Below are 144,179 nucleotides of genomic sequence, written 5' to 3'. Positions count from 1 at the left end.
GGCCGAGCAGTACGTAGGTACGGTCACAGTACGGCATTTCAGACGCAGCCAGAGTGTGCACTTTAGCGCGATACTAGCGATCTCTCTGTAAAGGCAGCCCGTGGAGACATTTGAATGGTTCATGAAGTAATATTGTCGTATCGCACACCTCTAACCTCGGACTTGCATGGTCACCGCACCACATAAATAATAAACTAATCAGGAGAACGCTACGATCGTTTGACATGGTGAAGTTTTCTATAAGGAGATAAGGAGTCTAGTTAACATATATGGAAGGAGTCTCCAGTGTCAGAGCTTTGTAGTAGTCTTCAGAATAGAGGGCTTTAACTATAACGCAACATTAATTGTAACTATGAATGAATTTTTTTTAAAAAAAGATGGTGGTGTTCTTTAATAAATAAAAATTTGTAAGAGTCAGTAAAAAAAAAACCGCAGTAGTCATGACGAGCAGAAATAACAAGAACTGGAGCCAAATCGAAACAGTATTTCCGTATTTTTTTTTTTTTTTACGACGATAAGATAAATGCTCATTCTATAGCAGGTACAGGAGCACAGATTTGGAAGTGTACTTGTGCTGAGTTGAGTAAGTCTGACTGGAGACTGGAAGGACACCGGACCCAGATGGTATACAGTCTTCCCTCGCTGGAATATCCATCGCCATGCCAGCTGCCGTATCCTCCCACACCTACAGGCACATGCCAGCAACAAGCTTTCACCCCATGACCAAGGAGATGACCAAAGAGCTCACCATAAGGTCCTTCTGCTCTCTTATATCAAACACCAAACATCTAGAATGGCTTCATGACATGGATGTTTTCAGAGTGTGATGTGTGAATTCAACTGCATACGAGAAAGCTTGGAACTACTGTACAAAGCCGCTTAAGTACAAATACTTCATTTGCCTAGAATTGAGAACATCTCGGTTCGAACCCTTGAGGTTTCTTTTACGCTAGCTAGTGTGACGGTAGGTTAAAGCAAAGTGAGGAAGAACAGAATCCGAGCATGAAGAGAAACAGAGGGTTAAACTCATGAAGGTACAACCTTCCAGTCAGTAGTGCTGGCTTCTTAACCACTGCGCTCCCACTGCCCCATGACTGCTTATGAAAGCCATTAGTCACAGTCCTCCAGTTCTCCTCGTGCCCGTCACTGCGTTCTCTGTGCGTCAGTGTGTCTCTCCGTGTTATTACACTGTCGACAGCTCTTTTACACACTCGACATTCAGGAGCTGCCATAAAATAAAAAAAAACCTCAACTGTCATGTAGAATTAGCTCCAAAATGTCTAGTAGTCATGGTGAATTGTACGGACTTCGTTTCAGGGCGGGTTCTTCGCAAAACGCATCCGAGTGTGACCCCATGGTGACCGTAAACCTGGATTCTCTTCTGCTTTCTCGTCTGTCCTTCTTTCCCTTCTCCTTTCCAAAATGCAGCTCGTGTTAATTAGAACTCGGGCAGTTATTCACGGCCGGTTTGGCCTGGTAGGGTGGTGAGGAGAGAGACAGCGAGGAAGAAAGAGAGAGAGAGAGAGAGAGAGAGAGAGAGAAAGAAAAGGGATGTCCTGACCTGCTTTTTCCAGTGCTAAGTCAGTAATTCAACATGACGGTCAGACCGCGACACTACCAGACCCAGACAAACGGCACGCAGCATACCAGCGATCCAGACGACTGAAGCCGCTGTATTAGTGTGGTCAGAAATGAAATGAACCGAGAGAATCGTTCCACAGTGGTTCGCGCTTTTTGGGGGAAGCTTTACGACTCCGTATGTAGTCGTAGTGCATCACGCAAGACATGCTTCTGTAGTTGTAATATAAATATATAAATATATATTTATTTATTTATTTGTGCACTAGAGCGAGGAGTCTAATGTAGCTAAGAAGTAATGAAAAGTCCCTCTCGCAACAAATCTTTCGTTTTCGTTCGTTTTCACACTCCACATAATTAACCCACTGCGGACTGTGATGTCGCCCACGACGTGCAATCTTTAGTGCAACATATCTTCTTGTTCATCAGTCCAAACATCCAGAACGCTTCACATTTCTGCAGCTCTACAGCTCGGTCACTTGGTTCAATTTGTGTCTCACGGCTCAGGTTAGAGTCTCGTATCTACAGAATGACGCCGGAACCCAAAACACACAGGTTGCTTTCCGACTACAATGTTACTTCACTTTATCTATTCGTTAGAAGAAAAAAAAAAAAACAATACACATTAATAAACAGTACTATAAATGATCTGCTATCTCCGGGAAGTTTGATGTTTAAAGAAAAGGGGGGGGGGGGGGGGGGGGGGGGTTCATTTACGGCATTTGTCAGATGCTCTTATCCAGAACGACTCACGTTTCTCTCATTTATACAACCGAGCAATTGAGGGTTAAGGGCATTGCTCAAGGGCCCAAACAGTGGTAGCTTTTGGGCAGTGCTGAGGCTTGAACTCCCGACCTTCTGATCAGTAACCCAGAGCCTTTAAACACTAGCCGCCCGAATTGGTTAAAAATAATAAAAATAATAAAATAAAAATCCACAAAACAGCATAAAAAAAGAAAAAAGAAAAAAAAGAACATGGTTAACTAACACACCACCAAACACACTAAAAACACATAACTAGAGATCCAATCTAGAGCCGATCCAATACCCAGTATCAGTATCTGGCCAATACCAGCAAAAAACGGTGGATCGGATATCAGAGTACGCATATCAGATATTGGATCCTGAAAAAGATCAATAAATAAATTACTTAATAAATAATTGTAAATTAATTGGAAAAGATTTTTTTTTTATTTTTGGAGCCGGAAACATTTACATACAGAGACTTGACTGGTTTTTCTTTCGTTGGGGTTCCTTTACATTATACACCGTAGTCTATTTATTATAAATACAATGCAAGTGATTTTTTTTTTGCATCAAAGAGCTTCAGTTTAAAAAAAAAACAAAAAACGAAAGCTCAGTATTTTTTAAAAGGAGACGTTGGATACTGGAAGGGTATCGGTATCGACTGATACTCAGGGTTTCAGCATAAGTATCAGAAAAGAAAAAAAAAAAAAAAAAAAAATCGGTATCGTGCCTTTCTTAAACACGACCCCGGCCTCTTTTATTTCGCTCGCGCCTTTTCTTGGAGAGTAAACGAATGCTTTTCAAATCAGCAGGAAGTTCATTCCACCCACATGATGCATGAAAAATGTTCGAGTTCAAATGGATCGAGACCACCTCGCGCCTCCCTCACATGGTCTCGGACCGGTTGTTTTGGTCTGCGCCGGAGTGTTCGCACACACCTAAACGAGTCACAGTGAGAGCCAAAACACACCGGGGTTCGATTCAAACGCTGCACAGTGAAAGCTTCAACTGAATGAAAATGCAACTACCATGTCCTGTAGCTGCGCACTGAACTTTATAAAGGCGGCCATCTTGGCTAACCGCTTTTCTGCTTAGCACAGCATCATTGGTATCCTGCAAGGCCCGAACTCTCACAACTCAAAGAAAATTACGCTAATGATTATATAGCTCCCAATTTATAGTTCCAGTTTAGATTTAAAAAGCAGAGATCGATTACGGCTGTTAGCTACAGAACCACACCAAAACCGTCTCGGCCGCGTGATTCCATCTGTGGCGAGGGTAAAGACGTGTGAATTTCGTTCGTGGCCGATTCATCACCTGAACTTACCCGAACTCTGCAGCATTGTTAATGGAGGTTCATACCGTGGAAGTCCCCTTAGCTGTTCCAATACCTCAGAAAGAAAAAAAAAAAAAAAACCAAACACAAAGAGTGCGGGAAAATGTACTGAAGGCTGGCTCTCTCGATGGCTGACTCAGCGGGTCTGTCTGATTAATACTCAAAGACAGCTTCAGACACCAAACAGGGACACCATAACACATTTTACTGCCAGGAAATGGTGATTGAAGGTGCTAACACAAATGTGCTACATTCACACTGCCATTCACACTGTCTCAAACACACACCAAAACACACACAAAGTATTATGGCTGGAGGACTGGGGATTAAAAACACTGAGACTCTGGCAGGAGCTCAAGTGCTGAAGTGGGTTAAAGCGTTTGCACGCGCACGCACACACACACACACACACACACACACACACACACACACACACACACACACACACAAGCCTGCCTTGCCTGTGCATCAAAGGGCTCTTTTGTGACGTGACTGGAACCAGATATACCGCAGCATATACGGGACGCCCACGCGGTCACACACACTTCCTTGATCCTGGGTGTTGTGGTTTTTACTGACCAGCTGGAGCTACTCCTTTTCCTCCTCCCTAGTTCTCTCATTCTTCTTCCCTCTTTTCACAACAAGGCTCATGCATAAATACCTGTTTGTTTGGGTTTTTTTTTTTTTTTTTACAATGCAACAGAAGTGCCTTTATATTGAGTAAAAAAAAAAAAAAAAAACACTAAGATACGTTCAACATGCTTTCATGTTCCGTTAGGCTGAATGAATTCCCAGACCATGTAAAAATGTTTTCTGTGACGTTAATCTTTTTTTTTTTTACGTGAAAATCAGGGATAATGAAAGCATGTCCGACGGAACAGCGTTTACAAATCCGGTCCTCGAGGCCCAACCATGAGTCACATGTCATTTCCCTCCCAGCTCCTTACACACCTGAACCTGTGTTCAGTCTTCTAGTGTTCTAGACCAAACATGTGGAGGTCTCAAACATCTGGATGTTTTTTATTTTGAATCCAGAAGAATAGAAATGGCAGGTGCGAGCGAAATGAAAAAACAAACCGGTTTTCTTCGAAAGGAATCAAATGGATTCGAATATCAGGAATCGGTTCAATGCTGCCCAAATAGATAAATAAATCAAAACGGCGTCGTACTGGGAATATCTTCAATTGACATCTCGAACCTGTCGGACTCGATCTGGCTCAGGAATCCTCGAACACACTCGGAGATTTGTAGCCCCTTATTTCTCACGCAGCACTAACAAGAGGGCACAGTGTTACACTGTTATCTGCCAAGGCCACGCAGCAGAAACCCTCTCAGCGATGCTAAGTAGGTCAGGACGAGGAAGAGGGAAAGTTGAGCTAGTGCTCTACGAGTCTGTAATAAAAGACCTCATTAGCACTTAAGGCTCTGAGAAACGTTTCATCACACAATGCTGTACATGTACGACGGCTATAACCTTCTTCACCAGTTTCTCCCTAATTTGTTCTTGGCCAATTCCCACCAGCTTGCTAACTCTCTCTCATCCATCGACCAACCAGGGAGGGTGAACGCTAATCTTTTTGTGCTTTTCACAGGGCAGAGTGACAGGAGGAACATGCTATCTGCCCTCTTCCACATACATGAGCTCAGAGACACCCATGACTGGCTAGTGTCGCTGTGATTGACAGGGAAACGAGAGTATGCCTTCTTGAGTCGCTACACAGGAAAAACGGTTATTAGAAAAGCGACAGGGGGCGGGACTTCCAAGGGGGCTCAATTCATATTATAACGTTCGATTGGCTTGTCTTTTTTTCCCCACTGGCGAGGATACAAAGAAGACCGTTTTGTCGTATTTTTGACTCCCGGGCTGTCAGAAGTTCTCATCAAGAGGTTCTCAGAGTGGTTCTTTTCATTTGGGAATTCCCCTGTTGTATTCATTCTCGGGGGGGAAAAAAAAAAAAAGAAAAAAGTTGGCTTTCCTTTAAGAGAAGAACACCAACACAAAGGACATCAAACATAGCTGTAGACATTTTCTCTCAGGTGAGCGAGGCGGAGAACGTGGTCTCTACTGGCTGATCAGATATCCAGCTGAAATGAAGGTCTTTTGGCGGACAGAGCTGACTCCTGATCAGTGTTGAAAGTAAACGCTTTGTCTGTTCGTTCACTTGAACAAAGGCCATCCTGTATTTACTAACGCACATAAAGGAGAAAGGTGTGTCTGCTTTTCAAAGCTGCCTTTCAGTCCATCAAAGAAAGGAAGTGGCATATGGAAGGGGATCAAGATGGTGTGTTTGTGCATGTTCAGGTGGAAAAGGGTGTCGAGAAAAGGGCAAAATGGGGGAAAATGGGAGGGAAAACAGTTTTTTCCCCCATGGTGAGGTGAAAAGATGGAGAGAGTCCTGACCCGGTGCATGCCTGTGCTCCCAGATGGCTAGTTAAGTACATCACAAAGTATTGGTGTAGACAGTCAGACCTAAATCAAGACGGGCAGTGTTTAAATCAGAGTGGCCTCTTCCTAACCACCCCCTGCTTCCGCCATGTGTTTTCAATACGTTACAGCATGTTAAGCTTCCTATTAAACACACTCTTGATCAAAGGTCTACAGCGGTGATAAAACTCGCTGAGTGAACGGGCTTACAGCCGCTGTGTCACAGAGCAGAGTTTGTCCAACAGTAGGCGTGTCTGGACATCAGCTGCTAAAAACACCGTTCACTACGAACCAAGCTCGCTGTAGTTAGTTCGGGAAATACTGCGGAATCGTACCAAGAAACTCGAATTGTGGTGAAATCTTCATCTTCAAAGAATCATAATCAAACTGAATCCCTCCTGAGTCACGGTGAAGGTTCTACCTGCTCTCTTCCGTATCTGTGAGCTCACAGGCACCCACGATTGGCTAGTGTAGCCGTGACGGACAGAGGAGAGCGTGCATAACGTCTCTCCCGCTCAGTCAGCGAGGCCAATTTTGTTGGGATTTGAAACCTGGGATGCCCATGAGTTTAAGGATTTATGCATCCTTCCGAACAAGCGTTCCAAAAAAGTCTAGAAAAGTTGCTTATCGAAACAGGAAGGTGAGGTCCACGTCTGCAGCGGTCGACCAATAACGACGGAGATCGGTAGCGCTTTCACATTGTCGCCGTAGTGAGACGAGAGTATTTCAGATCGTTCAAAAATCCAATTTTGCTCTCTTGGCTCCTGGCCACGGATGGCCGTGGCATCGTCAGGATTTGAACTCCCGGTGTTCTGATAACATACTTCTTCACCAGTCATGCTCTACTTAAGCAAACGTGGTTGTTTTTTGTTGTGCCTCTCAGGAGCCCAGTGATAATGATACAGATATAAACACAGGTATGAATAGCAGCCGACCTGTTGGTGGAGACTAGAGGTGAGCATTTGGACTGGGATCCTGTGTGACGATGCAACAAAAAGTGACGTCCAAAAAAAAATAAATAAAAAAAAACTGTAAGGGACAAAAAAAACAATAACAAAAGAGTACATTCATCAACATAAATGTGCGGCGTTGCATGCATCATTTACAAGGCACATTCGTCCATCCTTAGTAACTGCCTGGTCAGGGTTGCGGTATTTTAATGTAGGCTGCTTAGATTTCGTGAAATACAACCAACTAGATTCATTAGAAAACGTCGCAGGCGGGTACAGACAAAAATAGTAACTGCACGAGCAGGATTTGAAACCAATAATGAACTGGAGTGCTGTAGCTGAGGTTGAGGAACTGTCAAAGCCAGGATTTACACACAATGCTGACTGCTGACAATGCTGACATTTCTATCCCCGTTTTTGCCTCCATCAGAGTTTTCCAGTGTTCCCAGGGGCATAGTGGTTTGGCTCATAATTAATTAAAAAAAAACAAAAAACAAAAAAAAAAGAAAAAGACAACAAAAAGACAGAATATGTCCGGTATAGCCCACGTTAATGTTAACGTCATGTTTAAATCTGAACACATGTACGAGGAGCACAAGGATTGTGATGCACGCCATGTGTCAAGTAAATGTGAAAATCTGATTATTTTTTTTTAATTAATGTTTAGGAGTGCCATGTATCTCAATAGAATTCACTTCTAATGGTGTAGCTGCATTACAGCTCAGCAGAGATCTACAGTATCATCAATCTACCGTCTGCTCTCATGCCAGAGTCATGTGGCAGATCATTTTTTCCCCGGCGGTGCCAATAACGTGCCAGCAACACGGCCAGACTGAAAACGGAGACGGTAACGGCTTCCCTCGGCTGGAACATGGGCTTGTTTTGACAGTAGTTGCTATAGGTGGTGTCTCTTTACACGCTGCTAAAAGAAGTGATCGACTTGCTTGCCAAAATGGAGGATTGACCGCTGATGTAGGTTTATAACTGCGGGTGTGACGAGGCATGAATTTTCTTGGCTCCTTCTGGCCTGATATAGGCCAGATATAGGGGGACGCAAGAGACTCGGGAGCAATCCCTATGGAGCAGTGAACATTCCTGTCAGATTGAGACATGGGAACCCAGTGAAAAGACACTCCTCTTCTTGTGTGTGTGTAAAACTTGTGAAGGACTTCCATGCGTACTGTAGTTCCGGACAAACAGAACTATTCAAGTTTAATATCGTCTCCAAGCTGCAGGCTTTCTTCTGTGTGCCTGTGTGTGTGTGTGAGAGAGAGAGAAAGAGAGAGAGAAAGACTGAGACAACCACACACCAACAAAAGGTGCCACCTGACTCCAACAGGACCTGACATGCAGACAGATATCAAACGTTCACGATGTTCCCCTTACTCCAGTCATAGTCGATCAGCCAAAACATGTTCGGTGGTTTAGAGCTCATTATCAATAATCATCCTCTTTTTTTTTTTTACCCCCTAGAAGTGTTTATATTATCTACTTGATCAAATGAAATAGAAATGCCTACTAAAAATCGAGCGGATCAACCAAATAAAAGGAAGTGTCGGTCTGAAGACGAGAATTTTCGAGGCAGGAAATACAGTTCCTCGACAGAAATGACAATCCGTTGAAGCGAGTGAAACGTCTTCGCTATGTTCTGTACACAATTTATCATTGAAAGAAAGCAGCAAAGGCCTGCCAAGGTTCACGTTTTTGTTTGCCTGAAACCCAAATAACTATCTACAACATGGTAGCTAATGTAATGTACTGTAATAACACACGGCGAGCTAGTTAGTGGATTAAATACTAGGGTTAAATCGATTATGATCAAAACAGCACAAAAGAACCGGTGTGTTAAAAACAAGTCCTGTTTAAATTGGTGTGATGTAAACAGGCTAGCAAGGGGATCTGCCTGTGAATCCGATACTTTTAAAATAGTCCTTCTCTACATCATTGGTGAATTAACGGTAGGCCTGGCCCACTTTCTGAACAAAGTTGGTCCCATACAGATCGGAGGCTACTAAATCGAATCCCATCTTGTCGTATTGTATCATAGCAGACTCGCTGCCTCAAAATCGTGCCGTAGCAGCCTCAAGGCTTTCAAATCTTTGCCTTAAGAATTGAAATCGTATCGCATTTTAGCAGACACAATAGTGTTGTCAAATATCACATCGTTGCCTTCAAGAATTAAAATTGCCCTATTGAAGGCAGACTAAGGGATATAACGGAGTTCCCCGAGAGGGGATTAGAGGTCGACTCACTGTAGTGGATTTCACAGATCCCGATAACTAAGTTGTGCTAAGTGCTTAGTGATAACCGGTTAATCAAATTTTTAAAATGGATACTAAATGAAAAAACAACGTAAAATATTGCTGAACTTTTTTTTTTTTTTTACAAAAATAAACAGTACAGACTGTACCATGAAAATATACTGTACTTTTTAAAAAAATGAAATATATATTAACTATTCAAAAATATTCAAGTAAATAAAAGATTTACTTCCAAACTGAAGCAAAACGTAACACTCAAAATAACAAATAAAAATAGAGACAACCAGGTCAGGAGTTCAAGCCCCAGCACTGTCAAGCTACAAATAACACAACCAAATGCGTTCGTGAATGTTTTTATTTCGCCTCTAGTGGCCGCTCTCGTACCGTATAAGGACAGCGGACCCTTCTCGACCGCTCCCGCTACGGACGCAACCGTGAAAAACTGTCAATACTTCCAGCGATCTGTCATCGGTGCCGATTAATCAGTAAAACGGATCAACCGGCCGACCACCAGATGGGATGACTGCCATTATCCTCTTTTTAATTTTTTTTTCTAATGTAGCATGTTGTATTTGCTATACGATATTTGCATAGTGTTCTAGCCTCTCTTACGTCTTTATTTCCTCATGTGATGTTTCACCGCGATGTGGCCTGTTGTGAGTATTGTGATCGCAGGAGAGTTAGATGATGGTCGGTGTTTCCACATTTGTGCATGCTAATTAACATCGGTCAAGTAAAAATCATTTCATGCTCAGCCAGATCACATGTTGGCTGATGTGTGTAGTGCAACAGGCGGTGGGATTTGGACTATAACCTACTGTATTTACTGCAGTTGCGCCCCTGTTAAGTTAATTACATTTAAAACAACAAAAAAAAAAACAACTCTTTTTTCGTAAATGGTTTGGAGAAAAAGAAAACCACTTGTTACAGCGGTAGCAACAGCTTACTGAACCTATTTGTCCACCAGGAAACTAGAAATAAACGAATACACGGACACATAACCTGATTGTCCTGGGCTACCGATTTGTCCTCCCCTGCACTGTGTAATTACTCCAACCCAGATATTGTATGTTTATGGTATATTTAGCGAACAGATCACTGCTGGGTGAAACTAGCATTTAGGTTTTCTGATGGTGGTGAGGGACTTGTCCTTGTTCATGACAATCACCATATTTTTATGCTTGCCAAAAATGACTGATTTCATTCATGCAAACAACCAAATGAGTCTCGGCACATCCAGTGGCACATATGGGAATGCTCAGAAGCGTGTTTGGGTCTGAAATTTGAAAAACTTTCTTGGGTTTGGTCTGGTTCCTGTTGGGTTCACGTTGCTATGCCAAACCACCATCTCTCTCTCTCTCTCTCACACACACACACACACACACACACACACACACACACACACAGAGAGAGAGAAAAAGCTTTCCACTAAATTTCCTCTCTTTCTGGGAATCAGATGCGAAGGTGCAACCGGGCCGAGCGATAGGATCTAAGCAGGAAAATGTGGGGGGGGGGGGGGGGGGGGGGGGGGGGGGGGGGGGGGGGCTGGATGGGGGTGAGTATGGAGAGAAATATGTATTATGGAGATCAGAGACAGTAGTCAAGGAACTAGAGATTTATAACAACAACAAAAAAAAGTGCAAAGAAGGGCACAATGAGAAAGTAGAAAAACACTGAAACTGAAAACTACGAACTCAGTACAAAAATTTTATTTTTTATTTATTTATTTTTTTAAACACAGTCTTCAAATAAACAGCGTTTGTTGTTAACGGTTCTTTAAGCTTCGTTTTCACTAATCATGGTTTATGGACGCGCTGCCAGAGTTTTCGTTCACACTCCGCAAGTTTCCGCTCGCCGTTCTGGCATGTGTGGGCGGGGCTTAACAGTGATTTACTCTCATTGGCTAGTGAGATTTGGATCGGCAACTCCCTGATCTGGAAGTAGAGACATCAGTGGCGTGAATTTTGGAGAGCGTTCTGCTTGCGGTTTTCTGTAGAGTTAGTGTTTGTACTGTGTAGTACAAAGGGAAATTCCCTACTTAGTCAGGATATTAGTTCGTAATTAATATTTGAGGTTTGGGTAGTTTCATCATTTTTTTTCGAGATAAATGGTAAATGGCGCACTTGTATAGCGCTTTTATCCAAAGTGCTTTACACTGTCTCATTCACCTATTCACACACACACACACACACACACACTCACACAGCAGTGGTAGCAGAGCTGCCATGCAAGGCGCTAACTTGCCATCAGGAGCAACTTGGGGCTCAGTGTCTTGCCCAAGGACACTTCAGTATGTGGAGTCACGTGGGCCGGGAATCGAACCGCCAACCCTACGATTAGTGGACAACCCGCTCTACCACCTGACCCACAGCCGCCCTCTGATGAGCACAGACGAGCTCTCAGGAGCGGCACGGAGCGTCGTCGTCGTCATTGTCATCATCCTCGGCTGGACGCTCGAGTTGCTGATCCAAATCTCACTAGCCAACGAGAGTAAATCTCTGTTAAGCCCCGCCCACGAGAGGTCCGCGCCAGAATGGCGAGTGCAAACGAAAACTCTGGCAGCGTGTTCATAGACCATGATTAGCCAAAACGAGGCTTAGAAAACAGTTAACGAAGAACGCTGTTTATTTACATTTTTGCCACCGAGTTTCTTCTTCTTTCTCGTTGTACATTTTTTGTTCGTTTTTTGAAAAGTTACGTTCGATACTTTCTCAAACTTTGAAAAGCAAAACAGCTTTTAAAAATGGAGAGAAGAGTAAGAAACGTCATCACACCTGGTATTTTGAACTCTCTCGCTGTGAGCGTCTGCTACAGAAGCATGTACGGTTCTGAAAGCACTGGACGTTGAGATTTCCCTCCCCGCATTCAATCTGTCCGTGGATAGGGCGGATTTATTCCCGCTAAATATTACGGGGGCTCGAAGGCTCCCTGCAGATGAGAGCTTTTCTTCTGCTACGCTGGAGAACAAAGAGACTGTGTAACCGTTTGTATCGCAGTGCTCTGCACATCCTAAAAGCCTTAAGCTAATTCCTTTATTACCAGCCTTCTAATGGCATGATTTATCTCATCCTATTTAATTACTCGTCGTCTTATTCAACTCATCCGTATCGTTATTAACGTCTTTTCCTTTTCTTTCGCACGTTGATCAAGCCCCACCACGATTTCCATCGTGTGACTGTTTTTATAACACTTTAAACGGCAATAAATTGCTCAATTTGGCAGAAATTGTCTGGACTTGCACGAATGGATGCAAAAACATCATAAAAACAAATCTGAAATCATGAATCATGTAAAGAATAAAAAACACTTGGTGGCATGCGGCGAGAGGAAAATCATCAACGATGCAGTCGTGTGATGGCGGCTTGGCGTGAAGCGGCGTTACCGCCACGACCATGATGATTATTTTCCAATAACAGCGCATCACAGTGTTTTATTCCTCTTTCACCACTGCAATTTGACAATGATCACAATTCTGTATGCATTATATAATGACGTCACACGTTTTTTAAATTTTTTTTATCCATTTATAGTTACACAAGCAAAACCGTCTACATTAAATCCGGATAGATTTGAAAACGCATCTTTTTCCTCTACGTCGTGGCTTTCCGTCCACACGCCGTTTTTTCCTTCTTCAAAAAACGCTCTCGCGAGCGAATACGTTTGAAAACGCCTCTTTCGCGTTGTTGTGTGAAACGAGAAAACTGCGGCATTCAGAAACCGTGACTGTACGTTTAGTCATGTGACCCGTTCGACTCGAAACAAACGAGATGGTGGACGATGTCGTACTGGAGTTGTGTTATCGAGTTTGATAGCTGTGTTACAGATTAACGTCACTTTAAACAACCTTCGGATTCGCTTTTAAATGAATGCCTGACAGAAATGACGCGGGACGAAGCTTCTTACGTTTTGACGCACGCGCACTATGCGAGCGATGCGAGCGTTTCCGGACGTCTCGGCGGCTGACGAGCAGTTTTTGGGAAAGGTTTGAAAACGCCAGCGCGTTTTTAGAACGAAAGTGAAGTTTTCAGATCTGTCCGGATTAATCTGGAAGTAGCCCAAGTCAGTCCCGTTCTTATTTACAGCTATGAACGGTCATTCCCTCACCGGCCTCTTGTTTTCCCGCCTTCATACCTCTCTCGATGTTAATAAGTTGTCAGGTTAGCGAGGAACTACTGCTGTTACAAAGCTCCGACACTGGAGACTCCTTCCATAAATGTTAAATAAGCGTCACCTCATAGAAAACTCCAACACTTGCACCGGTTTATGTCGGCATCTGCCACAAGTCAGAAGAGAAACACATTTTACATGTACTCATTTATTCAAAGCGACTAACCAATGAGGATATACAAACAGAAAGGATAATGTATTAGAATGAACGGGACGTGTAAATGTGCCTTTCCTGTCAGACCTGTGCTGATCTAGAAAATGAACCAACACTTTCTGACCAATCAGAATGGAGAATTCGACAGCACTGTGGTATACGATAGTCTCATCACATCATCATATCGCTTAACCTCCGACTAAACCACGGTCTCCTCCGTGCCACGATTTCCTTACTTGTGATCGCTCTCCTTGTTGGTTTGGGGATTTTTATTCCCGTCGATCACCTAACTGTAACCTGTTAATCTGCGTCTTCCTCTCTCCCACGACGATAACGGCTTCTGTGTTCTTCAGACACAACACGGCACTTCCCTCGCTCGTCCACGCACGGATCTCTTCGGGGAGCCGTTCGCTCCTCGTTCCCACTCAACATAGTGCGGCCTGGTGTGTCTATACATGTGTGTGTGTGTGTGTGTGTACAACGCTGGCCTTAAATTCCCCACAGACACACGCAGAAGAGATAATCCAAGACACAAACACATGGTGATATAAACAAACATGGGTAAACCAATCCACCCTGCATCGCACTAACCCCCTTATACACACACACCAAAGCATTTAACATTCTTTGTTGGCTTTTTCTCTCTCTCACACACACCCTATAAAAAGGTATACCGGTTTAAAATAGACCTTGCATCATATTCTACACACTGTAGCACCAAGTCAATGAATCCTTTTTGTCCCATCCAACAAAACAGGCTTTGGCACTGACAGAAAGAAGAAGAAGAAGAAGAAGAAAGTGCATTGAAGGAATAGCCACATGATTTACTCAATTAGACAGAAAACAATGAGGCTACAGTTGCAGGATTGTGACTCTGGAGTACAATACAAGGGGAAAACACACACACACACACACACACACACGCCTTCCTGCGTGAAACATTCCAGTCTGCAGGAGTGGTGAGGGGAAAGAGCGAAAGAGGCCCCGGTGCTCTTGGCACGAGCGGCCGCATTAAAGCCAAATGCTGGCGCTCAGAAACAATCTGCAGCTTTGTGTGGGCCGCTGTGGGAGCTCCCGCCGGCCGGCCGTTTATTACCCTCACACGCCCGTGTACGCTCACTTCAGCAGAGTTCACTAATCTGGAAGAGGTGCTAATGGACTCCTAGCCAGGTTTCCAGCCCGAGACTGCGCCCCTTAAAAGGCTTACTGTAGTCCTTTCTACTGATAATCCCCGCTCGCACGGCGAGAGAGAACAGAGACTAAAGCCTAAACCTCGCCTCGGCTTAAACAGGTAAAAACATTATTCAGTATAGAGGAATCTTATCGGACTGAGAAATCTAACCCAGAACTAAAATATGTGAGGCGGTCTGGGAAAACCAATCAATTCTAGGAAGAAAAAAAAAAAAAATCATGTACACCAATTCTTTTCTGCCTATAATGTAAAGAGAAATATATTTCACCGAAACACATTTTTACTCAGGCTACCTTCTAAACTCACCTGCAAAAATACCGTTGCTTAAAGGGCCAGTTTGTGGGAAAGCGTTTGAAAACGCCAGTGTAGACGGAGAGCGGTTTAAAACGAACATATGAAGTTCTCAGGTCAATTGGGATCAGTGTGGATTCCTGTTCCCTCCCCGGTCACTCTTTTCCCGCCTTCACACCTCTCTCTTGAAGAGAAGAAGTTGGAAAATGCCAGTGTGTTCTAATTGAACAAACACCGTGGTAAAATGTGTCTAAATCCTAGCACATTCGACATACAAAGTGGAGAACCACCCCCCCCCCCCCCAAAAAATAAAAAATTTCTGACACCTCTGTGTTCGGCTTTCGTTAGCAACAAGCTAGCCAGCTAACAGTAGCTATGTTAGCTGCGAATTTAACTTCCCATCCCATGTGCCCCCCCCCCCTCACCCCGACAAATATAATAAATCATAAATCCACCATACGGCTCTGTTTAAGGCTCTTCAATTTATTTTGTAAACTAGCCCATGGCTTCTTGTATCCTTAAAAGATCGTCTCTGCTCGCACTCACTGTAAAACCTGCTTGTTTCGTTGATGTTTTCCATCATGAACTGAAGTTACTTTAAAAAAAAAAAAAAAAATTTATGTTCAAAAACGTTCAGATCTCATCTTTTATCCCAACATACCACACGCTCGCCGCCATTTATACTTTTCTGAGCCAATTATCCAATCACGTGATTTGTTCAGGCAAAGTCGCACAACTTTTTCTGATTTACTCGATAAATGTGTTTCCATAGTAGTTTATGCGTATGTCTTCTTATCGAATAAAAAAATTCCCCACCTCAATTGGGCCCAAACCTGTGGAAAATCTGCGGTCATTTTGAAAAACCGCAAGCTCCTCTGAATATTATGGAGTTCGCCTGATTTCGCGTTCATTTCTGCCATCGCAGAATCCTGGAGGGTTTGTATAAAAGGCAGAATTGTTAATACGGTGAAGCTTTCTTTTAGTTTAGGACAGGGGTTTACAAATTTACGGATTCTCGGCCACGTGACGGGCTGCTGTTTTCCTCTCATTGACCATCAACTCTGTGAGTACGTGAGAGGGGCTGGTGAAGAAACGACCGTTTGTGACGCAAGTGATAACACCTCTCGCAGACGTTCCATAACGTTACATAGAACTATAAACATTTAAGAAGCACAAATACTACTTGTAATCGTTGGCAAAGCTCTGTGGTGCTAGCAGAATAACATTCAAATTGTGCTGTTACAGGAAAATATCTAAACTTCGTAAAGCACGGCGAGTGTTCAGAAGTGCTTACACCTGAGACTCCTTCCATAAACGTTATATAAATGTCTAACAAAAAAAAAAAAAAAAAAAACACACACACACACACACACCACCACCACCGCATCAATGAGTAAGATTTTACTAAAATTCATTTATTATTAGATGTACTATTATTATTATTATAGATAAAGTGGCAGGTCCGCCGTACAAGTCCCTGTGTACGAGCTGTTACTATAGAAACAATAAGGTATTAGAACGAGCGCACCGATTTCACCCTATCGCTCACGTTGCAGCCGGAGCTACTGTGCTTTTATAATACGGAAATAATGCGCACCTTCTGACCAATCGGATTCGAGAGTGCGACCGCGTTGTGGAATAACTGACAAACGTTTCTCCACGTTCTAGTTCCATGGCATTATAGTGATCGGATTACAAAAAAAAAGTGACGTGCTTACTCATAACTGTTCTCATTTAGCAAACTGCCATTGCATTCAGGAACTCCTTTACCGTTCCGTCCACCGCGTTTTCAAAACGTAAGACATTTACCGGCGATACGCTTAAGTCATGCTGCCTTAAGTAAGGAATCTCTCTTATTCTGCCTTTAAAATGGAGCCAGCTTTATCCGACGAGGCCGAAAATACGCGGCGGCAATAATTTCAACCGTCCGTGATCAGACCGCACGCTGCTGATCTCACTGCTGTGGTGGAAAGCTGAATATAAAAACTCAAAGGCACACAAAGCGCTCTGATCTCGGCTCGGAGAAAACAGCACTCCTCTGCAAGCTTGTAGGAACCTTGTGAGAATCTGTACGGCTCGTGGTGGTGAGTGGGAATATGTGTAGGCTATACAAAAGTGTGTGTGTGGGTGCTAAAGAACGGGAAAAAGTCTCGGCGCTACACTGAAGACCACGGCGATGCTCCGAGCACTCGGGCCAACGCTTTCATGAAGGAGAATGTGAAGCTCTTTAAAAATCGATACTCGGCTCATAAAAAACACAGCTCGTCTCAGACCGATATACGTACACGAGCGCTGGAATAACCCGGCATGGTTGCCACGCTTTGGAATTAAGTAATCAGTTGACGAATCAAGTGACAAACGGATAATTGGAAAATACTCAATTGAATGCCTGGGGGGAAAAAAAATTCAAAACTGGCACATGAAAATGAAGAGAAAAAAAAATGAATCCTAGGGAAGTTAGGAAGAATCTTAAGGGAAATGAATCCTAGTGTAATAACTCAGTAACTGATCATTAATTACTGAGCGATTGATTAACATTTATTTTACTCACTCGTACCATGGGGCCTTATTAAACCCATTTATTTTCTTAAATATAAATAGCGCTTTATCTTTACCTATTTTACTTTTTTAAAATCTATTTCTACTACAAGTAAACATTCGTAAGGCGATGACGCCAAGTGATGGAGCTGATCTTAAAAAAAAAAAAAAAAAAAAAAAAAAAAAAACCCCCAACCTTTCCCACATGCAAGTGCTGGATGCGGTCCTGATTTCTTTAATAATAATAATAATAATAGTAATAATAATAATTAACAGTGTTCACTAAAGCTACAACAAATGTGAACATATCCAAAGGTTACAAAGCAAATTCATAAATACAAATGAGAAATGTCCAGAAAAAAATCTTCAAATTCGACACGTTTTGGCGTCTAGACTGTATACACAATCCATTCTGACGTCTCAATGCCATAATTAGCACATCGTGGCAATGATCGTGACATACACAGACACTATTCTCGACACTGATCCTAAATCTTCCTCCACCCCCCCCCCCCCTTGAGATTACGCTGAATTCTCGCTCTGTAATGATGGACAAGACAAAAAAAGATAAGCTCTCATGAGTCAGCCATGCCTAATGACGGTCATGTGACTCGGTGGCGTTAATGACTGAGATTATTGTTTAGAAATGAACGATGATTATTAACAGTGACTAGTCCGCTCTGTACACTCTCACACAGCGTTCCCATGATGAAGACCCGAACGTGGGAGGTGATTTAATAATAATACATTTACTTCTTTCTCTCTTTCTTTTCTTTTTAAACCAAAACAAAAAACGCTCACAGAACATTCCAAAAGGAAATATCTGAGATTGTTCCACACACCCACAGAACACAGGAAATTCATGCCATGTGATTCATTAGCTCGTTCGTCTCAGGAGCAGTGACGCTCACGGCGGTTCGTTGTGATTCAGAAGAGATGCCGCGTAATGAAATGAATTAACGGCGGCACAAAAAAAAAAAATCCATTTAATGCCTTAAGCCTGTTCCACACTGTGTGATTAGAGCGGCCTTTTACGATGATTACTCGTCACACTGTACAACGTGATCCCAATAAAATTCTGGCCAAATTCCATAACGGATACGCGATAACGTACACCGATCAGCCATAACATTAAAATCACGTGTACACATAATATTGTATAGGTTCCCCTTGTGCTGCGAATAGATGCACACACGATGTAAAAGAAAACAGGATTCATCAGACCAGGCCACCTTCTTCCATTGGTCCATTTATTATCTGAAACTATTGGAATGTCCAGGGGTCGAGATTAAACGATGAACATCAGCATTTCAGCTTCTATTTCCTGGTATTTACATGCATGTAGATGTACAACATAGAACAGGGCACATTTTGTATCGGAACAGCCAATTTGTAGAAATACTATAACACGTGACTGATGGGTGTTTCTTGTTACTGATGGGTGTGTCCTGGTAAGATTGATTGTTTAAACAGTAAAGTTGTGCTGGTTTCAGGCTTCAGCTTCACCGGTGAAGACTGCATTTGTTGATAAAAAGGATAAGCCAACATGAAGATCAGAGAGCTGTATACGGGAGAAAAGCATGCCATTTTGGAGCTGAGAAAAGAGGGGAAATCATTCAGAGGCAATGCACAAACATTTGGCGCGTCATGTGACCAATACAGCAATTTGGAACGTCCTGAAAAAGAAAGAAACCACTGGTGTACTGAGCAACGGATATCGAATGGGTCGGCCAAGGGAAACAACAACAACTCTGGTTTCATACCATCTCAAACCCAAAGGTCTTCAGTGTACAGCACAAACAAGTGACTTGGTCTTGCTGTTCCAATACTTTCAGAGGGGACTGTACGTCACACATTTACTGTCGTATTTACTGAGTTTTCATGCTCTATCAGAAAATATTATTTTGTGCTACTTTGGCAGGAAAAAGATTGTACTTTGTACAACAAATCTAAGAGGTGAGTGCTTCCTCACTTAATGTCATGAAGCATGTGCATTATGCGGTGTTGGGCATCGAGTAGCTATTTGAATCGATTAGCTTCCAAGTATTCGATTACAACTTGTACAACTTTGGAGTCGATTCCACACGCCGCTAATGATTCGCCCTGTGCTCTGAGACGCGTTGGAGTGTTTCGGTTAGCAAGACAGGCAGAGGCATTCTTTTTACTACTTCATATGAGAAAGTCCGTATTTTAAACGATCGCTTGCTCGAACGAACGTCCATTTTGCATTTGGAGCGTTGCTTCATCCTGCGCCATCATTCTATTGGTGGCTTTTAGATGAGCGTCGTAGCAGCGCTCACGCTGGCGTTAAAAACGAGCGTTTCTCACACTGCCGGAACTTGGCACAAAACGAGCACGGTTTCCAGCAGTGCCGATTTCGACACGACCAAAGAATACGATCTACGATCTTCAGGCTGAAAAGCTTCGACGCCGGGCTGAGAACTGTACAGTGTTAACCCGGCTTTATCGTACATCCCGATCTGTAGCCTAGACAAACTCGGAACGTACTGTCCCTGAGAGGATGTGCACGGTCTCATCGCGGCGAGCGTGATTCACAAACTTGTCATCACGCTGCATTTTATTTCCTTCTCAGCTTCTCCTCCAATAGTGTGCTGAAAAAGTCAGAGCTACTCTTCCAGAATCAGGAAGGGAAAGAGGGACCATCTTCTCCATCTTCATTACCTCTCCGACTCGGCTCTGCTTCACATCGCTCTGAACGCCGTCCATAAAGTGTACTTATCCGTTCTGATCTGACACCACGGGGGCTGCATGGCTGGGAGTGACTCATGTGAAAGACTCACTGTAGATTCATCATCATTTCCTTCCTGTTTTCGCGTCGCCTGCCGTCGAGGATTCTCCTCCGTGCTCTCTCGGCCTCCTCGGAGCGCCTCGCTTCCTCCCCTGCTCCTCCAGAGAGGAACTTTAAATCACGCTGCCAGATCAATAGGAAATTCCTGATGAACACTGAGTTGTGAACAAGAAAATCTCATGGGACCGGTGATGGACTTGTTCCACTACTGTGCAGGCCAAAATATCAGAGCTCATTAAGCAGAGTAAACAGAGAGCCATTTGCTAAGTGAGAATCAATTACACTCTTCATATTCAGTTACGCTTCTTCCCCATCTCCAAGCTATAAAGACTTTTATTTATTGTACAGGATCCTAATACGCAGCTCGAAACATTCCTAACGGCTCGTTGAACTGCGAGATGAGCAGATTGCGGGATTTCGACTTAAAACTCTTCTCGATTCTGAACTCATTATGATCGGCCAGTGGAACGGAGAAGTATTGGTATACGAGATGCCATGAGTTTGTCAGGTCAAAACTTAGACTCATTACTACCTATAGTAGCGAAGAAATATTTCGCACAAACAGCCACCTACAGTCGAGGCCAGAAGTTTACACACGGCTTGCAGAATCTACAAAATGTTAATAATTTTAAAATAAAAAGAGGGATCATAAAAATTGCATCGTGTTTTTTTTTTATTTAGTACTTCCCCAAGTAAGTTCAAAACTCTACATACACTTGATTCTTAATCCTGTGTGTCGTTACCTGGGTAATCAACGACTGTGTTTATGTTTTGTGATAGTTCTTCATGAGTCCCTTGTCTGTCCTGAGCAGTTAAACCGCCCACTGTTCTTCAGAAAAATCCTCCAGGTCCTGCACATTCTTCGCTTTTCCAGCACCTTCTACACATTTGACCCCTTTCAACAGCGGCTAGATGATGTTGAGATCCATCTTTTCACACTGAGGACGACTGAGTACACGACTATTACAAAAGGTGCGAACATTCACTGACGCTCAAGAAGGCAAACACACTACATCAAGAACCAAGGGGGGGGGGGGGGGGGGTAAACTTTTGAACAGGATGATCGGTGTAAGTTGTTATTATTTTGTCTTTTGGGAAACATGTAAAGATCTTCAAAATGGGAAAAAAAGACCTGTAAACAAAACAAACACAGTTGCAAAAGAGGCTATTTTTATGAGGAATAAAACACGGCCAAAAACACGCCCTGTCGTGGTTAATTCCTCACTCGTCACTGCAGCTCACCGCTTAAGGATAAGACATCTCAGAAATGTACTGCTTGCTGCTCATAAGCAAGTGTAATCCTCGCTGCCCTACAAGAAGTTTAGGTAAGTAAAGCTCCGACAAGGTGAAAGGAAAATAAAAACACTGAAATAGTTCCACGCTAACATTATTTTCCCTCGTGTCAGTACAACACTTAACATTACACCTCCCCGAGTTGTTCGCCGCTGTTTGTTTTGGATCTGACGGTCCTTATGGGGTGAAAACGAGGGCAAATCGATGCGCGTAAAGCACCTGCTTTTTTCCGGCGCACTCCTGTCGGACAGGTCTCACAGGTTCTGGTGGCTTAGACAAAACAGGTGGGACGGCTGAACTTGGACAGGTGCAATAGTGGTTTCCTTTTCGCTTGGATCAACCCTTTCTTTCATGTGGAGCCTACAGGAACGAGGGCTTTCTTCGGTACGTGCACGACGTGTCTGTGACGCGGCATCGACGAGTAGCTGATGATCACGACATGATCGTTGGCGACCGGTGCTAGCATGCCGTACGTAAGTCAGATAGGGGGGCATGCGACAACGCGAATACGGCTCCGGTTAACGTGCAATTACGGCGTGTAAAATTTAACCAGACTAACGTTGAATAGCTGCTACTGAGAGATGGGAAAACAACAACATCTCAACAATAAGTAAAGTAGCATTTTAAAATCTGAAAGATAATCGCATTTAAAAAGATTCCTGTATGGAATAAACGATGGAAAACCAACATTACTTCAACGGAATTTAAACAACCGCCTACAATAGGAAATGAAAACTCACTCGCTGTGTTTAAATACGAGCCTCGTCCTCTTCTCCTCACGCCACTGATCTCTCACTGAAACAGCCACTGATACATTCAGTCACGTCGCTTGTCGAACCTCCTTGTCATTAAAGTTGATCATTTATTAGGTCATTGAAACTATTTTTAAAAACTTCATCGCCTGCCGTCTGTACAAGCGCTCGTCTCTGTTTTGATCATGACGATGTAATGGCACAGGAGCATTACACACGCGAACTGAATTGATCTGGCTTATGCCTGATTCACTACTAGAGGTTGACTGATATTGGATTTTACAGATACCGATAACTAAGTTGGGCCGTGATAAAATAAGTAATTATTAATAAATCTTAAAGTAAATAAAAAAGATATACATCCAAACTGAACCAAAAAGTAACACTCCAAATAACAAATAAAAACAGAGGCACACAGAATGAACCAAAAAAAAAAAAAAAAAAAAAAACACTTTAAATAACACAACAAAATTAGTCAGTGATATAATGACAACGGGCCCTTCTCAACCGCTTCTGCAACGGACGCACCCGGGAAAAACCATCAGCGTGGACTTTCGCTGATAACCGATTATCGGTGCCGATTCATCAGTCGATCTCTATTCGATACAGTATTAAAAAAAATCTTGATCTAAACGTAAGAAAAGCACATTTAGCTCTAAACTAACTCCTTATGCCAAGGCAAGGTTAGAAAGTAGACTATATGAAAACATTTCCAGGTTATTTTTTTTTAGATATACATTCATGTTTTCTTTCACGTACAATTCTAGCAGCTGTTTTAAAGACTACCGATGGGTTTTCCCAGCTCGTCTCACATATGGTGCAGGCAGTATGGATTACTACAAGCTTAAGGAAGCGAACTAAGGACAATAAAATGTTTCTAGCGTAATAAATCTCTCAAAGCCGTGGTCTAAGGGACTCTCTTTGAGGAAAGAACTCTTAGTCAGTCTCTCTCTCTCTCTCTCTCCGAGGAAGGAACTCCTGGTCTGAACACTCTGTGGCGAGCGCGCCTATTCAACATCTGTGTTTATCCTCCGGCTCAAACCAAACAGGCTATATTTACTCCAGTCTAACAGGCCGGGAGACTGAGGGACAGAGAGCCACAGATATCTGCCTTTAGTCTGCCACTAAAGACGCCTGATGGAAAATGCTGCCTCTATCACTTGCTATGTAGAGTCAACTTTGAATAAGTTTTTTTTTTTTAAGGGTTTATAAATGGTGTAAATTGGATTCTAGCTATGACTTATAGTGATTCTCGGGGTTTGTGTTCATTCAATGTCTTATTTGGGAGGGGGACACTGACTGACTCATGCTAAGAGACTTGTACTCCACTCTAACCTGTAAACTTTATCCAGTGATGGAATGCTGCAATGTCTGACATGCTGATGCCAGAGCCTCGCTTAGAAATAACAAGCGATAAGGGGTATGGTTATAGAGTTAGCTGCTAGAGCCGCTATTGACATGGCTACAACAGATGCAGGACATTATAAAGCAGATTGAGACTACTGATGAGCACATGATCGTATTTTCTAGCCCAGACACAGTTCTATAGGTTATGTGTCTGAAATCGGTCATTGCTTCTTAAAGAAGCAAATCAGGTTAACTTAAATTATTGCCATGCATGTCAGTATTTGATTACGTGTTGCTGCTGAACTCCTGACCCGATAAGAAACCGACATAAATTCTAGCCAGTCGCATACGATAACTGGGAAAAGACTAGAAATTGGGAAACGTCCATTTTTAAGCAGAGGTCACGCTAGACTTTCCGCATGCAAGATTTCTTCGGAGACCGCTGTGAAAAGAGCGGAAACCGGATGTGACATCACGTGCCAAGGCATTGTTTTGTTTTTTGTTTTTGTTTTTCAAATCCACACATCATGGATTCCGACGTGCTTGCATCGTTATTAATATTTGGTTCAATGTCAAAATATACCATCTGTTCCTGTGTGCAGCGACACCGCAATCCATGCGGCTTCTCTTCTGATGTTGAGTTGATATTCTTTTAAAGCGGTGTTGTATAAAACGGGAAAGTGCGACACCACTATAATCTGTGCTTCCTCCATCTTGGATTTTCTGATGCTTAGTTCTGGTCAGCAAACCGTGTTCTTCTGTATGTTTGATAGTCGGAGTGTATTATATTATATTATATAAGCTAAATATGGGGGTCACAGTGGCTTGGTGATTAGCACTTTTGCCTCGCACCTCCAGGGTTAGGGGTTCATCCCGCCTCTGCCCTGTGTGCGTGGAATTCACATGTTCCCCCAGTGCTTCGGGGGTTTCCTCCTGGTACTCTGGTTTCCTCCAAAGACATTAGTTGTAGGCTGGTTGGCATTTCCAGATTGTCCGTAGTGTGTGAATGTGTCGTATTGTGAACTGTGATGGGTTGCCACCCTGTCCAAGGTGTTCCCCCTCTTGTGCACCGAGTTCCCTGGGAGAAGCTCCAGGCTCCCCGCAACCCTGCTTAGGATAAACGGTACACGGGATGGATGGATGGAAGGAACTAAGGAAGTTATAAATGTGCTAGAGGAATTTTTAGGTAACATGTTTAGGTCCAATTTAAGTGTGGCCCACGTCTCCGGATTTGCATACAGTTGTATGATTCAGGAGTCGACAAGAAGGGAGTTGTGAAATCCAAGCTACATTTCTGAGAAGTCATGTGTTCTGTATTTTGTTTCACTCTACATTAATGGAGACTTGCTTCCTCACATTTGTCCTCACGTAGGAAGTCCAATAAACGGAAATGACAAGCACACTTAAAAAAAAAATAAATAAAAAAATAAAAAAATTAAATAAAAAAAATCTTAAATGAGTCAAAGAAACTGACATAAAACTTTATTCCTTTATTGCACCTATGAATCATTCTCATAGCCTTATATGGAGGTTAAAACGCATTACAGCAGCATGTGACCGAAACACGGCGGAGATCAACAGGTCAACTAATCTTCAACTGAAAACAGAAAAGCAAACACAAGTGCAGGACTGTTTTTAACACGCCCTCATCCACTTCCCCTCACCGTTGTCCCCTGTGGGATCCCGGACGTTACTAAACTCCATTAGTTTGTGTGAGCTAACGGATTGAGTCAACATCGTGGCGGTCTTTTGTATGTTGAGTGTTCAAAGGAAACGGACCATGCAAATCAACAGAGATATCTGTTCAACCTCATTGTTCTTTCCGTCAAAGGGTAAACGTATCCAGGCAGAAAAATTCCACTAGACTGCGCAAGACATTTTTATTTATTTATTTCTTTTTTTTACACAACGCCGAAGTAAAAGCTCCATACCCCCCCCCCCCCCCCGACACCTTATTGATTAACGACTTGAATTAATCAAGTCCACCAATTCAAGTAGCTTTCCACAAGAACACTTGACAAAAACGCAAATTAAAAATAAAAAATGAAAACGCAGCAAAAATCAAGCATTTCTGGCCGCAACAATCACGAAAGGCTCAGTACAACATCCCGTACGGACTGGTTTATTTCTTTCTGATGTGAAAATCTGCCACCGAATTTGTTAAAAAACAGTAGCAGGATACAAATTCAACACCAAAGCTCTCCCAAACCAAACCATTCGATGACCCGACACACGTGGCGGTATAAAGCCTGGCCAAGCCGTCGAAAGCAGCACGCACGTTCAACAAGTAGCCTTTAAAAAAATAACTATAAAAAATTCCTCACACACGCACACACACCAGCTACTGTAATGAAAAACGAGAGCCAAAAACCTGGAAACAGTTATTCAGATCCTCCAGCATTCAAATCCTCACAAACCGACATTGTATCCCCGTAATGTCATTTCCTTCAGGAGCAATGAAGTGAAGCCGGCCACTTCTCTCGCTGCACTATAAACGACAGGAGGAAATCATGTCACGAGCGGATTTGTCCTCCGTATCAATAATCAGTAATATAAAAATAACCTTGAACATTCGATGTCAGAGTAAGCTGACCAGGTGACACTTGTGCTCCTGGAATATTTTGGAAGGCGGTACATGAACAGCTGTTAGGTTAATGATAATGATAACGAGTCTTTATTTAAATCACATATACATAGTGAAATTCTTTCTTCACGTACCCCAGCACGTCAGGAAACTGGGGTCAGAGCACAGGGTCAGCCATGTTCTTCCTTTTTTTGAACAGATTTGTAGGAGTATTTCTTTTTGAGAAAGGCAATCCCATAATTCTGTTTGGAAACATGTCCGATAGACCGTGGAGAATCTTACAAACGTGCACGTCGTGGCTTCGAAATCCAACCGGACTCATCAAAAACCATTCGTCTGGAATCTATTATTGCAGATTATCACATTACTCTGAAAAAGGAAGCTTCCAAAGAAGACTGTTTGGAAACCTCATAAAAGACTTATTTTCATATTTACCAGGATAATTCCTGCATGCTGTAGTAGGATCTAACGATAAAAACAAAAATCAACATCACATAACCACACACAAACCCAGCTTGCTCTGTAATGGACAGCAAGTTCGATATGGTCTCACACACACACACACATTATCATATATACTTTCCATTCAAATTTCTTTATTATTTTATTTTGATATACGAAGTGGGTAACGTTGCCATCAGCTCAAAACTCCTTCCTGGATCAATCCTGAGCTCTTGTTATTGTGGGTTTCTTGTGGGTTCTCCAGTTTCCTCCCACACACAGGTACGTGAATTGACCACACACTAAAGTGCATACAAGTGTGCTGTGCCCTGCAATAAACAAGCATCCCATCCAAGTGGAATTCCCGATTCACGCTCCGAGCTCCCGGGATAACTTCTGGATCCACAACAACCCAGACCAATCGACCAAAAAAAAAAAAAAACGATAGATAGATTACAGATGCCCATGACAATTTGTGTGCTATGTTCAATGGCATGTATGACGTGTCTGTGAAGTTTACTGTATGACATGGACACAATATTTGACCAAATCCAAACGACTCTCTTTTATATAAATAATTAGACCGATTTTTTTGAAATCCGGGTTATATGGATTAAAAGATGCTCAGAGTATTACGCTGCAGTTTTTTGGGGGGGGGATTGAAGCAACAGCAGCTATGGACACAAAACCAGAGCAAGAACGATATCTAATCACTACATAGTACTCTTGGTCATTTGTAGCCATGCCCAAAAGCCATAGTGGAGTATATAAAGCGCAATCATGCTTTCTCTCTCAACAGATTAGTGTCCTAGCAGGTACAGAATACCCATAATGCATTTGCATGTTTGCAGGGGAATAGGGAGTAGGCCACCAAGGCAGGTGAGAGAACATATGTACTCTAGCTTCACCATGCTTCATGTTCATGCGCATGCGCACTAAGTCACCAGGAACGACCCACGGTTTATACACGGACCATTTCTTACCACTTAATGTGGAATCTTCGGCTGTGTGTCTCAAATGTAAAGTTATGCAATGTGTACGTTTGTTAAAAACCACACGTTAAAGAGCACATACACGTTTATGAAAAATGGAAAAGAAATACAATAAAATGGGAGAAAACAGTCCAGAGGCAGGGTTAAGCAGAATCCCAAACGGCTCTGTAGTTGTTCCCGGTTTAAGTGTGCGACACTGGGGGTGAAATACTGACTTTTACACCCTACATAGTGCACATGTCCACTGGAGGAGAGTGGTTTCGGAATGGCTAGGCTATTTACTACGAAATTAGCGCCACAGCTAACCGGTAGCGCTGGTATTTACTCTTCACTTAGCATTTGTTGATTAAACACTTAACTGAACACCGCAAGATTTGTTATAAACGCAGCGTTTCTTACCTTTGGAGGTCGGCTCAAAACGAGAAAGAGTTCAATTCCGTCGGGAGTCGAGTCTTTTTCTTTAAAATGATTCAGAATCCAACATGTAAATGGTCGTTTCTCGGCAAGCAGTGAAATATGAACAGCTCCTCTCCCGGCGCTCGCTCTCTCTCGCTCTCTCTCTCTCTCTCTCTCTCTCCCCGAGCTAACCGAAACCGCACACGCACTCTGCGCCACTGCGCATGCGCACGCCAACACAACGCTAAGTGAGAAGCATGAACGCGTTCATCGTGCACGTCTTCCATATTATATCAAAAACGCTTGGTTTACTGTTTATATTGTTGAGTTATAATCTCGGGATTATTTGTCTATTTGTTTGTTTGTTTATTTGTGTGTGTTTGCAAGCTGTGGTTATTGTATGGGAAATGTTTGGAGAAAGTGAATATATCTATGTGGAACAATGATCCAGTTATATAACACATACAGATCCAGGACTTCACAGTTGCATTGTGTTGCACTGTCAGAAAGATTGCGCCTTGTTTACCCCCTAATGAAAGAACTATTCTTCCTTTTACTCTTTGAAAAATACTTTAGTTAAAAATTGCTAGTAACGTTCACAAATCACTGTAGTGCTTTTATTGATTTGTTTAATTTTTAGTTTTAAAAGAGGCAAGACCAGAATTCATTACGTTGTTATGTTGTTTTGTATTACTGAGACCCTCAACGCGGTTAAAATCACATGGCAAAGTTTAAATGCATAAAGATTTGAGACATTTCTTCTTATAGGCTATATAAAGTATATTAAACACGTAACAACGACAACAATAATAATAACATCCTAAATAATGTCAAAATAGTATATCACAACAGTTTACCACACTTACCATAGCATTCGCATAAATAAATAAAGTATTTAGTAGTATAAACACCACCACCACCAATAATAATAATAATAATTATTATTATTATTATTATTATTATTATTATTATTACAAATAACACTTACTAAATAATATATCAAAACAGTATATCACAACGGGTCATTACACTTACCATAGTATTAGCGTAAAGAAATAAAGTATTTAGTTGTATAAACATCACCACCACCAACAACAACAACAACAATACAAAAAAATACTAAATAGTATGTCAGAATAGTATATCATAACATGTTACCACATTTACCATAGCATTAGTGTAAAGAAAAAATATTTAGTAGTATAAAACACCAGTAACAACAACAACCACAATAATATTTACCATTACCATACCGTAGCTTAGTTTTAGTTTTACTTTAAAGTGATGGATTATGGTCACTTAACGCTGCTCATTACAACGAGACAAATTTAGCTGAGAACTTGCTTGCATCCTAAATGTGACTTTTCCTCCAGTGAAGATCTTTCTACCGGTGTACAGCGCCGCCTAGTGGTGTACTCTTAGTGATTCTCTCAGAAATGAAATGACTGGAGCGTCATGTAATATAAGATCCTATTTTCATGGATTATAAAGTAGTAGACTAAGGAAGACACACTTCAGTGTGCTTTTATAGTAAAATAATCATCTCCAGAAAGTTACTGTTACCACCCTAGAGGATTGTTTTCCTATACCAGCAAGACTGGAGTGTTTTATTCCTCTTATACAACATCAAATTATCCACCATTACAACTTTTTGTTTATTAAAGAATAACACCTCTTTTTTTAAAAAAATCATTTTATAATGTCATTTAATGTTGTGGAACGTTCATGAGACAAGTTAGTTCCATTATAACAGCTATAAACAGTTGTTCCAGTCCAAGCCTCTATTTATTTATTTTTTTTTACTCTTTCTTGTTTTTTTTTAATAAAACACACACACACACACACACACACACACACACACACACACACACACACACACACACTCAAAATGCAGCTCGTCATATAACCAAGAAACCAGAAACTGCAGACTCCTCTGTCCTGAAGACTCTCTCCTGGTGGAAAACTTAATGAGCATTATAACATACTGATACTGGAGACTCCTTCCAACTTCCATAAATGCTAAAGACAATGGACTTCTTAAAGAGAGCTTCAGAAATACATTTCTTTGTTAATCACAGCATTTAAAAAATAATCTGTTTCTTAGTAGTCTTAAATACCTATCAATTAGCTGTTACTATAGAAACCATAACTTATTAGAAGCTCTGATTTGCTTTTCAAGAGCCCCCCCACTGTCATATCTTACATGAATTGCTGTGCAGCTCTGGGGCTAGTTGCTGTTTCAGGCCCAGCAGGAATCGTTGAAATGTATTACACTTGCATCGTCCAGTTGGCTGAGATTCAGTTGGGTGCCACCGTGAGCCAGGTGTGCTTCACTAATGTTCACAGAGATCTTCTTGCCTGCTTCAGCAGCAGTATCTTCATTATTTTCCAGTTCGTTTCCTAAGGCAGGTACTGCATCAAGCCCCATGTGATGACCTCTTTGAAGATGCTGTTCCATTTTTGTCACACTCCTCCAGCTACTATGACTCGGGTCTTGTGCCAAGGATGTTGCTGAAGCCTGCAGAGAAAAACACCAGAGACAGAAATATCCTCCACTTCCAGCAACGGAAAAATAAAAATACAGTTAACAGATTTAGACAGCAAGGTGAGGTTAAATCATAACTATGCTCTAATTAATGGAATGGCTGCGATTATATTAAATATTGAACAGGCAAACAAAAGCGTTAACATTCTGTGAGTGTGCTTCGTGCATCATAATCGTGTTCTTAGAAAGTAGCAAAAGAAAGCAGAAGAGAAAATTAATAGCAGGTTATGATTATAAATTATCATGTGCTTTGTACTTCACTGTTATTTATTTTAGGTCCAAGATTTTATACTCAACACATATTCAATCTGAGCTAGAGATTCAATGTACAACAGATCTAGAAACAGACCAGATGCAGAAATGTAGCTCAAAGCCAGTAGCTGGTGAAAAAAAAACCCCAACCTAGGCTTATTGAATTAAATCTAGTCCAGGGTGCATTGATGTTGACCATGGACTGCATCAATTCTAGCATTTACAACATCTGTACAAGGGAATTCTGCAGCCACATTAAGGTTATATTCAAGCAGAAATGAGTCTGAATCTGCGTCTGCTTAGAAACAAAGGGAATCCACACTGGACTCGATTGAGAGCACTGCAGACCCTGTTTCAGCTGGATCTCCTTCAGGAAAAAAGTATGTGTGTAATGGCTGAGATATTTATTGATCAAGAGCAGGAACTACAGCAGCTGGCACCAAATGTTGTGCAGTAGGTCTACAGTATTAAGGATGAAGAGACTTTTTTATCTTGCATATTTAAAATTCCAGAGGTTTCTGAAAAGCAAGAAACAACAGTTTTGTGTGAAAAAAACGTGCAGTTGTATGAAACTAAGAATCGGCACCCTGTTTAGGGTGTACCCCGCCTTGTGCCCGATGCTCCCTGGGATAGGCTCCAGGTTTCCCCATGACCCTGAAAAGGATAAAAGCAGTATAGAAGATGGATGGATGGATGGATGAAACATAAAAAAATATCAAGAAAATCCTACAGAAACAGCTGATCTTTATTTGGGGATAATAACAATCACTTCACTGACGATAGGTGTATGATAATCACGTTTTCTATCTGTTTTTTAATTCGATTTTTGCGTGCTAGCAAATGGTACCAGCAGTTTGTCTCTTTACTTGAGGTCACATAGGGCATTGCATATACTTTCACAATTCTATTAATCAATGAATGAATTATGTATTCATCAATTCATTATCTAATGTAATGTTATGCAGTTCTGTGGTACAGATATGATGGTATTGCATGTTATGGTAATGATAAAGTTAGATATTTTGAACATTTTCACTGGAACGCTACTTGTGTATTGATCAAACCATTTGAATTCCTCTGCACCAATCCTTTCCACATTATCACGTGAATAGAGATTACTCAAACAACTGAACTTCCTGTCCATAAAAGCCACAGCCATCTCATCTCAGCCATCGCAGCACTTCTCTCTCTATGGCTTCTGCTCCCAAAAGGCCAGTAGGATGGAAGTTAAGTGCTGATCACAAAATATGCTGCATCATTACCTGTCCTGCATCCTCACCCCTGTCCACTATAGGCAGTTATCCTTGAGCCAGAGTGGTGGAGAGAACTTCAGGCACTTCAACTTCCTTCCCAATTCCATCATATAATACACATTCCCAGGTCGCTCAACATCCACACACTGGATTATACTAGAGAAAGCCAATATGGTAAATTGGACAACACAAGGCCTTGTCCTAAGTCTATCATGAAACTGTCACCCATCACATCCAAAATGGCTCCTTGTCTGGTGTCACAAGGGGGCAGTATTAGCTTGACTTCCCAGGTTCATTTTCAGAGTGGGAATTAATTTTGTTGCATTCTTTCACGAAAATTGTAACTGTACGAGTTCATTCCTCATCTGCTGGTACCAGTAAAATAATGGAGTGATAACGTTATTGTTTTCTTGCCAATAAGGTAACACAGAATTTCAAGAAGAAACCAAATATGTCAGCAATGTAATGTTGTTCAGTAGTTCCTGAAGCCTGTCAGTAAGCTTGTTTCAACAACACATTTTAGGTGGATTATATTTGCACAGACACTTAAGTCAACATTCGTGAGAAACATTTATTGCATACAAATGAGCTGCTCCTGGTAAACACTGGCATGCAAATACACTGACATTCATATCCTGCCACTGATGAAAACAGTTCCCGAGGGTCCACTTCTGATGATGCTCCCGAGCAGAAAAAAGATCCAGACAGAAAATGTGCATAAAAATTTGGTCAAACGGAGCACCAGACAGATTGTTGCATTGTATTTCGGACCAGCCACGGATACACTTGACAAGGGTTGGGCAATCTTATCCGGAAAGGGCCAGTGTGGGTGCAGGTTTTCACTGCAACCGAGCAGGAGGCACACCTGATTCCACCTGTTTAATCAGTTGATCTTGGCTTTCAATAGATTCAGGTGTGGCTTCTGCTTGGTTGGAATGAAAACCTGCACCCACACCGGCCCTTTCCGGATAAGATTGCCCACCCCTGCATTTGACTCTCATAACAGCATCAAGCTTTTCTTATTTTATGAAAGCCACATTGAGCCACATGGAGGAACATTGGTCAGCAGTAGAGAAAACTTTAAACTGTGTAAGACAGGGATTCCTTCGGGCAAAGAACCTCTGATCTAGAAAAAAAAAAAAGTACATTGTTAACAATGGGTAGCATTGTGGTGCCTTACAGCTGCAGGATCCCTGGTGCCCAGGACAGGCCCCTGATACACCACAATCCTGAACAGGATAAAGTTACTGAAGATGAATGAATGAATGACTGAATGAAGTAAGGTATAATCAAAGGCATATAACTAGAATAGATACAATGATAACAAAACAATAATAACAAGGTAATCAGCATCTAAGCTGAATCTGAAAAAAGAAACAATCTGTGATATCAATGGCCCAAACTGCCATCACTACTGATTTGCAGTACATTTCGGGTCACCAGTTTGCAGTGACCGCCTATTCAGGGATTTTAAACCCAGCTAATTTACTAGAAAACAGTTCACACTGTTAAATTAATGAACAAATAAACAATTAATAATAATAATAATAATAATAATAATAATAATAATAATAATACATCTATAATTTATTTATTATTATAACAAATAATAACTTACAATGATAAAATTATAATAAAAATAAGATTTTCCGGCATAGTGGGTAGCATGTTTGACTCGCACCTCCGTGGTTGGGGGTTTGATTCCCACCTCCGCCTTGTGTGCGCAGAGTTTGCAAGTTCTTCCCATGCTTTGGGGGTTTCCTCCAGGTATTCCGGTTTCCTCCCTCAGTCCAAAGACATGCGTTGTATGTTGATTGGCATCTCTAAATTGTCTGTAGTGCGTGTGTGATTGTGCTCTGTAATCCATCCAGGGTGTCCCCTGCCTTGTGCTCTGAGTTTCCTGGGATAGGCTCCAGGCTCCCCACTGCCTTGTGTAGGATAAACAGTACAGAAAATGGATGGATGAATAATAATAATAATAATAATAATAAATAAATAAATAAATAAATATTTTTAATTATAACAATGATAATTAATAATAATAATAATAATAATAATAATAATAATAATAATAAGCTGTTTTACTTTGAGTCCATAACCCTTAGGATGCTTTACATATAAAATATTAAAAGGTTAAACAATGTATTTATTAAATACTATTCTAACACAGAAGAATGTCCACAAATCATTAAAAAAAAAAAAACAATCTGGAAAAAGTATTTTCTTTTTCTTTTTTCATATTTCAATATATTTTTGTACATATGTAACATATTTGTACATCATTTAAGTAAACTTGACTGAAATATTTGCATGATGGTAATGAGGACCGGTCTCATTTCTGACTGCTGCTCCAGGTCATTTTATCTAGACCAGTGCGTCTCAAACTGGGGTCTGTTAAGCACAATCCCGGCTCAGTGCTTTTATATATTTTCATTTGGTTAGAGTGTCGGAAATCACAACCCGCATTATCAAAGCACCAAAGTAAACTCAGTCCTAATGTGTTCTATCCATGGAAAGTTCAGGAATAGTTAGCCCTGAAAAAAAAAAAAAATTAACAAATGCAAAAAAAAAACAAACAAAAAATGTTCAGGAAATAAATCCATTTCAGGAATTTATTTTATAGTAAAATAAAAAAGAACCACTGATCTAGACTAATGAAATCATTACACAAAACAAAACATGCTTGCTGAGCAAAAGCGCCATTTGCCACCAGCACTCATTATTTACAGTGCGCGTGTCACGAGAATAAACTACACTACCCACAATGCACTCGACTCCACCCCCTCTCCTGTTCAGCCGGTGTATCTGGATACAAAGTCTGCTTGAACTGACAGTCCGATCCATGGACACGCAATACACGGGCTGTGCTTGACAGCAAGAGAAATACAATAAGGAGACGTTCGGATCAGACTGCGGAAGAGGAAAGAGGCCTGATTCCGGTACAGGAATGAAAAATAAAGCGTCATAATGTCACGCCCGAGGCTGCTGTACTGATGATGGACTGGAAAAGAAACCCAGCAACCATAAACATGGATATATGGATTAACATAATACTGGCTTTTAACCCGAGGATTGTGGATTACAAATAAAACAACAGGAGGTTGTTTATTATTATTATTATTATTATTATTATTATTATTATTATTATTATTATTATTATTATAAGATGGTGGAAGGATGCGTCGGTTTGCAGCTTCTCTATCATCATCATCACCATCATCAGGTCAGATTTCATCATCCTCGACCTATTACATGGAATCAGAAGCGCAATAATTTCACATTCGAGCGATATTAATAGCCCCCCAAGAGCGATACACCACGTACAAGTGGCTACTTCTATAGAACAGTAATATGCCTCTTTAGAAATAACTGCATGGTGACAATAAGGACAGCCATGCCACGATGAAAAAGAGGACATGGTCTATGCAGGCATCTATGCAGTTCATATGCAAGATAAATAAGGTGGAGTTGTGTAGAGGGTTGGAAAACTGCATGATGCTTCCCTGGCTTGAATGTGGATGGACCTGCAGCCTATTTACATAAACAGGTAAATGAATTAATGCCCGACCTGTAGACTCTTAACTCTAGCTGTGGACCCAAAGCAACGAAATGGACTTTAAAATGGTTTACATGATCATGACTTAGACTTGAGCCTTTAAGGATGTGCAGAATGGAAGCATACAAGAATGACCGTCTAATAAGAAGGAAGGAGAAGGTGCTGTATGTGATCTGAGATAGTCATAGTAGGATTAAAATCCATATAATCGCATACCTTGGTTGCTTGTGATTGGTATGTATGAGCAGAATGAATGACTGCGTTAATGAGGAAAGCATATCATATCATGTCAAGTAATAGGATAGACGAGATGCACGAAATGCAGGCCCTGTGATGTTCCCCAGCTCCAGTGGAAACCAAGAAAACCCATTTCATGCATCCTTGGTGCTGAATGAAGCGCCCAAACTCCTAGATGATCATTTATAATTTTCCTCGCCATTCGTCTGACTCAAAACACATGACTTCATGCTATTTAATTTGAACCTTTGAAAATGAAGTCACAGTGTTTTCAGACACCTGTTTGAAAGTGCCTTTATAAATGCAAGTACACAGAGACTGTAATTCTGCTCAAATATAGCATTTCAGCACATAAGAGTAGTGCTTTGGCACTTCAGTTGATTAAGTCATCCCTCCAGTTAAAAAGGCCTGAATTTGGTTGATGTGTTCTGCATGGATTTTGTGCATGAGTTGACCGAGGTTCTCCCCCAGCTATTGAAACCCCACCGCTGACTCGGTTAGTTTGGAGATGGACCCAAATTCGGCATTAAGCAGTATGGGTAGTGGAGGAAATGCCACCCCACTACCCTGCACTGGGTGTGGAGGTTCCTGTGGAGCACCACCCCCCTCCATCGTGCTACCAAACACGAATCAGAGTCCCTGCCTCACTCATGCAGAGAACGGCAGCAGCTGGAACTCCTCCACCCTGTCGTCCTTGGGCAGCTCCCCTGAATCTCACATCCACCAGCATCGCGGAGCCTCCAACCCCTACTGGACGGCCGTATTTGACTATGAAGCAGCGACTGAGGAGGAGTTGACCCTAAGGCGCGGGGATCTACTGGAGGTGCTTTCCAAGGATTCAAAGGTGTCTGGAGATGAAGGCTGGTGGACTGGTAAGATCCAAGACAAGGTGGGCATCTTCCCCAGCAACTATGTGACGCGAAGTGACACCACGCTGCCCACTGGAGGTTTACTGGTGGGTGGTGATAGTCCTCTGGAGATCGACTTCTCAGAGCTGTTCCTGGACGAGGTTATAGGAGCAGGAGGCTTTGGGAAAGTGTATAAAGGCTTGTGGAGGGACGAGGAGGTGGCTGTGAAAGCAGCACGCCAGGACCCCGATGAGGACATCAGCGCCACGGCGGAGAGTGTTCGGCAGGAGGCACGCCTCTTCTGGATGCTCAGGCACCCCAACATCATTGCACTGAAGGGCGTCTGCTTAAAAGAGCCTAACCTTTGCTTGGTAATGGAATACGCTCGTGGCGGGGCACTAAACCGGGCACTCGCGGGGAAGAAGGTTCCTCCCCGGGTTCTGGTTAACTGGGCAGTGCAGATTGCTACTGGCATGGACTACCTGCACAACCAGACCTTCGTGCCTGTTATCCACAGGGATTTGAAGTCCAATAACAGTGAGTACACTTTTATATTGATAATGCATATACCAAAATCTTCATGTGTTTCCTCAGTGTGTGATATAGAGCACTCTTTAGAGGTCATTCTTGATTATATTATTGGATTGGGTGATGGTGTGATTTGTGTATTTCTTTCCTAAATTCACTCATATTGTGGAACTTATCCTATTTCCCGCATTGTCATAGTTGCAGGTGTGTTGATTAATTTGCATGGGTCTACCTGCCAGTTGCAGTCCACAGAGGGACAGATTATTTCTGGATAGCGCACATTAAAAATGCACCAGTCCAGAGGAAAGTGGATCAGTACCAATTTTTAGGGAGAATTGTCTTTTCTGATGCAATGCTGTAAGCAAGAGTTAGCAAATGAACATTGTGTGAGTGTATGCTTTGCTAATAGACTAAGTTACATTTCTAAAATTGACATATTAGGTTGAGCTAGTGCTGAGCTAGCAACCTAGACTCATTGAGTTAGCTAGCTAACTATTCTTAGAACTAACAGGAACCTTAGTAGGTATCACATTCTGGAATCAACTTCAGTACTAAACAGGGTTAGTGTTAGCGCTTGTATTGCTTGCTAGCTAGCTAGCTAGCAAACACCAACTAGCTAGATGACTTTTAGTCAGCTGGGAGTTTGCGTTTTCATTCGCTAGCTAAATTTAATGACTTTATAGCAATGACTTTTGAAATCAGATACTGCTACTACAATACTACTATGAAAAAAGGTTCATTTAAATTTGTGTTAATATTTCTCAATCACAGTCACAACTCTGTCCACCATGGTTCCATGACCTTCCAAATGGAACAGCCTCCATTTGATGGTATTTCAAAGCGCCATATTTACAATAGGTACATGCTGTATATGATATACAGAAATGATTACTGTCAACACAATAAATCGTTTTATTTATATGAAGGATATACAGTGTGTGTGACTGTAGGAATATTCTGGATTTTTTTTTAGGAAGCTTTCAATAAATGTTCACAGAGTATCTGGTGGAGACTAGAGATCGTGTATTGGGACTGGGATCTGTAGGATGCAAGAAAACAAAAAATTGTGCAAGTGGGAGTATTTTACTTTCGTGCGGGCATGAGCGATTGGTCAGCTATGGAGCTTGTAGGATCAACCAAGAGCACTCTCATTAATATTCATCATTCATCCTTAGTAACTGCCTGGTTTGGGACATGCCAGTTTAAATTAGGCTACTATATCGTTTGTATTTTGGGAAATAGAACCAGCAACGTTTCTTTAAATGTTGCAAGGAGGTACAAACCAAAATAATAACTGCTCAAGTGGGATTAAAACACAGTCCCACGCACATCACTAGTTATTATGAACTTGAGTGATGTGGCTATGGTTGAGGAACTGTCAGAGCCAGAGTTCACACATCATGCTGATAGTGCTGCCATACATCTTTCATCTGTGGATATTTGAAACATAAAACAGATACAGATACAGATCCGGATACAGATAATGTCATTGCTTTACACCCCTAGTGTAAATACGTCCAGGTGACACTGATGCACTGAGCACAGAGAATGTTTTGAAGCATCAGGGGCATTTTCTTTGCCTTGAATACTCACTCTTCTCATACTTCCTGCTGTCATCCTCTTCTGCTGAAGGGGAGCTGGGGCTATTTTTGGTCCATTGTGCTACTTGCTGTTTAAAAACGTACTTGCAGATGTTGGAGTGCTGTCCACACACACACACACACACACACACACACATATATATATATATATATATATATATATATATATATATATATATATATATATATATATATATATATATATATACGCCTGCTACTCAGGAGCCAGAGAGAAGCTCCTTATAGTCCTTATCTTCTCCAAAATGGGATGCTCTTTTACGTTGCCCCTGTTTGTATGAGGTGGTGGTGGTGGTGGTGAGATTGGGGGGTTTGGGGGTATTAGACATTAGACTGTGAGCGTGTAGAATTACTTCAGCTCATTATCCAGGTGCTTACAGCTCAGATATCCTCTTCAAACTCCAGTCACACTTGGCAAAGCCACTCAGGCGGTGCAGGACAAACCCAAGCCCTGCAGCCTCTTCCCAGCAAACCACTGTTACACAGTAATCAGCCCCCCTCCGCTGAAACCTTTCAGAAAGTAGGAATGTGGCCATTGTGTTGTTCCTTTAAATCCAACTTGTTGCGTGCTTTACTGCCTGTGATTATATAAAATAAAATAGAAAAAGAAGTACATATATAATTGTGGGTCATTCAGCAGTGTTACCTGTCACCTCAGCAGTCAGTGAGTCATGCAGGACACAACGCTCGACTTATGATAACATGTCAACCTGAGACAATTGTACATAATGACTCAGCTGCTCTTTATTATTCGTGGTACACCCTGAGGCAAAGGCAGTTGAGTGAAAATGACAGTGTTTATAAATATTGCCTGTGGTGGCTAATTTTAAGACACTTGAAAACCTGCTCTGTGGAACTTGGATAATCTGATTACTGTGACCTCCTTTTGAGTGATGTCACTAGGCCTTTTGTGATCTGATAGGCTGTGCACACTGGTCAGTCCATGTCCCATCCTGAGCTGAACTCACTCCAGACTTTAGTTACCTGCTTCCAAAAACAAAAGCGATCTACCTCAGTCAGGGCATGAGGATCAATTTGAGGGGTGACTCAGCGCAGGGTAATGCTACACCACCTGATCACGTTCCCTGATACACTCCTGAGGCAGACGGTTACCAGAATCCTGTAGGAGTGACAGCCAGTGGCCAGCACACGTGACTGTACACTGTTGTCAGACACATGCTTAAGCCAGCAGGAGTGCAGAATCCAGTTTTAACCCTTATCTTCTATTCACATCATAGTTAACCTTTTTTAAACCATGTTGAACTAAAAAGTGGAACAATATTAAAACAGATTTGACAGTTGACATTTACCTTACTTAAATGCAGGTGTAGATTGACGTCAAGATCTCTAGAAAATGATCCTGTTGTTTTTGACTGATGTCAAGATCTAAAGAAAATGACCCTTTTATCTTGGAAAGCAATAATGGTGATCTTGTGATAATGGCATAAATAACTTAAAATCACAAAGAAATCGAATAGTTTCTCGTGTAAATAAAACACGAAGCCATAGCCTTTTAGAACTTCTGTAATAATTCATAGCTCAATCACATTAACAGATCACGTTAAGAGATTAACAGGGTAAAATAAATGTTATATCACTGTGGAGGAACAGAAAAGGTCATTTTATCGGCCGTCATTTTCTATTAATCTTATTTAGACTCCCATATGCTGAGGAAGACCAGGAGGACCCCTAAGCATAGGAAAATACTTGTGTAAATGCTGTAATGGTGTTGCTATAAAACAATGGGTCAACAGGTGACTTTGTTAAGAGATTAATGTTTTCTATAAATTTTATTTCAGGTTTGAGTGCATAGGTGTTTCCGACTTTTGACTCAGATAAGGGATTCATAATGCGAAAAATGAAGAGTGGAAGATACTGATTTTGAAGAGGATGCATTTACGCATTCAATATCAGCGTTAGATAAAGATGTCTGAGGCTTAATCAATGTCATTTTAAAGTTATATCAGACAAATCTGTGATTTTGAGTGTCAATTTTGCAGGCAGGAAAAAAAAAGAAGTCAGAGGAGAATGACCAGGCTGACAGGAAGGTTATAGTAACGCAAATACCCACTCTTTACAGCTGTGATGAGCAGAAAAGCATCTCAGAATGCACAATATGCCGAACCATGAGACAGATGTGCTACAACAGCAGCAAACCACATTGGGTTCCACTCCTCATTCCTGTCAGCTGAAAACAGGAAGGCTACAGTGTGCACATGCTCATTGAACCTGTGCAGCTGAAGATGGGAAAAGACCAGGTGATGTTCTTTCTAATCTTCAACTATCCAGTTCTTGGCTGACAGTAGAGGCTGACTTCTGCTGTTGTAGCCCGTCCACCCCCAGGTAATGTGTTGTGTATTCTTTGAGATGCTTTTCTGCTCAGCACAGTTGTAAAGAGTGGTTATTAGAGTTACCATAGTCTTCCTGTCAGGTCGAACCAGTCTGGCCATTCTCCTCTGACGTGTTACCATTTTTAGGACTGGTAAAACCAACAATGCTACTGATTGGCTGCAAATGTCACTACAGGCTTGTAAGGTGAAGGTGTGTTCTGGCATGGGCAGCACTCAGGTGGTAGGATTAAAGTTTTAAATTCTTGGTCTGATTAACCACAAGCACGCATGCCTCAGGTACAGGTTTAGCAGGTACAGTGCAACAAGAGAGGGATAGAGCAGATGGGAGAGAGAGCGAGTGAAGTACATATTCTGAGGCTGGCAACAGCAGCATAGCAACAATGACCCCTTTATCGCACTTCTATGACAGAATTGGGTTCATAATGACAGCAGTGGGGGAAGGGAGGAGCGATTGACCGATGGATGGAGAGAACATGAGTTACATAGAATGGACCTTCTATTGATGGGAGACAAAACATACCAAGGGAGTGTGTGTGTGTGTGTGTGTGAGTGTGTGTGTGAGAGAGAGAGAGAGAGAGGGTGTGTATGAGTGAAAAAGCTTCAGGGTCAGTGATTTCCAAAGGCACTGTGGTCACCAGGCTAGAGGGTGACCACTAAAGCATAAAAACCAGGGGTGTGTCCTTACACAATATCACAGAATGCATTCATATCATAATATACAGGGTATGAAAAAATGGCATGCCTTGTAATATGGTATGTTTTATTTTTTACATTTTTTAATTTTTTTTTACATATTTCTAAAAACCAGTCAGACCCAAGAGCTCTCCTTTTAATATGCCCATTTAAAAGTATTGCACTGCTGCTACAGTGTTATAAGAATAGATTTACATATTATAGCTCTAAATAGCTGATGTCATTATATACATATATAATATAAACATGTTCATAAAAAAAAAAATGCAAATCTAAAAAAATGACGGTGTGCCAGGTTTTTCTGTAATGACATCTTGTTTAAGTTTTGTGTCAAGACGTTACATGTGCAAGTACTGTTTAAAAAGTTACATTTCCTTTACATGTATTATATAGCATTACTCAAATACCCATTATATAACCGTTAGCAATGTTAGCCATCCAGTTTTCTCTACATTATTCTGCTTGCAGTTTTATACATTATACTATTTAAATTACAGCACGATTTCTGTCCATTCCAAATAATATATTCATATTCAGTTACATTCCTTCTCTAGTCATCCTTTCTTTAGTATGGTGGAGTCTTATGTTACAATGAGATCAAATTGTGTGGAGTATTTAGTAGGACGCAAAGATGATCTTTTGCACAGAACCATTATAATGCTAATCATGAAGTGTGTCTTAGACATGGACACGTTCAGTGTAAAAGCTTACAAAACTTCTTTATTGCTCACACATTGCTGAGAATTCATCCCAATTGCTTTTATGGTGCACTATTAATAAGTAACAAATGCAATCCTTTCTCTGTGTGACATTACTCAGACCCAGTGGTGAGGTTTCTCAGACAGGACTGATTGTAAAAGGCCCAAAGATGATTGTTTGCACTCTGGGTAGAATCAGTGACTCACTGTCGGCTCTCACTGATGTCTGCTCCGATACTCTGATAAACCAAAGTCGTTTCGAGGTTTTTGGATTCTGACCCTGTGGGAAAGAGGACATGTGGGTCATCAGGTGCTACTGCTGCTTACCCAGTAACACAGGAGACTAGATCTCCTTGCTCTTTTGTATTTGCATGTAAATACAAATTTAGTGCTGGGGAAAAAAGGAAAAGAATGACTGTGCCTCTTTCATCTTAAACGGACACAGATCAATGATCAGCCAGATTGAAATACTCCCACACACATATGCGTGAGCTTGTGCATCCACATGACAACATCTTAATCATTCAAATGATCAGATAATAAGTCCCGAAATCTTATCCAATCCAAATAGTACTCCAGAGATGGGAGTGTCTTCACGATGTAGGCACTGGTTGTCAGACTACATACGCCTAATTTGCGTATACAATATTTGACGTTTATTAAGAGCTTGTTGTAGGTCTTTTGGCATGCTTGATCGTTATTAGGTTACACGACCATGATGTTTACGCAGGGTGTACCTGTATTACGAACTCAACAACTTACTTACAAGCACAATGTATAAAATCATGCAGACACAGGTCAAGAGCTTCAGTTATTGTTCACATCAAACATCAGAATGTGGAAAAATGTGATCTCTGTGCCAGATGGATTTGGTTTGAGCATTTCAGAAACTGCTGATCTCCTGGGATTTTCACACGCAGCGGTCTCTAGTGTTTACACAGAATGGTGTGGGTGGAAAAAAAACGTCGAGTGACATTTCTGTGGCTGGAAATGCCTTGTTGATATGAGAGGTCAGAGGAAAATGGCTAGATTGGTTTGAGCTGCCAGGAAAGGATATATAGTAGTAACTTATATAATCACGCATTACCAGTGTGGTGAGCAGAAAAGCATCTCAGCAGCTCAGCAAACATTGACCCTTATGGTGGAACCTTGTGGTGAAAACACTGAACCTTGTGGTTTAACGTTGTGATGAAAACATTGAACCTTGTGGTGGATTTGGAACAGCAGAAGACCACATCAGGTTCCACTCATGTCAGCCAAGAATAGGAATCTGAGGCTATTATGGGCGGACACTCCCCCAAACTGGACAGTTGAAGATGAAAAAAATAAAATCGCCTGGTCTGTTTACAATCTAGTTTGGGTCTTTGCCCATGATAGTTTGGGTCTTTGCCCATCCTACCTTCAGATTCCTGTTCTTGGCTGAGAGGAGCGGAACCTGATGTGGTCTTCTGCTTTTGTCACACATCCACCTGGAGGTTTGATGTGTTGTGCGTTCTGAGATGTTTTTCTGCTCATACTTAGTTCAATTCAATTTAATTTGTATAGTGCTTTTAACAACGTGACATTATCAGAAAGCTGCTTGAAATCCGGATGTAGATTTAGATCCCTAATGAGCAAGATAAAGGCGAGGAACGTAGCAAGGAACGTAGTAGTAAGAGACGTTCCAAGACCTGTTGTTGTAATCATAAAGACTGTCCTGTGCTCATCCTAGGAACCAGACTCCAAAGGTAACACCAGATAGTAGGATTATAAATCATAACAGTATGTGACACATTTATATCCATAAAAAAGGCCAAAAGGACAGAATGTTCAATGGTGGAGATATGTTTGATAATATAGTTTCGATGTAATTTGTGTGTTTTATCTTTTTATTACATGTTTATTCCGATGTTTTATGACACTATGTATAAATGGTATTATTGAGCCAAAAATCATTGATGACAGCATCATGTCAGCTTCTCTTACTTGTTAGCCACGTTATCCTCATAGCTCCAGTGCAAAGCTAAAGAAGTGTCTTGGCTAATTGTGTGGTAAATGGAAACGCTATGGAAATTTTATTTTGGACTGAATTCTTTTTTTAAAATAACATCTTTAACTGCCTCACTGCACCTTACAAGCACAACACAATAAGGGTTTCTAACACTTAGTGTCTACCAGTTGTCACAGTGGCCACCACACAGATCAATAAAGAGATAAGTCATGTGGATAGAAGCAGCAGCTACTGAACTGTGTTTGACACCATGATGACCATGAAAAAAATGACAAATGCAAACAACACCACTTGCTTCAGCTTTGAGGCGAAATACCGAATAGGATTTAATAACTGCATACAACATAAACACATGGAATTTCTCTTCAGCTCTGGCGTAAAGTCCGAGTGCCACCGTGTTGTTAAAGAGTAACTGAAGCAGGCTTGTTGGAGTCCAAGGTTTGATCTCGAGCTCACATGACTGAGAGAGAAAGAGCGGTAACACAGTGTAAACAGAGACCTTATCCACACCCGCACAGCACCCGCACAACACCCCCCCAACACACACACACACACACACACACACACACACACACACACACTCTACCCTTAACCTACTTCATGTCACCATCATCAAAAACTCATACATCATCTTTAATATGCACATACACATTCAGTGGCGCTCATATGATTATAGTGATAATCACAGGACAAACAAAAAGGACATTCATTAACTCCATAACACACAAATACATGAACACACACACACACACACACACACACACACACACACACACACACACACACACAACCATACACACATACACGGACAAAGCAACTGATGCAAATGCAAAGAGTCGCCACAGCTTTGCACGCACACTGAGCTAGCATGGCATAGCACTGCCAATCCTGGGTGAGTGATCCAGGGAAGAATGGCACACTGGGAGTGAGAGGCGTATTGTTTCTGGCCAGCTGGAATCAGGACACTGCTACACCGTGTGCCCTGGCACTACAGTCTGCTGTAAAAGTGTTACCACTACCAGCACACTCTCGCATGCTCACACGCCGCCATGCTAACACTGGCCCAGTGACATGAAGACTTACATCTATATGAAGCATTCATTGTCCTTATAAAACAATCATAACCCTTAAGCATATACTGTAAGGCTCTGTGTGTGTGTGTGTGTGTGTGTGTGTGTGTGTGTGTGTGTGTGTGTGTGTGTGAAAAGGTGTGTCAAAAAGCCTATTTTCATAGTTCTTCTCTCAACTAACAATAACTTCTTACAACCTTTAACTACTTGATTATTTATTTATTTATTTATGTGTTAATTTTTAACACTAGTGCTTGCTATGCTACATTCATAAGGTGTCATGGATGTTTGGTTAGCAATTGGTGCTAAGTGTAATTTACAATGCAATTTTAGTCATTTAGAGTCATTTTATCAACATACCTGAGAGAAATGTTGATATTCCAGACAGTTCTGTATATGTATTTATTTACAGTGTCACTCTGTTTTACATTGTTTGTATACAAGCAGGAATTAACGGTTACATGTAAGCTAACTAAATCATTAGCTGCAGTCATTAGCTTGAAATGCTTTCAGAATAAAAGATGCCATAAGTCAGCACGTCGGCTCTGTAGTATGTCCAGATTGTATTCATACTACACACTTATACTGATCAGTACGTGGTGTATCAACGGTCGAGCAGTAGGTACTGAATCGAATGCAGTAGGCGCTGTCACAGTACGTGATTTCGGATGCAGCCAATGTGAACGTGACAAAGTCTGTGGGTGTCAGGAAGTGTAGGCCATGGCGGCCATATTTGTAGGCCGCGATGTGTTCTGGGAAACGGACTTTCTTGTTGATTCCGGTGTTGACCTGACACAGTTATTGCTGCTACACTGCTCAATAGTTTTACAGTCCATGTCCTGTGTAAATTGTCCTGTGTATTTATTGTCCTGTGTATTCATTGTCCTGTGTATTTATTGTCTTGCACTCTATGTGGTCTTGTGTACTGTTATGTATTGCACCACGGTCCTGCAGAAATGACGTTCCAATGTATACAAGCTATATAGAGTAACGACAGTAAAAACCCACTTGACTTGGATTTCCAGTTTTTACATTTTATTTTATGCATTCTGCACTTTTTCTGTGTAGCATTTGACTCAATTTTAATAAACGGCAACATGTCTTAGCAGATAAAGAGCACGTTTTTTTCTCAAGCTGTATCTTTCGAGCTGTGTCAGGTCATTGGGTCGCAAGGTCGGGGCAGGTACTATCTCCGTGTAAGTGTCACTGTATGTTTACTGTACCTGTGCCTCAGGTGACACTCTCCTTGTAGAGGACGAACTTTGGCCTGTCTGACTCACACACATCTGCCCTTTCGAGTTTAACCCTGAGGATAAGCACAGGAAATGGAAATCGGCATAAAATGAACTTTACACCGTCTCCTACTTACCTCAGAAGTAGTTGATCTTCCAATCTGCTATAGTAATCATCAACATTTTGAATATTCTACACTATATTACCTAGGAATATAACGCCGTAATGCAGTGCTAAATCTATGTAGCGAGGTGCAAATCAAATGCTCGTGAGTTCAGTTTGGGTTCATACGCAGTGTGTGTTGAATTGCTATACCAGTTAAATTCCAAAAATCAAGCTGCTCTAAGAAACACAAGCTTGAAGCAAGGATCTGTGGCACAGTGGAAGAGAGTACATTCGTCGCCGTCCTCTGTCCAGGCAAATTTCCCTCCAGTTCCTGCTTGGTGGTTTGCATTCCAAATAGCTTTAACAATGTGTGTTTAGAGCATGCTAACTTAAGCAGCGTATGCAGTCGATATGTACTAATGCAGTCTAATATTTATACGCGACTGTAGATATTGTAGAAATTTGACTGCAGCTATGAACCTGCAAGGTGAAGGGTTTATACAGATTTGTACAAGAGTGGCCAAATTTCATCTTGATAATGTAGAAATGGAGAGGACAGTGTGCCATGTTGGAGTAGATAAAAGCTTAGGGAAGTGTCACTCAGTGGTCTAGAGCCAAGGAGCTGTATCAGTAACACTATGGCTGCTAATACAGAGGAAAGTAACAGAGATACAGTTCTAGCCATATCCAATGCAGTAAACATGAACAGTTTTTTGTTCCTACCAACTAACGTTAAATTTTTATTATTATTTTATAAACATTATTATTATCTAAAATAGGGGTCATCAACTGACAGACTATGGAAAAAAATTATAATAATAATCTAGCCATAGTTCAGCGAGTACAGTTTTCTAAGCATGACCCAGCCCGGCTTCTGTAGCAGATCCTCTGTTTCAGATTATACAATCACTTGCATATATGTAAATTATTTATCTGAAGGCAGCTCATATTTCAGCGTCCATGGTGTTAGTCCAAAATGCTAATGTGAAGCACTACTGCGAAACAAAAACATATTTCAAACATATTTCAAATTATCGCATTTAGTATATAGCCTTGATTATACAACAGTTAGTTCCAGTCCACTGATTTGATTGGACGAGCGGTGTTCTAACAGTGCTGATATTTTAGTACAAAAGACCCGGGACATTTCACTGTTTGTATCACTCCGCTTGTATGTGTACGGTACATAAAATTTGAATTCTAGCGATTGTTTGTTACACTGAAACCATTATTATACTTACTAGCAATGCTGTCAGGCAGTCTGTGCGTTGGCATGGCAACACACAACACTCTGGAGCAAAAACAAACAACATATTTTGTCATATTCTGTCTGAAAAGTCAGTTACTTACATATTATATTGATTTCTTATTAATAGAGCTGTTGTGGAAAAGAAATAACACACTTACAATCGTGTTGTACTGTGCCTACGGTGGAATCACAGTCACGCCGGCCGGTATTCAATATAACCGCACTCTTCCTTGTGCGATATTGCTTAAATAAATCATTTACATTTATGCCATTTGGCAGACACTTTTATCCAGAATGACTTACAATTATCTCATTTATACCCCTGAGCAGTTGAGGGTTAAGGGCCTCGCTCAAGTTTCCAGCAGTGGCAGATTGGCAGTGCTAGGATTTGAACTCACGATCAAGATCAGAAATTTTACATCTTAACCACTGAGCTACCACTTCCTCATCAAAGGATCAGATCCTTAAGTTTAGGACTATTGCAATGCACTACTCTCGGGCCTCCTAGCCAGCTCCATCAAAACCCTTCAGATGATTCAGAATGCAGCAGCACGCCTCGTCTTCAACCAGCCCAAAAGAACCCGCATCACACCCCTCTTCATCTCCCTCCACTGACTTCCTGTAACTGCCCACATCAAATTCAAGGCCTTGATGCTCATATACAAGACCTTGTCTGGAACAGCACCTCCCTACGTCAACACGCTCCTTGAGGTTTATGTTCCCTCACACAACCTGCGATCGGTTAACAACCGCACCTTGTAGTGCCTACTCAGCGAGGCACGATGTCCCCTACCAGAACCTTCACACTAACTGTCCCTCAGTGGTGGAATGAACTTCCAACCTCAATCCGGACCACAGAATCAGTCACTATCTTCAAAAAACAGCTAAAGGCTCACCTCCTCCATGAGCACGTAACTAACCCCTAACTTGCCCCTCCCTCCCCTTATAAATAAAAAATTCAATAAAAATTCTGCACTTACACTGGCTCTTACACCTCTACTCCGCGCACTACTTCTCTAGAACTCAATTATAAATCTTGCATGGTAGCACTACTTGTATTGTTCTCCGCTTGATATATCGCTTTGCTGGTATTTCCTCATTTGTAAGTCGCTTTGGATAAAAACGTCTTCTAAATGAATAAATTTAAACAGTAAAAGGTGAATTTTTGTCACCATTCAGTCATGTTCGTTGCTTATCTGGAGCTTTGTAAACAAGACATTTTTAGTTAAATACCTCTGATCTATAGCTGTGTTTTGATAATTTAACAGCAACACTGGAAATAGATGATGCCACGTACAAACCCGAATGAGGTCTATCATGACTTCTTTGCTTTTATATCACACAGGGATGTGTATGAGGTGATGTCTATAATAACACCTATAGTTCTACCACACAGTTTTTTATTTAAAGCTACAAAAGGAACAGAAATAGACAGGAGTACAACGTAATAACATTGATCTTCAGCAATCACTACTGAACGTCTATGCCTTGTGGACCTCTGGTTAATTAGCCATCAGCCACTACAGAGCTGTCAGTGTGATAATAGGCAGTTAATTGCAAGGACAGTAGAGATTTTTAAGGCAGAAGTATAAACCGTGCCGCCTCTGCACGGTTACAGTGCTACTTACAATACAATCCTGTAATAATGAATATCTTTTTAAACCAGCTGGATGTGGCGTAACAGCACAGTAGCAATAAAGTGCACAATGCAAATTGAGTATTCTGTCCATCACTTAGCAATCTGGCACGCCCACACAATTCTGATCTGGGTTTTTTTTTTCCCGTAGTGTATATTTTTGTGCCTAAAAATATACAGTTTGTTCCTTGAATCTATCATAGGTTAATGCTTATTAAAGGAATACGCTAGGATTTTTCAACTTAATATCTATCTACTTCATCTGTAGCTTATGTATGATTACTACAGACAAGAATTTTGACACTTTTTCCTGTAAAACATGTTTAGCAGAAATTCACTTAAAATGAACTCTGTCAGTGACTGTATAAAATATACAGAGAACCCTCTGTTCCTCTAAAAAAAAAAGTAGTCCTAGTAGTTTTTTTTCTTCTTCTTGTTTTCTCGTGATCACGACTTAATTGTTCGGTGTACTCGACATAACAACATGTTTTTATTGTTCTGGAGGCAGCAAAAACTTAAAACAGTTTGGCCATGTATCATAGCTGTATTTTTGAAAGTACCTACCCATATCTATTGTTGGGGTTATAATTAAGTGAGCTGTAAACTGACCAGAATGACTGCAGAATCAGTTTTTGACCTATTGACAGGTGACCTGAAGAGAAGAGTCCACAAAAGAGGATCTAGGAAAGATCCTGACAGATCTGGAAAGATTGCATATTGAGGATTGCTTTCAGATACCTTGCTCTGATTTCTCCAATCCAAGTGAGCAATATAGAAGAAGACTCAGTGCTGTCATGTTGGCAAAAATGTTGGTTGCACAAAGTATTAAATGCATGGGTGCTAATAAATATATATTAGAGATGCACCAATGTGCTATTTTCCCCGCTATCAGCTATCGGGCAATAGTTTAAAGACATCCGACGATCAGGGCCGATTATATCCTGTCAATCAAAAGAGGGTGGGAAAACACATAGATTTCGTGCTGTGTGTAAAGAAGATGTCTCTTGTGTGGAATGATGACAAAACTGCAGTTTGTAAACTCTGCACTGCTAAAATTTTACACAGGACGCTGCGGCAGTGAAGCGGCGTCGAGTCTAATTCCCCCTAATAATCGGTTATCGGTATCGGCTGAGAAATTTATTATCGGTACATCTCTCTCTCTCTCTCTCTCTATATATATATATATACATATATATATATATATATATATATATATATATATATATATATATATATATATATATATATATATATATATATATATATATATATATATATACACAAACAGTCTCTCACAAAAGTGAGTACACCCCTCACATTTTTGTAAATATTTTTGTAAATATCTTTTAATGTGACAACACTGAAGAAATGACACTGTGCTATAATGTAAAGTAGTGGGTGTACCGCTTGTAGAACAGTGTAAATTTGCTGTCCCCTCAAAATAACTCAACACAGCCATTAATGTCTAAACCACTGGCAACAAAAGTAAGTACACCCCTAAGTGAAAATGTCCAAATTGGGCCCAAAGTGTCAATATTTTGTGTGGCCACCATTATTTTCCAGCACTGCCTTAACCCTCTTGGGCATGGAGTTCACCAGAGCTTCACAGGTTGCTACTGGAGTCCTTTTCCACTCCTCCATGATGACATCACAGAGCTGGTGGATGTTAGAGACCTTGTGCTCCTCCACCTTCCGTTTGAGGATGCCCCACAGATGCTCAATAGGGTTTAGGTCTGGAGACATGCTTGGCCAGTCCATCACCTTCACCCTCAGCTTCTTTAGCAAGGCAGTGGTCATCTTGGAGGTGTGTTTTGGGTCGTTATCATGCTCTGCTTCAGTATGTCACAGTACATGTTGGCATTCATGGTTCCCTCAATGAACTGTAGCTCCCCAGTGCTGGCAGCACTCATTCCGCCCCGACCATGACACTCCCACCACCATGTCTCCAGACCTTAATCCCATAGAAAATCTGTGGAAGGAGCTGAAGATTCGAGTTGCCCAACGTCAGCCTCGAAACCTTAATGACTTGGAGAAGATCTGCAAAGAGGAGTGGGACAAAATCCCTCCTGAGATGTGTGCAAACCTGGTGGCCAACTACAAGAAACGTCCGACCTCTGTGATTGCCAACAAGGGTTTTGCCACCAAGTACTAAGTCATGTTTTGCAGAGGGGTCAAATACTTATTTCCCTCATTAAAATGCAAATCAATTTATAACATTTTTGACATGCGTTTTTCTGGATTTTTTTTGTTGTTATTCTGTCTCTCACTGTACAAATACAACTACCATTAAAATTATAGAATGATCATTTCTTTGTCAGTGGGCAAACGTACAAAATCAGCAGGGGATCAAATACTTTTTTCCCTCACTATATATATATATATATATATATATATATATATATATATATATATATATATATACACACATACAGACATATGTGTGTGTGTGTGTGTGTGTGTATACGTATGTATGTATGTATGTATGTATATATATATATATATATATATATATATATATATATATATATATATATATATATATATATATGATGTGTGTGTGTGTGTGTGTGTGTGTGTGTGTGTGTGTGTGTGTAAAGGGGTTCCAATAATTCTGGAGCGGACTGCTTTATCTCTGGCTCATATTTGAGGCTGATATGGAAGAAACAAAGAGCAAAGTGACCTGAATGTAGATAAACAAGGGCAAATGAAAAAACTGAGACATCAGCAAGATATATGCACTCTCCATCTCTCTCTTTCTTTCTGCCTTTCTATAACATGCATGCAAATATACACAGGAGCAAAATGCAATGCCTGAAAGCACAGTACACACATTCTCCTGCATGCACGCAAATTCAGTAGTAATGTACGCCCTATTTCCTCCCTTTCTTTCTTTGCACCCCCCTCTCTGTCTCTTACTCATCTCTGGCTTTCTCTCCTCTTTTGGTGCAGTATGAGAGAGGATTCCTCAGCAAACAAGGGAGGGAGTGGAGGGAGGGAGGGAGAGTGAGATGGAGAAAAAATAAAGGGGGTTGGGGTGGGCGTGAGAGGGATTTTCTGCAGGGCATGGCACTGAAGGAGAGGTATAGTCTCCCAGAGACTGCTGAGGACAGGAGAACAGTCATTGGACCAAAATAAAGTCCCACCCAGCTTGCTGTGTCAAGCTTATTGGCTCAGATCCATGCTTGCCATCAGCACTTTTATATCATGACTTTTTTTTGGTGAAACTTTGCTTTAATGTCATACAGGGATGTGTATAAGTGGACGTCTAAAATAACACATATTTCTTAAGGTATTTAGCTGGGAAAATATGATGAGAGGCCAAACAGAACCCGTTAGACAGAATGTCTTTTTTGTCTTTGTGATTAAAAGGCCTAGATTAAAGATGCACCCAGTCAGCAGTCTAGGGCTAGTGTGCATTAGTATGAAATATACAGAGTAATGCAGGAAGCAGGAGCCAGGGACCTGATTCAGCTGCAGCATCAGCTCTCCTTGTGCCCTGGAGCATGTAAAACAACATGACGAGGCAGTTATTGTTAAATACTGCATGTGCGAATTATGTAACTTTGTGTACTTAGATTTAGACGCTTATGTATAAACATGATAAACAAATGTTAGTAATTGAAATGACCTTCACATATTATGCAAACCTAAAGTGCCCTACACTCAAAAACAGTTTTTAAATAGCTAACCCCTTGCTATAAGATGGCTGATTCTGATTATATAGCTTTAGGTGTTTGAGAGAAATTTGTTAGCACAATGCTAAATTTCTGTTTTAAACTGGTTTGTGTAGAGTTATATATGAGCTCATATATATGAGTAATGTTGACAATAAAAATGAGCGATATGCAAATTATTTGAGGATAATGTGGCACTCAGAGCCTGCATGCTAAGTTAGTATGCTAGCTAGCTGGTGCTAAACAAAATCTTGAGCTAGTATTCTAGAGGTTTACTTGCCTACTAGCTTTATGCTAATTTACTACTGATTACTAGCTGTCTATAGTAAAATACAGTGCTTTTACACAGTAGCAGTGAGCAATGTCAGTAAACACACGTTGATAGCTGAACTTTTTGAAACCTTTTACATTCTCTTGCCTTTTTGTAATCATGCTGTATGTTAGCATAGCTGAATCAGTGATAGAGTGGGGATGAAAGGGGGACATGGAGAACGTTCGTTGTTTCTTGGGCTTTAGAAACATATCAACATGTATTGATTATTTTGTAATGGTTTAAAATGACACATTTAGACATACTTTAAATAAGTGGATGTACTTTCCTACTTGTGTATACATATTAAATATTCATATGTTGTGAGGGTATAGTGGCTAAGCGGTTAGCACATTTGCCTCACACCTCTAGGGTTAGGGGGGTTCCAATTCTACGTCCTCTCTTTGTGTGTAGAGTTTGCATGTTGTCCCCGTGCTTTGGGGGTTTCCTCCGAGAATTCTGGTTTCCTCCCCAATGCATTGTAGTCTGATAAGCGGTATGGAAAATGGATAGATGGATGGATTCTTGTGCTGTGTCTGGTAAAAATGTGCCTGTTTTTCCTGTAAAATGTACAGAATAAAACATCTCTCTCTCTCTCTCTCTCTCTCTCTCTCTTAGTTAATAAGACTAAAAACACAGCTTGTCATTTTACTGAGAAACTTGTGAAGACTTTTTCTGTCGTAGAAAACTTACTGACTGTTACTGAAGTGTTGACACTGGAGACTCCTTCCATAAATGTTAAATAAAGGTTTTTATACAGAAAACATCACTATATCAATGATTATACACTATCACAGAAACAATAATACATCAGAACAAACAATAACATTCGAATTACAGCCATGGTGTTTTAGAAAATTAATTAACATCCTCTGACCAATCAGATCAGAGAATTCAACAATTCTCTTTATATATATATATATATATAATAGGTCTTTCTCCTGTGTATACCTTGTTGCTTTTTCCGTTTACCAGGCAAATAGTGTCCGTATTTTCATTTTTAAATCTGCACAGAAAAAATCCATCAATCAAAATTACCATAGCATTAATCCATTTGTGATCCCGCACAAATAACCTATTTAACTTCTTCACATCCACTTTGCACCCCCACTATATCCTACAGAGTGTGCACTTGGGAGAGGTTTAATATTTGCAGAGTAAATATGGAGGAGATTGGTGAGTAAGCCTTGATTTGAGACACGGCCCTGTTGAGTCAGACAGTTATTTAAAGCGGGGTGAAGGAGACAGCAAGTCCGGGTGTTTGTTTGTGTTTGTTGTATCCACGAGATAGAAAAGTGTCAGTACAAATAATCTGTTTGATGATCATTTTAATTATGTGGGCTTGGGAGGATGGATGATGGCTAAGACCAAATAAGAACAAATATGTATGCACAAATCCAATGACAAGAACAATGTTATCTTGGTATAAAAGTGTGTTCTATAGGAATGTGGATCTCTTCTGAACACTGTATTTGCAGATCAATACATGCCCAGTGATCAGATGGAGGAAAGGTACATTTAAAGGAGCCAAAGATTCAATATGATATGATTTAGAAGGTGTAAAAGATGCAGTGGGATGTAATGCAGTATTTTATTACACTATATTGTTTGATTAGGTAACAGCTCACTTAGAAAGAGGATATGTGACATGTCTGCTGTATTACAATGGGCTTGTCCATCCTCACCTATTTATTTAGAAAGGATGTAGTTCATCTGTGTATGACTCTGCTTGCTATCCCACTCGTTTTGCTCAGGTCGGTTCAGTTTGCTTTCTGATTAGTTCACAACAACAATCGTTTTCTTATTCAGAATAATTCTGATATGAGAATCTAACCCTCTGCCAACTTGTGAACTCACAGGTACAACGTAAGCGAGGTGAAACACTATGGGAGCCTTTAAACGAAGTGTGCCAATGTTTGTAGTAAGTTATTTCATCTGTATTCCATTGGAAAGTCAGTATTATTCTTTATGTGACTGTTATTAATTATATGTAAGACTGGCTGGCATAAACGGGCCAGCGTGGCTCTCCCACTATTTCAATAAATAATTAAATAAATGAATGAATAAATGTGAATTTTTGTTTGTTTACTTTGGTGGAGAAAAAAACCCCATCAAGAGTAGCACCAACGTTTTCTTTCTCTTTTTTGTTGAGTCTGTATTACCATCACCTCCGTAATACATCGTAAAACACGAGAATGGGTGAAATATCAGTCTGTACAGGATTTCACTGAGTGATGGTTGCAGCCAAAAACGCTTGATTTTACTGCAGCTTTTTTCAAAATGTGTGATGCAATTTGCAGAGTTTTTTTGTGCTTATTTACGGAGAACTACTTGAATTGGTGAAAAAAAAAGTCATTCGCAATGATGTTTGTTGGTAAATGAGACCTTAAACATACAAACATGAATCAGCATTGATCACCTGAATCGAAGAGGGCTTTGGCTGAATGCATGTTGTGATGACGTCACATGACATGTCTTGTCACGTGACAAGTCTGCGGTAATTCTGAAAAATTGCAAGCTCCTACAAATATTGCAGCTTTTCCTTGATTTAACTTTCATTTAATTTTCAACTTTCAATTGCAAAATCCTGCAGGGACTGAAATAAATGGTAGATTACTTTCTTTATAATAAATTTTTTCACTCGTTTGTCCAAAATGCATGTGGAGGAGATCAAATTAAATTGATTAAGCATACTTCCAGTTAAAGTACAAATTAAAAATAAGGATAAATGACAAAACAGTAAGTTTTATGTGGTTTGAACGAAAGAGCTGACTAACAGCCAGCGCATCTTTTCTGTTTGCTATGCTTGCTATTGTGGAGAAGCATGACATATTTGTTTGTTGACTTATAATATTTGATTAAAAGCAAAATGTGGAAATATGAATGGTTTTGCCTATTTGACTTTCATTGAGTGTGTGTGTGTGTATGTGTGTGTGTGTGTTTGTGCGTCCCTGTGTGAATGCCTAGTGTAAAAAATAGTTTTGAATATGGAATTGGACTGCAGATATTGCATCCATATTTCATGCAAACTGTACTGGATCAGCGCAGCTGTATCGTAATTATTGAGACCAGTGCACAGAGTCAGTCTGTTAATGAGACACTATTCATCACAATGTATAATGTTGCTGCAGTTTTGATAAAAAATTGTCAACAAGGGTCATTGTTATAGACATTTGGTACAGTTGATAGGAGACTTGGGGGGCACTGTGGCTTAGAGGTTAGCACATTTGCCTGGGACCTCGAGGGTTGATGGTTCAAATCCGGTCTCTGCCCTGTGTGTGCAGAGTTTGCATGTTCTCCCTGGTGCTTCAAGGGTTTCCCCTGGGTACTCTGGTTTCCTCCCCAGTCCAAAGATGATCAAAGATAGGTTGATTTCCAAAAATTGTCCATAGTGTATGAATATGTCTGCGATTGTGCCCTGCAATGGATTGGCACACCGTCCAGGGTTTCCCCTGCCTTGTGCCCCAAATTCTCTGGGATATTGTACATGTGTATAGTGACAATAAAAGGCATTCATTCATTCATTCATTCATAGGCTCTAGGTGCACCTGCTACCCTGTGTAGGATAAGCGGTATCTAAAATGCATGAATGTGACTAAAATTGTTTGTTTAACAAAATGTTCAATCAATTACATGTCACAGTTAAGATCAAATAATCAAAGACAGCCTATGACAAAGGTCTGGCAGTGTGAGGAAATTTTAATTAAAATCTCAGAGTGTGACCGCTGCTACGACACTCATATAAAGGCCACCAACAGGGGGATGCCATTGGATGACACGAAACTCACAGCACAGCTTCAAATACTGTATTGGTAATGGAGAAATATAAACCAATGGACAGAAAATTGAATTGGAGGATGCTTATACTGAGCTAGATGACATAAGTAGATCATAGTAATTTTCTTTCCGTCTATCGTTTGAAGATCGAGATCATATAATCTGACATGGAGAACACATCGCACTATCTGTTATAGAATTCATTCAAGATGTTACTTTACTCATCTTTTACACTGTGACAAGCATATAATCTTAAAAGGTACAGTCTATAACGGGCTCAAGATAGAACTAGTGTGCAGATCACAAAGCTCTGATATCTAACAGCTGACAGGACAAGTTGTCCTGTCTGTGCTCTTCGAATTGAGCGCAATGAATGGGTTCATTTTTTATTCTCCAAATGTCCAATATATCAGTGACGGCAGTCCTGATAACAGACTCGTTGCTCTCTTGCTAGACGATTATTGTCCACCTGTTCACCATGGGCATTTTGAAGTGATGAAATGATGAAAAATGGTGGCTTCGGGTGGCACACAATGTAAAACGGTGACCAACTGGGCACGGGATTCGCTGTGTTTGATGTGAGTTGAGACGGCAAGACTGGCCAAACCTGTGTGACTGTGAGCTCAAATATCATTCCAAACACACAAACTCACCCATAAACACATTCTCATACACACACACACACACACACACACACACACACACACACACACACACACACACACGAACACATATACAGAAGACAAGAGGCAAAATAAAGGTGTGTTAGATCAAACACACTCATTAGTGACACGCCCTCACTTTCGGTATACACACTTTCGTTGTGTCTCTCTACCTCTCTCGTTCTCGATGATACTTGTGTTTTTTTTCTCAGTCTCCCTTCCTGCGTTCTCTCACTCACATACGTATAACCATGTTTCCCTGTTCTTTCTTTCTCTCTCCCTTTCTCTCTCTCTCTCTCTCTCTCTCTCTCTCTCTCTCTTTCTCCCTCTCACTTATTCGCACGCACACTCACACACACATGTACACACGCACAGAGCCTTGCGGAGACAGCTGTCCCTCACAGGCACAGAGGCACTGAAATAGAAAAGGAGAGTGGGGCCATAACAATGGCTTATTATGAACGTCAGTAGTCATCTTCTATTCTGCTCTTCTCTCGTTGCATTAGATACACATAGGAAAGGCCCTCTCTCTCTCTCTCTCTCTCTCACACACACACACACACTAGCTAGCTAGCTTAGCACACAGGTTCTGTGGTAAAAAGTACCACATCAACCAGTCTGTAGTGTGATGTTTTGTTGCAAACTTTGCTCCTGCTTAACACTCCTTGAATATATATATATATATATATATATATATATATATATATATATATATATATATATATATATATATATATATATATATATAATATATCATGGCAAATATTCTTTTTAAACTAGAAATATTAACAAATAAATGTAATTAGCCCCCACACTACACTAGATATATTCGAGCACATAAGCAGGCTAAACTCTGTTTTGTATGATGTAGACAACTCTCAGTCTGAATCTCAGGCAAAACTGAACACAAAGGTCCAAACTACTACTACATTATAAGATTTTCACAGTTTGCTTCACTTGCTACTCAGCTTTCGTTCAGTAAGTTAGCTTAAAGGACAAGCAGCATTAGCTCTATAGGTAGTGTTCCAACCCAATTTGCATTAAAGAGGGAGGAAGTTCTGAAGATGTAAATGTACCCAAAAGAAGTCAATTATTACGTCAATCATACTGCATGTATTGCATTTTGTGCCTACACCATTAACCAAGAAGCAGTCGTGGATTTATGTTACCGGAATTTTAACAGTAGCTGGAGCTAGCAAAGCTAGCATATGGTTTATTCCTCCGTAAAGTGATTTCTGGACATAACTAGTGGAATTAGCTGTTATATGTCCTCTTTAGACAATCTGGCATCTAAGCCTAATCATTTAGCTCCTTATCTTAATAAAACAACTTTGAATATCTCAAAACATAAAAAATTGTATCTAATTTGATCATTTTATAATTTAGTCTTCAGAAAACATGACGTAATTTCCAGTAAGATAACATAAGCATCGATGCTCCCTGGTTTTTGCGGTGCATTGTGAAATTTTAGGGAGCACAGTGCACTGGAAGGATTTTACAATTGAGACAGCTCTTAAAATGGCTCCCTGATCACTGCTCTGACTACTGAACTAGGGAGCTGATTGATTTGGTATTGTAAGTTATTGATTACTTTATTTTTATATTATTATTATTATTATTATAATTTTTTTTAAAACCAGGAATTACTCTTGTACTATTCATGTGACCAATTAAGCTCATAGCTGCAATAGCTTAATCAGAATTACATCAATGTGTCATGGTAGTGCCAATGGGTGCAGAACTACACTACCCATCAGCCCCAGCACATCGCATGCCTCACTAATCACTCTCACCTGTGCCTCCTTATGCCTTGTTTGGTACCACTCTTTAAGTTCCAGTCTTTCAGTGACTATGTTTACATGCACATCAAATTCCATTTATCCAGTTTATCTGTGCTTCATTATAGTCTTTCAGTAAGAAATAGAAAACAGCATATCTATATTGTATTCTGAATACAATGTTTATATGCGTACAGGCATGAGAATATTCCTGTATATATTCCTTTCCCGTGAGATTCAAGATGTTGCTGTTAATACCCACAATTCCTTGCAGACTGAACATGCGCATATATCTTCTTTCAGTGGATTTTCTGAACAAGGTGTTTACATGCAAAAATGTCCGATTAAAACAGGCATATTTCAGGGGTGGGAATCAGAATTTGGGGTATCAGAATGTTGTACTCATCTGAATTATGGCATTTACATGACTCAATACTAATTAGCATATCGTCAAATTCTCATTAATATCGGAATATTGATATGCATGTAACCCTCACCCTAACCCTAGTCAGTGTCTCACCATCAAGCTTCTGGTGTAATTGTCGTTTGTTGTTGTGTGTGCCACAGTATCGCTTATAGCCTGTTTGTTTTTTGCCTTGTATCCACAGTTCATGTTTATGGTTCTTATTTTCACAGTTTTGGTTGTTTTGTTTGTACTTCACATAATAAATTATCTGCACTTACATCCGCCTGCCTCAATCGCTGACACGTTGATTACAACCTTCTAAATGTGTCTAGAAGTCTAAATGCTGATCTCCACCACTGCAATGTCATTAAACATCATTGGGATTTACAGTACATGAGCCCTATTCTATTCACCAGTGACAGTTAACACTGTTTATTTTACGGTAAGGTTATGTAAAATGTATGAGATTGAAGCATCATTATACAGTATGCAACATAACGCACAGAAAATGCATTCTCTATCTGTTGCACTGGAATTGAGTCAGTCAAGTAAAGCCATTGCGATGTTCTGTCTCACTCTCGGTTTCTCTGTGTCTTTTGCATATGCACAGGGAAAGGCACACAGTGCCCCTCCCTACACAGCTCCGAGCAGCTCAGACGAGTATTGATACTACAAACATTTCCACACACTGCACACACATGGAAATGCAAGAGGAAGTCTAGAGAGGAGACATAGGGATAGATATAGTATGTGGACATGCAACAGAGAGAGAGAGAGAGGGAGAGAGAGAGAGAGAGAGATTAAGAGGAAGAGAGTTTCAACTCCTGTTCCCTCACCCACTTTCCCACACTTTCCCGTTCTCTCTGTTCTCAACATACAACCGCAAAAAAAAATAAAAAAACCTCATCCAAAATCAAATGGATGTAATCTCCCAGATGACTTTCCAAGTAACGATGAAACAGTGGGCAGAAACTGGAATACATGCAGTACATTGACACTCCCAGCACCTCTAATTGACAGTCAAATCGTTGGATGGTCAGGCTCTGAGTTACGTTCATCCACGTCAGGAGCCTCCTCAGCATTTCCCTACGCAGGCGGCTTTAACCTAGCCCTGAAACTCATGCAAGGGAAAATGTTTCACCGATCAGGCTAAGAGATAAACAGACTGTCTGACTCTCTGAGACAATATGATGCACAATTCAAAGTGTGGTCAATGAAAGATATGATTGAAGGAGCCAAACATTTCAAACAGATTGTGATACATTGTGATTCAGTATTTGCAGAGTTCAATGCCTCCTTCATTGTCTATACCTCTTTCATTGAATCAATCTGAGGCCACGCCTCTTTTCCCCTGCCACCATCACTTTCTTTGGGGGACCATTGAGACTATTTATTTTACTTCATTCCTATTTGTAGATGTGTTGTACTTCATATTTAAGGGTTAGTATAGTGATGGTGGGGTGTATGGTGTGTGTAGGATGTAACAGACAGGACAGCAGATGAGACAAAACAACAGACAAGACAAGACAGTACACGCGACATGAGCATGGTACTTATCAGGACAGTGGGTGGAGAGGGGGTTGTGGAGGGCATGTGCAAAGAGTAGTAGTTGGTATGTCGGTTGAGTTAATTAACATGTATAACACCAACTATGGTTTCTGTGAATGCTGCGTGTATTATCTACATGTTTTTGTGAATATTATGCTGGAATGGCATTGGCTATGTGGTTTTACTATAGGGCCAATATTGTTAGCTATTGCGATGCGATTCCCTGGTGTATGTATGTAGGTGATGAGTGGTGTCCAAATAGAGTTCACTTTAGTAGTTTTTCTTTTGATTGAGGCGGAGAGATTTTCCATTGCTTTGAAGTCGAATTATTAGGTTTATCGAAGGTATGATATTAATGTTATTCTTTCATTTCTAGTTTGTTAGTATGGATGTCTTGGTGATGGTTAGCGCTGTAAGAAGAACTGTTGTGTTTTCCTTTGTGATGTTGATCCCAGATGTATCTCCGAGTGTGATTTAGAAAATGATGGTGGGATTTTAAAAAATGAAGAGGCCACACCTCCTTAACTGAGACTGACAGGCACAGAGGCCACACCTCTTTCACTGAGACTGACAAACTGAAGCCACACCTCCTTGGTAGGACTGACAGGCACAGAGGCCACACTTCTTTATTGAGCCTCACTTAGTGTGCAAACTAGCTAACCAAGTAAGATGACTGATGCATGGTATTATTCAGTCAAACTCTCAGCCATATCTACAGTTGATCCGTGTGTCATTATGGGCTTTGAATATGAAATAGGAAACAGCATATCAAATTTGATGTAGTTTGACACGTGATGACAAAACATGGTTTAGATAGAGAGGAAGAAAATGAGCAATGCCAAAAGATGCCAAACATGCCAAAAGAAATCCTTTGTAAATGTTGCATTCTGAATACTTCTACAAGCACCAGTGATAAAATGAGCTGTGCTTACTGATACAGAGATGCCAGGATCCATTCAGTCTCCATCGGTTCCTAACATTTTCCGTGATACAACACTCAAGGATCAATAAAACTACTTCCACAGACATCATTAGTCAGAGATCATTTTTTCCAATATGTTCTTAATATTATGATTCATTCATGAAAGCTCTGTAATAGCCACTCACTACTATGCATTTATATTTAAATTGATCTTTTAGTGTGTGTGTGTGTGTGTGAGCGAGAGAGATTTAGGGGTTAGGGTTAGGCATCTGAATACATCTCTGTGCTAATGCAACTTCATCAAAATGTGGATGCTGGACATCAAGTGCAGGAGTCATTTAGGGCCTAATATAGATGAGATGTTTAGAGTGTCGGGTTTAGAGTGTGTATGTGAGATTATCAGAGTGTTTACATGAATAAGGTTGCTGTACGTATATGTCTGTGTGCCATGTGTGATAAGCATCGCTGCTAATGTCTGGAAGTGTGTGTCGGTTCTGTGTTCCCTCAGTGTGCTTAGCGTATATATATGTATATATGAGCAGATCGGGATGTATGGTTCTGTGTAAATGTGTTCATATGCTGTATATATTTTGTGAAAGACATGCCGATAATCAGTTCACAAGTTGCTCTTGACATATACTCCTGGAAGGCTGTATTCTTATTTTGGACAAATAAATGGCATTGGTTCTTCTGAGAATTCTATCCCATAATTCAGACTGCAGCGTCATTGTAAACAATGCTATAGATGAATAGTTTTTTAAATGTATGGCCATATGTATAATGTTCTCGTGCAGGGTGTTGAAACGCTGACTAAACATCTAGTTAAACCGTAGCCAATGAAGACAGAGATGTAGTAAGGTTGAGTCTTTTACTGTTCGTTCTGCTTCAAAGACATTGAGTGGTGAAAACTGAAATAAACCAACAGAAATATAATCAGTCTCTGTCATTTGTTACAGCATACTTTCATTGTGAACTATTATTTAAATTCACATAAATTGCTGTCTAAACAAAAATAAAGTTAGCATAACAGTTAGCATAACAATTAGCATCGCGATTAGCCTAGCGATTAGCATAGCTACTAGATTATTGTCAAAAACTAAAAATTCAAGAAAATAAATTTAATGCCTTAAGGCAACACAATATGGATGGAGTGAGTGTGTATGTGGTTAAACATGCTACTGAGAGATGTATGTTTGATGAGCACACTGAACATCCAGTGTGTTAACTTTATTATACTATACTTTGAAGGCCTTCAAGACATAAGGTCAATCAGGTGTGTTGTAAAAGAGGAAACACTAAAATGTGTAGGACATTCATAACACACTTCTAGGTTACTACGAGGCAAAAACGGTTGGAAATTCTCCCTGTTTATCATAAACATGAACCTTTCCATGAACTTTTCCATATCTCTCTCCCCATGTTTTCCTGTCCCTCTCTCAGTTCTTATTCTGGAGCCAGTGGAGCGGGATGACCTGAGTGGTAAGACGCTAAAGATCACAGACTTTGGATTGGCACGGGAGTGGCATCGCACCACAAAGATGAGTGCAGCGGGCACCTATGCCTGGATGGCTCCAGAGGTCATTAAACTGTCGCTCTTCTCTAAAAGCAGCGATGTGTGGAGGTAAGACGGCAGCCTGAGGAGGAAGTCTGGCATATTATACCAAGAAATGGATGGTTATTTTTCTGGGCGAGTACAACACTATAACACACTTTGACAGTTCTAGTGTACCTAATTTAATTGAGTTAATGGCCTGTAGCACTGAAGAAGGCCTGTACCACTGACCTGTATCACTCAAGAAGGCCTGTACTAATGGTCTGTATCACTGAAGCAGACCTGTACCAGTGGCCTGTATCACTGAAGCAGGCCTATGCTGCATTTTTACGTGTTTTCCCTGATCTAACATATCTGAACACATCCCATTAGCTCATTAGCAACCACTTAATGAGATTACAAGGGTGTTAGGACTGTTAAGTAATAACTGCAGCGAAGGAAAAAGCCAGACACAAACACATTCAACTCAGAAGGGCCTGTAATTAGTGGTTGCGTTGAGGATAATTTACCAAAATGTGCACTTTGAATTGATTGTTTATATCCATGTTTGAGTAACACTTTTTGTCTCACCAGTTTTGGGGTACTTCTTTGGGAGTTGCTGACTGGTGAAGTGCCGTATCGAGAGATTGATGCCTTGGCTGTGGCCTATGGAGTCGCTATGAACAAACTGACCCTCCCTATTCCCTCCACCTGCCCTGAGGCCTTTGCTCAACTGTTGGGAGGTATGACTGATACACACACAGAACAAGAACAGCACTATAATGGAATCGACTTAGGTGGAATGTACCACTCTAGTCTTTCCTTTGCTATACTTATGTTTGTTCATCTAAAGTGGCAGAATACAATCCAATCATATGGCTCAGCAGTTACCGTTTACTCTGGCAGTGCTAGAATATGTACTTATCATTTTATGACCGCATACCTGTACAAATGAACTGATACAATTAATTTCTTCAGTGCTTTTCCCTTTTATTCATAGTAATATAATAATCTGTCTCTTTTCTTCTCTCCAGAGTGCTGGAGCCCGAACCCTCACAGTCGTCCCTCATTTAGTAGTATACTGCAAAGGTTGTTGGCCATCGAGCAGTCCTCCATGTTCCAGATGCCACTGGAGTCTTTCCATTCACTGCAGGAGGACTGGAGGCTGGAGATCCAGCAGATGTTTGATGAGCTGAGGGCCAAAGAGAAGGTAACTGGTGTTGTTAAGTTGTTAGCTGCAGTTCAGGCGAATGTCGGTTTATTATTTTCCCATGTTGGCAGTTTGTCAGGTGCATACAGTATACCGTGTATCTACATCTACTGCTCAGGTAAACCTACCAAAGACCGTTCACTATAGCAGAGCAAACCTATTATTTCATGTTAAAGGCGTAAATGACTTCATCTTTTGCCAAAATACTTTATATAAATATAATTCTCAGACACTGTTCTAGACAAATGTATTATCTGTATCTTTATTTAATATTTATTTCCAATGTAGTATAAGGAGATGTATTATTTGTAGCTTGTTAGTATTTTTTAAATACAATGCTAATACATTAAAACCACAGTGTCTTGGACAGTTAAGTGTCTGCCTATAAAGTATGTGTCCAATAAAGTCATTTTATGGCCCTGGAATTAGTAGTAGAAAGCAAAACAATTTATTAACTCAACTGGCTTGGTTGCTAATCTAATTTTCAATTCCCTGTTTACACACTACATTCTCTCCATTTCCCTAATACACCATTATTCTTTATGATTCTGTTTACTATTTCTAATACTGATGCATGGTGATGATTCTCAAACACAGATTTAAATACCCTCTTAAATACACAACAGGAGCTGCGTTCCTGGGAGGAGGAGCTGGCTCGGGCTGCAGAGGAACAGAGGACGCAGGAGGAGGTGTTGAAGAGACGAGAGCAAGAGTTAGCAGAGCGGGAGATCGACATCGTGGAGAGAGAGCTGAACATCATTATCCATCAGATGTACCAGGAGAAACCACACGTGAAAAAGCGCAAGGGCCACTTCAAGAAGAGCCGGCTCCTGAAACTGGGCCGAGACAGCAACTGTATCAGCCTGCCCTCTGGTGGGTTGGACAGAAATTGCAGCCAAGTGATCGATGAAAAGTCAATTTACGTTTTTATTTACGGAGTTATTACTGAATATAAGATATGAAAAACAACTCTGTTTCTCTTGTGTAGATTTTGAGCATAAGATCACAGTGAAGGCCTCTCCCAGTATGGATAAGAGGAAAAGTCAGGGCAGTGAGAGCACCACTCCACCAGCCAGTCCGGGAGTTATACCTCGCCTCAGAGCCATTCGATGTGAGTACATGTCTTATAACAAGCAGTGCTTCTCTGTCCAGCATTTATGGTTAGTTCAAAGTTCTATTCCAGCTCCAAACTCAACTGAGACGAAACTCAGAAAGCTTTTGAAATGATTGTGTATCAGGAGTGATGGGATCTGGGCCAGAACCATAATGTAGAGATCTCTAATGATAATAATTTGAGTTGATTGTTTCCGATCTTGGGGGGCGCGGTATCACGTTTGCCTCGCACCTCCGGGGTTGAGGATTCGAATCCCACCTTCGCCGTGTATGCACGGAGTTTGCATGTTCTCCCTGTGCTTCGGGGGTTTCCTCCAGGTTTTCCGGTTTGCACCTGCAATCCAAAGACATGCGCAGTAGGCTGATTGGCATTTCAAAATTGTCTGTAGTGTGTGAATAGGTATGTGATTGTGCCCTGCTGGTTCAGGGTGTCCCCCGCCTTGTGCCCGGAGATCCCTGGGATAGGATCCAGGCTCCCCCGTGACCTTGTGTAGGATAAGTGGTACAGAAAATGGATGGGTTTCTGATCACAGTCCCAGAGACACCATGTTCTTCTGGCTTAGATCATTAAAGTCATTGCTTAGATCATTAAAGTAAAATTTACAAAATAATTTTCTACCTAACCCATATCAGCCAACTCATGTCTGATGTCTAATGCTTGTTTCTTTAGTTGAAGCTAAATCAGTAATGAAATGTATTATAACATAATACTATAATAAAAATGGCCTTTTTGAATTCCAGTGACCCCGAGTGATGGGAGGAACACTTGGGGGCGTACAGCAGTGTGTAAGAAAGAAGACCTGGCAGGGGCAAAAAAGAAGGGCCGCACCTGGGGTCCCAGCTCCACCCACCAGCGGGAGCGTGTTGGAGGAGAAGACAGGTACTCAACCTAATCCATACACAATGGATGATGTGCTGAATTATGGACTCATTTCCAGTTAACACGTTTATAAAGATAATAAATGCTTAAATGCCGTATTGGTTGCAGGTTGAAGTCACTTGGAGAGGGGAAGGTGTGGTCCTCCAGTGCTCCTAATCTTGGCAAGTCCCCCAAACATGTCCCTATAACTGGTGGCTTCTCCAGTCTCAATGAGATGGGTGAGTTAGAGATGGGTCCTTCTAATAGATAATGTGTGAGAAAGGTGTTGATTAATTTTCTAGAACTGCAGCTTGGGCAGTAGTTCCAGCTGCAATGCAGATCACAGGTTATGTTATGAATTTTTGTTCCTATAGTAACAGCTTACACAGTGATTTGTATGGTGGATGCTGCACAGAATCAGAATTAGAATGTACGTGTAATTGTTGATATGCTGAAGTTACCTGTAAGGAGACTTTTGTTTAGCATTTTTGGAATACAGAGTGTCTGGTGTCAGTGCTTTATGTAATAAAGTAAATTTGTTCCTTTTAGGGGGAAAGTCCGAGGGCTTTACAGTTTTTCTGTAACATTATAAGCTATATCTTTAACTTTGTGAAAGAGAGAAATATGAGAGGCTGGTGAGCTATAACTGTTTACAGCAGCTATAACGTAAGTGATAACAGGAACTACCTTGTTTTGGATAATTTACACAACGTTAAACATAGCTATAAACTGATCTAATGTATAGCATTCCGTTGTTGAATTAAAGAAGAGGAATAAAATATGTTGGGATGTTGGGATCAGTGGTAACAGTCACTCGGCTTCACGTCAGGTTCCTCAATCCACCCTTTCGTTCACTATTTTTCTATAACAGCACACCCCGTTGTGTACAAATCCATTTGTAAGAGATAGCATGAGTGGTCCTGATTATTCTGTCCCAGTTCTATTAAACCTAATCCAGGTTAATCTTGTATCATTTTATTTACCAGCTCTCGATTACCTCTCTGGTGTGGTTACAGCTAGAATAATAAAGAAGGGTATTTTTTTTCGCCGCACAAAGCGGCAGGAACTTTTGCCACCAGGAAACTAGAACTGTGCAAAATGTTACAGATTACAGATTATTGGTACCTAGTACCTCATATTCGGCACCAAGCAGAACTGGTGTGGCTCTGGAGTAGCATTATTAGTTGCTAACTGGTTCTGTATACAGTACCACATGTGACCTTGTTTGTAAATCGTTTGATTTATCAGCTAATCAAAGAAAGAATGAATATTAATCTGAGAACTTTGACCATGTTGGACTTAACATTGGTATAGACACAGTGCACAAAATGGTAATGTTATACAGACACAAATGTTTACTGAAATCCAAAGCATGTACAAAATGTTTTGTTTATTTGCTATTTTGCAAACATTATTGTGTCTTATTCAAGAAGAATAGTAGCGCGTCCCATTTTTTTTTCTGACCATGATAAATGTATCTCTCATTTTTGTTTTATTTTGTCAGTAGTGGAAACATGTATGTTCCTATGTATTACATAGGAACACATGTCAGTCATAAGGCATGAATTCATTAATTCATTTAGAATCGTACATATTTGTTTTTATCGTCACTGTGATGGTTCAGGATCTTCTCTCAAGTTGCATGATGACAAACGAGAAGTAGAGCCCGGGTATTTCCTGCTTCTTATTTTGGCCAGTGTTTCATGTGTTGTACAAAAAAAAAAATTGTTTTAAATTATAAACTGACCTCAAGATTTAAAGCCTTTAAAAAAAAATAAAAAATGTAAAAAATACCTAAGATCTAATACCCCAGGATCCATTCCCTGAAGTAATTAAGTATAATCTCTCATGTCTGTGTCTCTGTAGAGGAACAGTCTGAGCTCGAGGAGCGATTGGCTCCGGAGGGCAGTAGCAACGGGGCAGCGGAGGATGCCAGTCACACATGGACAGGTGTAGGGCCTGGAGTGGGTTCCCAGGATCCTTTGCGGCGCTGCAATCAGAGGAAGAAGAGTGACATGGTACTGCTGGGCTGTGCCTCAATCTTGGCTGCCGTGGGCTTCGGCTCAGACCTGCTCCAGCTGGGACGATTGCAGGTAAAGAGGGCAGGAAACACATCTGCCGTTTCAGATGACATGGATTGCTACTCTATAGAATTTCAAGCATGCTTGCGTTAATTTGAAACTTCAGATTTCAATAAGCTCCATGTTTCCTTGTGTGCATTTTAAATTAATTGTTAATGATGGGTGGATTTGGATCCACTGCAACCCTGATCAGGATAGAGAGGTTGATGGAAATGATTGAATGAATAAATGAATGATTGGACTACAGAGGGCGCACAGTTTTCAGGCAAGCCATCCCAAATACATATCTAGAGATGGAGCAGTGGAAGTATTAGGCATCTTCATTAGCAATCAAAACTGACAGAGTGAGACAGGAGTCTAGACAGGTGGTAGAGCGGGTTGTCTGCTAATCGTAGGGTTGGCGGTTCGATTCCCGGCCCACATGTCTCCACATGCCGAAGTGTCCTTGGGCAAGACACCGAACCCCAAGTTGCTCCCAACAGCAAGTTAGCGCCTTGCATGGCAGCTCTGCTACTACTGGTGTGTGAGTGTGTGTGTGAAAGAGTGAATGAGAACTGCTAAGGTTAAAAAAGCACTATATAAGTGCAGATCATTTACCATAATGCAGCTGCCATGGAATGACAGGAAAGCCTGTCTTACCCAAAATCAGTAAAATATGTACCTCAAACTGGACCCAGTTCTATCCCAGTGATATCAGTCAGACTTGTATATTTGCTTTAGGATATTTAGTGACTTATCTTTAAGGGTTTTTTGTATTATTGAAAAAAATAAATGAATGATACATACAAAACAATGATATTTGTTACAACCATTCTTGTTTACAAGCCACATTTAAGCAGATTGTTCAAATGTTGATTAATTCACTATTAAAATTTTCATTTTTAGCAACCCTCCTGTCTTACCTAATGACCTTGGTACGAAAGAGTATGTATTATAGTTAAAAACTTAAAGACCTCAGTCCATGTTTTATGTTTTGTATTCGTTTATCATCTGTTTTTCTTATTACAGAGAACCAGACAGGGTGTCTAAACTGTCTGGAACCAATGAGAGTAAACATGTTTTTAATTTTGTATTTACTACTTAAAATAACTTTCTCAGACAGTATATCATGTTTTTAAGGATTTTGCTCAACCTTATCGAATCGACATATTTGCTCAACATGTTCTTATTGGTTCCTGACATTTCGGACACCCTGTAGAATGAACGACAGTAAGGAAAGCAATTTAATTATTATTTGAGCTCAAAGATAATTATAATGAATAGTACTGATTCGCTTAGTTATAATATTTAGCATATGGAATTGATGTGATGGATTATTCGCAGTAATTCATGATGTATAAATGAATTGATGTTTACACATGGTTTGTGTGTGTGTACAGGTGAGTCAGGACGAACATGATGCACGAGAGGAGCAAAGAAAAAAGAAGGAAGGTCTGTTTCAGCGCACGGGCAGATTCCGGCGCAGCACATCTCCCCCAAGCCGTACGCTGTCCCTGTCCTTGTCTCACAACCGCCATCATCAGGAGTCCGCGCTGCCCTGCCTGGACCCGTCTCCTTCTGTCACACTCCTCTCCCTCTCCTCTCTTTCTGACTGCAACTCCACCAAGTCCTTGCTGCCTTCGGACCCAGACGATCTGATCCCAAGTCCGAGCAGCACTATGCCCTGCCCAGCACCCGCTCTAAACCCCCTGCTGGACCTGCGAGCAGAGAGTTTCAAACGGGAGCCCAACCAGTCACTCACACCCACCCACGTCTCTGCCACCATGGCTGTGAACCGCGGGCACCGACGCACACCATCTGACGGTGCCATCAGACCTCGTGCACAGACAGTGACAGGGCACCGACGCACGCCCTCAGACGGCAGCATGCCGATTCCTCCCATCACACCCAATAATGCACCAAACACAGGTGGGTCAGCAGGAATCTGTGTGTACTAGGGATTTAACACAATGCCACTATCTGTATCTATATCTTTATATATGCTTAGCACTCCAAATAACCATATCTGTATTTGGATTTAACCTTGGAATGGGTTTGGCCTAAACTTGGAGGGCCTTCTTTCCTTCTTTCATTCCTTCCTTCCATCCAACCATTCATCTACCATATATACCATAATACCATATTTGTATTTGTATTTAACCCTGGAATCTGTTTTGGAATGGGCCTTCCTTTCTTTCTTCCTTTCTTCCTTCCTCACTTCCTTCCTTACTTCCTTCCATCCATCCAACCATCCATCTACCATATATACCATATATACTGTAATACCATATCTGTATTTGGATTTAACCCTGGAATGGGTTTGGCCTAAACTTGGAGGGCCTTCCTTCCTTCCTTCCTTCCTTCCTTCCTTCCTTCCTTCCTGTTTTATATCCACTATTCTTGTATACTAAACTATTAAAATACTGTATCTCAAATAACCCTGTTTTTGTTCTCGTTGTATTCAGTACTGTATATCTCTATGATATTTGGTGTTTTCACTCAGGTTCTCGTGACGCTCTAGATATCCCTCGTCTCCCGGATCCATCCACAATCTTCCCCGCAGCGCATCGGCGTAAAGCTCCTCCTTCTTCCGAATCCCAGACCGGAACCCTCGAACGGCCCAAGACGTTGGAGTTCGCTCCCCGTCCCCGCCCCACCCCGGCCCGGGCGCGCCCAGACCCGTGGAAGTTGTCGTCACTGTCTCGGACGCTTAGTTCATCTCCAGGGAGCAGCTGTGACAGTCCGCTAGGCTCTGGGGACAGCGGGGTCAGCGCAGGAGCCACCACTGGCCGCCCAACTCTGCTGGACATAGACATGGAGGGGCAGAGCCAGGACAGCACGGTGCCTCTATGTGGGCAGCATTCACAAGCCACAATGTGTGAGCAGCACTTCTTATAAAATCCCAGGATCCATTATAGGCCGCCTGGCCTCATTTACATGGCCAGCATATTCCCTAGACAGAAAAGGGGCCATGAAATTCCTAGCTCTGACCTGCATATCTCATGGAGGCCATTGTGGTTGGTGTCACTATTAGATACAGTATCCCAGAAACCACGGCTCTCCCATCTCAGTGAGTGTGAGAGAAGTACTCAACAACAACAACAACAACAACAAAATCACCTGGAGCTCTATGGATTATTTTTCATAGCCACTGCATTGAACCATAGTTTCCGAGCTGCAGCACTTTTATGAGCTCCATAAAAGTAAAGGTCAAGTCCTACTGCTTGTATCATTCCCCCTATAGATTGTTCAATAAAACTCTTTTTTTTTAATAACCAGGTAATATGTATGTGATGAAAGCCATTCCTTTGATACTGTATTTTCTGGACAATAAGTAACTCATGATATTAAGACAGACCTCCCTTAACTATGATGAAAAACAACAGTATACAGTATATATACTTTATATAAGTTTGCTATTTGCATCACATTAATAGATAAGACATTTTTAGTTTACAAATAACTATATTCCCTCTAAAATGGTGCATACAAGTTACCCATATATTTTAATAGTCTGCTTTAGCTTTTGTCCCTTTAGTGTTCAGTAGTAGTTCAGTGAAATCATTATATAGCAGTGTTTTATGCTGAAACCTTGTAGTACAAGGCCTCAGCCTACATTCAAAATACTGCAGCACACAGGAATTATACTGCATATAGTCCAATAATTGTGAAGCAAAGAAAAACATTCCAGTCTGATTTGATATGTTCACATACTTTAGAAAAACAGGGGAAAATATTCTTCCTTGTTTTACAGTAGCTGTAATGGCTGTGTGGGGGATTAGCATTTAGTTTTCCCAATGTTAAGCTAATAACTCGAGTAAATTAGCCATGCTTGGTGATATTTTACTTCATAGTTTCTTCATTTTGTTGTTTCACTTTTATATTGTCCATTATTTATTCCCCCCCCCCCCCCTCCCCATTTAAAAAAAATAGATATTTTACGCATTCAATTGCTCCACGTCACGTCAAAAAGCACGATACAGTGAATCAATGCGCCGTTTAATCCAAATCCTAAATGTCTACTTTTTGGAAAATGGGTAATATTTCACTCCGTCACTGAAGCATCTATGGTGTCAGCTTTTGTTGTTTGCACATGGATTGCTCAGAAAGCTTTTCCCGTGCTTATTCACAATTATAAATTGGCCAAGACATGTTTAGGGGAGGAGTCTTGTGAATGGTTTTAGTGACATTAGAACACAAATATTCCCAGTTTGGTACTATTAAACAGTTAAAAAGACCAATTTACAAAGGTATGACAATTACCATACATGGCAACGTCCAAAATAAAGTCACTAACAACTGGCTATATTACGATTAGGCTACAAAATGATGATTAGAGGAGAAAACTGTGGGTCACATAGTCCAGAAAATACGGTAGATCTAAGCATATTTATGTTTTTGAGGAGAAGACTGACCATCTCAGGCTTTCTGCAGAACCTGATCAGAAAGCAGGAGCTGTTTTAATGTGAAGGCCTGGTTTGTCAGCAAATCCTGATGTACAGTACATATTGCCTGTGTGTAAGTATGTAAGCAAGAGTGTGTGCATGTGTCTTTCTGTGAGGAAGTGTCATAGGAGTTAGAACGACTGAGATCTGGTGTCATCAGCTGTTTCCGGTTTAAATGCACGCTCACTTCCATTTTCCTCAGTAAACAGGAACATTACGAGCCTGGAGAAAGGGAATTACTGTTATGGTCAAGCCGAGGGTCTCCGTCCATTTGCAATAAAATACGAAACACACTGTACCGTAATGTACTACCTGTACTCAAACGTACACGCTTATTTACCTCTTCGAATGAGACCGTGGAAGATCTTTCTCCTTCTACACACTGATCTGAGATAAAGGAACTGCGAGATGCAGTGTGTAGTGTTTTGGTTTATTTTGATGCTTTATGAAATGCCGCTGTAATCAGAAACAGAGAGAAGGATGCGTGATGAAATCATTCTGTTCAGAACAAGGAACTGTGGACCTTTGTGTTTAAGATGTTGAATTGTACGAAGCCGGAAACACACTTTTATGCTCGAAGGTTCAACCTGGTAATTCGACAGTATTTTTTTCAACTGTCCACCGGTTAGTGTGTATGTGCGTGAATGTGTGTGTGTGCGCATGTGCGTGCGTGTGTTTGTGTGATCTTATTGTTATAATTTGTATGGGGTGACTCAGTGGAGGGATGACACACAAAGTCGTCCTTTATTTCCTGTGTGAGAAGAACTAAGAGTATTTATTAAAATTATTGTTATGATTGAAGCAGTGATGAATTGTTATTCATTATTAGACCATTTAATTCACTAAGTGGTTCCTGCAACAAATAAACAAACAAACAAACAAACAAACAAACAAACAGTTAATTCATTAAAGATCCCACTAGAGTTACATACACAAAACTTTAAAGGTATTGTCATGTCAATAGTCATTTTCAGTTGAAATAGCTCATTAGGATTTTATGTGTGATTCTCTGCATGTAACTGCATCCCAAGTGCATTTTTTGTGGATATTTGTGCATGATGATTAGAGTAGACTTAAAGTAGAATGGTGTTGATTGGAGCCTTTTGACACGTAGTGTTAAAAATGAGAATGTGAACATTTTGCACTAGATGTCGCCAAATTCACACACAGCCAAAACAAAATGGCACGATACTATAGAGTATAATATCACAAAATGATATTTAAAAATAAATAAATAGATGAACTTGTAATAAAATAATAATAAAATATAATCAATTTCTGTATTCTATTATGTTATGTACTATTTTTGGTTAGTTTTAATGTTATTATTATTATTATTATTATTATTATTATTATTATTATTATTATATTAATCCATCCATTTTCTGTACCGTTTATCCTGCACAGGGTCGCGGGAGCCTGGAGCCCAGTCCAGGGAACTCGGGGCACAAGGTGGGTGACACCCTGGACAGGGTGCCAACCCATCGCAAAGCACAATTGCACACAAACACACACACCCATTCACACACTACAGACAATTTGGAAATGCCAATCAGACTACAACAGATGTCTTTGGACTGGGGGAGGAATCCGGAGTACCCAGAGGAAACGCCAGAAGCACAGGGAGAACATGCAAGCTCCACGCACCCACAACCCTGGAGTTGCAAGAAAAACATTTACGCCATCGGGCAGACGCCCTTATCCAGAGCGACTTACAGAAGTGCTTTGAAGTCTCTAGCAATAAATACATACTGATACTTGTTCTCTAGGTCACCGACTAAGAACACCATCAGTCTAAAAACTCGAGAGGTAGTATAGTAAGAAAACGCACAAACAACACAATGTTTTTTGCTATTATTATTTTTGTTGTTGTTGTTGTTGTTAAATACATAGCAACACATACAACATGCAAAGAAGCCTGTGAAAAATTGTCTTTATTGTTTAATCTTTTGATCTTTTGTTCACAAAAATTCACAAAAATACTCTGCTTTCAAGGATATCAAACAATTTCAAATATATATATGTGCAACAATTATTGGCACCCTTTTAGTCAATACTTTGTGCTACCTCCCTTTGTTAAGATAACAGCTCTGAGTCTTCTCCTATAATGCCTGATGAGGTTGGAGAATACATGGCAAGGGATCTGAGACCAGTCCTCCATACAGAATCTCTCCAGATCCTTCACATTTCGAGGTCCACGCTGGTGGACTCTCTTCTTCAGTTCACCCCACAGGTTTTCTATGGGGTTCAGGTCAGGACACTGGGATGGCCATGGCAGGATCTTGATTTTGTGGTCAGTAAACCATTTCTGTGTTGATTTTGATTATTTTGGATCATTTTCCTGCTGGAAGATCCAACCATGGCCCATTTTAAGCTTTCTGGCAGAGGCATTCAGGTTTTCATTCAGTATCTGTTGATATTTGATAGAGTCCATGATGCCATATATCCTACCAAAATGTCCAGGTCCTCTGGCAGAAAAACAGCCCCAAAACATTAAAGAGCCACCTCCATGTTTAACCGTGGGCATGAGGAACTTTACCATATGGCTACTTCTGCGTGTGTACCAAAACCACCTCTGGTGTTTATTGCCCAAAAGCTCTATTTTGGTTTCATCTGACCATAGAACCTGATCCCATTTGAAGTTCCAGTAGTGTCTGGCAAACTGAAGACGCTTGAGTCTATGAAGCTCAACAACCTTTTACGGCACATCACAGCTATATTCCTTGGTCTTACCCATTGTTATGAATGACTAAAGGAATTTGGCCAATGTGTTACCTCATAATTTCCCGTTCTTAGTGACCCAAAAATGTAAAATATCAATGGGAATATACTTCAAATATATTTTTCTCATATGAATTCATAGAGGTGCCAATAATTGTTGCACACCTATATTTAACAAAGATTTTTTTTTTAATATATATAAACCTGTGTTTTGTTGCAATTGTTTGATATCTGTGAGAGCAAAGTGTTTTTGTGAATTTTTGAGCAAAAGATCAAAATTTTTCACAGCCTTTTAAAATTTTTTACATTTTTTAAAAACTCATATTTACCAAGGGTGCCAATAGTAGTGGAGGGCACCGTAGATAGATGCACTTAACTAATACCTAAGGGGAAATTTGGACAATAATATGACAATAAGGACTACTATAATAATAATAATAATAATAATAATAATAATAATAATAATAATAATAATAATAATAATAATCATACACATATGACTATATAATTAAGCTAGTATATTCTAAATACTAAATATTAGTTATCACATATTTAATAACATAATTGTTAGATAATATAATATAGTATAAATTATAGTATAAATTAATCTGGCTCAAAAAATCTGGCTCAACCATTATTTCAGAAACCATGTAGTGTGTTTATATTTCTCTGAGGAGCAAATTGTGTCATTTTTTCTTTCATAAGTAAGAAACAACCAGGAGCCACAATATGGAAATGATGGATAAAAAAATAACAATCCCATCCCATCATTACTGCACATGCTCCCCTCCCCACATACCCACACATACTCAGAGCTGTGCTGTGCTCCACTGCTGGTGTCTGTGAAAGCAGCCGCCAGTCCAACACTTTCAGACGCCAGTCAGTTACCTAGCAACTCCACTTCACTTCCATGGCAATGCTATAAAAAGCCACAGTGAAGAAAAGAAGGGAGGAAAGGAAGGGAAGATGGTGGACATGGCAATACTGGCACGAAAGGCACGTTTATAAATGTGTTTACAATAAGAAATGCCATTGCAGTCACAGTATAAGCATAATTCTAATAACACATTAATTTACCTAAGACCATTGCTTTATAATCTCTCTCTCTCACACACACACACACACTCTCTCTCTGTCTTCGTTTAAAGCAGTAGGAGTCATTAAGAAGAGCAGCCAGTAATGACAGACTCATAATCACCCCATGAGAGAGGGGTAGGGACTAAAGAAAAACCAAGTAATGTCTGAATAAGGAGGTGAATAAGCTCACAAGCTTCAACAAATAATGTGTCGAATCATCGGAGGCCTAGTTAATGTTCTCACAAGGATCATCAAGTCCTGAAAATAATGTTTGACTATTTTGGAATCCTTCTTCTTGTCATAATCGCCTATGAATATGCCCAATGATCAAGCTGCATCATGCTGCAAATGAAAGCCTCCTCATGGCACAGTATTTGGGCATTCCTCTCACCTCTTCGAGCGAGGCTTTCACGAACCTCAGTTTTAAAATATTATGCCAGTGTTTACTGAAATCACAGCTTCAGAACATGGCTTCTTATACCCATCTTGTGTGAGATGCAGCAGCATTATCGAATGCAGAAGTATCTTCTGAACTATATTACATTTATTTTGCTTATTCTATCTTTCATATTCTGTGACAGAGGTCGTTGCAGCATTTGGGGAAACTTTAATAAACACAATTCGCCCTTTGTCGACTTCTTATTTCTTATATCTTCATTTTATAAATAAGGAATAAAACATGACCTGGTGTGTGACAGGGTGTGAGAGTGACAGGGTGGTGTCTAGGATCACCTGAATACAGTGTAGATCAGTGTAGAGTTTTTTTTTTTTTCCTCATCAAACCATTCCTTTTTTTTTTTTTTACCTCACTTAACTCACACCTAATTCTTCACCTTGTCTGTAATGTGTCTCCAGACGGTGGAGTTTTCAGGTGTTCAATAGACTGCTAAATAATATTGTTCTTATCTTAATGTGACTTTAAAAAAACAAAATAACTTCCACTTCTGCATCAGAGAAATTCCTTTTCTTTGGCCGTTTAGTCTCCATTTCGTGCATTCAGCTTTCTGTGTGCTTTACCTTTTATCGAGTTGTGTGCATGTCAGTAAATGCAAATGAGCTTTGTACTTTATGGGTGATTGGCCTGTAAATAAACTTTTTAAAATCTGTCCAAAACTGTCCGTTCGTTTTGACTTACACAAACACTTGCAAACTTCTTTACTATAAGATTGATAAATGAGGCCCAAAGTTGATATTTTTTTTCATTGTTAAATGACAACACTTGACAAAATGACAAAAAAAAACCCTGTTTATTGTTTTGTGAGCATCTGCCTTACAAGTCCCTGTGAATTGAAATATTATTAAACAACAACATATTAGAAGAATGAGTTAATTCATATAAATCCGTGCTTTGCCTTTCAGACTGCACTATTGTCAGAACTGTTGTTATAAAAAAAATGATCACCTTCTGACCAATTCAGCAGAGCTGTGGAATAAAAACATTATAAGCATTGGATGCTAATATGGCTAAGGATACTACACCTCAGACCTAAGAGGAAAAAAAACACCTGCAGATCAGTAATTCAGCTATTTCATGTCCTTATTGCCATTTACACCAATCAGCCATACCATTAAAACCACTGACAGGAGAAGTCACTTGAGTCAAGGACATTGATTATCTCATTACAATGGCACCTGTTAAGAGGTGGGATATATTAGGCAGCAAGTAAAGAGTCAGTTCTTAAAGCTGATGTGTTAGAAGCAGGAAAAATGGAGCATGCATAAAGATCTGAGCTCTAACTTTAACAATGGCCAAATTGTGATAGCTAGACGACTGGATCAGAGCATCTCCGAAACGGCAGGTCTTGTGGGGTGTTCCAGGATTCCAGTTGTTAGTACCTACCAAAGTGGTTCAAGGAAGGACAACCAGTGAACCGGTGAAAGGGTTCTATGTGAGAAACTAAGGGAAACTTTGTGAAGAAGGCAAGCTAGAGGAGGCAGAGGAGACCTTGGGTCCTGGCATTCATGTGCATGGTGCTTTGACACGTACCACCTATCTAAACATTGCTGCAGCCCAAGTACACACCTTCATGGCAGCTGTATTCCCTAATGGCAGTGGCGTTTTTCAGCAGGATAACGCACCATGCCACACTGCAAAAATAGTTCAGGAATTGTTTGAGGAACATGAAAAAGAGTTCAAGGCATCCGAATTCCCCAGCATCCATACTCATAGTTTTGAAGCGTTTAAAGTATTTGCTGCAGTCATGATAGAGCTTAGATATTGTCCACTAGAGGTCAGAGTCACCAGAATTGTGAGTCAATTTTCTGATTATTTTACTTGTTTCCAAACAATTCCATATAAACGCTGCTCAGGTCCGGATCTTTGCAGTAAACGAGTTGTGCTTTTCCTGTCAGTTTGTCATATACTTTGGAATTTTACTCAATTACCTCTGTTTCCTGTTTACCAGAACTACTTGGATTCAGATATTAGAACGTTATTGATCCTGCCCTTTGAACTGTTTGCCTACTATAGTAATAATAAGAGTAGCCTATAATATAGGTAATATTCTCATTTATAATATAATATTGTCATTCCAAAACCAACAAAAGTGGACAAAAGATAGGTGTAGTGTAAAACCCAAAAGATACATAACGTCTCCCTCCTGAAACTCCTGAAAAATGTTTATTTGGCAAGATGAATGCTGTTCTCCCCCCCCCCCCCCTCCCCCCCCCCCCCCCCCCCCCCTTCTTGCTGTATTGATCCGGTGTGGGCGTGTAGGTTAGGGAGTGTAGGTAGGCTGTTGGAGGCATGGATGTTCACAACTTTCACATCCAAAATAAGATTTCTCACATCAAGCTCCTGAGAAGAAAAAAAAAAGAATATGGAGGTGGTACTTGGTACATTTATACTTGTGTAAAGCAGCAAACTTTACAGCTCTGCATCTAATCATTACAGGCAGCAGAACATGTTGGAAGAAAGCAAAAACCAGACAAGACACTCATTCTATTTTTCTAAAGTTTATTTGTCTTCAAATACATATCAATAGTGCATTCCTGGGCTTGCAGGTAAATGTAACCAGTTCTCAGGTCTTCCGATGAGACACTCTTGCTGAGGGGGCAAAACGTGAACCAGTAAGACGGTGGGATAAGAACCATAACAACCAGAAGGTCCGAGTCGCTCTCTCCAGAACAGACGAATGAATGAAATAAGAAACCAATGAACCAGTCGGTCATTTGTGTTCAGGTCTGCAGGGTACCCTCACCCCTTTAACAACTTCCTTCATCATCATTATTATTATTATTATTATTGTTATTATTATTATTATTATTATTATTATTATTATTCCAATTATACCTTTATATCACTCTTAGGATCCCACTTGGGAGGTCAAAGGTCATACCCCCAAACCCTTGGACTGCGATTTAGACAAGACTGAAGTTTTGACATCACAGAAAAAGGCAATAAACAGAAGAGAAAAATTTGGAACGTATACACAGATACAAAGGTGCCCCTTTTTGATCTTTAAATATATATATATATATATATTTATTTTTTTCATAATCTTATTTAATTTTCTTTCTCATATATCGATAAAACAATTCCGTAAAGTAAAGCTCTCCACAACCATTGTTTTTTTTTTCTTTTTTTTTTTTCTTGTACACACTTATCTATTTGAACAGTCAACGAACACCTACCTCAAGTGACATCAAAGAAAACGAGCACGGCTAACTGCTTCACTTTCATCCATCCGACCTCTTAGTTTGTGCTTCGGATGCCGTCACATGACAGCAATCACACAATCCTGTCGTAACCATTTGACCAAAGACAGCCAGCACACGGGGACATACGAGACACGTTTAAAAGAGCTAATGACCCAGACTCCACTGATGCATCGCTATCGTCTTTGCCCTTTACATAAAAAAAAACTCAGTAATCAACTAACTAACTAAGTAAATAAATAAAGGCATAAAAATCCAAAAGTCAGGGTGACAAACATGATACAGAAAGATCTAAAAACAAAAAAACAAAAAACAACAACAACCTGGGGAGTCATGGAGCTGTGAAGAGAGCAAGCAAGCATTTTGGTTCTCAGGTCACTCTGTGCCTCATCGAGTTGAAAGCAATCATAATATATCTCACCAACACAGTGGCTCAGAGTCTCCCATCTCAGTGTTCCACATCTCGTCAGAGTCTATCCTTGTCTGTATCCATGCTCGGCGTCCCCCAGAGTCGCATTGACACCATTATCTCTCAGGTCAGACAGAAATGTCTCAGCCGACTAGTTGTGGCTGCTAATGCAAACTGGAAACTAAGAGTGACTGAACTACGTTGTTATTTAGACGTGAATTATACGGCTACCTGTGATTTAATAGCAGACAGGTTCTTTTACAGGGCAAAACAATTGGAGATCGAGATTAATTATGGACGCTGTAAATTTGGGCTGTTGATCATTGATGACGATGATTTAAATGATCAGATCCGTATTAAACCCGATGCCTAGCTGAAGCCACTGAGAGCCAGTGAGATCATTACAATGAAAGTCTGTCGAGACGTTTGCTTTCTTTTGCTCAATTTGCGACAAGGAGACAGAGATGAAAAGTTCGAGGAACGTATAAAAGAGCACTAAAAGTTGATTTGCAAGGCTCATTAAAAAAAAACAAAAAATAAAACATCATTAATAGTGGCACTTGATATCGCATGGCACACAGTAATCCAGATGGGACTACATAAAGCATAAAGCATATGAGCAAGTCTGCACTATAATATTTAACTCTTGTCTATAAAACCCTGCAGAATTTGTCACGTTCAGAAATACTGTCATTGGTCAATCTCCGAGAGGGGGCGGGGTCTTACGTTCTGCCAGGAGCAAAAGGAAATCAATGACACGGGCTCACAAAACAGCTGTTAACTTCAGGGCAGCGTTTGCTTTTTCTTTTCTTTTTTTTGTTCCTTGGAGGAAGACAAAAACAAAAACAACATCACAAACTTGCCTAAACAAATGCTACTATTGTACGACGAGCAGCGAACGCAAAGAAAACGTGCTCGAAATCAAAGGACGAATTACGAACCTTGGAATTAGCCCTTGAATTGAAACAGTTCAGAAAAGATTAAATACAGCCACATTTGAGAAAGTGAGAGAAGGAGAGGGAAAGAAAAAAAAATGCAACCAGGAATAAATGAAAACGCAGGCAAAGAGATCAGTAGTATCCGGCGAGAGGGAATTGCATTTTCTCTCCTGCTCCCTTCAACCAGGAAGAAGGTGTGCGATGGAGTGTGCTTGAGTTCAAAGGTCATCTGCTTAATCCTAGGCCCTATTTAGCATCTGTACTGGTGTAGCACTGTGGTTTTGATATGTGTGCTCTTTTATAATTAAAGATGGTGGCCACACAGTAATACACCTCCACCGCTCTATAGCTACACTTCACGGCTCGTTCACCTCCCCAATAACATATACTGTAGAAGGTCCTTTATCAGGTCCGTGTGAATTTTCCTACAGATTTTCATTGATTCTTGTTGCTTTGTTGTTGTTGTTGTTGTTGTTGTTGTTTTTCCGTATCGTTTTGTCAGTCAGTACCTGGGAAACTGAAAGCACCGGGGCGGTTTGGTTTTAAAGGGACAGAGAGGATTCAGAGCGGGAGGGCGAGTCGAGGGGCTTCTGTGCCAAAAGCAGTCCATCTTCACTGAAGGGCACAGTACAGGGGTCCTGGTAGTCCATAGTATGAAGGGTGTAGAGGGAAAAGGAGGGAGAGATTTGTGGAGAGGATGGCCAAATGAACAGAGGGAATGGGCAAAGATTAACCCAGAGCCTCTTTGTTGCTTTCTCGCACTTGCTGACTGCTCTTACTCATCTTCATCTCCGTCAGCTGGATGTATCGCAACACATTTGTGTCTGTAAAAGGGAGGCAAAAAAAAGAAAAGAAAAAAAAAGAAACAGGGTCAGTGTAGAAAGTTGAGTGCAAAAGTTGTATACCCTTAGGACCAGTGGCAGCTCATCCAGAATTTTCAATGCTTATTAACAAGTCCATAATGTTTTCAACTGAAATTTCAAGTACATTTCAAAGAACTAAATTTAGACCCAATACATTCACAGGGTAAATTTTTTGATAACATTATTATGAGTGATGTTACTGTTGTTATTGTTGTTGTTGTTGTTTTGAACATAATTCATTCAGTTCATTACCTGCTTTCTGCTTTTAGTCCGTGTCTGACTTTGGAACTATTTTTGACCAATCGAAGTCCTGCCACCTAAATTCACCACTATACTATCCATCCATCCATCCATCTTCCATACCGCTTATCCTACACAGGGTCACAGGGAGCCTAGAGCCTATCCCAGGGGACTTGGGAAACAAGGCGGGGGATATCCTGGACAGGGTGCCAACCCATCGCAGGGCACCATCGCACACACATTCAACACCCTTTCACACACTATGGACATATTTAGAGATGCCTACCACTATAGTATAGTTTTAAAATTCCCTATCCATTTTTTGATGTTTTACCAGCAGTTAAACTTGTACTGTAGCTGTAATTATATTCCTCATTCAAAGCAACTATGTTTTCCAAATGTTCACAAAACTAATAACGAATGTACAGAATTCAAGGATTGCCTTTTTGACTTAAAAATTTATTTTTATTCCAAAATATGGAACCTAAAACTAACACTTTCCTGATCCTGCCTTCAGAATGGGACAGATAATATCTCAGGAGCTTAATCACTGCACAGATATCCTACCTACCTAGGCAGCTTCCTCCTAAATAGAACACAAACACACAGTGTCGTGAACGATAAGATAATGTAAGCACTTTAAAAGTTTGCATTTGAGCATTTTTGTCTGTAAAGCAACATCTGTGAAGCCATACACACAAAAATGAAACAGCTTTCTTCATTTTATCCTACATGCAATATTAGCACTTATCTATGGATATGCGCATCACTTTTTTTCCCCTTATTTTCAATATTTTCTATACCCATAGAAACAGATAAACAAGCGAACATGACTATCAGTTGGATTATTAAAAATATGAAATGAAATCAGCCACACCTCTGTATAAATAAGGCCTACCTGTAGGTTCACGGCTCTTGGCATCGCGGAGGTAGCGCAGGGCGCAATCGTAGTCTCCCAGATGGTAGAAGGCGATGCCGGCACGGTACATGGCTTTGAAATGGTCTTGCTGATGACCAAGGACTTTCAAACAATACTCCTTCACTCTCTCGTAATTCACCAGCTCTGATTGAAGCAAACACGCTACAGAGAGATAGAGAGAGATAGAGAGAGAGAGAGAGAGCAGTGCCCTGTAAACCACATTTCCTACACATTTCATATCTGTAGTTATTCATTTCTTTGATAATAATATAGTATAATATAATATAATATAATATAATATATTATATCTTAAGATAATATAATAATGTCAATTAAAGCTGCCAAGTTAATAAAGTACATGCATACAGAGAGAGAGAGAGAGAGAGAGAGAGAGAAATGAGAGAGAATAGGATGGATGAACAGCAAACACCAGACTATAAAGAAAATGCCAAAAATGCTTAATAAAATCGTATTTCAAAAAAAGGAGAAAGAATTAAAAAGGGATAAAAGCTAGACTTGTAGAAAAAAAATGGATTTGTGAAACCAGCTAAACACAAAGTGTTTTTTTTTTCCTTTACAGCAGTCATTAGTTATAAGCAAGGCTTTGAGAGCTACAGTTTAAATGCTCTCTGCCTCAATCAGATATGTTCATTATCCCAGCTTGAAGATCTAATTGCACCTTTTAGCTTTTGTAAGATAAGCAACAGAGACTGGGCTAATCGTTTTATCTGCAAGTATGTTGAAAAAGATGCCGTCTTTGTCTTTCAGGAATGAATATTCATTTTGAAAGAAGCCCAGGTAACTGTCCAGGTTCGGTGAGTCTGTGCCCATTTGTAACCTCAGATTCCCGTTCTTGACTGAAAGGAGTGAACCCAAATGTGTTCTTCTGCTGTTGTAGTCCATCCGCTTCAAAGTTCAATGTGTTGTGCATTCTGTGATGCTTTTCTGCTCACCATGGTTGTAAAGAGTGGTTATTTTACTTATCATAGCCTCTCGGTCAACTCGAACTAGTCTGTCCATTCTCCTCTGACCTCTCGTCAACAAGGTGTTTCTGCCTGCAGAACTGTCACTCTGTGAATGTTTTTTGTGTTTCATATGTGTAAAATGTAGAATGTTGTGCGTGAAAATTCCCAGGAGATCATCGGTTTCTGAAATACTTCTGAAAACTAGCCTCTCTGACACCAACAAGCATGGCTTGAGTGTAACCGTTTTAACGGTTTAAAACCTGATATATTAATACAGTTTTCAATTATTGTGATGCGGTCACAGGTGGGGCTGTACAGTATATCACATACAGTATATCGAAGGTTTTACAACAGCTTTGAATGTGGCTTTGCAGATTTTAGAACCAAAAGGATCAGTTTTATAAAAGTGCTAACTCATGCAGTCGATAATGTTAAGAGAACCACAATGTGAAGTTGGACCAAAAATATTACTACACCTTACATTTTTATATTTATATTAGTAGTAGTAGTAGTAGTAGTAGTATTCATATTATTATTTTATAATTATTATTAAAATATGCCACAAAGATTAATTTGTACTTTTTTTTTTAAACATTTGTAATTAAACTGGCCTGAAATTTGACTGTCAATTTTGCACTTAATTTTTTCTTTACTTTTAGAACGTTGGACCTTAAATAATATAATATTTATGCATATTTATAATTTATTTCAAATGAATATGTCTTGTGTTTGACACATATGTATAATACATTTTTTAATGATCTACAGCTTTGAAAATCAGTGAAGTGCCTCAGTGACACGTTGCCTTTTTCACTGCATTATCATCAGTATCATTTTATATACTAAATAAAGCACGAGCAGAATGAGAGCAAAATATATCTACATCAGAATTCACCAGATTAATAACAGCTGGTCTAAAGCATCCTAGGTCATTTTTAAAAAAAAACCCTCAACAGCTGAAATCCCATTTCCTCTCCCATTTCCCAGTTGAATGAATAAAACATTAGAGGTCTTTAGCAGAAAAGAAAAATGTTACAGATAATTAATAGCTGTGTGAAAGGGTAAAATTAGATGCATTGGACCCTGAAAGAACATCTGCACTGCAAATGAATGTGAGTTTGTGCGCTGTCCTGTGTCACACATTTAAACAGAGTGAACCGTCCTTGCGGTGGAATTATACGGGTTGTAGAATTTAATTTAGTGTTGTAGTGGGTAATCTTTATGTTTGTGTGCTTGTGTATGTGTGAGTGAGTGTGTTTCATCCTGATTTACCTATCAGCTGAGACACACACACACACCAGGTTATGTCCAGATTTCACCCGTATCCAGATTTCCATTGATAATCTCACCTGGATACTGTAGATTTACCTAAGAACTGCTGCTGTAATCATAAAAACTGTCCTGTGCTCATCCCAGAACTCTAATTCATAATATACTCATGCTAAACATCCTTTCATCAAAAAAAAAAAAAAAACCCAAACCACAAACAATGGACTCATGAACAATTATCACAAAACATAAAAACAGTTGTTGGTCATCCAGGGAGCGACACACAGTATTAAGAATCAAGGATATGTAAACTTTTGAACTCTTTGCAATTTATCTAAATTCAGTTATTATTGTGTCCTGTGGACTATATGTAAACATCTGTTATGTGAAATAGCTTATTCAGGGTAATACTCAATAAAAAACAAAATGCAATTTTAATGATCCCTCATTATTTAAAAAAATTATTATAATTTAGCAGATTCTGCAAGGCATATGTAAAATTATGACCTCAACTGTAAGTGTGTACTGATTTAAATGACTGATTGGATTGTCATATTGAATTTAAGCACATCTAGTGTGAGCTAACTTCTTCCATGACCATCGTGTGGACTGATGAACGCACATGGTGTTTATTAGCACTCGGATGAGTGGTGTGTCACTAAAGCGCCTTGTTCCCTTTAGTGAGTCACCGATGCCGACCGAGTGCCTGGCAGACTGGCACAGGTCTGACCCTGGCCAAGGTTAATGTGCGTAAATGCGCAGTGCGCAGAGGACAGCAGAGCTGGCTGACCACCGCATGGCGCCACTTTCTCTCTTCCTTCCTCCCTTCATTCCTCTCACTCCTCCACCTATCTCTCCATCTGCTGCTGACACTCAGATACTTCTGTGAAATGCATGACTCAGGGGCTTTCAGCAACAGAGAGAGAGAGAGAGAGATTACTGATAACTAATCTAAAAGCAGGTGTGTGTAATCATTTAAAACTACTTCAGAATGTACTATCTGCCCTCTGGGCTGAAACAGCTGTAAGATCCAGATGTACTTGCACAACTGAGGAAAACATTTCATGTTCCAGCTTAAGAATACTGCATATAAACAACCTAAAATACATTACATACATGATATTTATTCACAATGTGCAGAACTGGCCATCCACCAACTGACCAGAAACAAATGTAAAATAGCAGTAGGAAGAACAGAAGGAGCCACAATTAAACCCAACACATCCATTTAAGAACTAGTGCATTGCATTGCTACAAACACTCATGACAAAACTGTCAGTGTAGCGACAAATGATACATGATTGCCTGGTTAAGAATAGTGGCAAGCACTATATTTTAAGTCTAACTTTCCAGAACATTCATTCATCCATCCATCCATCCAATTTCCATACCACTTATCTGACACAGGGTCACAGGGACTATCCCAGTGAACTCTGTGGACACCCGGGACAGGATGCCAAACCATCGCAGGGCACAGTTGCACACTATGAGCAATTTGGAAATGACAATCGAGACTACAATGCATGTCTTCGGAGTGGGCGAGGATATCGGAGTACACTAAGCAATTTAAATCAATTAGATCACACATTACAGAGCTTTAACAACACAAAAAAAAAATCGACTGAGCACAAACAGACACTAAGGAAATCAATTAAACATGATCTTTCCCACGTCACACGGCCAACCATATGATCGATTGTGTCACACCCTTCTTAAGAAGAACATTCCAGCTTTCGAATTCCCGGCCCTCTGATCACGGCACTGAGTGTTTGTGAATTCTTCGTATATTGCATGGACTAGTATTGGTTCCTGGTTGTTTTGACGAATGATTTTGTGGTTTTGACTAATACATTTCATTTCTGTCAACACCAGTCTTGTGCTGAAAATTTCATCCATTCATTCAATCATTTTCAGTAACCACGTCATGAACCACTTCATCCTGGTCAGGGTCTTAGTGGGTCTGCAGCTCACACTGTGTGCGAGGCGGAAATAAACCCTGGACGTTATCTGAAATCATTTCTAAGCTTTCTGTGAGACAGGCAGCTAGATAAATAGCTAGTGCACTTTACATAGCCATATAAAATTGTCACCACTGGGCATTTTACATCAAAATAAAGACATTTTTAACTGGACAAAAAACAAATGTCTTCACACAGTAGATTTAATTAATGTTAATAGAACTGGATTCAATTTGATAGGAAATGACATTTATGATGTTTACTGTATTGATAACAGGCTGTTTATAATGTAGTCCAAAAAAAAAGCTTATGCAGTTAGAGAACCATGTTGCTAATTAAATGCTCCATTTATGTGAAATATGGATGGCCAGATGAAGTGATTATGAATACAAGAAGATGCTACTTATATTGGAACTGAGTCATTAAAGAGTCGAGTGATAATAAGCTAATTTTATTACGTGACGCTAATCCCTTACCAACCAAGGCACAGTGAATGTGACAGGGCTACATAATGGTAATGATGATGATGTGAAGCAGTTTCACACTGCTTTAAAGAGAATTGTCTTTTATTTCAATATTGTAAATATATTATTATACTAAAAACAATAATCAATGATACCACTCTGGTTTCCTCCCCAGTCCAAAGACATGCATGGTAGACTGATTGGCGTGTCCAAAGTGTCCGTAGTGTATGAATGGGTGTGTGAATGTGTATGTGATTGTGGCCTGCGATGGATTGGCACCCTTTCCAGAGTGTACCCGCCTGGTGCCCGATGCTCCCTGGGATAGTCTCCAGGTTCCCCGTGACCCCGTAGGATAAGCGGTATAGAAGATGGATGGATGGATGGATGGAATACTCAATGATTATTTATTATTGTATCATGGATCATTCATTCATTCAGTAACTTCAGCTTTGTCCTGCTCAGGGTCAAGGTGTATCCGGCATCCATCCGGATCTGGGGGCATGAGGCGGGAAGTGTAATAGATCTTTAAAAGATGTTTTGATATAATCCATTCATCCATTTTCCATACCGCTTATCCACACAGGGTCGCTTGGAACTTGGAGTACAAGTCGGGGGACACCCTGGACAGGGTGCCAACCCATCGCAGAGCACAACCACACAAACATTCTCACACTACCTATAGACAATTTGGAAATGCCAATCAGCCTACAATTCATGTTTGGACTCGGGGAGGAAACCCAGATGAAACCCCCAAAGCACAGGGAGGACATGCAAACACCGTGCACACAGCGCGGAGGCAGGATTCGATCCCCCAACCCTGAAGGTGCGAGTCAAACTGCTAAGCCACCGTGCTCCCCCCATTTTTCTATGATTTTAACGGCAAAACCGATAAAGAAATACTGACCAATAGAAAAATAGCAATTTTCTTAGGATTTGCGTTCAAATGTTAATTCTTCAGAATCAAGTGTATAGTTGACATTTTTTATTCCAGTTGAGCTATAAGTCACAATATAGCAAATGCGACTCTAGGTTTCTTTCAGAGCTCTACTTTCACTACATGACTGTCCTCTGGCATGCTCTCTGTCCTTTTAATGTGCTCTTCTATTTTCACCCATACCTTCATTAATCCTAAAATGTGAAACTTTGCCTATGGCAAGCATGCCAAAATCTTCTGACCAAAGACCTTCATCTTCTGCGTGCAAAAGAGAAGGAGAAACAGACGCTTTAAGCAAAAGGCAATTTGACCACAAATGTAGTTCTTAGTGGTTTGTTGTTGCAGCTGACTCTGGTGTCCTCCAGCTGGGTTCAACAGTAATTAGTAAATGCGAATAATAATTTTTAACTGTTAATTTGCAATTGTGCATAGTCATTTTTAATTGTAACACTCAACTGTAAATGTAACGTTGATTTTCCATTTGCAAGCCAGGTTCAGGGGTCAGATGTGTTGAGCTCATCCTGGACATTTTCATCTTCATGTCCCTTTATCAGATGTTCGTGTCCTGTTATGACCCCAAGTGGGAACTACATGGGCCTGGTGAAACAGTAAACGCCTGTCAGCTTCAATCTCATCCTCAAATCACTCTCTCTCCTTTATCCAAGCTGCTTTAGGCTCCCCGGATCCTGCTAAGCTTCTTCTGTATTAGGTTACAAACCATAAACGCCTAATGGATCCTAACTCTTATTGCAATGTCTTGATTTCTCTCATTCTCTCTAGACCTTGCTCGCTCCCACCCAAGCCGCGATGCATACGCGCAAACTCATGCCACATGCACAAACATGCTGCAACAGACTAATTTATCACATAAATGGATAGGGCGTCACAATGCGGATACGCAGAATTGCACTTAAGTGTGCACTGAGCTTAATGGCATCGGGGCCACACATTAATGGGTCTGCTGCACTTTCATCTACAGCTCGGGCCAAGATTACAACACAACAAGACTGACAAGGAGATCTGAGAAAGCTAAAAGTGGTCAGCTTGCTACGGCAAAAAGTAATAAGTCTCAGCTCTAAAGTGCTCTAACTTTATGAGGAAGATAGATCGATACATTTCAAATCTATTGAGGATAAAGTTAGGAGCACCGCCCTTCTCACTCCACATCCAGCACATCTGTGTTATACAGAGCTTTATCCCAGCTGAGGCCTGAAATAATCTCTTAACAGGTGCAGAAACAGGTGAGTGGTAGCAGATGCTTAGGATTTCCTCAATTCATGCTCTTTAACGAGGGCTGCAGCTATAAGTGGTATAAGCGCTTGTGTACATTGCTTCGAGCCATGGGATGAAAATAAGGACATAGTGGTTATCACGGTTCTGTTTTTTGCACAGGGCCCCCTTGTGGTCTGCAGCTTGAAAGGCATGATTGGTTGGTCACTAGGGCCAAAGTAAGTTGGCACTAATGGCACCCAAATGTTCAGAAACATCCCTGACCCTGATACAACATCAAACTAACGCCAACCAAAGCCAACTGCCCTGACTGATTAACAAACAGCGGTGGTGATAGCTGATAATTCACATAATTCTCCAAACCAAGAGGTGGCAGTAGTCTGTAACCATGACAACAACAACAACAAAAAAAAAGAAACCGAGTAAAGTGTTATCATTTTTTTAAAATTAAACAGTATGCCAGAATAGAAGAGCACCTACAGTTATTATTAAAGTGCTGTACTGTTAAATGTGATATGCTTCTAGGAACAAAAAAGGGATCTACAGTATATATAGCACTCCTTGGGACAACCCTATGTTTTTATATAGAAATCTACAGGAGACAGTTTCCTTTTCTGAAAAGGTTTCAAATAGAAACCCGTATGAAAGCTAGATCCATTAACCATCCAAACAGTGCTTGAGGGACTCCCATTTTCTAAAGGTGTAGCAAATGGTTTGGGGAATAACCAAGCAAACTAACTTGGCTACCATTTTTATGCCACAATCAATTAAACAGTCTGCTCAGCCATTTTGTTTCTCTGAACTGCAAAAATACAGCTAGCTATTAACCTCACAGCCAATCAAAGAACTCTCTCTCTCTCACTCACTCACTGCTGGATGAATCAAACAAGTTGATGACTAGTCCCAGTGTAGAAATCGTATCAGTGCTGTGCAAAAAACTTCAAGCGACAGTCAGTGTTATGTATCGGGGCTTGAAGGAGCTAAACAGGACACTCCGAGAAGAAGAGAGATGACAGATAAACGGAGAGAAATAGAGACAGGGATGCTGGGTACAAAAGGTGAGGCAGTTTAGAGCAAGTGAGACCTCCTGGGTAATCAATTGTACATGCCCTCCTCCTGCAACATTCGTCTCCACTTGACAGCATTGCCCTGTCACTGTCCCTTCGCTGCTCTTTCTCCTCCTTCATCTCCCTCACTTTTTCTCATCCCCAATCCTGCTTCATGGCTCCTTTTTCCTCTGACAGGTCCAGTGCCCGCAGTGTTAGTGGAGCTAATTTAAAGCCAGTGTCAGGCGTTGCTGATCACCTTGCTGTCACTCAGGCAGTAATTAGTTCTCCGGGAGCTTAATGGCCAATGCAGGGACCCATCACTCTTCCTGATGTCTCTCCTCTCACCATGCCCTTCTTCACCCTTCTGGCCTATGTTATATTTCACGTGTCTTTCCATTTCTCACACCTGCCGTCCATCTCCACTCTCCCCATGTCTGGTACCTCCACTGTTTTCTTATTAGTTTGTAGCACAGGCTTTCCTAAATAAGTACAGCACACTTTGTCCTTTATCCTGTTATCTGCGAGCTTTAATTCCTGTCTTAACCTGACTGAAATTTTTGGCTTGTCTTTATATTGTCTGTTGTTCTACAGGGCTTCTGCATGTCATGCTGCATAGTGGGATTGAGCAGCTATATTTTCTGCAATAGTACTTTATTTACACATCATGCAGATGATGCAAATGGTGTCTCTTGATTTGGTTGTGACAGATAAAGGTGCTTAGAATTCTTAGTAAGTCCAGGCTTCCAGAACATCCATCCATCCATTTTCCATACCGCTTATCCTGCACAGGGTCACGGGGGAGCCTGGAGTCTATCCCAGGGAACTCGGGGTACAAGGTGGGGGACACCCAGGATGGCGTGCCAGCCCATCGCACACATTCACACACCACACACCCCGGACAATCTGGAAATGCCAATCAGCATACAATGCATGTCTTTGGACTGGGAGAGGAAACTGGAGTACCTGGAGGAAGCCCCCAGAACTGGGAGGTAATGCTTGATGATTCTCACCTGTGTCTCATTAACACTCCACTTATTTGTGTCTCTTTGTGCTTTCAGTTTTTCCCCATAAGCCGCAAGTTTTTGTTATTTTGTTGCGTTTTGAAAGTGCTCTGAAATGATGATGTGAGCCCAAAGCTCACTTAAGATTGTGCCTGTCTCTCAAGTCTTCTTCCACACCCTCACACACTGGGGCTCTGGACACATATATAAAAATACAAAACTTTTTAATAAGCCATGAACAGAACAACAGTCGTAAAGTACAGGATAAAAAGATGTGATTATAGCTGCGATAACCAGACACAAGCCAGACATGACCATGATCTCATGTAGATTGTAGATGTTTGTAATGAATTACATCATACTGTATCTGTGTTGGTTTATGATAGAGTTTCATTTCTAGTCCTGGAGACCCACTGACATAACACAGAAAGAAAGAAGAAAAAGCAAGCGAGCAACAAAGGAAAAATAATCAATACTTGCTACCTAAAGTTTTGTCTGTGCTGGATGTGAGATAGAGTGTATTTGTACAGTAGTCACTGACCCTGATGCTGCCTCCTGAGTGTCTGATGCTATTTATTGCTGTTTTAGTGTTCTAGGATAAGGATTTCTGAAGCACATTTTATTGATTAGTCACTGAGTGGGTAAATGACATCAACATGACATTCGGTCATGGCAACATACTGTTTACAAATTCAATTACAACTCCCTGACTGGCACTGTTTTTTTTTGTTATTGTTTTACTATGAGACTGAACTGAGAGCTTCATTTAATCAGTCAAATAAACACAAATCACCTCTTTACGTCACTGTCAAACACAACGAAAAAACAGAAGGGTCTTCGTCTACAGAACTTTGTACCGGCCTTTGGCTTTCGGCTGGTATGAGTTTTGCAAGCGTATGAGCTCTTCTTTGATGAGTCGTATGATTTCTGCTTTTGTTTTCTGCATTGCCAACTCATTTGCACTCTCGATGACGAGGTAAATCTTGTGTTCTCCCTCTTTGTTTTCTTTACAGGAGGGAAGTATTTCCCTCTGATGGTGATGGCAGCCTCTGAATATTCGCCAATCCTCTGCCGAGCCACTTTAGACGTCACCTTCCACCTCGCCATCTGGGGAAAGTCGCTGATCTCCAGCTCCTCTTCATACCTCTTGACACTCTCTGCCTGTTCAGCATTCTGTCGCTCCTCCTCAAGTTTCTCGATGGGTGTGTAGCTCAGCTTGGCGTTGATTTTCTTTGCGAGCTGCTCAGCAATGGTCTTAGCGGAGATGGAGGGTGCGATCATGGTGCCACCCCTCATGATGGTGTTAACGGCCTGTCGCATTACGTCCAGAGCTTCTGCTCCGAGGTTTTTCTGTACGTTGATCTTCAGTGCCAGATTCTTGGCGATCTCAAGTTTCTGAATGTTTCCAGCTGAAGGTGCAGTGAGACCACCAAGTCCTGCAGCAGAAACGGTGAGTCCTGAACCTGAAGCTGCAGCACCCCCCGGAGCGGCCAAGTCCTTCACACACTTCTTAGAGTTAAACATGCTTTCGATCTGCTCATCTCTATCTGCACTCGCTCCTCCTCCTTCTCCTCTTTCTTCTTCTTATCTGCTGACTGCTCACCACCATTTGACTTCTCCTTGCTTCACCCTTTGCTGCGGCTCCTCGACCTCCTACGCTCACGTCTTCTGGAGCGTTTACGCTCACGACTCCAAGACTGCCTCTGTCTCTTGCGGTCTCTGGAGCGTGATCTCCTCCGCTCTCTGCTGCGTGATCGTTCCCTGCGTCCCCGCTCACGTGCTCGATCCTCTTTCTTCACTCGCTCAGTCAGGAGAGCGGCTTTTAGAGCAACTGCCCGAGCGTCCTCGTGACGATGAGCGCTTCTGGTAATGTCGAGACTCCGGTCCCATACTGTCTGTAAACTGTACAACTCTTTCATGATGTTTTTTCCTTTGTTGTGCAGAGCGAAAGACCGATGCAGCCTTATCACTGACCGGTAGAAATCATCAAGAATTTAGAATTTAGAATTAGAATTCTGACCAGCACTGTTGCTGGGTTGGCTAGGCAGCGGTACCTCAGAAGTCAGGAAGAGTTGATATGTAAGGGTAGTTCTGTGACTGCATACTGTATATCAGGGGTCCCCAACCCCCGGGCCGCGGACCGTGGGTCATTTGGTACCGGGCCGCACAGAAAGAATAAATAACTTACATTATTTCCGTTTTATTTATTATCTGAGTCTGAACGATGTTTTATTTTTGAATAATGACCGGATTCTCTCCGTTACATCCGTCTATGACTCACTCTTGACGCATGTCAAGACGCTTGTCTCGGTCACGTGATACGTTACTTGGTCACGTGATACGTTAAGTGTTATGGGGCAGAGCGGATGTTACTCAAGTTATGTTGTTGGTGTGATGTTACCAGGACGCTGCTAATAAAGTTGCGATTTCACATTGGATTCACGTTTATTATTATATTTAAATAATACCCCAGTTTTTATGCCGGTCGGATCATTTTATTTTGTTGTATTCATCCGCCACACCTTAAAAGCCGGTCCGTGAAAATATTGCCTGATATTAAACCGGTCCGTGGCGTAAAAAAAGGTTGGGGACCGCTGCTTTATATAATTCAAACATTTCTTCCCTCGGGACTGAGCGCCAGTCCCTGTGCTGCGTTCGGCAGCCTGTTGTTAATGCGCTGTCACTCAGTTCACTGCACCTTGAAGGACACTGCCTACAACTGTAGACACAGCCAGTGCAACTGCCCCACTCTGTGTCTCTTTCTCCTCTCTCTCTCTCTCTCTCTCTCTCTCTCTCTCTCCATCTACCTGCCATTATGAGCCAACCACTTCTGGATGTCTCAAATCCTCTTTTGGTTTTGGATCTATTCTATATTAATTTCCATGTTCCTCTAACTTTGTCATTTTTATAAGACCATCTCTCTCTCTCTCTCTCTCTCTCTCTCTCTCTCTCTCTCTCTCTCTCTCTAAGTGAATACAATGTGCCCGAGCTCCATGGCTAAGGTCGCAGTCACACACTGCCTTACAACACCAGCACTGAAGCTGCTGCATAGCAACACCATCTCTTATTCCTTCCAAATCCATCACAATACCCCCCCCCCCCCCATATTTATCAGACCACGCCGTCTTTCTTTCCTTCCTGCATGTATTTCCCCCAACTTTCTGCACTCTCAGAATACAGAACCACATCAGCATGTTTGCTTATATGAGGATATTTGACAGGATGCATGACTCAGCTTTCCCATAACCACACATGGATGGATGCAGCACGGCTCACAAATCACATCTCCAACAGTGTGTGAAGTAGGGGTGTAAAGATTCACCGGTTCAGATCAGTGCCCTGCGGTCTCAACGTTTACAGAACAGTTAATAATACCTGATCCAACACAACATTTCTCAGACAAAAATGATGATACCATACGCACAGCGCTTTTTAGTAATACTCTACTACTATTATTATTATTATTTTTAAAAAAAGATAAATTTTTTTACCTCTTGTTCTCTTTCCCTTCATGCTTGTATAGTCTCTGTCCCTGACAGACCCAGTGAAAGAGGCATGGCCTTTTTTCCAGCCAATGAAAGAGGTGTAACCTCCGTAGTTACAGTATCAATGAAAGAATATCATTCTTCTGCTATTTTTCTCTGGTCCACTTGAATTGGGTATGACTATGAAAAACAAGTGACTTCTTTCCTGCTTAAGGTACATTCACACATACAGCAATTTTTTCGCTGCAGGTTGCCAGTTGCTGTACTATGAAGTCGCCAGTAGGCGTTCCTACTATTAGTTGCTATAGAAACATTTATCAGTGGGCGGTGCAACTAGCATTCCACTTTTGACAACAAACCAGTTTTCTTGCCGCTAAAATAAAACATTCTATGAGATGAACGCATGTGTTGGTCCATGAAACAATACGGAATCGAAGGCAGCATGGTGGATCACGGTTTATGTGCGCTACTGTCTTCACTCTCATCGTTAGTCGCTGCACCAGTCTCTTCAAATTTGCATAAAGTTCAACTTTTCTCAACCTTGTTGCGTCACTGGACACGCCCACATTTAGTCACCAAAGGTCACTGTCGCTCGTGTAGCCAGAAGTCGCCAGCTCTCAGAAAACGAATGGTGCTACTGGAGTCGCTGTATGTGTGAGCATACCTTTACTCAGCATTTGTGTTCCTGAACATGAACAAAACTGAACCTTGTTAGAATTCATATCATTTTATATGCAGTATTATATTAGAGAATTTCATGTGTAGTAATCACTATGACTGAAAGAATCATGATCTACACCTAGTAGTGTAAAAACGTACAAGTTATCTACACGTGGGTACACTGAAAGGACGAGTCTAGAGTGTCTGAAAGTTAGTCATAAAATTGCTCTGATCTGATCTTGTCGGGAAAACTCATGACCTAAATGATTAATAAGCCACTCACTGTCAAATGATGCTTTCTGTGAGCACCATGGCACTAGACATAAATACAAAATGCACCAACGCACCAGGCAACATTTATGACTCATGTAAAAACAAAAGCATTGTGGAAGCTCCTCTCTATAATTCCTCTCTACACACTTTACTCACACTATCACTGTACATTGTCAGTGAGACACCACAGTTAATCAGTATGGGATCTGGCACACCCACACGGTTCTGATCAGGCAGAAAATAGGCTTCTTTTTTTTTTTTTTTTTTTTTAGCTTTTATGTATAATTAAATATTGATATTTCTTGGATCCACCATTGCTAAATGCTTATGTCATGACTTCAGTCTTTAAATGAATCTTCACTATCACAAATATTTTTTAACATTTGAACCCATGTTGTCAGGAGTTTTAAGGTATAGACACAGCAGTATAAAGATTCATGGAAACCCACCCAAAAGCAAGTAACACAACACAGTGTGGGTGAATGTGTTTCTGAAGCATGTGATGATAGTTCGCACTTCTTTTCCACTAAAACTGGCACCTCAACGCGGGGTGCTTATTATGCTGCCGTCGAGCAATTACTGCAGCCTCGCTCGCTCATCATGTGCTGGCATTCAGTGGATGCTTTTGTGTGATCAGTTATGCATTTCTGAGAATTTATCTCTAGTTTTGTGAGAAGGAAAAGCAGGTGTTTTTTTGGTTGGTGCACATTAATTGCACTCCCCGGATGGCATATAGTACTCATTACCAGCACCAATGCTCATCGTCTCTGGAAACCAGCGTCACATCAGCCCTATTTGCATGGATTACCCATGGTGCCGCAGGGATCGCTGTGATAGTGAAAGAAAGCTAGATTACTCAGTCAGATCGGCTTGTAAAGAGCAGGGCTCATGCAGCCACAGAAGCAGACTCCAAGCATGTTTTAAGGAGGATGGATGAAATATTAATTGGGTATCCCTTCAACTGCCTTCCCACAGCTCCCTCAAGCACACTGTGCACAAACAGATCAGGCTGATCAACAGCCCTCTGCTGCATTATTCAGAAGCCTGTGAGTCAGACTCCAATCCCAATCACTGCTATAAGCAATGACATGTTTACAGCACAGCCAGCCATGACTGTGTCTGTGTGCAAACCCGCCTGAGAAGTCACTTGTGTCTCTGAACTATTGAAATCACGTGAGACTTGTTATATCCATGCACCAACCTCTGCTACTGGGTGAAGCAGTGTGAGGTTGAGTGGATTCCCAATTAGGCTTCTTAAAGCATCTATAAGCAAATGTAAGAACACTTTGACTAAAATGTCCTGATGTCCTGACATCCATCACTAGGCACTCTGAGAAATGGAAATGTCTCGGTTATTATCCTGAGGCATGAAATCAGCAACTATACATTTCAGCACAATCTGGACGTATCGACCATTCTGGAAACAAAGGGGTGGCCATCCATTGTTTGCCAGTTATTTTTCCACCCACAGTTAGATTACAAAGGAACAGGAATGAAATTGCTATTTTGATGGAGTAGGAGATGAGCCCAGGATTACTGTGTCCTTATTTATGTTATGCAAACAGTAGCAAAAGAAGGCTGAGCAAAGCTTTCAGTTACAACTTCGCTGAAAACATCTCACAACACAACAGAGTGAGTAAGTGAAAGTGTAGCAGAAAAACTGTAGCATTATAACATGCCCAACATAGCTAGCTAACATTTACAGTCAGGTCCATAGTTAAGGAAGTCGTGTCGCTGTCCAAATACTTATGGACCTGACTGTACTGTAGCTATACTCTAACCAGGCTAACTTATCATCTCTATCTCCATGACTGACCACGCACAAAAAGCACTTTGATATCCGCCTGTGTTTATCTGTGAATGTCACTATCGAAATGTACCTAAAAAAATAAAAAATCCTACTAAGCAGCTGCATACCAATTCAATCAGTGTAAGCATCGTTAAGTTTCTTAATCCCCACTGAAACATTCTTAGGTACTGGGTAAATGCGTGTATGTGGAGGGGTGGGTTTTATTGAGACGTTTGCAGGGATGCCAAGAACTTAGCATTAGAGGTTTTAATAAAAAGGAGACTTCCAGTAACGCTCCACTTAGATGTAGACATGCTGAATCTACATGAGTGCAGCACTTACACACTCAAAGCGACTTCACTTTGAGTTTCAGGAAAATATTATACTGCTGTTTAGAAAATCAGCACTTTCTAAATCCCTGTTTCTTTATGAGATCCATTGTGGATTGGACTATTGATATGCTTTTCTGTGTTTCGAGAAAAGTCTACATGAAGGCTCACACTAAAGGTATTCACTGTTTGAAAAGTAAACATTTACTAATAGCTATGATTCATGACTTGTTTATGTTGGTCATGTTGATGTTTTTCAATATGGCGGCACCCATGGGAATTCTGTTCACAGTCTACGCTAAGTGTAATTACACACTGTGTCATTTTAGTCATAGAAGCTTTTCTTTCTTAATAGTTTAGCAACACATCTGAGAGAAATGTTGATATTTCTGACAATTTTGTCTGGTTTCAACTATCACTGTACCTTTATATTATACTGTATACAAGCTAGATTAATTGTTAGCCTCAGTCATTACTTAGATTATGCTTGGTGTCCATTTCCCGGTTACATTGCAGCACTGTGTTACGACTTGAACCATTTTTTATCACAAACACTGTGTTTGTGTTTGTTGAAAGCACAAATCCTCAAGTTCCACTGAATGCAGATGTAATATGTTCTTATTTTACTATTACTTAGGGTTTTTACTTTAAGCAGTTCACACAGGATTTTGAGAGTTTTTTTGTGTGATTGTTGTGGCCAAAAATGCTTGATTTTGCTAAGGCTTTTTTCAAACTTTGCGATGCAACTTGCTGAGTATGTTTTTAATTAATTAATTTTTTTTTACAGAAAACTACTTGAATTTGGCGAAACTGCAATTGCACAGAATTGTTCACTTTCACAGAGATGATCGTTGGTAAATGCGACCTTTACATTAGCTGTACTCATGTTTGATGCACGTGAATCGAAGAGGACTTTGGCTGAATGGGCATTGTTATGACGTCACATGACGCGTCTTGGCCCAAATCTGCGTTCATTTTGAAAAATTGTAAGCTCATGCGAACATTGCGGAGTTTGCTTGACTTTGCGTTACTGTTTTAGTAGCATGACTACGCTACCAAAATATATGAGTTGGGTTAATTTTGGAATCATAAGAATCTGGTGGAGACTGTTGTCAGTGATACTGCCTGAAGAGACTATAAGGATGCTAGGATGCTGAATGAAACCTTTCTTGATTTTTCTGCATTTGGAGAATAATGGAATATCATTGCTGCTTCATCCATTATACTCTTCTATGTATACCTTTAGTATGTATCTTTTACGGTGCCCATGGTGTATCTTCAAAGCTTTACTCTAATAATGGTCTAAATATGTAGCTTTAAATCTTTTTTTTTTTTTAAAGGTACTACATTTCCAGGTGAAAAATACATATTAAAAGGTACAAAACATAAACGATACCACCGTGAGGAAAAGTACAATTTTTCCATTTTTTCCTGAGAATGAAAAGCATTATCTCAACTCTTTAAACAGTACAGGACTATTAGTGGAAAGAAGGCAGTGTCTATATTTTTGAACGAATTACGCAAGGCAGTACCTTTTTTCAAATCACTCTCAGTAAAGCAACACTTATGTAACCCAGCATCACATGCTGTTAAAAAAATCCCTTTTGTATGCTGGAAGTTTTCTCCAGAGACCACGGCTAAAATATAGAGCTGATCAGATTTGAGATATTTGATTAAATTTGACTTCAGATGATCACTATAAATCAGATTTTCTGAATGACATCAAGTCCAAAAGCTTAGCTAGTGTTGCAGATGAACAAAAGCAGGCTTTCACTCGGTGTTCTCCAGGTGGGAAACATGTTGTGCTGCTGACCTGAGGTGTTGATGTTAATGAGGGAGGAGAAGCAGGCTGTTCTCGTTTGACTCGCTGCCTCGAATCAGGCAGCAAAGCACCGGAGCCTAAAAATACAAGACGAACACCTACACTCAACACTGCCAAGACATCCAGTGGAAGCTCCACAGAATGCCAACAAACACAACATTGTGGTTAAGCAAGAGGTTCTGCAAATTACACACAAAACAGGGATGATACATTTTTAATTTCATACATTCCAAGAATGTTTAACACAAAGTTAGTGCTAGCAAGAACAAAAAACATAAAAGGCTTAAAGGGTGGTCTGGGATTTTTAAATCAAAACACTGTAATATATGGTGAAGATCTTCTCACGCTCTTTTACAGCACGGCTCTGTAAATGGAAAGAAAAACATCCAATCGATCAGGACAAGGAGGTGTCTATACCTATAATTTTAGAAAGCCCCAGCTCTTGCACCAGCATTTAGGATTTCTAACCTGTTTAATGGGCTTCAGAGGGAACCTCGAAGGAAAATATTATTTTATGCATTTTTTTTTTTTTTTTTTTTTACATTTGCAGAATTTTACATTCTCTCTCAAATGACCCTATTTTTGGGACACTGAATTTGAAATGCAGTGACACCACAGGAATCTTTGGCCACGAATCATGGATGGGAAGAATGGGAAGGATGGATGTACTCTTTCCTCTGCTGATTACAGTGATACTATCCAATCATGCCAAACATGGCCATCTGTGGAAGAGGGCAGTTAGAGTTTTCCTCCATTTTTTTTGCCCATATCAAATGAGCATACTGCATGTCAAATATTGGTCAGGTAACTATGGCTAGGACGGTCAAATGCCTTAAGTCTTTAACAGGATGTAAACTATCTGTGAAGAAAAAGGCTAAATATAGAATTAAGCAATTTTACAATCTCAAACGTTATCCAATTAATAGTTGGGTTGTTGCTCTATTTTAAACTATACATGGCCTCCTTTCATTCTGCTTCAGCATATAAGTGGAAAAGAAATAATATCTGACCTATATTCCCACCAGGAAGAGAAACATTATTTCCCTCAGTTAGGTCTCTAGTGGTGCAAAAAGTGTGTCTTCGTTTCAAAGAGAAAAGAAAAGAACGAACCCACCCCTCCATACACTACTGTATATTACCAATGGTTACCAAATGTTGGATTAATGTCAGGATTCTCCATCTCAACATTTTTGGCCAATGACCACATTTTAAGGGCCCCAAATTCTCGTGAGCCAAAATTCTGCTTTGCACAAATAAGAGCTAGGAAAGAGAATCAACAGTCCCGTTTGTCAGTTTAGTCGAGATCACCTGTTGCGTTTCGCTTTACGTTAATGAGTGTAAAGCCCATTTTACACTGGGTGTGGCCTGCATCAGTGTATTCTAAGCATGCATTTCCATGGTAAATGATTTCACAAAGCTTCTTCATCTAACAACATATTCACCTCTACAGTCTGTGGTAGAACTTTCACAAAATGTGGATAAAACATGTCCAAATTTTACATGACAGTGTACTGGATGCATATCCATAGAAGTCTGGTGTAAAATGGGCTTAAATGAAGCTCCATATTAAGTAACTACAGTAGCCTAGGGTAATAATGCATGTTAAAATGTATCTTAAAAATCTCCTGCGACCCCAAGTTGCTTAAAAACCTCATGCGTGAGAACCTATGGATTAGCATGTCACTGAACTCCACTTTTTTCCAAGCTCCCAGTTAGGGAATGAAAATATGGATTCCTCAGTCTCTGTATGACTGATATAAAGCATTCTTATTCTTTCACTTCTATACTGTAATGCCAGAAGATCTTACTTCCTTCAACTCTTCAGGCCAAAAAGATTGTATTTACTAAGGTGACAGTTCTTGGCAGCTCTCTTGGCCTTGGTGGCCAACACCTTAGTTAGAATGAAATAGTGTTTAAATGCACCACGTATCAACAAATCTAGTCTAAACTGTAATCTCTCAACCGAAGACCTTCTATAAGTGACACCACATTCAAATAATTTATTTACTTAATCTGCTAATAGCACTTTCCCCCAGCACGTACCTGGCACTGTATTAGTGCTGGCGCTGTGCTAGTGCAGATGTCAGTTTCTAAGCTTTACACACTCTTTCATCACAAAGGAATCAGTTCTCAGATGGCTGGACTGTAACTAAGGAACAGGTGATACACAAGCATGGAGGCAGGGTACTTTTGAACTCATGCAGCTCAGGATATTTACATGTTCAAAAAGTTTACATGTAAAATATCAAAATCAATAACACAAGTACAAATCAGTTAGTAAAACACATTTTACTGTTAATTGTTACACACCAAATAGGATTTAAATTTTAGCAACACAATTAGAACAAATGATTAAAGGCAATGAAAGCCTGGATAGTTGCCTTGAGTGCAGTTATCTATGGCAATATATCTTTTCTGTGTATAGTACATGATGGATTTGGCTTCTCAAACACGAAGTAAAACTTTTAAGATCCACCTCAGTTGTTATTTTTACAGCACATGTTAAGAGAACTTTCACATTTGATTATGTTCACCTCTCAAACTGGAGGAAATGCAGACCAATTTTTTAAAAAAGAAAAATTTTTTTTTTATAGTTCCCTGAACAGCCTTGTTTCGATGGAAAAGATGTACTAAAAGTGGAGCATAAAATTGCAATTACATTCCTCAGACACTCAAAAGGTTTTTTCACGAGGTTTTCTCTTGGAACCTTTTCTGAACGGGACACCAAATGCTGTCTGTTTGGAGGTTCTGGGCTGTATTCAGTTGAGCTATGTGCATCGTGAGGAGTTAATACTGAAATTGCACCTCAACAGTAACTACGGACTTAAACACTATTTGGACAGTGCAGGCCTTTTTTTTTTTTTTTTTTTTTTTTTTTACAGTTTAATACAGTATAACTACAATATGTCATGCTGAAATGTATGTTGTTGGCTGTAAATGCGCTGAGAAAACTATTTATGTATTTAAATACATAAATATGACCCTATTAATTAATGACTATCAGAGTAGTTAGAAGTAACGAATATCAACGTAATTAGGAGATCAGAAGAGACATCATCCCAACCAGAGAGCAGGAATCCTTTTTATAAGGGTGTAAAATACTTGTGTAGGTACACCTCTTATTTGGACACCACCTAGGAAACCAATGCACAGGAAGGCAAAACTTAAATAGCGATAGATAGTGACAGTACTTACTTATGCACAAGTTTATATATATATATATATTTCTGTTTACTGTAGCATGCCAAGGGGTTCCTCGCTTAAGTTCCAAAGTTACATCAGTATTTCTCTGGGAAAGTTTCTCCTAGTCAGAGTTGGGTTATGCAGGTACTTAATTCAATTCTCTGGACTCCCCTTTCAGATTATTAAAATCACCTGTTATGTAGTTCTCACCACCGAGGTTATTCATAGACCTCCAACTTTAAGCCTGAGCGATAGAAAATGTGGACGGTGACTGCTGTCTAATGTAATATGATGTAACATAAATGCAAGGGCCACTTTTAAATGTTGTTAGTAATTTTAGCCATAAATAATCTGCTTAGTCTCTAGTACAGTTTTACATAGAAAATGCACTTATTGGTGTTCAGTTAAATATATGAACATTCAGTTTTGGAAATAAACCCTACCACTTCTGTCAAATTATAAATATCTCTTGCAGCAGCTGCATTTGTGGGTTACCGGAACCATAAATAGTAGCATATGGAGCTGCAGAGCAGCCACCCGGAGTTTCCAGGAGTGGGAAAGATGTCACACAACATACAGTATGTCCCAAAAACAGTCATGAAGAAAGAACAGCTCCGTCCATGGCAGCACTGTTGAATTCTTGAATTTGACTGGTGAAAAGGTGTTTAATTTTCTCTATCAGCAGCTCTGACAAATAGTACTGGCTGTAATTCAATCACAGCTTTATATTCGAATACGTTATCGTTTTTATAGTAACAATAGATTCAGAATTAGTACTTGTATGGTACATGCTTCACATAAACTAAGGCTGATAATAATAAAAGTTTAAATAAAAATGTGTAACTGTTGATGTGGTTCATTTTTCTATAATGAGAGACTTATTTAACATTTATAGAAGGAGTCTCCAGTGTTAGTACTTTGTAATAGTTGTCTGCCATGGCGAGCTTTCTAGATTATCATTAACACAACAAACTGCATTGTGTTTCCAACGATATGCGTTGTAGGCTGACTGGCATTCCCAAATTGTCCATAGTGTGTGAACGGGTGTGTGAATGTGTGTGCAGTTGTGCTGTGCGAGGGATTTACACCCCGTCCAGAGTGTCCCCTGCTTTGTGCTCTGAGCTCCCTGGGTTAGGCTCCAGGCTCGCAGCAACCCTGTGTAGGATAAGCAGTATAGAAAATGGATGGATAGATGGATAGATGGATGTAATCATTGGCAAATTGTTATCAAATTGCATCATTCCATCCTGTCATAGATTATTTTCCTGTAACAGCATTCCACGTTATGTTGTAATTCCTTACATCTCACATGTATTTGATCTAGTTATATTTCTGTCTAAATCCTTTGTAGATCTCATAATGGATTAATCCATACTGGCCTTAAGGGAGCATCAAGAACTAATGCGCAGGGTGTGTTCGTGTTCGCCCACCAGCATACACTAAATGACTCAGCATCACAAGCCGGTGCAGTCACCTTGCCTGAGAGAAGAGCTCACAATAACATTAACAAACCCCAACTAAATCTCCATCTAGAACATTAGCAAGTGATCCAATGGTGTATGAACAATTTGGACAAATATGTGTTCAGAATATGTTTGTGTCAGGGCTGAAAGCTACGCTGCTGAACTGGATGGTAATGCTAAATGCTAACGTTCTGAGTGTAGAGGCATCTTTCAACTTTTTCATGAAACAATTCTGTGTCTTTCTGTTTCAATCTTTTTTTTTGTTTCCACCGTTCAAGCCAAATATATTTTATTTCCTTTGATGACAGCTCCCTGTGCTGCTTTGGCAGCCTTTTTGGCATTGGTGGTAATTTCCTTAGTTAAATAACGCAGTAAAGAGGAAGCAAACACCCATGAGGCTAGGAAAGTTAGATGAATCTGTTTTTTAAATTTTTTTTAAAATCTCCATTCTGGCAGGCAAACATGTTATAATATTAATGTATTCTAAGGCAACAAACAAACAAACAAACAAACATGGAATTGTGATTGAATTACCCTTTATAAAAATATATATTTCTGACATACAACCTGTCAATGGTCTGCACTTATATAGCACTTTTATCCAAAGTGCTTTATACTGTGTCTCATTCACCCATTCACACACACACTCACACACCAGTGGTAGCAGAGCTGCCATGCAAGGCACTAACTTGCCATCAGGAGCAACTTGGGGTTCAGTGTCTTGCCCAAGGACACTTCGACATCTGGAGTCATGTGGCCCGGGAATCGAACCACCAACCCTACGATTAGTTGACAACCCACTCTACCACCTGAGCCACAGCCACCCCAGTGCCAAAAAAGTTGGGATGCTGTGTAAAATGTAAATAAATGTAAATAAAAACAGAATGCAATGATTTGCAAATCGCATAAGCCCATATGATATTCACAATGGAACATAGGGACCATATCAAATGTTTAAACTGAGTAAATGGACCTTTTTTTTTTTTTTTTTTAAAAAGGTCATTTTGTATTTTATGGCCATAGCATGTCTCAAAAAAGTTGGGACGGGGGCAACAAAAGGCTGGAAAAGTAAGTGTTACTAAAAAGAAACAGCTGGAGGTTAATTGGCAACAGGTCAGTAACATGAACAAAAAAGAGTATCTTGGAGAGGCAGAGTCTCTCAGAAGTATAGCTGGGCTGGAATCTATATGGAAGCATATGTTGCTCTAAAACCTGTATATACCTTTCAGCATTGATGTTGCCTTTCCAGATGTGCAAGCTGTCCATTCCATAAGCACTAATGCACCCCATACCATCAGAGATGCAGGCTTTTGAACTGAGCGCTGATAAAAAGCCGGATGGTACCTCTCCTCTTTAGTCCTCTCTTTAGTTTAGAGGACATGGCATCCATGGTTTACAAAAAGAATTTCAAATTTCAATTAAGCATCTTATTAATTATATCTTAATTAATTGTAATAAAAAATACTAGACAACCCCAAAACATTTAAACCACATCTTAATTTATAATCCAACTCATAATCTTTTTATGCTTTTCTCTCTCTCTCTCTCTCTCTCTCTCTCTCAATTAACGCTTTTATTTGTTCTCTCTCTCTCTCTCTCTCTCTCTCTCTGTGTCTCTGTGTCTCTCTCTGTGGAGTATGGAGCTGCTATGTTATAATACAGTACTATACAGTAGGGTCTGTTCTGAGTGGAACCCCACAGATATGTTCTGCCATCTGCGGACCTGGCACCAGCTGCCCTCGCCACTCTCACAACCAGCACGGCCTATAAGGGGACCAAGAGTGATCTCACTCCTCATCTTCACCTCCCCCACTCATTCATCATGCTCACAGCACAGAAATTTTAAAGCATGATGGGGTTTGATTTTTTATTTTTTTGCTTTTCTATGATTGGCTCCTGGGATGTTGATAAGACCCTCTCCATGAGGGGAAATATATAATGCTATCTGCTCTCTCCAGCAGGAAGGGGAATATGCGAGAGAGAGAGAGAGAGAGAGAGAGAGAGAGAGAGAGAGAGAGAAAGAAAAAGAGAGAGAGAGAGAGAGAGGTTTAAGATATGTCTATATCTTAAATCCCGCTTAATCCGGTCATTCCGAATTATCCAGCAGAGCCAAGGATTTGTAAAAATCATATAAAAAATTCTAGGAAATCTACACAGATTTACATGTCCATGTAATGAACAGACTCCTCTAGCTTCATTAAAATAACCTAGCAGAGAAAATGTTCATCATAAAGGAGTCAAGTGTTCACTATTATAAGAGTACAACATGAAATCATCTTCACCATCTCAGCACAATCGCTATCCATGAAACGCTGTCGATTTTCCATGTCAGCGGAATGCATGCATGATAAGTCCATTGTTCCTGCAGAGATTTCCTGTCCTGGCTACAAGCACTGGACCTGACAGCTCAACTATAAAATATTTGCCGTGTAGAGAAATAACAAAAACGAGCCTATAATCTGTTTATCCACATCAGTAATATGCAAGAAGTTTCAATTAGCTTGAAGCCTGCTGATGCAATGGATGTAAAAAATGTTATTGCACCCCCTCCTCCACCCCTTGTTATTCACTCATTCCTGCTATTCAAAAATATTATGCATCTACTTTGCCAGGCATCAAGACAGCCAACTTCAAGAGATTGGGCTGCCATAAGCCTTTAATCAACTTTCACTTTATTTTCACTAGCCTAACCAGCTGTTCTGCCATGTTCATGCCACTTCTATGAGGATTCCACTATGGTACTATAATAGTTTTTTAAATTATAGATAGTGGCATAGTGGTAAGCATGTTTGCCTCGTACCTCTGCAGTTGGTGCTTCAAATCCTGCCTCTGTGTGATTGGAGCTTGCATGTTCTCCCTGTGCTTCGGGGGTTTCCTCTGGGTACTCTGGTTTTCTCCCCTAGTACCCAAAGACATGCAGTGTAGGCTGATTGGCATTTACAAATCTGTAGTGTGTGAATGTGCATGTGATTATGCCCTGCGATGGATAGGCACCCTGTCCAGGGTGTCCCGTGCCTTGTGCCATGAGTTCCCTGGGATAGGCTCCAGGTTCCCCGAGACCCTGAAGCATAAGTGGTACAGAAAATGGATGGATGGATGGATGGATAGATGATTCATGGGTATAGGTTTTCCTGAATATGTGTATCTTTTGCATGTATCTCAACCAAAATTAAAGATCTAGCATTTTAAAATCGTTACCTCCAAACAAAAAAACGGCGTAAATCGCATTTAAAGATTTCATCCCAATTTCACTGAAAGTTTCCCCACCTACGTTAACATTTGTACTTAATCTTCTCAAAGAAAAACAACACTCCTGCCCCATTATAAAGAGTTTACAATGGGAAATTAGTTTGCACTTATTCTGACTGATGATCAGCATCATCCACGTCTCTGTCTCGTCGCCTGAGATAAAAGTCAGTCATTTAAACGCAAGCCTTCTTGTCATCTCTTCACTCCACTGATCTCTCATCACGATAACATTGGTGAGGAAGTAATCGCTGATTCATTCATTCACCTCTGTTCCACTAACAACAACCTACGTGGTGATTTAAACATTTTTAAACATCGTCTGCTGTCGTATGTAAAGAACATGTAAGCACTCTACTCTGTTTTGATGATGATGTGACTACACAGGAGCATCGCAGACATTTTGAGAGCTGCTATCCCAGCTGGTAGAAATGTTAAAGCATTCATTTCTCTTAGAAAAAAAACAAAACAAAGAGTTATTCACTTTGTATTTGGGACCCTCTCGAATAGTGAAACACTGTTTGTAGGAATGCAGAGTTCCCCAAGCGTTCTCTGAGAGGAAAATGCTCTGTTGTAGGGTTCTGCATAGAATCAGCTGCATGGCCAGGAATGAGGGTCTGGACTGCTTATTAGCGCTGGACGATATGACAAAAACATTATGTCAGGATACTTCAGGACATTTCTAGGATACATGATGTGTAACACGATATATAATTTAGCTAACAAACAGTCTGCAAAACAGTTAAATAAATAAAACCTGTTAAACTGAGTTTGACAATACTTTTCTTTAATGCCTATAAAGCCAAAGATTAAATTATAAACCAATTACACCAAATCAACGGCATCCACTCAATACCATTTCATTTGTAATTATTAAAAATATAAAAATACATCACCATACTAACAATATCTCAGAAAAGTGTATCGTGTAATCATCTATGATGATATTGATATTATATCGATATATCGCCCAGCCCTAGTGCTTATATTGTCATGTGATGCCAGAGTTAATTTCCTTTGGCGTTTCCACTTGTCAGGTTTCCACGCCACTGGTAATAAATCAGCGCGGACTTTGCTCAGAGAGATATGCATATTTCCCTGCATTTAAAATTCTTTGATTTCAAATGGGAGTGCATAGAGTAATTGCCTTATTTGTACTGATCCGCTCTCTGCCAAAAAGCCCTAACTACCTCACTTGATAATGCCGTTTAGCCTTCTTCATGAATCTACTCAGACAGACATAAATATTTCATAAGCTCTGATTTGACCTATGTGTGTTGTCTGAAAAAGTCTCGGAGCTTGATTATCACTAGACCCTGCAAAATTTTCATTGTGCTCAACCAAAAAAGGCTGACAAATGTACCTGTAACCCAGTTACAAACGCTTCCTGGCCTCACTCCCTCTTGAGACCGCGTATTTAATAAGGGTTGCAAATAGACCATTCGTCTTCTATTACCGTTCAGTCAGAATCAGGGAACGACAAGGAAATTTCAGTTTGGCGCTTCTTTTCTAGAATATCTCCCTCGATTTTTCGATTAATTCTGTAGCTGTGGAATATTGTCATTTCATTGCAAAGACATTATCCAGTTTTTGAGTCATGGAAACATTTCATTACACATAAATACTCAACTCACTTTCATTCCACATCTGTACTAAAGTTAATCACTGGTGTGTTTTGCTGTTTAAGATTTATCGCAGGTTTCGTGGGTGCATCACAACACAACCACGTCACCTGAGACTCAATGTGTTTCATAAGTACAACTCAGCTGCTTTTGTTAAGGAGGCTGTGTCATTTTAAAACTTGCTGTGATCGGTGAGGGTCGAACAGTAAGAAAGGAAAACGGGTCCTTTTTCACAACAAACTCTCTTTCTCTCTCTCTCTCTCACTCACTCTTTCACAAACACCAACAAGAGCAGCATCTGTATTGACTCAGCCTGGCAGGACTAACAGCAGGCTATTCTATCAAAACCCCCTCCCTCTCCGCCAACCATACGCACCATCATCGGTGACTGCTCCACCCTCGCACGACTGCTGATGCTGACAGAATCACAAGCTGAAAAATACTTCTGTGCATGCGGAGGTTTAAAGTTCTACACCTTATAGACTAACATAAACGGATAGCAATGTAGACTATACACCACACACTAGGCATTCCGGCCCAAATCTGGACGCTCCAATTCTGTCTCAAGACCATTTCAAACCAACATGGTGGACCGATGCGACGTTTCCTTCCAACAGTCAGTCACCAGGATGAATTAACATATGAAACAAATCAGCGTCGCCATTATTTTCAGCTCAGCATCTTTCTTTTTTTCTTTAAGGTTGATCTAACACAATACGCACATTTATACAGCGACAAACCGTTCACAAACGGCTCCCTGTAGGTTCACCTAAGGTTGTGTTTACATGCTAGATGACGAACAAAGGAATGTTACCAGCAGATGAGAAATCACAGGAATGGCACATTGGCACATTAGCAAAGCAAGGACGGCACCGGCACACAAAGTGCTCCACTATCCTCTTTGTTCCAAAGCCAAAAGTGTTGACCACAAGCCACCATCATGCTACTATTGTAGACCACCAGGGATGCTCCAGGCTACAAAGCACCAGACTCCTCTCTCTCTCTCTCTCTCTCTTAAAGCAGGTGGCCATAAACTGAAGGCCATTACTATGACCCTTTTTCTAAATGTATGCGTTCAGTTCAATGATTTGAACAAAGTCAGCCATTATCAACGACCCAGAATCTTTTTAAATCTAGATTCAGACAAAAGAAGTCGATACCGTCCATCAGAAAACACTTACAGGTATACAATGATCAGAAATACGACCAGATCAGCTTTTATCAGTGCTAGTCCTATATGGGTTTGGGAATCAGGAAAGTACATGACAGTAGGATATGACATGCCAAGTAGGATATTATGCAAATCAATGTATTTACATTCCACATAATTCCCATCATCTTCCCAAATGTTGAGCATGCTGAATGTAAGGTTTTAACACAAATGCACAGAGCAAAAAGAAATAAACGGAGCAGTGAGAGTAAACAGCTAGGATGCAAGCAGATGCAAAGGAGGCGATCTCCACAGAGCGCTTTGGTCAGGGACAGACCTGTCAGGCTGTCGTAACACTCGATCTCGGTGCTCCTGACGGCGCGCCGCTGCTCCTCGGAGAGCTGTTCGGCGGTGGCTCGGTTCAGCAGCTCCACGTCTCCGACGCCGCCGCCCGCCGCCACCTGCACGCCTTTGAGCTGCAGAAGCGCGCGGTGGTACTTTCCGATGGCTTCGCGGAATTTCTTCTCCTTGTAGCAGCGGTGACCCTCCAGTTTGAAGTCGACCGCCTTTTGGATTTTGGCCTCCATCTCTGCGCTTCGTGCTCCGGGTTCTTCGCCTCCTCCTCCTCCACCACCACCACCACCACCACCTACTCCTCCTCCTCCTCCTCCTCCGCCGCCGGCTCCGGCTCCGTCTCCACCCGCGGCCTGGCTCCGCTTTACAGGCTGGAGCAGCGTGCTGTGCATAAAGGACGCGGTGCGCTGATAACGCCGACCTCGCACCGAAAAAAAAAAAATCCTTGACTATGAAAACAGGTGCACGTCTACCAAAACCCGCAGAATGTCACGGAGAATAAAAAAAAGCAGTAGGAGATTATGTTTCTTCTCTTTTCTTTTAATCGTGTTATTCTCCTGGACTGTTTTCTCGTTATGATTATGAGGAGGAGGAGGAGGGAGGCACGGATGCCTCGCGCGACTACTGAGCTCAGCGTCTCTCTCTCTCTCTCTCTCTCTCTCTCTCTCACACCCCGGCACGCGCAGCTTCAGCACCGTGAGCAGACATCTAAGCCGCGTGGCTTCATGGGAAACGAAAGAGGACGAGCTGAGAGAAGCTGCTGATGTTGCATCACGATCACATTTCTCGCCATTAACACTCAAGTAACCATGAAAGTAAAAGCATCTGGGTTTCGCTAAGAGGAGGCCAGTACCACCAGTAAGACATTCAGTCTTCTTCTACTGATTATTAATATTATTATCCATTCTCTATACCGCTTATCCCACAGGATCGCGGAGAACCTGAAGCCTATCCCAGGGAGCATGGCGGGGTGCCAATCCATCACAGGGCACAATCACATACATATTCACATTCACACACTACGGACACTTTGGGCATGCCAATTGGCCTACCATGCAGGTCTTTGGACTGGAAGAGGAAACCGGAGTACCCGGAGGAAACCCCCGCAGCACCGGGAGAACATGCAAACTCCACACACACAGGGCCGGATCAGGAACCGAACCCCCAACCCTGGAGGTGTGAGGTAACCACTAAGCCACCGTGCACCCAATCTTCTTCTTCTTGTTCTTACTATTATTATTAATGGTGGCACATTGGTAAAGCCACCTCAGAGCTGAGATTCTTAGCTTGGGTCACTGTTTATGAGTTTCCTCCCACTGTTTAGAAACATGCAGGTAGATGGACTGGCTATGCTAAATTGCCCATGATTATTATATCATTATCAGTGCAGTTGCATGTCATTTGACGTTAACCTGAATGTCTAAATATCTCTGTGATAGGATAATAATGGAACACCAGCTACATCTTTGGGAAATGTGAATGTTCATGTCGTCATTCTCTAATGACTAGCATTGCCAGAGTATAATGACGTGTAGGAACAACCTAGTGTATCTAGCTAACACAGATGAGAACTATTCCCTGGCCCCACAGACCACATTATTTTTTTTAGGTATAACATGAGATTTCTTCAGTTGGTTATTAGCTACATTAATAAAGATATCAATAATGATATTGAATTCCTAGAGCTAGCATTCTTTATTAGTTGTAGCCTAATGTTATGCTAGCTGTGACTTTTTTTGTAGCTTGCCAGACGACAAATGTTGCTCCTTTTATATCCAGTGGGGATTATACTCAGACCATACACAGATGGAGTAGCCACATTGTGCCATTTTGTATGGATGCGGATTAGTACTCTGCCTCGCCCCAATAAAGTCATTAGGTATAACCTGGGCACACCACTGTGTGCCTATGTAGTACTGTGTGACTACGCCCTGGCCTTAAATTGGTACATAAACCTATATGAAGCTCCTAATGGTTAACAGTTGGCCACTGGCTGACCACTGCTGGTTTACTAATGGGAGTTTTGTAGTCTCTCATAACGGCGACCTACTGGTAGGAAGCCATGGTTTAATGGGGGTTCAGTAGATTTATGGACTTCTGTGAAATCCGTAGAAGGTTGTCTGCAAGGAAATAAGAAAACACTTCTTGGTTATCTAGATCCTGGGTTCTTAAAGTCTGGGGAAACCTGGGACCCGTTTAACTGTAAAACAAATTCCACTGATCCCTTCATTACAGATTTATTTTATGAAAATAATCAAATTATTCGGCTCATTATTTAAACGTGTGCGATAATATACTGGCTATTTATTAGAGTTAGAGAGCTTTTTATCCAGAACTTTCCACAGACACGACACATTAGGTCCAAGTTGACATTATTTATAGGCGACTTGTTTTTAAGTTGTGGTTGGATTAAACCGCAGTGGAGATCCTGGCCTTTTTGGACCAGATTGGGAAGATCATTCAATCTATTTAAGCTTACCTTAAATGCTAGTTACTAGCGTTGGGTCTGAGTCCACCTTTGTCGAGTCTGAGTCGAGACCAAGTCCTTAACCAATCGAATCCAATATATGACTACAATCATATTTCACAATAACGATACATTTTCTCAGGTAGGTCTATCAGTAGTCTTCAAGTAAGAAATACAACAGAAATTGAATAAAGCTATTAAATGTAAAATAACATAGACTTCACTGTATGACATATACAGTGATTCATAATAAATTAAGTTATTCAGTCAAATGAGTGAGTGAGTGATTTTTTCTGTTTTGTTTGATTAACATTAATGACACAGACAGCAGCAGGTTCATTAGACTGCTGTCACTTTAAGACCTAACGCACAGATCCAACATACTGTATTGACACACCTCTGATTTTTTCCCCAACTGTTTACATTCACTTAAGACATAACCGACTGTGTTTGCATGAATACTCGGGCAGACTTGCATTTTGACATGATGTGTGTGTCTTTATTTGACCGTCCAAGCGTAAGCCGCTTAAGAGAACTCAATTCGGTACTCGGACAATGAGGTGACTTTTTGTGTGTGCATGTCAAGTGTAGCAGGGAGACATTCATTCATTTCTTATCTTAAAAAAATAAATAACAACATAAAATTATCATGCTACACATGATGCGGACGCGACTGTACTCGGAAAAATGTCTGAGTCCGTGTTAAATTTACCCAAGGTGTCCATTTCAAGGGAAGAAAATGTTGGTTTATTTGTGTGACGTCATTATCTATAATGTTAATGTTATTTTAGGTTTGACAATCATAGTACTGCCATGCAGTATAAATGAACATGCTCAAAAACCTTCATGAAAAGTTTCTAATTTAATGTTGTGAAATATTTTAGTTACTGCAGGAAGAATGTTTAACCTGCACATGCTCAGAAGGTTGCTATTCAGTTTGTATGTTTGGCACAACCATCATACAGAGGACTCCCACGAGACCTGAGCTGCTACAAGCAACAGTAACCAAACCTGGAACAGCTTTTACAAGTTGATTTTTCTTTCTATCATTAAAGCAACCCATCCAAATGTTATATGGATTACCAATCTAGAATATAAGTAATACATATGTCGATACTGTGTAAACCTTGTCATTTTGTGTCTTGAGTATCAAAATGATCAGGCTTCCTTCCTTCAGTTGGGCATGCTCAGTTGAGTTAAGGTCTGGTGACTGATTTGGCCACTGATTAAGTCCTTTGTTGAGTTGGCAGTGTGTTTGGGGTCGTTGTCTTGCTGCATGATTAACTTCCTCCCAAATAGATTGAATGCATTTCTCTGTAAATTGGCAGACAAAATGTTCCTGTAGACTTCTGAATTCATTCTGTTGCTACCATCATCATAAATAAAGATTAGTGAGCCTATGCAAGCCCAAGTCATGACTCCATCATGCTTGACCAATGATCTTGAATGTTTCGGATCATGAGCAGAACCTTTCATTCCCGACTTTGGCCTTTCGATCACTTTGGTAGAGGTTAATCTTGGTTCCAGAACATTTGTGGCTAATTTTCACAATTTTCTGAGTTTCAAAACATATTGCTTTTCTCCCACAGCCAGCTCTCTGGTCTCCATCTTGGTTTATCCATTTTAACAACAAATGCAGACGAAACACAGGGCTCAAACCAAGAGTATATATTCAGAACTACTAATTATTTGAACAATTAATCTAACATGGATACTTGAGCACCAAGACACAGCTGTCATTCCCGTGTTCCAATAGTTTTGATCACTTTCCATGAGTAGGTTCAAACAGAAGCTGCCATACTCTAAGCTGTCTCTAGATGTAAATATCAGGAAACAAAAGTTGAAATTCTGACCTACTGTCTCTTTCATCGTGTGATCTCAAACCCACGTATCAGTGTATAGCAGAAACAAAATTGGCCTTGCTGTTCCAATATTTTCAGAGGGTACTGCGTGTGGGTCTTCCCCAAAGAGCTAGCACAAAGTTGGAAGCAGACAATTGTATAGAATGTCTTTGTATGTTGTAGCTTTACAATTTCCCTTCACTGGAACGAAGAGGCTCAAACCTGTTCCAGCATGACAATGCACCTATACACAAAGCGAGCTCCATGAAGACATGGTTTGCCAAAGCTGGAGTGGACGAACTCGAATGGCCTAAACAAAACCCTGGCCAAAACTCAAATGAACATCTTTGGGATGAACTGGAACACTGACTGCACCCTGGGTTTCCTCGCCCGAGATCAGTGCCTGACCTCACTAATGCTCTTGTGGCTGAAAGGGCAAATCCTCACAAAATCTAGTGGAAATCCTTTCCAGAACAGTGGAGGTTATTATAACAGCAAATGGGGATAAATCTGTAATAAGATGTTCAAAAAGCACATCTGAGTGTGATGGTCACATGTCCACAAACTTTTGGTGAGAGTGTATATTGTAGCCAACTGTTATGTAAATTTATAACATGGTGCTATTATATTCTGACTTTGATTGCATTTTCTATAATAGGTCTTCTGGCTTCAAGGTAAATCTCTATTCCCGTCACCGGATCTATATGAATTGGTCTACATTAATGAACTGATTTAAAAATGTGTCTAACAATTGATGCCTGACAGCAGCTAGAGAAGTCCACCAGGCCTTTAAAAATAAATAAATAAATAAAAATTCAACTACATTAAAAGTGAGAGAGGCTCAAAGAAAGGGAGTAAGACAGTGCTTTTTTTCTTGCTTTCCCATTTTATGGTTAATCAACTGCAAAAACAACCATTTTATAAAACAAACCATCGTTTGTCTTTTTCCCCTTTTAAACCTGTAGAGTGTTATAAAAAGGTCTACTTTAAAGACATTACAAATTAAAATAAACATAAAATAATCATATAAAAACTGGATGACTCAGTTTCAGGGGCCATGTAAAGAAATTTTATGCACCTGGGGCAATAGTGTGGTCAGCACCTGCTGGTGTAATTCAAACCCACAAGTTGCCTTTTATTTTGTACACGTTGGCCACAAACGGATGAGAAAAACAACAACACTCTAGGGTCCATCGCCATGTGTGTTGCCTAGCAACATTATCCCATTTCCCAGCAGGGGAGATGACACCTTGCTCACTCATTACATCTAGGTAACACTTAACACGGCTTTCCTTCAGAGGAAGGAAAAACTGAGGGCTTTAAAGTGACAGCTGAGATCGGGGGGGGGGTTTGACGGGAGACTAGAGGTACAGTGTGCAAGTCTTTTAATGGCTACAAGGTATGAAAAAGGGAAGGTCGATGGACAGTTAAGTGGAGATGAGAGCACGTTGTTCTTGTTTACAGTACTGCAAGCGAGGCATGTTGACGTGCAATGGATGAATCGGCGATATTCAGCACACATGATATTTTCAGTAAACCAGCAGCATAAAAAACAAGGTCTTCCTTATTTTGAAGAAATGTAAAGGTTCGATCATGTTTCCTTGAATGAATTTTCATGTAAATTGCTGCCCATTGTGTAAAGATGCAGGGTAAAAATTTCTTAAAAACAACATTGTAATATTGCACCGTATGTTCAAAGGATATCAGCACATACCGAACTGTCTTGCTGTACAAAACTGCCATAGAAACCCACCGTAAAATCTGAAGAGGAGGGATTTTAGAGGTATCGGAAGGTACGTGAAAAGTATGCAGAATGTTAATGGTGGGTGGGATCATTCTAATATGCACCATGGGGACATGAGGTCTACTGCACTTTAATCCTAAATCCTGAATGCAGGATAGAGATAAGATAAGAGAGCGATAAGAAAGGAGTGTTGAGGACGTTTGTGTGCATTAGACAATCTTGGCCCCGAGTCTTTTGAACACACTGACTGTGGCAGCGTCCATCTGAGCCCTGTGTGAGTCCTTGCCCGTCCCTGTGCTGCTGCTGACTTTGGGGCTGGCCAGAGCAAAGCTTGTCTTGCTCCTGCTGCTGGTCACCTGACTATCCTGAGTCTCTGTTGACTGGCTAGATCGTAAGCTGGAAGAGGACGCAGGGGCAGGGCTGGCTGTGGGAACTTTACCCAACCTCCGTAGTATTTTCCGTTTAGGCGCCCCCTCCTGGCTGGAAGAGGTGGAGGAGGGGACAGCCGAAGGAGTGCTCTCTGATAGCGGGAGTTTAGATTTGTTGCCGAGGCGATACAGAGCAACAGGTTCAGGTTTTTGGGCGACAGGCTCTTTTTTGGAAGGTAGTTGAGGCCGTTTAAGGACGCCGGCATACTGAAGCACAGAGCCTTCGCCATCGCTGTCCTCGTCTTTGCCGGCTATGGCGCCGTCGGCCGTATCCCTCTCCGCATCGTCGTCTTCGTCCACTTTGCCCAGACGGCTGAACACACCTGTTACCTGCTGTGTGGAGGGAGTGGAGATATTAAAAGAGAGAAATAAATCTACAGCCAAAAAAAAAACTAGTAAAGACCAAATTAAGAGCTAGCAAACATTAGATTGTACTTTTGAATGCAGCAAAATGCAAAGCAACCCGAAACAGACAGATAAAATAAGTTAATAAATATAGCACAATCTCCACCTTATTGGCTGTTGATGTGTCTGCCTTAGACTCTGAGCCCAGCCTCTCAAACACTGAAGTACGTTTCAAACTCTTTGCTGTAACCAAAACAGATGAGAAGTATATTACAGAAGTGCACACAAACTTTAAATATATACTACGTCATTTCATATTATGTTTCTTATTTATGTATACTGATAACGGGTTTTGAGTCCGAACATATGCACTTATGTAATGCATGCTTTTTTTTTAATGCATGGCAAAAAGCTTAATCGTGTTCATTGGTAGCTAGTTGCAATAGTTGAATTAAAGCTTGATCTTAGCCTAATGGGAATGTAAACTGTCACTACATTAGATTTTAAGAACTACTAAAAATTTTAATGGCTGCATTAAATAACAGTTTTACTGCAGCTATAAAATCAGCAAGCAATTTATACAATGGGGAAGCTTTACAGAAAGTTTGAGCTGATAATAAAAAATAAGTTATTTTTTAAGATCAAAATCACTATTAATTTATTATTTATTATTAATGCATTGGAAGTAGTTAGCCTTAATTCATTTTAAATCAGCAGGATTAAATCGAATGGGTGAATTACTTGAATAACAATGACATTGGTTCTTAATCATAACACGTGTACCTTTTAAATGCTACATCTAAAAAATATAAATAAGCCACTTACAGTAAGCAAAGTAAATAGACATTCAATAGATATTAATGGGAAACGTATGATTTAGTGTATTATATATAAACAATTCACACTGCAGCTAAGCTCACCAACATCGCAGCAAATTATAGTAAATTAACTTAATTGATGAGGCCATAAATAGTGATCATGATTAATATACGATTCATTTGGAAACTCTATAGTCTGGTATAACAAAAAGATGGTGGTTTGTAAACATGGTGAAGACAGCAGTCTGATCCCCGGGCACCTTTCTTAGCCTGCTGGGCCAGAATGCGTCTGCTTCGGGCGGTGGTGCCCTTTGGCATGCTGATGATGTACTTCCCCTCCATCTCTGAAGTCACTCGTCGGCGTTTCAACAGCAATCCGTTCTCCTCTGCTGAAGGCTGACTGGCAACTGTAAGAGGATGGGAAGAGAGAGAAAAAAAAGAAATGGTAAAAAAAAAAAATAAAGGTGTGAAAAACAACGAGGTGTGGGCACTGAGCAGATGTCTGTGCCTGAGACACACATGTTTGCTGAGAAACAAACATTTACAGTAAGATAACACCCAATGACATGGCGGTGGCAGAGGGAATGAGATGAGCCATTAGAGAAAGGACAGCTGTACCCATTTTGGAGCTCTTGTTGGATATGGTCACCGAGAGACGGTTGTCAGGGCGACGCACGGGTGTGCTCGGTGGGGAGTCTCGACTCAAGGCATTGGCTATCATTCGTGTGGCGGCTGAAATGAAAAAAAAAAAAAAAAAAAAAAAAAGAAAAAAAAAAAAAAGGGTCATTATATATATATATATTTTATATATTATATATATATATTTTATATATTTTATATATATATATATATATATATATATATATATATATATATATATATATATATATATATATATATATATATAAATATAAAAAAGGTAAATTCTGGGCCGAAACTGAAAATTCAGGATGCACTAGACCGAAATCCTGTTTTTATAAATGTATAGATTGAGAACTTTTATACATTTATAAAAACAGGTCCAATAGATCTGATAAATAAAAATTTTTCAAAGCCAGCTCTGACTTGTCATACTATATTCATATACATTCATGTTTATGTTGCCAAAGAATATCAGACCCTAACGACTCTGACACGTTATTCACACAGAGAACCCAAAAATTGACTGGTGCAGAAGATTTATTATTAGTTACAAATTTTATTAGACAACTTTAAATAAAACATTTAATCACCTACCCATTTTTTCTTTATTCATACATTTTCATAGCCCAAAGTCCAACAGGAAACCCCAAGTCAGTGACCGCTGACTTTAGGCTAACTTATGAATGACACTGAATAAATCTGTGTTCACTTATTCATACTGGTAAGGTGCACACATTTCCCCTATATATTATCAGAACTGTATTATATCAGGGTGGATGTACATCTGGGTAGATGCTATACTCACGGGTATTGGCAGTGCGCCTCAGCTCAGCCTGAACGCTGGTCTGACCGGAGGAAATAGCTTCAGTGGCCATTTTGCACATATCCTACACCGAGCGACATGAGGAGAAAGGGTAAACCGTATTAAAATTGTACCATGAAACGGTAACAAAACACTGTGCATGCTTTTGCTTGGGGGGAAAAAAAAAATACTAAAACGTGAATTGACCCTGCCTAATTTAATGTTCAACATTTACTTTGCTTTATTTAGCCACACTTTTTCCCCACAATTACGTCATTATCAAATACTTTCCCCACCAGCTAGCTCTCCACTATCACATAACAGCATATATCAGGGAGGGTGAGGGCTATCACGTGCCTGCTCCAAGATATGTGGAGCTAGCCACTGCGTCTTTTCAAAACCGTTGTTCATTCTGAGTCGCAGGGTAGCACTGGAGGAAAGTGCTAACTGCTCTCTTCTGTATAATTGTGCTCGCAGATCCCTACAATCAGCTAGTGTCTCTATAATTGACAGGGTGAAGGCAACACCATCCCTCCCACCCAGAGAGCATGGCCACTTTTGCTCAAACTCACAGGAAAGCCTACAGTAACTCAAATAACCACTCATTACAACCGTTGTGAGCAGAAAAGCATCCACATTATTGTCTGATTGGATAACTGCATGAATGACAGGATGTACAAGTGTTCCTATTACAGTGGCCAGTGAGTGTACATAAATTACTCACAAAAGCTAAGCAGGGTTGAGCTTGGCCAGTACCTGGATGGAAGACCTCCTGGGGAAAACTAAGGTTGCTGCTGGAAGTGGTATTAGTGAGGCCAGCAGTGGGTGCTCACCCTGTGGTCTGTGGGGGACCTAATGCCCCAGTACAGTGAAGGGGACTCTATACTGTAAAAACAGCACTGTCTTTTGGATGAGATGTTAAACTGAGGTCCTGACTCTCTTTGGTCATTAAAAATCCCAGGACACTTATTGTAAAAGAGTAGGGGTATAACCCTGGTGTCCTGGTGAAATTCCCCCATTGGCCCTTCTGGATCAATAATCCACATCTCTGAATTGGCTACATCATTCTCTCCTCTCCACTAATAGCTGGCGTGTGGTGGGCGTTCTGGCACACTATGGCTGCCGTCGCATCATCCAGGTGGATGCTACACACTAGTGGTGGTTGAGGAGATTCATTCCCTCCACCCATACTATGCAAAGTTCTACATAAATGTATCTGTAACTAACAATACATATAGTTATATTATAAATATAGCTGTCACAATTTTATTTTTTTTTTTACACAAGGTATAACAATTATGAGTAATCCTTGTCTATGCCAATATGTGGTGATCATGGAGAGCCAATATTTTAAACAAGTCCATAGTATATCTTGTTCCATGCATCAATCACAGACGTCGTGCCTACCTGTCTGTAGACATGCTTGGCGTGTTTGAGAATAGCAATAATATCCCCAATGACTGTGATACCCAAGTCCATCATGATGTCCTTACTGAGATCCATCAGCATGCTCTTCTGAATTCTGTACACACACAAACACACACATAGAATGAATGGGAACTCTCAAAGGGACCATTACACTGTTCTGAATGCTGTGTGAATGATCCTACTCTACTAATTGCAAGACTAATATTCAATAAACAAAGACAGTATCATTTTATACAATTTCACATTCAAGCATTCGAAGTTTGATGTGTGTCCCTGTCATGGCAAGGGTTTTTTTTACCTGTTGTCTACAAAGCTCACAGCGTAGGTGGCAGCCATACCCGGAGGGATTCCTGCATCTCTGAAAAACTGGATCCACTCAGATGTGGCTGAGGACAAAAAGCAGGAGAGTTGAAGAACTAATCAAGGACGCAGCACAACTGAGCAGAATGACAGACCTCTCTAATCAGCCTGTTATTTAGGACGCAGTGTTGAATACACGTCATGTGTAAATGTGTGCAAAAGACGTCTGTCGCTCATTTCACATACGAAGTCTGACACTGGTATTCACCGATACATGAATAAGGCAGTGTGTGTCAACTTCATAAGTGGGTTCATGTGTGAATAGAAGCTGATACGTTACAAGGAACAATGATGAGGTCACTTTCCGAGGTGGTTAGCACAGTGATGCAACGACAGGAGGAAAAGTCAACAAAGAAGTTGATCGACAGTATGTGATAATCAAGAGATGCAAAACAATCGTTTCCATCGATTATAAAACATCATCATCATGTACTTAACAAACAACAGAAACGTGTTCTAATGTTACAAAGCGCACAGTCCTCTAGTACTGGGTAGAATGTAATACAAACGTGAATCAGTTGTGGTTAATGCTATTACAGCACCACACAGCTCCGTCTTTTCGTCCCAACACTGATTTCACTTGCAACATACAGTAAACTGAAACGCGAATTCTCAAACCTTACAAACCGTGACGGATAGAAAAGTCGAGGGTGAGTCATGCTCTCATCTTTCCTACGACACCAGTGAATATTTTAAAGAAAATTTCTGCATTATAATTCTTAATTCTAATAGTTTGAGATACTGGATTTTTGATTTCCATGAGCTGTAAGCCATAATAATCAAGATTAAAACGGAAAAAGGCTTGAAATATTTCACTTCATGTGTAATAAATCTAGAATACATGAAAAGTTCCACTTTCTGAATTAAATAACAGAAAAAAAAGAACTTTTCCATAATATTCAAATTTTTTGAGATGCACCTGTATTATGTTTATATGTTGTGTAAATGTCTGATTAATCTCATACGTGTACAGGATGTGTTTGGGTGAGTTAATTAACCCACTAGTAAAGCGCGTCAGTTTACCGCCGTTCATTCACTCTTCAGCTTCAGTTCACACGGCTCAATCCTGGGCATTATTGACTACGATGGGATTATCTGAAACACAAGAACTATTCTTTCCAGATTTTTCTTCTTCTTCTTGTGAGGGAAATTATTCATTTTTACTCTGTAATAATTTTGTTTCTGTTCATCTGAGGAAAACACCCAAGAAGGCCATGTCATGTCAGTGAGATCAGTAAAGAATGTTTATCTGCTTACAGAGCCACAAACATGTTCTTCTGTTCAAGGTTCGTAAGACCCTAAAACAAAGCCTGTTCGAACTGCCTCAAACTGCTTCTTATCGGTGTGTCCTGCTCTGCGTTTCATATATATAGTAGAGGTTCAGCACAAGTGCTTCAGAGCACTCTCATTATTCTATCCTGTATTAACCATCTTTCTGTAATAAACCTTTTTACCTTCAGAGGACGAGTCTGCGAGTGTTGTCTAATTTCCACGACAATTTGGCGTCTCCTGGCTGGGCTGCGCGAGTCTTTTCACCTTTTCTGGATAACAAGTAAACCGGAGGATGCTCCTGAAAAAGTTTCACCCTGAAGTCTGTGTTGACGCACGCGATTTGGCCATTGTTGTGCAGAGCGAAAGACCGATGCAGCCTTCCACTTACTGGTAGGAATCTTCAAGAATTTAGAATTTGAAATTTATGAAGTCATTGTGTATTGCTGTCTGTATGGAAGGGAGTCAATGATATAAGAAATGCGTGTATTACATGGAGAGAAATATTACATGGAGCGATTTCTTATAAGAAGTTCCAGGAACTTCGCCTCTTATAATAATATTGGTGTTTCTTAGATCACAGCTTCAAAACTAAGATATATACAAACAGGTGTGTGTGTGTGTATATATTACATAGGGAGAGAGAGAGAGAGAGAGATAATGGTTAAAAAAAAAAAGGCTAACGGAAAGGGTCCGGTTCGAGCAATAAATAAGTAAAGAGAGTACTTATTAAGAAGCGCAGTACTTTTGCGGCGGGTTATCATCAAGTGGCATGCTCCAATGACTCATTCCATCATATCAGCGGTACATGATATTTTTGGCCTGCACAGATCTCTTTTACATTCTTAAGGTTTGCTCTATTGAACCTATAGGTTATATGATTAATTGAATGTCTAGAGATTTGGCACACACTAGAACCTTTTCTGTCTGTGCACGAGAATGCATATTCACTTGATTTTCCAAGCATGTTAAATTGATTAAAACGTTGAAAGTTACAGAAGCTGTAAAAATAAATAAATAAATAAATAAAATAAAAATAAAAAAATATGGGAAAAACATGTAGCAAAGCACAACCTGTGACACATGCGATGGTATGTACAGGGTGTTTATATGTTGGTCCTAATATCACGTTTATACATGTGAATTATGGGGAAGGATATTTGAACCAATGTGATGTATGGGTTAAAGAATGTGCTTTCCCAGAAAAAGGTAGTTTTAGTCTCAGACAGTTAGGACAACTGAAATTTAATTTGGAAGCAAAGAAGTGAGATATTCCTAAAAGTAAAAAAAAAAAAAAAATAAGCACAGTTTTCGGCTGACTGGAAGGCATTTGCTGAATGGCAGAGCGAGGCACATAAAAGAGAGGGAAAAAAATGTCAGGCAGGGCCCTCATCTGTTTCTCAGTGTGCTAACTTGCAGAAAGTCGATCCCGACCTGGACTCTGCCCCACTGCGACACCCACAGCCAGTAAGGAGGGAGGAAAATGCAGTTTCAGAGGCACCTCCTCACGATGAAGCGGCCCAGCCTACGCCACTCTATCCGAACCAGTCAGAACTGAGCCACCAACCCCCACCGATCTATGCGCCAGCCGTCCTATCCTCACTGGTGGCGAGATCCCAAGGGAAGGGACCAACAACATTGCTGCCTGAGGGCTTCAGATCAACAAAATCGGACAGAGAAAGGACAGTGCACGCTGTGGTAAATGCCCCAATACTAGAAGTGGCCGGAGAAGGAGGCCCTATGCTAGTTCACAGACCCTGGACATTGGAAGACATCAGGAGCAGCATGACGCATCTGCCGGCGCTCTGCGAAGTAGAAAGACGAAAGTTTGGGGATGACCTTCAGATATTCTGCAGAGAATTCAGACCCACCACTCATGAACTACGACGACTGCTCATGGCAAAACTTCGCACGGACTTGGTCAAGGTTCCACGTGAATTCCCAGAGAACGATGTCCGCCAAATCAACCCACAGTGGGATGATGGAGTCAACGCAAGGTACAGGGCACAAATCGTGGTGCTCCAGCAGAGGCTGACGAACACATTTCCCGTGTGAATGGACAAGACTCAGAGACTGTATCACAGTACCTGTCCAGGCTCACTGAGATCCATGATGCAAACTCAGGCTTCGAGAAACCCAACGCTCTGGCAGATGGGCAGGCGGCCGTCACAGCAGGGGAGGCACATCTCAGAAACAGCTTTATGAACGGCATGAAACCAGAAATTGCCGCTATAGTCAAACAACAATGTATCACCTGGGACACCGGAAGACTCACATAAGTGGAAAGGTATGCAATCCACGTGGAAAAGCTCTTACGAGAGGCAAAGGAAAGAAAGATGGAGAGGAAAGGAAAACCAAAAGCACCCAGATGAGGAAGGCCAGGTGGCAACCCCCATAGATACAACTTCACATATTTTATCTGCGGAAAAGTTGGACATTTTGCAAGAGACTGTCCAGAGCAGAAGCGAACTGATGGGCGGAGCTAAGGGAAGGGTGAAGCACCTAGGAACAGAAGAGGTGACATCAGACACCCAAACTATCAATTAGCTCACAAAGAACAGGAATATATGCACACACCCACATCCAACATTAGTCAGACTGACAATTCACAAATGTCTGAAACAGTCATGACCCTTAACCTTTTAAAGTATAATGCCTCTCCTTTTACACAGTTACCATGTATATCTCTTGCAGTTAATGGACAAAAGTGTCACATTTTTGGGAGATTCAGGAGCAACATATTCAGTAATAAAACACTGTGAATTAAAAGAATCCCCAAAAATGAGTTCACGGTCACTGCACTCCATGGGTAGGACATTCAGGATTAGAACGTTTCTCTGAACCGCTAGTTTGTGAATCTGAAAATGGGAAGAGTAACCCACCAATTCCTAATTCCGTCTTCATGTCCAGTCAATCTACTGGCCAGGGACTTAATGTGTGTTTTACTCTGCTCCCCTAGAGTTGACCTGAAGGATGTTCCATCGGAAAACCCAGATCTGATCCTTTTTGTGTATGGGTCTGCGTCACGTGACCCAGAGACAGATAAAAATCGAGTGGGCTATGCAGTAGTAACCGCACACGAGACGGTCTGTCAGGAAATCTCCCCTCAAACCTTTCAGCACAAGCAGCTGAACTGTATGTCCTCATAGAAGCATGAAGTCATGCTGAGGGACAGTCAGTAACTATCTACACAGACAGTAGATATGCCGACTAGACACAAATCATTAGATGTCGCCCTGCACATCCACTCATACATACAAACCTATTCCTAATTGTGCACCCTTCTCCTGGTATAGGTGGTATCTGTTAGCATGCCCTGTCACCAAATCACTGGGACAGTTCCCGAAAACACTGGGGGTCCGGGGGTAGACACTTAAAATGGAAAGATAATCCAAAGCGCGATATAAGTTTATTGGGTGGAAGACTTAATGATCAATCCTGCCAGTCACATCATAGCAGCAGAAAGAGTGCATGACGCACACACTTTTACCCAAATTTGGTATTCAACTGATTGTGGTGACGGGACTAAGTGCCTAAGGCGACATGATTTCTATAGGTCCCAGATAAGCCTGCGAAGATCTTTAGTAGACTATTGCTGCAGATTGGACGGCAATTAGTAGTTAAAAGCCCGTATGCCAAGATATTGGCCGCCTCTGTAAACCGTTCTTTATCGCCTTTCATCAGAAGAATCATTGCCAACAGTGCTACCCACACAACGTCACACGTCCCCTTGTCACGCAGACACATAATGGTTATTCTATCATTGAACAAATGCGGTCTGCGATACGCAACCCTCCGCAGACTAGCGAGACAGGGTTTGATTGGCTGAACTCAGTACTCTGGGGATGGGGCTCGTGGATATTAAGCATCTGTCTACCAATAGCTGCAATGATTCTTCTTGTCTTGCTCATTTTGCCTTGTACTGTTTCTCTCGTTCGGAGCAGTCTCTCACGCTCGCTGAAATCACTAATGACCAAACGCTGATGTTGACAAAGACTGAGTACAATCCCTATGATGACCAACCTGACTTGTATCCTAAACCTGACTGGGCACTAGATCCTCCCAGCAACATTGACGATGACGACTCATTGACATCCATTTCACACCTATTGTAAATATTTCTTTCACCATGACGATTCTCATTTCACCCTAAATGAGCTTGCTTGACTACAGGATACTTTATATCCGCAAAAACAGCCTTAGCACCTTCATTATGTCTGTTTCATGATGAATTCAGTTGAACTGTGAAAGGAATCCGAAGTTCTGATGTATTCACAGCATAGTAATTTCTCTATTCATTTTAGTTATCATAATTTGTAATGATAAAATGGGGGAAATGTGAGGGAATTTATTCATTTTTATTTTGTAATAATTTTGTTTCTGTTCATGTTCATCTGAGGATAATGCCTAAAAAGGCCATGTCATGTCACTGAGATCAGTACAGAATGTTTATCTGCTTACAGAGACCCTAAAACAAAGCCCATTTGAACTGTCTCAAACTGATTCTTATCGGTACACAGAAGTGTGTCATGTGCTGCGTTTCATATACATAGTAGTGGTTCAGCACAAGCACTTTAGAGCGCTCTCATTATTCTATCCTACTTTATTCCATCCTGTATTAACCATCTTTCTGTAATAAACCTTTTTACCTTAAGAAGACGAGTCTGCGAGTGTTGTCTAATTTCCACGACATTCTTAAAAAAAAACAGTTAATATTTTGCCTGTAATTTTTTTCAACAGTATGCTTAAATTAAAATCAGTGCTAGTGCTTGCTACACATCTTAAATTCGAATGCACAGTTTTTGCGTTCGAATGTGCATTTTTATCTTAAATTCCACGAAAGTTTGAATTTTTATTTGACTAAAAAATGTTGGTGACATTTGTTCTTATATACACAAACACGCATGTAAACACAAAGAGTTTATGTCCATGTATTGTACGATAAGTCGATAACATAATTATCACAAAAGGTCTAGCCAGTTAAGTTTTAATGTCTGTGTGATTCAGTAGTTTATATAATTAGATAGGTCTGACTCAACGGATTTCAAGTTTGTGTTTAAAATAAATTCCTTACTTGCAATTTAAGTTGGTTATTATTATAACAGGAAATAATAATTTGATTAACCCTAGAGGAGTCAGTCCAAAGAGTAAGATCAATAACTTGTTCCTCACGGTTCCAGCCCTACTGATAATGTCCAGAGGTTTAAGTGGGACACTGTTTCACATCAAGTTTCACAGCACTACGGTGTTTTATTTTAGAAAGCTGTGATTTAGTAGAACCTATATGGAACTAGGTTTTCTATTGGAGGTGTAAAAGCTGCATGTAGGCCATGGTGACTTGAGCCATAGAGAAGAGCCGCTGATATTCAGGAGCAGCTGGGAGTTATTTATAAAGCAATGACATGAACACACACCAAACTGCCTTAATCTTACATCATATAATCAGCCAACAACTAATAGAACACAGAATAGCTTTATATCATATATCTATAACATGAAGAATAACTTGGAAATCTTTTCCAAGAAGAAAATATATAGGGAGTCTATATATAGGGAGTGAGGAACCATTTGGGATTCGGCTTCAGTCAAATTTCCTCATATGACACGAGAAAACAGACAGAACCTAGGGAAAGTGTTACTATTATTATTATTCTTAATATTATAATGGCTGTGTTATTTAGCTATAATATTACTATAAAACTGCACGTGCCCAGTTAGCTGAAAAGGCCCGAGTTAGCCGGGCTCGTTATCCATGTAAAACATATTTATTTTTAAAAAATGCAATTATTACTATCGAATCATAAGCAGTATCGTGTAGTCTAGCTCGTACAGATTATCATCATTAAATAAATATCCTCGTTATAAAGCCAGCAACATGGTTTTTGTGTACACGTTAAACATACACACAAGTGTTCCATAGCCGGTTAGCCTGTTAGCTTCGCTTATATTAGCATGTCTATGAGATAACACATTACCATAAAGATGATAAACTCGCCATGTTATCAATTTTTTTTTTAAATACACAATTTAATCACAATTTAAAACAACACCGACACAGTTAAACATAACACAACGCTACACAGAGATGTCTTTTCGTCTCACCTGTTGTTACGGACGCCATTTTGGTGAGGGGGGAAAAATGTGGTGACGTCACGTCCGGCCGATCTTCGTAATAAATCGGAAATCCGAACCTTTCCGAGTTTTCCACTACATCAACCCCTGAAACCTCAAAGCATTCCTAGGCGATCACATTACCCACTCTTGTTTATTACACTTAAATTAGAACATAAAGTTTGCATTTTGTTCCATTTTGGTTTTACGTTGGTTTAGATCACGAGTGTGTGTTGGAACAAGACAATATGAAGTAAAAAAAAAAAAAAAACATAGAAAATGTTGACATTGATTTTAAGGTGTGTGTGTTTGTGTGTATATGTGTGTGGGGCGAGGAGGAGGGGGTAAAAACGAATTACTATAATTTAAGAAATTGCCTCTTTTCACTGATTTTGTTTTGGTGCGCTTTTAAAAATATTTTTGCACCACTAGGGTGCAGTAAAATCTCAGTAATTCAAAATGCCATCTACAACAGCAGTTATCACCAGCCCTAGTTCTGGAGAGCTTTCCTCATCCAAATTTCCTGCTCCAGAAAACCAGTTACACAATTAACTGGACCATTCATTCATTCATTCATTCATTCATTCATTCATTCATTGTCATGGTGGATCCGGAGCCTATCCCAGGAACACTGGGAACCCGAGAACCTGGAGGGAACCCTGCACAGGAAACCCTGGACATGCATATTTTCAAATTAGATCAATTTAGCATCACCTCAAGTGAAATTAGTATTAAAACTTTAGGACTTAATAAGCATAAGATGGTCTGATTTCAGATCAAGTGCTCAATGTTTTCAGGTCGGATTTAACAACACAGTGACTTGTAGGAAACATTATGATGCAATTTCAAACACAGTAAAATTTCTACACCAGTGTTATATTATTATTATGCCTGTTTAACGTACAACTCCAAACATCAGTTCAAATTGATTGCTTGGGAGATGTGTGTTCCGCTGTGCCTATCAGTTTGAGAATGATCAATATGGTATTGACATGATTGCAATGAAACTGTATGAGTAATTAAAATAGCATTAATACAATTAGAATTGAATTCATGATCTATAAAATATACAAAAAATAAAACTGAGATAATTAGATTTAATACTGACTATTTGGAATTTATATTACTCAGATGTACTCAAAATGTACCTTTGCAATATGTCAAGAGGTAAAATCTATTATTAAACTAAATAATATTAGGTAGGCTTTACCACATGTCCCTGCAGATATTATTTACTAAAATAGGTTAATTTCAATAAACCATGGTAAAATTTACCAAACACACTGCCATCACCACCAAAAATAAAATGTGCCTGCAAATACATTTTTCTGGATAAATTCTACATGCAAATTTATTTCAGTATACAGGATCAGATCTCTGAGAGTTTAATCTGTAGTCAGTAATGTAAGGGTGAAATAAAATGCTAAAACAGTAAGACGTTGTTACTAACATGATGTTTGTTTTTTAAATCTAGATTTGATTTTACTCATTTTGCCTTTTATACATTGCCTATATTTTGTGAATGACAAATTTGACATGTTCCAAGAACATCTCAACAAGTGTGACTGACAAGTTGGCATGTAAGATCATGGGTTTCAGTGACCCTTTCCAGAGTTAAAGAATTTCCAAGGACCCCCTTTTGGTAACATCTTATGATCAGATTGAATTTTAAGAACAGTAGAGGAAATATGTACCATCACATTAATTTATTTGTGTCATTAGAGCTTTTCATTCTTGAACTTTCGACTCAGACATGGTGTGTATCATATATAAATCACTTCCTGGTTTTATTAAAATTGCAGATAATGTTAACATCACATGTTTTTAGTTAAATTTTTTTTTAAACCAGTCAGTTAGTCTTATAACTATGATAATTAAATTATAACCGTAATAACATTGATTATAGATGATAGTAATCTCATTCACTGACCCCACTTTTTGACAACCATGAGTTTAGATAATGACACTTCTTATTATCAACACTACTGTGTCTGTTACCCCCACTGAGAAGCTAGTGATCAAGGGGAAGTCAATAAATGTCAAAAGGATGCTATAAGTGATCATGTATGCATAAGCAGAATCAAATCCTACCAGGGTTATATATGATTAAAGTGGTACCCAATGAGAAAAGCCGATAATAGAGATAATTAAATAGGCTATAGTAACAATAATAATGTTAATTGTGATAAAATATTGTGATATGAGCAATGTCTACTTCCATGTAATCTAAATGCTAGGCTGGGGGATGAGGCTAATAATCACATTTATGAATTAATTTGCTGCTTGGATAAATGATTAAATGATGAAAGCATCATTTATCTATGTAGATGATCACTCTTTCATAGCAATAGAGTGAAATGATATATCGCATGTAAGTGTTTACAACAAGAAATATGTAACAATTTCAAGACATGTTAAATAAACCCCAAAAATATAAAACTATTCAGTATGCTTCAGTTTATTTTAATGCCACTTAAAAAAAAAAAAAAGTCATGATGGTCATACGATGAGATCCAAATAGGTTAGCACACTCAGGGTTCACAGCCTATGCAACAAAGTAAAAAGTCCTTCTAAATGTTTTTGTAAAGGGCTAATAAGATAGAGAAATTGTAGTAGAAATTGAGAAAGATAATATATGGAGTATGCTGTTATAGCCCCCAAGACCCATTGAGATTGTAAAAGATACACTATGAGAGCATAAGAATCACTGAAAAGGCCAGGATTGGTGGGTCAAAATGTTCTGTACTACAGAACTAACATCCCCTGAATTACTCCAGCCAGTTCAGTCCAAATACATTTCAAACACACATTTTTTTCACATTGTCATTTCTTGTACACCAAAATATACACAGACATACAGATACTGATAAGGGGCTGGTTCAAATTCACTCGAAGTGCTGTGTTGTTGATGTTACTAATAGAGCCACCACTTCCAGAAAAAAGAAGGCCACAAAATGTCAAACAAAAATTGTATTCATTTTCTTTATCTGTTTTAACAAGTGGTCACTTTTGTATGTTTGGATTTGAAAACATTATTAAAAAAGTCCCTTGTTGACTCGACAAAGGCAGATTGGGATAACAAAGAGACACAAAGCTTCATCAATGAGAACATATCCACTAAGGCAAAGCCTTAAATTCATCCACATCTTGACACTATTAAACATTAAGAAAAGCCATTTTTGCAGGTTAGCTATTGTGCTACATGCCAGTGTTGCCCCAGGTAATCTAATCATCTATATTGCATTTAAAATGCATTTTTCAAAAACTAATCTGAAACATCAAAGACAATCACTGCAGCAATGTTGGTTTCTGAACTGAACGGAACATCTTTGCAAAGCAAAATCTCTGCCATGCGCTGCTCCCAATGTAATAACCATACTAGTGTCATGTCGTATACAGTAAAGGATACAGTAACACTATATTTTGTCTTAAAAGCACCAACAGCGTACTATGAGCACCAATGCCAGCAGATTTGAAAGTTCTGCATGCAATAATGCAACGTCTCTAAGAGACACCACAGAGGATACAATCTGTATTTTCTGAGCTAATGTTAAACATCTAGCTTGTTACTTTCACACACTGTGCCTGTGTTTGACATTTTGTGCAATATCATTCCATCCTCAAATTCTCCTAAAATTTCACTTTCTACAAAAGAAAATGCTTGCATCCTCTGCAAATTCCTTACTTTTCATTTAAAACCGAACATCTCAACCACAGAGCCAGTTTAAGAGGATCTTAATATCATCAAGCATTACGGTGCAGTATTGATTTTGAATGAAATTAGCCTCACATTTTTTTTTCTCTGAAGTTCATCCCGTGAAACACTCATACAAATAATGAGAACCATTAACAGCTGCTTTGTAAACTGAATGTGCAAAATCATCCCTGCTGGTCTGTCCTTCCTCTTTAATAGGAATTTATTTCCTGTCAAAATCTTGCATATGTGAGAGAGAGAAAAGCTTGTGTGTGTGTGTGCATGTGTTTGCAACTTCACATGGGACAGTACACACTGGAATGTTGTAATCAACCCATAAATACAGTAGGACTTGAACAGTTCTCCAATAGGAATTTCTGCATGAGTACAGACTTTACATTGAGACACTTCTTATCTTCACTTGATTTTATTGTTGTTGGGTTTTTTTTCTCGTTTGCATCCAGTGTGTTTTGTCCACAGGGGTTGTTTTGCTGAGCAAGGACTGTAGGACCAACCTCACACTGACAAAGAGCGAGAGCACAGCATCACCTCTATAAACCCATGATACATATAGACCGTTATATGCACCACAGAATACACTCATCATACATATCATTGTATGTGTTTTTATATATAGAACATATAAATACACAGCAATAGAGCAAAGGCAGTGACAATGCTTCTCATATTGAAGGAAAGGCGGGTTATTATTGTATATCATAATATACTTTTTTGTTCTTTTAGAAAAATATCTATTTTTTAAACCAAAACCAGCCGCACCAAGCTCACCCTCTTTTTTCTTCATTAACAAAAATAACCATTTTACATTTTTACACATTCTTACATTACAATCATTGTATATATATATATATATATATATATATATATATATATATATATATATATATATATATATATATATATATATATATATATAGCATTTAGGTTACTCTATAGGACATAAAAAAGGTTCATAGTGCACGACATGTCTTTTTAGTTGCCAAATGTAAGATAACAATGAAATAATAATAACAATACAATAACAGAGTAAAAGGAGCAGTTCACAGCTCCACAAGGTTCCTCCATTTGGCAGCAATAACACAGTCAAAAGCGAGAGAAAAAGCTTAACCGAAAAAAAAGGAAAAAACAAGACAACAACAACAAAAAAATATATATCCAAAACGATATTTAACAAATTCACAGGAAAATAAAGTTTTCATATTTATGAACAACTCCTGTTTGCTCTTCCTCAATCTGTCTTGGCCCACAATTGTGCTTCTTCACCACGTCAACCTCCTCCTTAAAGAAAGAAATAAACTGGAGAAGCAGCTTCAGTGATGCTCTTTCACAATTAAAGCCTGCAGCTGCCTGCTGATCTGTTACCAAAGGACAACGTCCAGCCGCAAAGAGGCCTTTTAGCCAAAATTCTAAAGAGGTTTTAAATGTTTTTGTTTGTAACTATAACAAACTATAACAAGCACTGACTGAAAAACCTGTGCCACTCACATTAAAAGCAGTTTTTACATGTAACATTCGGTTTTGTTTTTTTTGTCAGGTCAAAGCTAATACTATTGCGGAAACAGATAGAAAGCCACTGAAAACAGTCTTCAATAAAGGGAGTTAGGATTGTACAAAAAAAGAAAAGAAAAGAATGGTCTGAAACATACGTGGACGAATAACGATAAAGAGATGGCATTTGGCAGGACACAAGATGAGCGCTCGTTTTTCATGTGGCTTTTTTTTTTTTGCTTTCTCCTTCTCAGAGGTGTCCAGGACATGAGAGGATATCTAGCTCTAAAAGCTCCTCCGTCAGCGCCGGCCTCTCAAGTCATTTTCTATATCAGTCAGGTCCATTTGGTTTTCTAAATCACACTTGCAATTCCTCTGGGTCAAAGAAGGTAAACAGAACACAATGCCTGCTCTGAAATGCTATTCGATCCTGGTTTTGACCTGTGTGCTGTAGCTGGTATGTTTGGATTTGTTTGTTTTTTTCTTTTTTTTTTTTAATCCTGCGTTTCCTCTGTGCAGTGTGGCAGTCGGTCCATGCTGGAAGGGAAAAGGGGGGGTTGTCTGTGGTGCTGGGGTGGCCCGGCCATCATTCAAGGTTCCATGGGCTTTCAGGGTCCAATGGGCTCTCGGGGGCTGAAGGCTTCACAGAGAACCAGAGGCACATAGAGACAGAAGAGAGGAGAAACAGATGGGCAGATGGACGATGCAGGAGACAAGAAAAAGAGATAGATAGTGATTCGACTGACTGATTGATTCATTGATTGATTGATTGTAGAGGGAAATGATGTCTCTTATTATTTAAAAGTCCAGGCACAACGACAGAGAGGGAAAGGAAGGATTAGATAGAGGATGATGAGTGCAGAAGCAGAAAAAAACCAACATATCGAAGCCACAGAAGGTGCTTGTCCCCTTTTCAATTCAGACAAATACACCGTGCAGAGGATCAGATTGCAAAAAGAGAGCTTGAACACCAGCAGTGAGCAGGAGCAACAGGACAGAGCGAGAGTGATGGAGAAAGAAAGAGACTGAGCAAGAGGAGGGATAAATATAACTAAGTGCATTATTAGGAGTCATTTTAACATGTGAGTGTGTGTGTGTGTGGGGGGGATGTCACAGGCGCTGACTCATTTTGTTACTATGTCTGAATCTATTACAAATTAATACTTTATCTGATAGTGATTCAGGCTTGAGTTAAAGAACTGAAGCACCAGTGCAAAAAACCATTCAGCTGGAGCAACGAGACTGTGAGAACTTTTGTACTTTTTTTGTTGCAATAAATATAACTGTATAATAAGATGTGAATATGCAATATGAATATGCAAAAGGTATCTTCTTGAAAAATGTCAGTGAGGCTGAGCACACCTATTGTGCTGCGCATGATAAAGTGAATGATTGCATGTGTGTGCGTGTGTGTGTGTGTGTGTGTGTGAGTGTGTGTACATGTGTGTGAAAAAAGGTAATGACAGCAAGGAAGGGGTCAGGGCTTTTAGAGTGCAAGAAGTGAGGGCGAGTTCATAGAGTCAGAGGACTGCTCGCTGCTGCTGGTTCGCTGGTTAGCGCTGGCACCGCAGGCTCCCTCTGGGTAGGTGAACACAAATGAAGATGTGTATGAGGGGTTGTGGCTGCCAGCGTCAGGGTTACCGCTGCCGTCGGCGACAAGGCACAGGCCACCCGGCGCCGGCTGGCTCGGCCCATAGAAAGAACTAGAAAAGGCTACCTCCTGCATCATCCCTTGCTGCTGCTGCTGCGCTGGCTGCTGCTGCTGGTGGTGGTGGTGCTGCTGCTGGTGGTGGTGGTGGTGGGACGAGTAAGGTGGAGGCAGGTAGAACGAGTCCTCCTTCACAGTCAAACCCACCACTGAAACAGAGGAGGACGGAGGTGGAGGAGGCGCTGGTGTCTGCTGCTGCTCCTCCTGGTAAGGAATCTTGCAGCTCGGTTGATGGGTGATGAGGACGAACTCCAGACGCTCTTTCTCCTTCTGCAGCTCTGAGATCTCAGCCTCCAGCTCAGCCTTCTCCTCCTCCAGTATGTCGGTTTCCTGGAAAAAAAATGGAGATGAGTGAGAGCGAGAGACACTGAAAACCAGACTAGTCAATCAAGCCTTGAACATGTTCCCCTCTGATTGGTAAGTTTAAAGTTTTTCTTCTAAAACCATAAAGCGATAGTTCACCTCAAGATCTACATTATTGCTCCACTCCAAAAGTAAAGACGGAAAAATTTGTTTTCAACAATATTTTTGGTAATTGGAAAATCATGTAAGTATCATTTTTGGTCAAAATGCTTTTGAAGCATTTGAAGCAAGAGCACATGTATGAGCTATGCGTAATTTTCCTCATATAATTCAATTAAATATCATTTTTACAGCACTTATAACAATACACAAACAACTTTACAGAAATCTGGATGTAGATTTAGAACCACAATGAACCAGAGGTGACAGTTGCAAAGAAAAACACTTGAGAGGGAAAAATAAGGACAAAAACTTGAGAGGAACCAGACTCAAAAGGGAACCCATCCTCTTCTTGGTGACATCAGATAGTAGGATTATAAATCATTATAATACATAATTGTTTACTATAAAGTCAGAAGGATGTTGAAAGGATGTTCAGTGTGACCATCATGGTCTTTACGATTACAGTAGCAGTTCATAGGTACAAATCAGCAGAGAGTGAGAATTCAACTGTATGATTACCATGAACATTATTATAGGTCAAATATTGCATTATCCTGCATACCACCACACTTACCCTGCTGAGATTAAGATAGTGCTTGTATACCCTCACTCACTTACACTATGGGTGTGGTATAATGCATGTGATATGCATGTGATTTGTGCAGATAGTCGCTCACCGACTGTAGCCTGTCTGTAAGCTCACGCCGTCGATTGCGACACTTAGCGGCGGCCAGTTTGTTTCTCTCTCTCCTGACGCGCCTCTTCTCTTCCTCCTCTGGAGTCAGCTAGAAGAAGGGATGAAAGCGTTTTCAAGACTTACTCATGTGTATGTATGCACAGTGTGTTATTTCGGACAATGGCATACACACTTGCAAAAGAGAAGGAGACAAAATCTCAGGCTACATAGATACAAACCGTTCAGTCCAACATGAGCCTCGCTTACCGTTTCGTCACGTGTGCGCCGGCGGCTCCTTGACTGGCGCACAGGACCTGGGGTGTCCGAGCTGGGAGGGGTGAAGCCCGAGCCGGAGGAGAAGCTTGGCCCTGGCATGTCATATGGGTCCAGGGCCACTGACTGGGTCATGGTGGTCGTACCTGTGCCACTCTGCCCTGGTGCCACGGAGGAGATGAGGGTAGGTTGCACCATCCACTGCAGGTCCTGACTTGTGGTGATGGCAGTCACTGTGGGAACGAAGGAGCCAGGCATGTCCACCCCTGGAGTGCTGCCAGCTGTCCCGCCACCCACCCCTACACCTCCAGCAGAAGATACACACTCCTATGGAACATGAACACACACCCGGATCTAGGTTGAGTGCTCTAAAGGTCATACAGGGATAACATAATAGACTAGTTTATACCGATATTACTTCCTATTTCCATGAGTCACCCTGAAGCCAATAATTCGATTGTCTTATATCAGTAAAAACAAACAAACAAACAATATTTTAACTGCTTCCACGTCCCTATATAGTCAAGCTACAGCCTATATAAAAGGGAACTAGACCATAAAATAGGTTTGAATGCTACGTGTAAATGATGCAGCTGTAAAGGTGCTATGTGAAAACACATCTACACACCACATAGTGCCCTGAACAACATGAACATAAATAATTGCTTAGTTTATATTTTTAAATGCTTTTTTAAATATAGAAAATATAGAGATATGACAAGGAAGGACAAAGAAAAAAGGCTTTAGCACATATGAAGCATATACATTAGGTATTTTTAGTTTTAATGTTGTTTATTATATTATTAAAAGTAGGCCTATGTACAAGCTACAGCCTATGGCCTATCAAATAATAACACTAATGCAATTTTATTATTGCAGTGTTGTTATTATTCTATATCTATAGGCTATGAAGGAATATTTTTTATTAGGCTACTAAATATGTGATGTAGCTGTGAAGGTGCTATATACAAACACTTCTGCACCCAATGTAGTGCTCTATATGTTATGAACAGTATTATGGATTTATGGAATTGCTTTCTTTGGATACAGTCTGTGATTTAGTTACAGATTTTTTTTTAATTATTTATAGTAATTTTCATAAATCTTTTGGTTTAATCTTTTGCATATTGAATAACCTTGAGATATTAGACTTAAATTATGATGATGAAGATTACTATTATTATTATTATTATTATTATTATTATTATTATTATTATGTCTATCATTAATTATTATTATTATTATTATTATTATTATTATTATTATTATTATGTAATTCGGGACGCACAATCCGTGGACAAAAATAAAAGAACACCCTTTGACTTTTTTCCCCCCTGCTCTTCTTTTAATTTAGCAGCGGAGGCCGTCGGTAATGCCCGAGCGCGCGCGAGTTCGGGGAGTTTCGTTAATATTCATACACCGCGTCACACAAGAGACTCCGCGAGCGTCAGCCAATCAGCTCTCTCGAGCCTTCCTTTCTAAGCCCCCTCCCAACCCTTCGACGCCCCGCCTCCGCCGTCACTCCCCCAGTGCTCCCCTTAGCAACGCGACGTAACACTCCAAAATAGAACGCATTGACGTCACAGCGAGGCCAGAGCGACGAGGAGGGATAAGGCGAGCGGAGCGAGGGGGAGGGGCTTAGCGCGCTCGCGTCGGAGAGGTTCCACCGCGGTAATCCACGAAGCCGCATGCTGCCAAACACATACACAATGGCACGTTGCTAGCGGACTGCTCTGCACTCAGACTACACAGATGTTGTTTGCGTTTTGTTCTGATTGTACAGCGAATCAGCATGCACAGTTTACTCTTCAGATTATTTATCACTTTTTAAATTTTTTTTTACTTTTTTGTCTACAGTTTCAGTAAGAAAAACAGCCTTAACACCACCGAGCAGTTTGACAGGTCGTGCATGCATGCAGCAAGCAAACTCTAAGGACTTACTTGTGGTGCAGTGGTGGTGGAGGGGCTCCCGAAGGAGTCCACCGAAGACAGGTACTGAGATTCGACCGATGGAGAGGAACTTCCACGGGAGCCGCTGTCCGGGTCACCGGGGAACCCCTGGAACATCTCCCCGGCAGAGCCGAGTGGAAACGAGAAAGCGCTCGCTCCCGGCGAAAATGGCACGTCACCTGGCGCCCAGCGAAACATTCGGCGTTCTAGTGCACTGTCTAATTCATCATTACAATGCATGTACAAGTCACTTGAAGCTGACTTGAATGCATGCACACCTACAGATATACCTCGCTATAAAATCTATAGGCTAAACTAGGCTAGTAATTATAACGAGAAATTATTTCAGCCAGGTCATCACCTACCGTAACAAGATTTACTGGAAGAGTCAGTCAAGAAGCCTTTCGTGTCTTTCCAAAAAAGTTGCATTAAGATGGCAATCCCGTTCTGCGCTGGGGGGAAACAAGTTTACAACTCCAAAGCCGAGACGTCCACCCTGGCTGGAGATATAACCATCCCTAAAAGGTTCCGTTTTTTTGAAGTGTGCATTTATAAATCCATGAAAAAAAAAAAAAAAAACCCCAACAACAAATAATAATGTCCGCAACGTGTTTTGGTCAGCGATAATAAACAGCGAATTCGTGCGCGCGAGCCGGCGTCCCTCGTCTTCTGAATGAAACCATCCAGGAACCTTTGTAAAGTACAGAATTCTGTCTCCGCCCCTCACTGGAGTTCCGCTGACGTAGATGCCCATATATGGTTCATGGAGCGGTGTTTTTGTTTTTTGGTATCCTAGGCGATGACGTTTAGGGATTCCCTCACCCACAGAAAAAAAACCTCTCTAGCGCACTGTCGAGAATAGCAGCGTTTACTATAGCTTCCACAGGAGATATTTTTGATTGCATGCTTTTTTTTCTTTCTTAAAAATAGAGACTATAAAGAAACGACAGGGAAGGACAATATTAGACTTATCTCTGAGCCAAGTGCGTCAAAGAAGGAGAAAAAAAAAAGTTTCAGCATATATGATTTTTGCTTTATGTTGCCACGGAAGGTGTTAACAACCAAACAAATGAGATTAACACACATATATGATGGGATTCGTTTGTTATTAAAAAATACCTAGCCCACAAACTATGATCATGATCATGTTAATGATATGAATAATAATAATAATCATAACAATAATAATAATAATAACAACAACAACAACAACAACAACAACAACAACAACAACAATAATAATAATAATAATAATAATAATAATAATTATTATTATTATTATTACTATGATTGCTATTTCTCCAGCTTACATACTGTAGTGTCTACATAAGAAAATATATAGTCAGAGTTTACATATGATCGCTGTGCAAAATAGACACAAGAGAAGAAAATGACTGAAAGACTGCAAGGCATTTGAAAGCTGTCAGACATGTATGCAGCAAGCAGGGAATTTGCTATCCGGTTTCTCAGGTGAAGGAAGGGACTGTGGAAACGTGCTTTAGGTGAACACAACTCTCCATTGTAAACTTTCTCAAGGGCTTCAAGGAATCCCCGGTGGTCTATTAGAGGTTCTATAACTGTCCTGGAAAAATGTTTTAATGCAACAACATAAACAAGTAGAAACACTAATATTAAAGGTTGATGTTAATTATAATGACAACAATGTGTCATTGTAATGTCTCAGCATCACCACGACCACCACCATCATCATCATCATCATCATCATCATCATCATAATAATAATAATAATAATAATAATAATAATAATAATAATAATAATAATAATATCGAAGGAGAGCTCAAACCAGATGTTCTTATGTCTTATGTCACTGTGGACACATCATCACTGGGGACATCAGACTACACTGAATAAACAAAGCCAAACTTGCCGGAAACACACAAAGCCTCCTTTTGTTTGCGTGTACAGGAAGGCACTTACAATAGTGAGACACTTCAGAGTGAATAGAAAGTTTCATTCATCGCTTACACCCTTGTGCACGACAACGACGAGGAGCCCGAGATCGGAAATGGGACGAAGAAATGAGGAAAGAAAGCGTTAGGAAATTGCAGGAGAGCTTTAATGAGCCACGAGGAAATACGAGGCAGGACGAAAATGTCAACACTGAGTATAGGGCCGCGGGAAGACGACAACAATTAGTCAGCAGGCT

General features: G+C 40.4%; 5 protein-coding genes across 11 annotated transcripts in view; 1 reads left to right on the top strand and 4 right to left on the bottom strand.

Moving 5' to 3' along the window:
* sipa1l3 (signal-induced proliferation-associated 1 like 3) overlaps positions 1–28,432 on the bottom strand; it is a 98,828-nt gene extending 70,396 nt beyond the window's left edge. The window contains exon 1 of the mRNA XM_047152694.2: positions 28,257–28,432. The gene's annotated coding sequence lies outside the window, so the exon portion shown is untranslated. The remainder of the gene's footprint in view (positions 1–28,256) is intronic.
* A 6,658-nt stretch (positions 28,433–35,090) lies between these two features.
* map3k10 (mitogen-activated protein kinase kinase kinase 10) lies at positions 35,091–75,212 on the top strand. Its single transcript, XM_017466602.3, has 11 exons — positions 35,091–37,481; positions 64,634–64,814; positions 65,319–65,467; positions 65,759–65,934; positions 66,561–66,807; positions 66,923–67,045; positions 67,789–67,927; positions 68,036–68,145; positions 69,773–69,999; positions 71,367–71,895; positions 72,470–75,212. Exons 1-11 carry the CDS (start codon positions 36,605–36,607, stop codon positions 72,862–72,864), a joined length of 3,153 nt encoding a protein of 1,050 aa, XP_017322091.3. The 5' UTR covers positions 35,091–36,604; the 3' UTR covers positions 72,865–75,212.
* A 5,950-nt stretch (positions 75,213–81,162) lies between these two features.
* On the bottom strand, positions 81,163–114,263 carry ttc9b (tetratricopeptide repeat domain 9B). Its single transcript, XM_017465182.3, has 3 exons — positions 113,465–114,263; positions 85,215–85,397; positions 81,163–84,037 (listed from the first exon to the last, which is right to left on the bottom strand). The coding sequence occupies exons 1-3, from the start codon at positions 113,871–113,873 to the stop codon at positions 83,943–83,945; spliced, it is 687 nt and encodes a 228-aa protein (XP_017320671.3). The 5' UTR covers positions 113,874–114,263; the 3' UTR covers positions 81,163–83,942.
* Positions 114,264–118,849: 4,586 nt separating this feature from the next.
* On the bottom strand, positions 118,850–131,789 carry c4h19orf47 (chromosome 4 C19orf47 homolog). Of its 3 annotated transcripts, none has more exons than XM_047152691.2 (8): positions 131,728–131,789; positions 124,295–124,382; positions 123,976–124,090; positions 122,572–122,653; positions 121,743–121,856; positions 121,385–121,531; positions 120,473–120,549; positions 118,850–120,294 (listed from the first exon to the last, which is right to left on the bottom strand). In XM_047152691.2, the coding sequence occupies exons 1-8, from the start codon at positions 131,744–131,746 to the stop codon at positions 119,743–119,745; spliced, it is 1,194 nt and encodes a 397-aa protein (XP_047008647.1). In that variant the 5' UTR covers positions 131,747–131,789; the 3' UTR covers positions 118,850–119,742. The 3 variants fall into 3 exon arrangements, with proteins under 3 accessions (XP_047008647.1, XP_047008648.1, XP_047008649.1); XM_047152692.2 differs by having other exon boundaries at positions 118,850–120,291; XM_047152693.2 differs by lacking the exon at positions 131,728–131,789 and adding an exon at positions 125,811–126,072.
* Positions 131,790–134,170: 2,381 nt separating this feature from the next.
* fosb (FBJ murine osteosarcoma viral oncogene homolog B) lies at positions 134,171–142,885 on the bottom strand. 5 transcript variants are annotated; one of them, XM_053677878.1, is made up of 6 exons: positions 142,377–142,885; positions 142,003–142,229; positions 140,056–140,388; positions 139,790–139,897; positions 138,657–138,977; positions 134,171–138,517 (listed from the first exon to the last, which is right to left on the bottom strand). In XM_053677878.1, exons 1-6 carry the CDS (start codon positions 142,438–142,440, stop codon positions 138,452–138,454), a joined length of 1,119 nt encoding a protein of 372 aa, XP_053533853.1. In that variant the 5' UTR covers positions 142,441–142,885; the 3' UTR covers positions 134,171–138,451. The 5 variants fall into 5 exon arrangements, with proteins under 5 accessions (XP_053533853.1, XP_053533855.1, XP_053533854.1 ...); XM_053677880.1 differs by having other exon boundaries at positions 142,003–142,190; XM_053677879.1 differs by having other exon boundaries at positions 134,171–137,579; positions 142,377–142,861.
* Positions 142,886–144,179: the final 1,294 nt, after the last annotated feature.

Source organism: Ictalurus punctatus, chromosome 4 (assembly GCF_001660625.3).
Source record: "Ictalurus punctatus breed USDA103 chromosome 4, Coco_2.0, whole genome shotgun sequence".
In the NCBI taxonomy this organism is placed as follows: Eukaryota; Metazoa; Chordata; class Actinopteri; order Siluriformes; family Ictaluridae; genus Ictalurus; species Ictalurus punctatus.
This window is presented reverse-complemented; position numbering and strand designations above follow the sequence as displayed.

Bases quoted from the DNA above. Each gene is read 5' to 3' on its own strand.
- map3k10 (XM_017466602.3), top strand. From the start codon at position 36,605: ATGGACCCAAATTCGGCATTAAGCAGTATGGGTAGTGGAGGAAATGCC. The intron at 68,146-69,772 runs GTGAGTTAGAGA...GTGTCTCTGTAG, and splicing joins CTCCAGTCTCAATGAGATGG to AGGAACAGTCTGAGCTCGAG. The intron at 70,000-71,366 runs GTAAAGAGGGCA...GTGTGTGTACAG, and splicing joins TCCAGCTGGGACGATTGCAG to GTGAGTCAGGACGAACATGA.
- ttc9b (XM_017465182.3), bottom strand. From the start codon at position 113,873: ATGCACAGCACGCTGCTCCAGCCTGTAAAGCGGAGCCAGGCCGCGGGT. The intron at 85,398-113,464 runs GTCTGTCCCTGA...ATCTCTCTGTAG, and splicing joins GTGTTACGACAGCCTGACAG to CGTGTTTGCTTCAATCAGAG. The intron at 84,038-85,214 runs GTAGGCCTTATT...TCCCTTTTACAG, and splicing joins CAAGAGCCGTGAACCTACAG to ACACAAATGTGTTGCGATAC.
- c4h19orf47 (XM_047152691.2), bottom strand. The intron at 121,532-121,742 runs GTACAGCTGTCC...ATCCTCTTACAG, and splicing joins CAACAAGAGCTCCAAAATGG to TTGCCAGTCAGCCTTCAGCA. The intron at 120,550-121,384 runs GTGCCCGGGGAT...TTTTGGTTACAG, and splicing joins GGCCCAGCAGGCTAAGAAAG to CAAAGAGTTTGAAACGTACT.
- fosb (XM_047154746.2), bottom strand. From the start codon at position 142,440: ATGCAACTTTTTTGGAAAGACACGAAAGGCTTCTTGACTGACTCTTCC. The intron at 140,389-142,002 runs GTAAGTCCTTAG...CATGTTCCATAG, and splicing joins CCACCACCACTGCACCACAA to GAGTGTGTATCTTCTGCTGG. The intron at 139,898-140,055 runs GTAAGCGAGGCT...CCCTTCTTCTAG, and splicing joins GGCGCACACGTGACGAAACG to CTGACTCCAGAGGAGGAAGA.